A 144,179-nucleotide genomic window follows, 5' to 3' on the forward strand; every position below is an offset into this window, starting at 1 on the left:
TTATCTTCTATATCACCTGTTTTCTCCTCTGCTTCTTCAGTCCTTTCTCTGACTGTATTCAGTTGGTTTTGCATTTCAGTTATGGCATTTTTTATTTCATCTTGACTGGTTTTTAGGTGTTTGATCTCTGTAGCAAGGGTTTCTGTGGTGTCTTCTATACTTTTTTCAAGCCCAGCTAGTAGTCTTATGACTGTTGTTCTAAATTCTTAATGAGATATATTGCTTATACTTGTTTTGAGCAAGTCTCTGGCTGTAATATTTTCTTAACCTTTCTTTTGGGAAGATTACCTCCATCTTGTAGATTTAGCTAAGTTTCTGTCCTTTATGTGTTTTGAAAGCTTATTATGTTCCCTGTATCTGAGAGTTATCCTATATTAAAAAGGGATCATATACTGTTCAGGGCCTGGCACTTCAACAAGTGTTTTGGTGTATGCTGTGTATACTCTGCTGTTGTGGTTTTGGCTGCTCTTTCCCACTTTTCAGTCCTCTGTAGAGCTCTTCCTTGCTTGCTGGGTGGGAGTGGGGAGGGTTCAACCTTTAACGAGTTGTGTTCTGATTTGTTTGTTGAAGTAACCCTGGAAACAAATGGGGGAGGGAACCTGATCCCCCCCAAAAAAGGGAACAAAAAACAAACAGAGAATCAAAAAACAATAAGCTTGATTGCAAAGAAAAAGAAAGGAGGAAAAGGGAAGAAGGAAAAGGAAAGAATAAAAAAGGTTGTTCCAAAAAGAGATAAGGAAAATGGGAAAAAAAAAACCCCAAACAAACAGAAAAAAACAAACCAAGAAACTATAAGCTTAATTCCAAAAGAAAAAAAAAAGGAAGGAAAGAAGCGAAAAGAAACGAAGAACTGCAGGTGTCATTTTGAAGCACTCAGTTTCAGGGCATTGGTGCCTGGGGTGCTGGCTACACTGCTCTTCTGGAGGAGAGACCCCTTTGCATTGGCACAGAGTCAGTCTTGCTCCATAAATATGCAGTTGCCAGGCATGGGGAGTGGGGTTTAGTGTAAGTGTGTCTGCCTCCACTGGGGGCCACTGTGCTGCTCTCAAAGTCCCACCTTGTTTATATTCAGGGGGAAATGGGACCACCCAATCTCTCCTCCCTGGACCAGGGATCTCACACTGCTCACTGTTCAGATAGCCCTCACAGAATAGCAAAGGGCAGTCAGCTCGTGCTGCACCACAGCTCTCGCGCATCTTTTCTTTGGTGCATAGCGGGGATTCAAAGCCCAAAGTCTTAAAGGATCTGGCCCTGCATGGATCTGCTTTCCTCTTCTGGACTACAGCCTCTCCACACTGTGTCTGAAATTCTTTGGTCCTGAAAAACAGTTTTACGTCTGCACAGTGGATGGAATCTATGGTGTGGCACTGCTAAAGGCAGCAAATGTTCTTTTCTCTCTGAGTGCACCTTTGTTCCCTGCTGATGAAAAGCCTATGGCTGGCACCTGCAGAATCTTTTGTCCTTGGGAGGCAATACATGCCCTTCTAAAAATACTGCATGAAGGGGCATGTTCTCTCCCAGTGTTCCCCAGGTATCCCTACACCATGCTATGCACTGTAGGGCCAGCTACCTCCTCCAGAGGAGTGCACACCGCAGCTCCACTCCAGGAAAGTCACACACTACCAAAACCTCAGAGTCTGAACTCCAAAAGCAAGCAAGCAAGCAAGCAAGCAAGCAAGCAAGCAAGCAAGCAAGCAAAGAAAAACCCGATGACACTCAGTACTTCTTGCTCCCAGTCCATGGTCCAGAGTTTTCCTCTTGTGTGAGCTCGATGCCACATGTTTTAACCCCTTCCTCTTTCTCTCCCTTTTGTCTCTCCATGGAAGAGGTTCCCTCCCCTTCACAGCACCAGCATTTTTCCTTCTCCAATTCATTTCCACCCACCTGTACCAACTCTCTCCTTCTAGCGGTGGAGATCCTTCTGCCAGTCTTCAGATCCATTTCCTGGGTGTTCCAAGTGATCTGACCTCAATATAGCTATGTTTGAGGGACCAGGAAAGCCCAGGGCCCCCTACTTCACCATCTTAACTCCTCTCCTAAAGATTTTATTTTTAAGGTATCTCTACACCCAATGTGGGGCTCAGACTTACACCCCAAGATCAAGAATCACATGCTCTACCAGCTGAGCCAGCCAGGTGCCCCATGTACTGTAATCTTTTTGAAGGAATTGTGAATGGGATTTTTTTCTTAATAGCTCTTTCTCATAGTTCATTGTTACTGTTTAGAAGCAAAACTGATTTTTGTATATTGATTTTTTTATGCTTTACTGAATTTGTTATTTCTAACAGATTTGGGATTTTTTTGTTTTGTTTTTTTTTTGGTTTTTTTTTTTTTGGTGGAGCCTTTAGGGCTTTCTATATATAATATCATGTCATCTGCAAATAGAGATAGTTTTACTTCTTCCTTTCCAATATGAATTCCTTCTGTTTCTTTTTCTTGCTTAATTGCTTTAGCCAGGGCTTCTAATACGATGTTGAATAAAATTGGTGAGAGTGGGCATCTTTGTCTAGCTCCTAATCTTAGAGAAAAAGCTTTTAGCTTTTTACCATTGAGTATTATGTTAACTGTGTGTTTGTCATATATGGCCTTTTTATATAGAAGTATGTTCCCTTCATACCCAATTTGTTTAGAGTATATATTATGATTGGATATTGAATTTTGTCAAATGCCTTTTCTGTATCTATTGAGATGATATAATTTGTATCCTTCGTTTGGTTAATGTGGGGTGTCACATTGGTTGATTTGCAAATGTTGAACCATCCTTCCATCCCTAAAATAAATCCCACTTGATCATGGTGCTTGATTCTTTTAATGTATTGTTGAATATCATTTGCTAATATTTTGTTGAAGACTTTTGCATGTATACTCATCAAGGATATTGGCCTGTAATTTTCCTTTCTTGTAGTGTCCTTATCAGGTTTTGTTATCAGGTAATGCTGGCCTCATAAAATGAGCTTGGAAGGGATCCTTCATCTTTTATTTTTCAGAAGAGCTTGAAATCCAAACAGAAAGCTAAGAGATACAGGAAAGAAGATGCTACATAGAGGAGTTTCTAAAAGGGCATGAAGAAGAATTATCCTTAAATAGAAGGGATTTCTCTGAGGCTGCAGAGAAGGGCATATGTGATGATTATGTGGGCAGGGAATTGAGAATTTTTAGTAGGTCATTTCTATTTTAATTATAAAGTTGGGATAGGGAAGGGGAGGGGTATCATAGGATCACTTATTGAGTGAAATAGCACATGTATGTATGTGTTAGCGTTGTGTATGTGTATATACATATATTTATTAAGTGGGAGGCTTGAGTAAAATGTGAGAGGAGGAGTTCATCAAGGTCAATTAAATGACTGATAGGGAGCATTGAGGACCAAGTGAGTCCAGAAAACTCAAAACTGTGAAGGCCTCAATCTGATAGTAGTGAGCCTATCTTCACCTTTAAATCCTCAGCCCATCTGTGTGAATAGAGAAATCTGATTATAAGACTTCATTAACAGTGTAGGAAAACATACTATTCAACAACTGATATTTACAGTAAGTTTTGGATAGACTTGCCATTTGGATTCTGTCTAATATACTCTTTAAAGAATCCCATCTCTCTAAAACAACTGTGTCGTAGTGTTTCAAGGAGCTCTCTATCATCATTTTGTATTTAATGTATTTTAAGCTCTGATGATATTGAGTTATAGATGTTAGATATTAAAGTCCTGTAGAGGTAGGTTTGGGGTTTCTTGTTTTTTTTTTTTTTTTTTTTTGTNAAAAGCATCTATTCTCAGAGTTGTTAAGCTAGTTAAGGGTAAAGTCTATTTTAGGAACTCAATTCTCCCAATCTAGATCAGTTGTTTTCCCATGATATGGTAAGTGTTTTCTTCCATTTACTGAATTTTTTTAGTGCTTTTCTTCCTAGAGATCAAATCTCCAAATAATTAAAAGCATTATTTGTTTTCAGAATGTTTAAAAAATTTTTTAAATATTTTATTTATTTCTGAGTAAGAGAGAGACAGCGTGAGCAGGGGAGGGTCAGAGAGAGAAGGAGACACAGAATCTGAAAGAGGCTGCAGGCTCTGAGCTAGCTGTCAGCACAGAGTCCGACTCGGGGCTTGAACCCACAAACTGTGAGATGATGATCTGAGCCAAAGTCAGATGCTTTAACCAACTGAGCCACCCAGGTGCCCCCAGAACGTTTTTAAAACTGTGGAGCATTTCTTATTTTTCCAAGATAGAGTGATATTTTAGCTTCTTGGCAACTGCACTAACTATAATAATTGTATTCATAAGAAAATATATCTCCTAAATGGTTAAATGATCTATTGAAAGTCAGACTTAAATCTGTGGCAATACTGGTCCACTCTCCAGGATTTTTAAAATGTATGTATATTTAATATATATAATATATTAGAATATATATTATATGTGTATATATTACATGTGTATATATTATATGTGTATATATTACATATAATATACACATATATTAAGTTCCAGTTTTAAATATAAGAATTTTTCATGATAGAAGAAACATTTTCTAGATGGAAAAAATAGAATTGAACTAACTACATGTAGTGAATTAGAGGCCACAAAATCTTCAGTTTATATAAATAGACTTCAGTATAGAATTAAAAGTCCCAATAAATAAATATTTAGTTAGGAAGTATTTATTTACTTTTAAGTTCAATTAGTCATTTTTAACTGTATCTTATGTAATTAGTTGGAAAAAAGAGCTTAGTTTAATAGAATTATCTATGGGGGGAAAATGCTCTGCATTTTTACTCTAAGTAAAATCCTTCCAGTTTATCCTTTCTTCCCCATTGATTTTAGAAATTATATGTTCATTTTAAAGTCTGTTGTTTCAAACAAGTAGTCTTTTTAGTCCTCACAAATTTTTGCTACATCAAATATAAATGTAATGGAACTAACCTGTACTTCACAAGGAAAGGTTTAGAATTTCACAAAAGAACTTGCACATGCCTCTAGGAACAAAAACATTTAGGGGCATCTGGGTGTCTCAGTCCCTGGGTGTCTCAGTTGGTTAAGCGGCCAACTGCTAATTTCAGCTCAGGTCATGATCTCACAGTTGTGAGACTGAGGCCCTCATTGTACTCTGTGTGGACAGCATGGAGCCTGCTTGGGATTCTCTCTCTGTCTCTGTCTCTGTCTCTCTATGGCCCTCCCCCACTCAGGCATGCTCTCTCTCAAAACAAATAAATAAATTACTTTAAAAAAACACAACACGTAGGTGAATACACAGAGAAATTCTATTTTATTTTCAATATTTGGGTGCATATCTTCTGATTTTTGAAACAGGTCAGATTCCTCCATTTAAGAAAAGTACTTTAACAGTAATAAATACCAGCATGCAAATTGTTGATATAATTATGCTTTTTTTGAAAAGTAGTTTCAGTTTGAGAAATTAACAGAAATGAAGAGATTTTGTGTAACCAGAAAGACTTTAAAAAAAAAAAAAAAACAGTATGTAAGATTTTGAGCTACCAGTGAACAGTTTTAAAAGGGATATGCATTTGTTCTTATTTTAGGAAATGATTGGTCCTAACATTCTCATGGATATATCAAGTATTAGACTTGGCACCAGCAAATCATGGTTGTTACGATAATCAAGTTCATTCCAAACTGGAAAACATTTTTAACTGAATATATTATGATCTCTTACGTCCATTAAATGGCTGAAAATCATCCATATCACAGACTTTTGAGTTAATATGTATTATATTCAAATCTTTTTACTACCACAACTAAAATGTGTGATATGTAGGATATGGCAAACTTCCTGATGTATCCATAGTTAAATAAATGAAGATACACGTATGATAAAAGTAGCACTACACAGAGTACTTAGCCTCAGAGAATGTTAAATTGAAATTTATATTAAAAAATAAATAGAATAGGCAATAAAACTTCTGTGATTGACTGAGAGGCATTCCCCAAGAGTAATATGAATAAATTTTAACCCCAGAGTCAAAGCAGGATTTTAGCACTGAATGATTTCCTGTGATAAAATAGGTTTCCTGAGATTTAACTTGAGAGTAAATGAAATTTCCAGCAGCTTCATTATAGCAATAAGACAACTTTAAGACAGTGCTTCTTGAAATTATAATCATGTTTGTGAATTTCAAACAAAGCTCATGTTAAAAATGCCTCAAGGTCATGATTATATCTTTTCCTTTAAAGCAATTTTAAAGATTGCATGAAGACCTGAAAGTTTATAATCTGAATGTTGTTTTGATGCCATAATATATATCCTAAAATATATTACCCTCAGAAAAACAGAATGCTGAGTAGGACAACTGCAAAGTTTTCAAATATTTTACAAATCAAATCACTATTAATATCAATTAAGCACTGTGAGTAGTCAATAATGGTAGGAAATGCAGTTACTGGCGCTCTTTACTGGTTTGAAAAGTGTGGAGTACCTAATGATGAAATGCTTATTATAAACTTGATAGTTATACAGATATATATTAAGAACTGGCACAAAAAAGATAAACTGAACCATAGAAAAGAGATTTTGAAGCAATTACTAATCAGGAAAAGATTCTAATAAATCAATCAGCATTAAGGTTGCTCTTCATCAGCTAGATTCATGGTATTGCAAATTATTTACATTTTTAAATGGCTCACCTGGCTTAGCAATGATATTCAAATAATTTCCATAATATCTCCTGACAAGGACATCTTAGAAAATTGTTTATTTAACTCTAAGATTCTAATGGAGCAAGGAGAGTGTGGGGGGGAAATGATAGAAGGAAAAAACCCTACCAAACCAGGTAAGAGGAAAATATAAAGGGAAAAATGACAAATTGACAGGAATAAAATTTTAAATATCAGCCAATATAGATTCAGCCTATTGACATGGAATGTAGGTATATAGAATTGTGTAATTTCTCTATGATAGCAAATTTGTAAGTAATTTACATCACTACAGTGAAAAACAGTGACAGTCTAAGCCCTTTTTCATACACTTGGTGCAAACCATATAGTATGTAGGCCTATTTGAATGTTTTAGCCTTTATGATTAGGGTATATTTAAGTCTCTAAGAAGAACAATAGAAGTAACAATACATCATTAATATTGCTTTAAAAAAAAGTAACTTTTCTATGTTCTTGAAAAGCCTCTAAGGTGTAACTGTGTCTAGCATTGTATAGAAAGTTCTATAGAGCTTTCAAATTTTTCCCTGTGGTGGAATTTCATTATATCATACACCTTGCCAGAAATTACTTTCCAAATTACTCTCTGTGCTGAATTGAACAGAGAGTGCATAAGCAAAGAAAGATAAGTTCTTCCAAGATAAGAGATCAAAGAGGGGGGAAAGTTCTTAAGCAAATGAATAACTATTTTCTTCTGCTGGGCTCTTAGAAGCCCAGCATATGAAATGTCACTCAATCTCAGCCCTCAGGGAGCACACAATTTATATGGACAGAGAGGACCAGTAGAACAAATAAAAATAAAATTCTCTTCCAACTCTCTATACCTGATCTTATCCACTGCTATTGCTTAAGCTGTTATAGATAGAGTGTGGCCAAAAGACTCTATGATATTATATATACTCGTGCTTCCTATATGCTTTTACAACCTAAATGGGTATTTCAACAGTTCTTTTAACCGAGAAAACCATAATACAAGAGTTAATTCTTTTCCTACATTTTTCTTAATACAAATAATAGCATAACACTCTGGTTGTCAAATCTTCCTTTTCCTTCACATCCTTTCATTTAATTGGTTCCCCAGATCATCTCTGAAAATATCTTTAAGTTCTCTCTACTTACATTGTCAGGGGTCACAGTATAATCTTTGGCTTACAGTGTTCTAAGAATTTTCCCAACTGACCTCAATTAGTTCACACACATATATATATCACATCTTCCTTATTCAATCAACTATCCAAGGATACTTAATGTTGCTTTCATACCTTGATTATTATAAATACTGCTGCAATAAATATAAGGGTGCAAACAGCTTTCCAAAGTAGTGTTTGTATTTCCTTTGAGTAAATACCCAGTAGTGGAATTGCTGAATTGTATATTTCTATGTTTATTTTGGGGAGGAAACTTCCTACTGTTTTCCACAGTGGTTGCACCAGTTTATATACCCACTAATAATTCATGATGGCTCCTTTCTCTCCACATCTTCACCAACACTTGTTATTTCTTATCTTTTTGATACTATCCATTCTGACAGGTATAAGATGATATCTCATTGTGTTTTTTTTAAGTTTTTATTTAAATTCTAGTTAGTATACATTGTAACATTAGCTTCAGGACTAGAATTTAGTGATTCATCACTTACATATAACATCCAATGCTCATCACAAGTGTGTACCTTAATACCCATCACCAATTTAGCCCATCCCCAACCCCCTCCCCTCCAGCAACCCTCAGTTTATTCTTCTATCATTAAGAATCTCTTATGGTTTGCCTCTCTCTCTCTCTCCCTTGTTGCTTCCCTCCCTCTCCCTCTCTCCTTTTTTCTCCTTCCCCTAGGTTCATCTATTTTGTTCCTTAAATTCCACATATGAGTAAAATCATACGGTATTTGTCTTCCTCTGACTGACTTATTTTGCTAAGCATAATATACTCTAGCTCCATCCACATCATTGCAAATGATAAGATTTCATTTTTTTTGATGGCTGAGTAATATTCATATATATATATCACATGTATATGATTATATATATCACATTCGTATATATCTCACATCTTCTTTCATTATTCATCAGTCAATGGACATTTGGGCTCTTTCCATAATTTGACCATGACTCATTGTGGTTTTGATTTGCATTTCCCTGAGGATTAGTGATGTCGAGCATCTTTTCATGTGTCTGTTGGCCAGCTGTATGTCTTATGTACAAAAAATGTTTATTCATATCCTCTGCCTATTTTTTAATTGGGTTATTTGGTTTTTAGTGTGTAGAGTTGTAAATATTCTTATTCATTTTGGCTATTAATCCCTTATCAGACATATGATTTGCAAATATCTTCTGCATTTGTCAGGTTGCCTTTCATTTTGTTGATGGTTTCCTTTGCCGAGCAATAGCTTTTTATTTTGGTTTACTGTCAATAGTTTATTTTTGTTTTTATTTCCCTTGCCTAAAGAGACATAATTAGAAAAATGTTGCGAAGGCTAATGTCAGAGAGATTACTGCCTATGTTTTCCCTTAGGAGTTTTATGGCTTCAGATTTCACTCAGAGTCCATTTTGAGTTTACTTTTGTGTGTAGTGTAAGTGGTTCAGTTCATTCTTTTGCAGTCTTCCCCATACCATTTTTGTTGATGAGGCTGTCTTTTCCCCATTGTATATTCTTGCCTCATTTGTTGTAGAGTAATTGCAATATAAGCATCAGTTTATTTCTGAGCTCTCTATTCTGTTCAACTGATGTAGGGATCTGTCTTTGTGTCAGTACAATATTTTGATTACTATAGTGCTATAGTGTATCTTGAATTCTGAGTTTATAATACCTCCAACTTTGTTCTTTTCAAGATTGCTTTGGGTGTTTGAGGTCTTTTGTGATTCCCTACAAATTTTAGGGGTCATTTTTTCTGGTTTTGCAAAAAATCCTATTGGAATTTTGAAAGGAATTGCATTGAATCTGTATATTGCTTTGGGTGATGTGTTCATTTTAACAATATGAATACTCCCAATACAAGAGCATGGTAAATCTTTCCATTTGTTAGTGTTGTCTTCAATTTCTTTCATCAGTGTTTTATAGTTATCAGAGTACAGAGTACACTTTCTTGGTTAAGTTTATTCCTAGATACTTTATTCTTTTGCTGCAATTGTAAAAGCATTTGTTTTCTGAAATTTTTCCTAATACCTTGTTATTAGTGTTTAGAAACACAACAGATTTCTGAATATTAATTTTGCATTTGGCAACTGTACTGAACTAATTTATTACTTCTATCAGTTTTGGGCTAGAGTCTTTAGGGTTTTCTATGTATATTATCATGTCATTTACATATAGTGACATTTTTATTTCTTGTCAAGTTCATTATGTTTACTTGTCTAACTATTGTGGCTAGGACTTCAAGTACTACCTTGAATAAAAGTAGTGAGAGTGGACATCCTTGTCTTTTTCCTGACCTTAGAAGAAAAGCTGTTTTTTACCTTTGAAAATAATGTAAGCTGTGTGTTCATCATATATGGACTTTAGAGGTGCATTCCCTCTAAAACTACTTTGTTGAGAGTTCTTATTATAAATGGTTGTTTAATTTTGTGAAATGCTTTTTCTGCATCTATTGGGATGATCATATGATTTTCAACCTTCATGTGGGTTAATGTATTATGTTGATTGAATTTGCAGTTATTGAACCATCCTTGCATCCTCAGAACAAATCCCACTGGATTGTGGTATTATGGTGAACGATACTTTTAAAGTATTGTTGAATGTGGTTTAATAATATTTTGTTGATGATCCCTACATTTATATTTATCAGGCATATTGTCCTGCGATTTTCTTTTTTTGTGGTATTATTGTCTGGGGTTGGTATCAGAGTAATTCTCTCCTTGTAGAGTATATATAGAAATTTTCTTTCCTCTTCTATTTTTTTGATAGTTTGGTAAGAATAGTTATTAACTCTTCTTCAAATGTTTGTTAGAATTCACCTGTGAATCCATCTAGTCCTGGATTTTGTTTGTTGGGAATTATTTTATTACTGATTCGATTTTGTTAATAGTAATTGTTCTGCTCATATTTTCTATTTCTTCCTGATTCAACTGTGGAAAATTGTATTTTATAGGAATTTATCCATTTCTTCTAGGTTTTCCAATTAGGAATTTGTCAATTTCTTCTAAGTTGTCCAATTTGTTGGCATATAATTTTTCATAGTATTCCCTGATAATTGCTTGTATTTCTGAGGGGTTGGTTGTAATAAGTCCATTTTCATTCATAATTTTGTCTATTTGGGTGCTCTCTCTTTTCTTTTTGATAAGTCTGGCTAGAGGTTTGTCAATTTTGTTTATTAGTTGGCATATAATTTTTCATGATCTTTTGGATTTCTGTGGTGTTGATTTTTACTTCTCCTCTTTCCTTTCTGTCTTAATCTATTTAGGTTCTCTCTCTCTCTCTCTCCCTCCCTCCCTCTACCTCTCCCTCTCTCTTTCTTCTTGATATGTCAGGCCAAAGTTTTATCAGTTTTTTTTTGTTTGTTTCATTTTGTTTTGTTTTCAGAGAACCAGATCTTGGTTTCATTAATCTTTCTTTTTTTTTTTTTCCTCTATACCATTTTTCTGCTCTGATATTCACTGTTTCAGTCTCCTATTAACTTTGAGGATTCTTTTTCTTTTTCTAGTTCCTTTAGGTGTAAGATTAGATTATTTAATCAAGATTTTTCTTGTTTCTTGATGTAGGCCTGTATTGCTATAAATTTCCTTCTTAGAACTGATTTTACTATGCCCCAAGATTTTGGACAACTGTGTTTTCATTTCCATTTGTTTCTATGTATTTTTTTCCTTTGATTTATTTGTTGACCCAATAATTGTTTTGTAGCATGTTGTTTAGCCTCCATGTGGTTGTGTCTTTCCATTTTTTTTCCTCTTATAATTGATTTCTAGGTTTATACCGTTGTGGTCAGAAAGATACTTGATATGGTTTCTATTTTCTCAAATTTACTGAGAATTTGAGAAATAACAACACGTTACCTAACATGTGCTCTATCCTGGAGAATGCTCTGTGTGCACTTGAAAAAAAATGTGAATTCTGTTATTTCTGGCTGGAATGTTCTGTATATATCTCTTAGGTCCACTTGTCCAGTGCATCATTCAAAGACACTGTTTCCTTATTGATGGTTTTTGCCTGGGTGATTTATTAATTCATGTAAGTGGCATGTTAAATCCTCTACTATTATTGTGTTATTCTCCATTTGTCCCTTTCTGTTATTATTTGCTTTGTGCATTTAAGTGCTTCAATGTTGGGTGCATACATATATACAATTGTTCCATCTTGTTGAAGTGATCCCTTTAACATCTTGTAATGCCATTCTTTGTCTCTTGTTACAGTTTTTGTTTGTTTATTTTTATTTTTTTAGAGAGAGAATGTATGCATGGACAGGCGAGAGGGACAGAGAGAGAGAGAGAGAGAGAAAGAATCTTAAACAGGTTCCAATGCTTAACACAGAGCCTGATGGAGGATTCAATCCCACAACCTTAGGATCATAACCTGAGTTGAAATCAAGAGTTGAATGCTCAATGGACTGAGCCACCGAGGTGCTTCACAGCCATATTTTAAGGTCTATTTTGTCTGAGGAGGAGTTAAGATGGCAGAGAAGTAGGGAGACCCGGGGCTTCCCTCATTCCTCAAATATAGCTGGGTCAAATCACTTGGAACACCCAGGAAATTGATCTGAGAACTGGAGAAGGATCTCTATAGTGTGACGGAGACAGAGTGGCAGGTGAGAGTGTGGAAATGAATTGGGGGAGAGAAAAATAGTGGTGCTGCAGAGGAGAGAGAACCCTTTCCATGTAGATACAAAAATGAGATAAAAGGAAAGAGGAGTCTAGAGACTGTGAAGTCAAGTTTGCACAAGAAAACCTCTCTGGACCATGGACTAGAGAGTAAGAGGTAATGAGTGTCACAGATTTTTGACAAGCAGTGTGTGGAGCTTAAACTCTGTGGTTTTGGAAGTACACCACTTTCTCCAGAGCTGAGCTGTGGCTCGCACTCCTGAGGAGAAGGAGGGCAATGGCCTTAGAGGTGTAGGAATCTCCTGAATCACACTGGGAGAGAACATTCCCTTTCTAGAATACATTTGGAAGAGAGTATAATGCCTCTCCAAGGACAAAAGACCCTGTAAGCACCACCAAAAGGCCTTTCATTGGCAGGGGACAGAGGAGCACACATAGGGCAGAAACCCAGTTGTGCTTTTGCAGTGCCTCACCATAAATTCCCTGAACCTTGCAGGTGTGGGACTGTTTTTCTGGGACAAAGGACTTAAGAAACAGCACAGAAAACCTCCAATTTTGGGGGGTTCTTCCAGGTCCACTAAGATTTCAAGTTTTGAAACTTAGCAGAGTGCTGACGATAAACTTAGGGGAGCTGTGGTGCAGGGCACGCTGCCAGCCCTTGCTTTTCTGTGAGATCCCACTTTTGCCCTCAATACTAACATGGTGGGACCTCAGAAAGCAACACAGAGGCTCCCAGTGGAGGCAGAACCTGCTTAGATCAAACCCACACACTGTGCCTGGCAACTGCATATTTACTGAGGCAGGACTGACTGAGCCAGTGCAAAGGGCATCTCCTCCAGAAGACCAGAAAAGGCAGCACACCACATGCGCCAAGCATACTGATCATAGGATGTTGAAAGTGTCACGTGCAGTTCTGGTGTGAATAGGACCAGGCTTACTTCTTACTTTTATTCTTTTCTTCTTCTTTCATCTTTCTTTCTTCTTTCTTCTTCCTTCCTCCCTCCTCCTCCTCCCCATCCTTCTTATTCCTCCTCTTTCTTCTTCTTCTTCTTCTTCTTCTTCTTCTTCTTCTTCTTCTTCTTCTTCTTCTTCTTCTTCCTTCTTCTTCTTCTCCTTTTCTTCTTCTTCTTCCTCCTCCTCCTCTTCCTCCTCTTCCTCCTCCTCCTCCTCCTTCTTCTCCTCTTCTTCTCTCTTCTTTCTTCTTCTCCTTTGGAATCAGGATTATAGTTTTTTGTTTGCTAGTTTTTACATTTCATTTTCTCTTCTTCTTAAGACCAGGCTTCTTTTTTATTTTCTTTTTCTTTCTTTTTTTCTTCCTTTTTTGTTTCCTTTGGAATAAGGCTTATAGTTGATTGTCTTTTTGGGTTTTTGTTGTCGTTGTTCCTTTTCCTTCTCTCCCTTTCTCTGTCTCTCTTTTGATCAGGCGTTCTTTTTCCTTCGTATTCCAGGCATATTTTTAAAACAAATAAAAGCTAACCTAGTCAAAGGCCCAAACACTGCCCACTGCAAGCAAGGAGGAACTCTGCAGAGGACTGATCAGTGGGAAAGAGCAGCCAAAACACAACAGCAGGGTGCACACAGCACACACCAGAAACACATGTTGAAGTGTCAGGCCCTGGACAGTGTATGACCCCTTTTTAATATAGCAGGCTCTCCGGTGCAGGGAACATAACAAGCTTTCCAAACATGCAAACGACAGAAATACCAGGAGGAATTCTTCCCAAAAGAAAAGTTAAGAAGAAATCATAGCCAGGGACTTGTTCAAATCAGATATAAGCAATATATCTGAAAAGAATTTTGAACAACGGAATTTAGAACTACTAGCTGGGCTTTAAAAAAGATACAGAGGACATCACAGAACCCCTTGCTGCAGAGATCAGAGACCTAAACACTAGTCAGGCTGAAATAAAATATGCCATAACTGAAATGCAAAACTGACTGGATAGATCACAACAAGTACTGAAGAAGCAGAGGAGAGAATAGGTGATATAGAAGATAAAATTATGGAAAATACTAAAGCTGGAAAAAGGAGGGAAAGGAAACTATTATATCATGAAAGTAGACTTAAGGAACTCAGCCTTCCATAAAGCAAAACAATATTCATATCATCGGAGTCCCAGAGAAGAAGAGTGGGGAAAAGGGGCAGACGGTTTATCTGAGCAAATTAAAGCTGAGTACTTCCCTAACGTGGGAAAGGAAACAAGCATCCAAGTCCAAGATACACAGAGAACTCCCCTCAAAATGAACAAAAACAGGTCAACACTACAACATGTGATGAAACTTGCAAAATACAAATAGAGAATTCTGAAAGTGGCTAGGGATAAAAGTCCTTAACCTACAAGGGTAGACACATAAGGTTAGCAGTAGACCTGTCCACTGAAACTTGGTAGGCCAGAAGGGAGTGGCAGGAAATAATCAGTGTGCTGAGTGGGAAAAATATGCAGCCAAGAATTCTTTATCCAGCGAGGCTGTCATTCAGAATAGAAGGAGAGATAAAAGGTTTCCCAGAAAAACAAAAACTAAAGGAGTTCATGTCCACTAAACCAGTCCCCAGAGTTAAGGGGAAGTCTTTAACTGAGAAAAAAAAAAAATGGCTGAAGCAATAAAGACTACAAAGGACCAGAAACACCAACTTTACAGGTAACACAATGGCACTAAATTCATATCTTTCAGTAATCACTCTGAATGTAAATGGACAAAATGCTCTAATCAAAAGACACAGAGTATCAGAATGGATAAAAAGCAAGATCCATTGATATGCTGCCTACAAGAGATTCATTTTAGACATAAGACTCTTACAGACTGAAAGTGAGGGATGGAGAACTATCTATAATGCTAATGGATATCAAAAGAAAGTTGGAGTAGCCATACTTATTTCAGACAAATTAGATTTTAAACAAAGACTGTAACAAGAGAAGAAGAAGATTATAATTAAGTGGTCTATTCATTAATATTATCTAACAATTGTAAATACTTATGTCCCCAACTTGAAAACACCCAAATATATAAATCAATTAATAACAAACATAAAGAAACTGATTGGTAAGAATACCACAATAGTCGGGGACTTTAACACCCCACTACAGCGATGGACAGATCATCTAAGCAGAAATCAACAAGGAAGCAATGGCTTTGAATGATACACTGGACCAGATGGACTTAACAGATATATGCAGAACACATTATCCTAAGCAGCAGGATACACATCCTTCTTGAGTGCACATCAAACATTCTCCAGAATAGATCACATACTGGGTCATAAATCAGCCCTCAACAGGGACAAAAAGATTGAGATCATACCATGCATATTTTTGTATCATAATGCTATGAAACTTGAGGTCAACTGTGAGAAAAAAGAATTGGAAACTCTCAAATACATGGAGGTTAAAGAATAGCCTCTAAATAATGAATGAGTTAAATAGGAAATTAAAGAAGACATTTAAAAAAATACATGGAAGCAAATGAAAATAAAAACAGGACAGTCTAAACTCGTTGAGATGCAACAAAGGCAGCCCTAAGAGGAAAGTATATTGCAATTTAGGCCTATCTGAAGAAGCAAAAAAAGTCCCAAATATACAACCTAACCTTCCACCTAAAGGACCTAGAAAAGGAACAGTAAATAAAGCCTAAAGCTAGAAAGGGGAAATAATAAAGATTAGAGCAGAAATAAATGATAGGAAAAGTAAAAACAAGCAAAAAACAGTAGAATAGATTAAGGAAACTAAGAGTTGGTTCTTTGAAATAAACAAAATTGATAACCCCCTAGCCAGACTTCTCAAAAAGAAAAGGAAGAGGAACCAAATAGATACAATCATGCAGGAAAGAGGAGAGATCACAACCAACACCACAGAAATACAATTAGAAGAGAATAGTTCTATGCTAACAAATTGGACAATCTGGAAGCAATGGACAAATTCCTAGAAACTCGTGCGCTACCAAAACTGAAACAGGAATAAAGAGAATATTTGTATAGATCCATGACCACTAAAAAAATTGAACCAGTAATCAAAAATCTTCTTAGAAACAAAAGTCCTTGGCCATAAGGTTTACTAGAGGAATTCTACCAGACATTTAAAGAAAAGATAATACCTATTCTTCTCAAATTGTTGGGGGGAAAAAAAAAAAAGAAATGGAAGGAAAACCTCCAAACTCATTCTATGAAGCCAGCATTACCTTGATTCCAAAACCAGACAAGATCCCACTAAAAATGAAAATTATAGGTCAATATTCCTGATGAAAATAGATGTAAACGTTCTCAACAAGTTACAAGCAAATCAAAAGCAGCACTACATTAAAAAAAGTATCCACCATGATCAAGTGGGATTTATTCTTGGGCAGCAGGACTAGTTTAATATTTGCAAATCAATCAACATGATACACCACATTAATAAAAGAAAAGATAAGGACCATATAATATCCTTTTTTAAAAAATGTTTTATTTATTACTGAGAGAGAGAGAGACAGCATGAGCACGGGAGGGTCAGAGAGAGAGGGAGACACAGAATCTGAAACAGGCTGCAGGCTCTCAGCTAGCTGTCAGCACAGAGCCTGATGCGGGGCTCAAACCCACGAACCGTGAGATGATGACCTGAGCTGACGTCGGACGCCTGACTGAGCCACCCAGGCGCCCCCCATATAATATTCTTAGTAATGCAGAAAAAGCATTTGACAACCATCTATGCTTGACAATAACCTTCAACAAGTTAGGGATAGGTGGAACATACCTCAACAAAACTAAAAGGCAGCATTTGGAATGGGAAAAGATATTTGCAAATGATATACTTGATAAAGGGTTAATATCCAAAATCCATAAAGAACTTATCAAACTCAAAACCCAAAAACCAAATAATTCAGTTAGAAATGAGCAGAAGTCATGAATAGACATTTTGCAAAGAAGACCTACAGTGGCTAACAGACACATGACAAGATGCTCAACATCACTCATCAGGGAAATACAAATCAAACCATGATGAGATACCACCTTACACCTGTCAGAATGGCTAAAATTAACAACATAGGAAACAACAGATGTTGGTGAGGATGTGGAGAAAGAGGATCTCTTTTGCACTTTTGGTGGGAATGCAAACTGGTGCAGCCATTCTGGAAAACGGTAGGGAGGTTCCTTAAAGTCAAAAATAGAACTGCCTTATGATCCAGCAATTGCACTACTAGCTGTTTACCCAAAGGGTACAAAATACTGATTATAAGGGGCATGTGCCCCAAATGTGTATAGCAGCATTATCAACAATAGTCAAACTATGGGAAAAGCCCAATGTCCACTGACTGATGAATGGGTAAAGAAGTGGGGTGTATGTGTGTGTGTGTGTGTGTGTGTGTGTGTGTGTGTGTGTGTATATATAGTTATATACATATACTGTTTTATATATATATGTAGTGTATATATATATAATGGAATATTATTCAGCCATCAAAAAGAATGAAATATTGCCATTTGCAATGACGTGAATGGAGTGCGAATGTATTATACCAAGTGAAATAAGTCAATTAGAGAAAGAAAAATATCATATGATTTCATTCATGTGGGTTTTAAGAAACAAAACAGGTGAACATATTAGAAAAGGGGAAAAAAGAGAAGAGAGTGAAACAAACCACAAAAGACACTTAGTGATAGAGAACAAACTGAGCGTTGCGCAGCATATAAATGGGTCTTGTTTTTTTTGTTTTTTTTTTTTGTATCCACTCTGTCATTTTCTGTTTTGTGATTGGAACATTTAGACCATTGACATTTAAAGTAATTATTGATAGGTATATGCTTAATGCCACATCTGTCATTGATTTCTGCTTGTTTTTGTTGTTCATTTCTATTCCTTTCTTTTCCTGATCTTTTATTATTTGACCTATTTTAGTGTTATACTTGAATTCCTTTCTCTTTATTGTTTGTATATCTATTAAGAATTTTTGTATTTTGCTCACCATGAGGTTCATATATAACATGCTAAGTTTATAGCCATTTGTATTAAGTTGACAGCCATTGAGTTCCAAACACATTCTAAGAGCTTCATTTTCATTTTCCCCTCCACATTTTATGTATATGTTGTCATATTTTACATATTTGTATTTTGTGAATCCCCTTAGTAATTTTTTAGATATAGTTGATTTCACTGCTTTTTCTTTTAACCTTCCTACTAGCTTTATAAGTGATTGGTACACTACCTTGCCCGTGTGTTTGCTTTTACTCATAACATTTTTTCCTTTCTTAATTTTCTTCTAATTATGGCCTTTTATTTTCTAATTTAGGAAGTTCTTTTTAACATTTCTTGCAATAATGGTTTAGTAATAATAAACTCCTGGAACTTTTTTTGTCTGGGAAACTCTTCAATTCATCTTTAATTCTGAATGATAACCTTACTGAGTAGAATATTCTTGCTTTTATTTTTTTCTTATAGCACTTTGAAAAGATCACAAAATATCACTCCCTTCTGGGCTGCAGTTTCTGCTGAAAAATCAAATTTTTTTTTAATGAGATGCCCTTGTATGTAACTAGTTGCTTCTCTCTTGCTTCTTTAAAAACTGTTTAATCTTTGACATTAATGATTATGTGGTATGTGGACCTTGTTGGGTTCATCTTGTTTGGGGCTCTCTGTTTTCTGAGCCTGGATATCTTTCCTTCCCCAGATTAGAGAAGATTTAAGTTATTATTCCTTCAAGTAAGTTTTCTGCCCCTTTTTGCTTTTCTCCTTCTGGGATCTCTACAACGTGAATGTTTGCTTGATGTTGTCCAAGAAATCCCTTATTTTATTCTCATTTAAAATATTCTTCTCTTTTTTGTTGTTCAGATTGGCTGCTTCCCATTACCTTGTTTTCCAGATCATCGATCCAATGTTCTGCATTTCCTAACATACTGTAGATCGCTTCTAGTGTATTTTTCATTTTGGTTATGGTATTCTTCAACTCTGATTTTGTTTTTTATTTTCTATCTCTTTGTTGAAGTTCTCACTGAGTTCATCCACTTTTTCTCCAATTTGGTAAGCATCTACATGACCATTACCTGAACTATTTATCAGGTAGATTGCTTATCTTGGTTTTGTCTGGTTCTTTTTCTGAGTACTTGTCTTATTCTTTCATTTGGAGCATATTTCTCTATCTCCCCATTTTACCTGACTTTGTGTTTATTTCTGTGAATTAGGTGAAACAGCTGTCCCCTAAGCTTTAAGGAATGATCTGTGTATGGTCTCTTGAATACACTGCATGTGCCTGGTGACTTTGGCTGACTAGCTGGAGATGTGGCTGACATGGGCTGGGTGTCCTAGGGCACTCTGTACTGGGGTCTCCCTAGTGGAATGGCTGGGGCTGAAGTGGGCATAGGTTGGGATGGTCTCTGCAGTCTCCAGGGGACACACTGGCAGAACACAGCTGAAGCTGAATTGGGTACAAGATGGGGGTGGGGTGGGGTGGATCCTGTGGCTCTTCATACAGAGGGGGCCCTAGAAGGTTAAGGGGACTGAAGGTTAAGGGGACATGGGCTGGGGTGCTCCTAGGGCTTTCTGTGAAGAAAGCAACCTGGCAGGACAGCTGAAGCTGAAGCGGGTACAAGACAGGGTTTCCTGAGGCCACAGAGAGCCTCTCTTTAAATATTCACAATTTCTATCTATAGGGAAAACTAAAATCCTCAGCACGAAAGCAGAAACTTACCAACCTTTCTAGACTTCTCTCTCACCACCTCCACCTCCCATACTATATTTCATCAATACTGCACTATTCACATGAGCTGAAAATAGCATGTCTTTCCATTACTCTGTCTCTGTGCAAATCTTTCATCATACCTAGGATTCTTTCTTTATTTATTTCTCCTAGCAAATGCTTACTTATCCTTTAATTCTCTAGTCAAATGTCACATCCCTTGTGACATTAATTTATCTTTTCCATGTGTTCTCACAGCACAATTATATATACATCTCTATTATAACCATGGCAATATGGTTATTTTCCTTTGTTAAACTTGGTCATTTTTTTTTTTTTAATATTTTTATTTATTTCTAGGAGAGAGAGAGAGACAGCATGAGCAGGGGAGGGTCAGAGAGAGAGGGAGTCACAGACTGAAACAGGCTCCAGGCTCTGAGCTGGCAGTCAGCACAGAGCCCGACGCGGGGCTCGAACCCACGAACCGCGAGATCATGACCCAAGCGAAAGCCGGACGCTTAACCGACTAAGCCACCCAGGCGCCCCTAAACTTGGTCATTTTTGTAATTTTTGCTTAAATATAACAAATATGGCATGTATAGAGATAGAGATAAACAGTTGTTTAGGGGAGACAAAATGCAAAGTAGAGGCTGAGGAACCAGGTAAGGATTTCAGTAGTACAATTTATTTTAAGAATAAATCTAAGTCAGGGAGCCTGGCTGGCTCAAGTCAGTAGAGTATGTGACTCTTGATTTTGGGATCATGAGTTTGAGCCCCACATTGGGCATAGAGATTACTTAAATAAACACAAGTCTAGGCTTGGAAAGAAGAAAGAGTATTGCGACAGGACAAATGTGTCCCCAAAGTGAAGTTATGTTAAATGATCCCTCAGTATTTGCTAGAGGAAAAGTTGGACATCTATTTTTGTAGGCTAAAGGAAATTAAAAAAGGTGAATTGACCTTGATCCTTAAAAATGATTAAAAGATGTTGCAAAAGACTCAGATGAGCTAATATTTAAAGGTATACGATTTTGTTCAACTATACGTGGTAAATTGAGCAAACAATTTAGATTTTGATATGAATATGAACTAGGATTTGGGCAGGTATGGCGTAAGTATAAAAGTATAAGAAAAATGATTTTAACAAGAGCAGTTCCAATGACAGTTCTTGTTTCAGATGAGGTAGAACTGGGAAGAATCAAGGGACACAGGTTGTTTTCAAAAATCACACATACTGGGATTAAGAAATTAAAAGTTTCAATTTGTGGATCTAACGGGTATTAAATATTTACTATATGCCAAATACCGTTTTAGGCACTGGAGATACAGCAGATTTTTAAAAAGACAAAAATCCCAAGATTTTTGTTGAAGTTAACATTTTCAGAGGTAGTTCTGAAGATTCAAAGATCAAATAGGCCATGGGAAGGGTTGACTAAAGTGTTATGGTTTGGGTCACTAGAGTTTAGGAGAGCAAGAAACTCTAAGAATATATTCCATAAGTTATAAACATGAACAGGAACTCAGTCAGGATAAGCTAGCACTTGGGAGATAAGGAAAAAAAAAAAAAAAAAGCCAAGTGCCAAAGTATTCAATGGATATGAAAGAGTTAACAGGAGGAGGCTACTACATTGTAGAGATGGAAATGGGCAGAAGGCACAGTGAGATGCAAAAGTTTCATTATAGTGGTAATTTTTACTTGAAAGTAGAACATGGAGAGAAGTAGAGGTTGAGAAAAGAGCATGCCCTACCTTCTGGCCCTGTGGGATACATGTAAAATGAGAATTAGGTTTTAATTAAGGAAGTGGAAAAAGCATTATATGAACACGTGACCATGGATTGAGGAGTGAAGTGAGTGTTCCCAATGAAAAGAGAAAGCACGGGAAGTATGACAATGAGTGTATTTCAGATAGTAAGGGACATGAAGACTTTCACTTCAGTCAGTGTTCAAAGGATGGCCTTAGCAGACTCAAATGTTTCAAAAAGGATAGATACAATAGATTTGAATCCAGGTCCTAGAGACAGACTTCCTAATTTAGATTTCTACCTTTGCCACTATATACAAACTCCATGCCTTTGGAAATTAAGTATTTTGTGTAGAGCTTACACAGAACAATTCTGAATTCTTAGCTATTGATAATGTGGTGAAGCCCAAGTTAGTTATCAGAAGTTAAATGAAGGCAGTCACAGGCCTATGTTATAACTCGTGTAGTCTGAGGTCGTAGAAAGCAAAGGTCTGATCAATATCAATAGACACTGAAGCCAATCCAAAATTAGGTCCCTGGTGGAAATGGAGGCAAGGGCCTTGAGAAACTCAGAGAAGACTTGAGGCCTCAGTACATTGATGTCAGTAAAAATAAAAATAGCCAGCTGAAAAATTTCATAGCAAACTGTCACCTGGACTCTTAACACACTCTCACTGGAAAGTGAGCCTAGTTTTGTGTTTATTTGCCCCATCACCTGGCTCTGAACCCTAGAGCCTCAGGTAGCAGGGTGACAAGATCGGCTTGAAAGTAAATGTGTTAAAACTATTCATATTTTTGAAAGCATATGATAGTTATCACTAAAGGTCTGTAGGCTGAGATGATGGTGGATTAGTGTTTAAAACAGAGGCTCAGGCTTTGCCATTTACTATGTGATTTTGGTAGTAACGTCTACTGATTCTCATTTTCTCTAATATGGAAATAATTGCCTTCATTCACACTGCTACCACAGGAACCAAATGTACAAATGCATATAAAGTATTGCATATATACATGTTACTAGAAAATCTTTTTTGCATTCTAGCCATTATTTCCTGCAGGACCACAAATCTAGAGCTATTGGACATCAGATTTGTGTTTTCTGTCACTACTGCTCCAACATGTGTACTATTTCCTAAACCCCTCTATTATCTGAAAAGGGAAAACAGATGTTTTCATGCTTGACCTGTGGGAAAAAGATAGAGGACAGCTGAGAGAAAGTTCTGGCAACCTAGGGCAAAAATCCAGTAAGACCTTATGATAAAGATCTAAATCCAAAGGACATAAAAAATGTTACATAATGTAATTGTGTCAGGGGTAAGACTTATACAAATAAGTGACCAAGATGGATAGATTCAATAAAGATCTTTTCTTCATCTTTCTTTGACTGAAGAGCTACCATACAGATCATTTGCTTTTTAGTTATGTGTATAGACAAATTAAAGGAATTTGTCTTCTGTTGGCACTGTGGAATCTAACAAGGTTAGATTAGGTCCATGGTTGGCTCTGATCATGTCTTTATCACAGCATATTATGTTCTTAAAGAATACTTATTTTCTCCCTTCTCCTAAAGGAAGAAAGGGCCAGAAAAGTGTTCACCCTGATTTCAGATCTCCACACATAAAATGTTGATTGTTGATTGTAGATAAAATTTTGCATCTTTTAGGCCACATGTTGGACCAAGATGGTCTAACTTCTCCTTAGGTGAAACACTATTAAGCTACTTACAACTAGATTACATCTGTTCAATAACAAGTCATTTAAAATATGTGTCAAAAGTTTGACAATCTTTTAGAATTTCTAAACTGGAATTTGGCCTGGATATCAACTCTACGTATCATCCCAATTAAGAATGGTTAATAAAAATAAAGAGATAAAGATACTTGAGGGAGAGAGCATATAGTGGTAAGGAACCTCTATAGAGTTCCAGGTTAAGTATGATAATTCAGTGATCAGAAAGAAAGCAAATGCTGGGTCACCTGGGTGGCTCAGATGGTTAAGTCTCCACCTTCAGCTCAGGTCATGATCTTGCAGTTGTGTGTTCCAGCCCTGCATTGGGGTCTGTCCTGACAGCTCAGAGCCTGGGGCTCGTCACTTCTCGTCACTTCTCCAAAGAGAACATCCAGACGGCGAACAGACACATGAAACGATGCTCAGCATGCCTCCTCATCAGGGAAATACAAATCAAAACCACACTGAGATACCACCTCATGCCAGTCAGAGTGGCTAAAATGAGCAAATCAGAGAGCTCTAGATGCTGGCGAGGATGTGGAGAAATGGACACCCTACTACACTGTTGGTGGGAATGTAAACTGGTGCAGCCCCTCTGGATAAACAGTGTGGAGGTGGAGGTTCCTCAAAATATTAACAATAGAACTCCCCTAGGACCCAGCAATAGCACTGCTAGGAATTTACCCAAGGGATACAGAANTAGATACTGTGTCTCGCTCTCTCTCAAAAATGAATAAATGTTAAAAAAGTAAAATAAAATAAAAGCAAGCAAATGCTAATACAAGTATTTCTGGCAATTCTATTTATGTATCATGAAGCTCAGTATTCCCATAGACATCTTGTTTTCTTGATTTCAAATAACTTTCATTAAACTCAATTACATACAGCTTTTGTATACAAAATGATAACTACTTTTAGATAGCAAATTTAGAGGTACAGGTGATAAAGTATGTTGAATTTTCAATCATTAAACTAGTTTTGAGTATGGTTGTAAACTCAAGGATATAATGCAAGTATAATTTTACTGGAACTAAAAGATAAATTATGGTTAACATACTTCTATCTTAATTATTAGAAAATGATATTTAAATGTGCTGTGAGACTTCAATTCCTTTTTAATGACTAAAACATTAAAAAAATCTTTTTTAGTTTATTTTTGAGACAGAGCATGAGTGGGGAAGGGGCAGAGAGACAGAGACAGAATCTGAAGCAGGCTCCAGGTTCTGAGCTGTCGGCACAGAGCCCCACATGGGGTGGAACTTGCCAACTGTGAGATCATGACCTCAGCCAAAGCTGGAGGCTCAACTGGCTGAGCCACCCAGGTGCCCCAATGATTAAAACATTTTTATTAAGGGCTATTTGCTCATCTACACCAACTCTTGTGACTCAACAAAATTGGCATTTCAGATTTAAGACTCCTTTATTACTTAAGAATAGGGATTCTCAGAATTCTCAAGCCAAATAGCAGCCTAAACAGCATAGGAGAGTAAACCAATATTCCTGGGTTATCGTGATGCACAACCTAAAGTGGTCCTTAAAGTATGGTGGCTCAAATATCATGGTTGCTTTGAAACTTCATTTTAAATCTTATGTTGTAATTTACAAGCTTTATATTTTGCATTCTTCTAATGATAGAACATGGTATGTCCATGTTTAATGGGAAAATATTTTTAATTACTATTAAAAAAGACAATCAAAAACATGCATTCCATGGCTTTGTCTAATCATTATTATACAGAGAAGCATGGGCATAGGGTTTAAATTGTCACGATAATGCATTAAAGTGTCTCCTTTTAATTTATGGCATTCAACAAAAAATACTTTTGGAAGACTTAACTTTGTATTCTTTAATTCAGTATCATTTTGTTTGAGATTCTTAGATGGATAGTTTAAACAAACTCAGTTTCTTTGTGACTTTTAGAATCAGAAAAAAAAAAACACCCCTTCATATTTAAAAGTATTTTTTAGTCAGCAGGGTAAATTTATCAGTTTTGCCACATCAACCCTTGATGAATCCCCTCTTGAATCCATTTAAACACACTAATTCTGTTTAAAAATCACTGATCTTAGATTCCAACTGCTTTAGCATGGCCCATAATCTAGCCTCTTCCTATCAAAACACATTTCTCTACTTCTTCTGTCTCATAATCTACAAACTGTCATGTTAAAATTTTTTTAAATTTTTTTATTTTTATTTATTTCTAGGAGAGAGAGAGAGAGACAGCGTGAGCAGGGGAGGGTCAGAGAGAGAGGGAGATACAGACTCTGAAATAGGCTCCAGGCTCTGAGCTGGCAGTCAGCACAGAGCCCGACGAGAGGCTCGAACCCACAAACCGCGAGATCATGACCTAAGCGAAAGTCAGACGCTTAACCGACTAAGCCACCCAGGCGCCCCATAGTCATGTTAAATTTTAAATTTCTCTAGTGTACTCTAACCTTGATTCAGGTGTCTTTTAAACACACTATTTTTGTCTTCAGCATTTCCCTTCCTCATTCCTCCCTCCCACCCAGCTCTTAAGGATAACTATCTCCAAGAACCCTTACCTGATACAAGTTGAGTATGCTATACATGACAGCACCCAGTACCTCCATAAAACTCATTAAACAATGTAAGTGCTTGTTTACTTATCTCACACCAGACTGAAAGCCCCCTTAAAAGGAACTGTGTTTTATGTGCTGTTTCACAGCATCTATGATGACATGTGGTTAGCATGCAGTATTTGTTGAAGAAAGAATAAATTCTCAAGAGGTTAAAAGATGTTAGCAGATAAAGTAGAAAATCCTTTTAAAATTGATTTATATTTCTGGTTGGTAGAAATCATAGTTTTGGGAGCTAGTATTCATTTGAAAGCACAATACTGGATGTTTTATACTGACAATCTTTAAAACTGGAATCTCTTTAGATGCTCTCCTGTAGTTCATTTTAAAGATAAATAAATTCAGTGATTAAAAAAAAGTAATAACCAAAATAACTTATGTACATTGTGTTGTTATTCACTGTGGTGTAAAGTAAAAGAGCATGGGCTTTGAGGTAAAAAAAAAATCTCTATTAGCTCAGAAAATTTTTATAATAACAGCACCTTAAAATTGGCCCTTTTGGTAATTTTTGTACCCTGACAGACATTCCCAAAGCTAGAGTTGGTATTTTATAAAGTGCTTGCATAAATTACCTTGGTTGAAACTTAAAATAACCCCCTAAAACAGAATATAGATGAGAAAATGGGCTCAGACAACTAAGTGTCCTTTCTCAAGCTACCATGATCAGTAAATGGTGACGCCCAACATCAAATCCTGTTTTCTGATGTCTATTGTCTAATATTTTGCCATGCTATATGCCAAGACACTGTCTTGTCATAATATGAATTAAGACTAGCAGCTCCTTGAAAGCAGATTGTTCTACTGTAACATAGCATAAACATTTCCAGAAACTTCCACATTATGCAAAATCACAAAAACTGTAGAGCTATGGGGAGAAAATGGGTTTGGAGCACAATACTCAAAAACTTCAACAGGGGTGCCTGGGTGGCTTAGTCGGTTAAGCGTCCGACTTTTGCTTAGGTCATGATCTCACGGTTCGTGGGTTCGAGCCCCGCGTTGGGCTCTATGCTGACTGCCAGCTCAGAGCCTGGAGCCTGTTTCAGTCTGTGACTTCCTCTCTCTCTGGCCCTCCCCTGCTCATGCTGTCTCTCTCTCTCTCTCCTAGAAATAAAAAAAACAAAAAACAAAAAACAAACTTCAACAGAAACAGAAAAATAACAGCAGTTTTACATATGGTAATTTAAAACTATACACTGTTATAAATAGGACTTTATTTTGAAAAAGACCTTAAGTTGCTTTTATGGAAGTGGGGATGGCAAGTGGTTCTGGAGCTTGTATTATAAAAGTGTTGGCTGAGTTACCTCAAATTGGACAGAGTTGACACTAGATATGGACTAAGTGTGGTACCTAATACATATGGAGAACTGAGGTAGCCAATAGATGTCTGAGTAATGTACATGAAAACATTTTGTGTAAATTTCTACACTGCTGGTTTAGCTGGGTGCAGTTTTTTGCTTTTATCAAGGTTTCCCATGATGAAATTGCACACATGTAAATGTGAAATTCATGTACTGCCTAAGTTATTCCCTAACATTTATCAAATATGTTGAACAAATTTTCATTTTCCAAGTGTTAGAGAACTGACTATATTGTGGTTCTATTTATATTTGAGTACCTTGTAATGCATACAGCAATTGTCCAATAATTGTCTTTTGAATAAGAGGTCCAATGTAATACTTAGGGAAAAAACTTCCATAAATGGAATGCAAATCTTCTTCCCCAAGCAATGGAAAAGAAAAACAATCAATGGGATAGAACTATATTTCACATACATCCCCAGAGTGACATCTCAGGTAGATATTATCCCCATTTTTCAGATGGAAAAGTTAAAGGCTTTTAAAGGTCTCATAGCTACTGGGTAGCAGAAGGTGGCTTGAATACAGTTTGGTTGAATATCAATGCCTGCACTTTTTCCAGAGTAATAAAATATAAGTACCTCATATTATAAAACTCCAAACTTGAGAACTACAGTAATGTTGTTATGTCCCCTGGAGCTCTTTCACTTACATCTTTAAAAATATTAGTAACTATTCCTTTGAACATACATGCTTTACTTTCTAGGAATCATGACTAAATGAACTGGAATCACCTCTAGAATTTTACAAGCCTCCTTAAAAGAACTCTTTAACAATTCTTTCACAAATTCCCGCTCACCAGAACTGAACATAGTGATAAATACATGAATGCTTCCTTCATGTTTCTGAAAGACTTCCCTAGTGATGAACCACCAGAAATTGTTACAATCCCAAAAACTGAAAAGCAAAATAAAACTAAGGCCAAAGGAGTTTAAGCTGAACCAGACAAAAATAGGAAGACATCTAAATATTACATACAATACACTATCACTTGTCAGTTAATTAACGAGAAGTAAAAAGGAATAATGCTAATTGGTTAATATGGTTATAAAAATGAAAGTCACAGGAGGAAGAAACTTAATCACAAAGAAGAAAAGAGAGGATGGATGAAAAGTGAAGAGAGAAATAAACAGTGTAAATGATAGCTAAAGCAGCAACAAGGTTTAGAGACAGCAATAGGGATGGTAAGCAGGAAACACTGAACATGACAGGACACTGGAGAAAACAGCTAGCAAAAAGAACATTAAAAACTATACTAAAGGTATATAATGGTAATGGTCCCTGAAGGCATGCTATGACAAAGCAAAATCTGTACCACAACTCTGAGAGAGTATCAGCAATATCATTCAATGAGGCTTAGGTATTTCAACTATGAAACTGCCATCCGATTGGGAGTCAGGAAATGGATTGAAGAAGCATTCAGTGAGTAGAAAAGCTGCCTGTTTACTAAAATGACCCAAGGGCATCATTCTATTTTGCCATATTTTAATAGGGTCAGCACTTAAAAAGTGTTAACTTCTAATCATTTAAAAATCAATTCATATGCAATTTCTTTCCCTGTCCAGCTAAATTTGATGTTTAGTACTAAACTTAAAAAATTATAGATTTCTATTATTAGTTTTTATTAGCTATTAACTTGTACATTAGTTTTAATTAGCAGGCCTCTTGTCTTTTAATTGGTAGGACACACTGAAAGGACTGGACTGGGAACCCAAGGACCTTTATTCTAAGTACAGGTAAGTTGACATAAATATGTTGCTAAATGATTCATTTGACCTCTCTCGAAGTTTGTATTTAAAGCAAGGTTAGAAACTATATACAACTTTATGTATACTACACGTGTACTACACACACACACACACACACAGGTCCTTTTTAGTTCTGCAATTATTCCTTAGTGTTATGAACAATGTATCTTTCAGCAACTTAAAAATTACTTAAAAAGTTTAATAATTTTCACATCAGAGGGGGAAAAAACAGGTATTTTAAGCTGATTTTCATGAAACAGAAAAAAGTATATTCTAGTGTGCTTCTAAAACTTTAATGTCCAAATGGATCTCACCTGCCAATCTTGCCAAAATGTATTCAGCAAGTCAGGGACAGGGCAAGACTGAGTTTCTAATAAGCTCCCAGGTGATCCTAATTGTTGCTGGTCTAGGGACTGCATTTTGAGTAGCAAGTTCTAGGATCTGAAGAAACTGTAATGCTGACAAGTGAGGCTAGCTCAGATATTATAGAATAGCGACCTGTGACCAAGAATAAAACACTGTAAGGAAAATATACCTGAAAGTCTGATGATGAAATAGATAAGGGATTTGTGTTAGTATGGAAGGTGACATGTGGGTGGAGGAACAAGAAAGCCTAAGTTGGCAAATGAAGCTCAATGAGGGGGGCTACTCTTCTATTGTTTGTATATTTGAAATGTTTCAGAAGTTAAAATTCCTTGACTAAAATATCTTACACCTAATTTCAGCATTTAAGATACTAACAGTAGTTGTTTACTTTTTACATTTTAATATTAGGAGAAAGTTGAAACTCTAACAACTTATTCAACATTTATTGAAAAAGAAGTGATTTAAGAATCTTCCCAAAATTATTTGATAAGGGGAGTATCAGTATCCAAATATCACAATCTTAAAAAATTATAGTTTATGTAGGACAAAATATTGTATCATGAATAATAGAGTACTTGCAGTATTTAGATAGAAAAATAAATTTAGGCTATAGAATACAGAACAAATTCCCTTTGAAAAGCAATCACTGAATAAAACACCATTAATTCAAGGTCACGATTACCTCTGGGGAAGGAACTAGATCAAGAAGAGATGTACACAGGATGTTCAATCTATAATGTTTTATCTCAAGTATTAAAATTATAAAGTATGGAAAATGTCTGGTGTGAAAGAATCAAGTGCTAAGTACATAGATGTTCAATATGTGTTCTTTGTATTCTTCTGAAGATTTGGACACTTGTCTGTCTTTAATGTGAATAATCTGACACTTCAAAATCTATGCTTTTACTTCCAGCACCTAAAATGATTAAAAAAAAAACACCCAAAAAACCCAAACTTAAAAGGCTGTATTTTTAGGAGAAAAAAGAACTATAAGATTTTTGATGGTGGCTCAGTTAAATGGTCAACTTCGGCTCAGGTCATGATCATCGTCTCTGTGCTGAAGCTCAAGGGCCTGGAGCCTTTGGATTCTGTCTCCCTCTCTCTCTGCCCCTCCTCCACTTGTTCTGTTTCTCTCAAAAATAAACGTTAAATTTTTTTAATTAAAATTTTTGATAACTGATACACAGATTCTAATACTGAGGCTTAAAATTAAGATTTTCTAGAAACAATTAACTACAATAGAAACCAATGTATACTCAATTTCACTAAACAATACTGTACTGAGAGGCACAGTCAGTTAAATGGTTTACTCTTGATTTCAGCTCAGGTCATGATCTCATGGTTCATGAAATCAAGCCCGAGGTCGGCTTGGGATATTCTCTTCTTCTCTCTCTGCCCCTCCCCTGCTCTCTCTCTCCCTCAAAATAAGTAAGCTTTAAAACACCCAAACCAAAACAAAAAACACTGTACCCTCTTTTCCTGAGTGAATATATTTTCAGATTTATGTCCCATTTTAAAATATTAAATCAGTGAGGAAAATTTAATGTTCATTTATTTTTGAGAGACAGAGACAGAGAAGCCCAAGCACACTGTCAGTGCAGAACCCAATGCAGGGCTCAAACTCACAAACTGTAAGATCATGACCTGAGCCAAAATCAAGTTGGAAGCTTAACTAACTGAGCTACCCGGGCACCCCTAACATATCTGTGTTCAATTACTGGGATATTAAGTAGTTGAAACAAAATACAAGGCTAATAGCTAATAATAATAAATCCAGTCTCCTTTCATTTGGCTTTGGGATGCATTATATGTATTTGTTTTCTCCATCTTTTTGCTTTACCTGGCTGACACTTAAAATAATTTTAGATCATTAAAAATACTTCCCTGTAGCAAAAATGGCAGTAGGGTAAGATTTATCATGGACAGAGTTTACTACAGGCAAATCTGACAGTCCTAAAACTCTGGTGGTATTACATTTCCTCCTATATAAGCAGTTTACCAATTACACAGCACTTCTGCTTTTATCTTGTTTGAGCTTCACAATAACCCTGTGAGGTGGGCAGCACGGAATTTATAGTCTGTACTTTATAGATAAAGCATACTATGGCTTAGAAAGTGACTTGTCCTTCTAGAAACTATATGGTGATCCAAAGAGAACTATAGGAACAAATTAATTTTATTATAATTTGATTAGACTAACCTCAAATCTTAAAATGCCTCAGAAGTATTAGTTAATATATTCCTAGCGTAACTCACAGAATGATTTGTCACCTGTCCTGGTTAAGCCAAGCTATTCTTACTTTCAAAATGCGAAATTACAACTCTATCTTTAAATATAATATTAAATATAAACAAATATGAATCCATTCCTTAAGTAGGTGCTTTGAAACCCATTTCCAAATAAATCTTAATTTCAAAAACCCAGTTTTTCTAGTTCAGTTATAGAAAAAAATTCTTTCTTCCTAAATCTTCAAGGTAAGGCCTCTAACCTAACAAGCAGCTATTAAGTCTTAAGAACACTTCATCGTTGGCTAGTTCACTGTAAAAGACTGAGGCATATGGTGATAATACTAATGATGACAACGACTGGGTTAATTTAATGTACCGAATTTTAAATATTCTAGAATGTCAAAATTACCACTTCCTGGACTTGGTGCTTTGGAAGGAAGGCTGCGTCACAGTGTACTCTTAACAGACAAAGAATCTGCCACTCCCTGGGCAGGAAGAACCTTGGTTGCTGGTCATGACTGATCAGAGGTACTGTGAGCTCTCCCAGCTCAGTAACTGCAGCAACCCAATTCCTAGGTGCATTTCAGATCTTCTCTTCTTTCCACTCAACCCCAGCCACAGAGAACTACTTGAAACGTGGCTAACTACCTACTTTCAGTTGTTTCAACCACCACCCAATATTTCTGAGAAAAAGTTCAGAGAAACTTTGTTCAATTACTATTCATTAACTATGGTATTGTTTTTTTAATACACTCTAGGCACATCTGCTATTGCTCAGTGCTTCTGCAATACAATCCTATCTTAAGAAGAAAAGATAAGAGGATCATCTAGCTTCTAAATAACCTCAATGTTGCTGACTCAAATGTAATTATTTACTATATTCTTATTTCTTGGAGATGAGTGAATTGTTGTATTAATATAGCACATTTAAATTTACCTACTACTCCTTCGTTTGTTTTTTATTCTAATGTAGGATTTTTACATTAATTCTCAATTACTTTATAATAATTCTATACAACATGTGTAACTCCAAAGTCACCTGACACCAACATACCTTCTTTTTAAAAGTAGCCAAAAATATGTTGGGTAATACAAATAGCACCCTAACTGGACTCCTTTAAAAAGTGAAAATTATAACATCACAAATTACCCTGACGTTTTCAAATACCTGGGCAAAAGTAGACTGTATGTTGCTGTTTTTCCCAATAACATCTAGTACCCTTTGTTAAAACCTAACAAGGTAATCTAAAATTAGTAGGAAATCTTTAGCAGACACAAAAGATGAGAGATGAAACTGCAGCAAGAGAGCATGGCAAATCCAAAAGGTCTAGTAGTGCATAAATCTGGAAAAAAAACAACAACAACAAAAGAGATAGAAAGAATTAACAAGATACAATAATAAAAGTTATGTCTTTAAAGCAGTAGATTATAACAGGGTGGGAAATGTTTAATGTGTCCTCCTGAAAAGTAGTTACTATCTTTTAAATTAAAAAAAAAAAAAAACAGCTGGTATATTTTCACAGCATCTAGATTTATTTATGGTATAAAGCCATAGAATTGTAATATTATTATTACTCCTTTCCCACCCTGGCAGAGAATAAACATGAATTCAGAAGCACAGTGGAGTGAAAACAAAGAGGAGGAGAGAGAAAAGGCAGCAGAGAAAGACAGAAAAGGTGAATACAGAGCTACAGAAGTGTTTATTGAGCATGCTACAGAGGTAAGCAGAGTACACACAAAAGGAAATTAAACAACCATCAAACCTCCCAACTTTGTTAGAAAATTAATTTTTAATTGTGCCGCTTTCAAACTATACTGAATTTTACATTTCTAAAGATGTAAAAACTCAACTAATAGAAAATATACATGACCATTCTGTCTACATAGATAACAGAATCTATGAATCTTGAAACTAAGTACATCAATTTCAAAAAGTATTGGTCATTTTAACAGAATCAACAATTCGGATTGACAAGAACTGTTCAAATTAATTTGACCTGTAGATTCTGAGCCATGTTTTTATTAAAGTCAGATCTATTCCTAAATACAAAATATTTTGAAGATTTATTAAAACTGAATATTACAATGCAAGGTAAATTAAGACTAAAGGCACATAAACTTTGGTCCCACCTGGTTGTCAGTTTTAGAAAACTGCCACAAAATTAATCTTCCTGCAAATTTTCGCAGTACACTTTCTTTATCTTTGAAAAATACATGCACCAGTTCCTGAACTAGCTAGACCAGTCTGCACATGCTCAGAAATCCACAACCATATTCCAAATCTTAATTACAAACTAAGGATGGCAATATATATTTAAATGCACGTAAGTCATGTCAACTTCAAAAACATCTACGAAAAATATTCAGCCACAAACAAGACATTACTTAGTGCTGACATTTATATGATACGTCCCACAAGAGTGTGTACAAAAAGGTTAAGATTCCACAATGCTTTCCACGTAGGGCTCAAACTTACAGAAATCACTTTGTTGTCTTAAGAAATTAATACTCTGCATCTTGTTAATTTTAACTAATGCCTACATTCATAACTGAATCTAGACCAGAATTGTGAGATACAAAAGGCCAATGTTTTTTTAAAGCAATAAAGCCTAAGGTAGTAAAAACTAAAAAATGCTGCTTTAATTCTCTCAGTATCATGTATCTTATTTGATTAAATAGAAAGAAATGTGACAAGCCAATAATTCAAAATAAGTTCCAAGCAGGAGAAACAAAAACTTAACCTTTTTACACACCCCTGCCTAAACATATTGTAATTCCCATATAACAATGTGCCCTAGACAACCAATTCCTTTTTCCTAGTAAATGCACAATAGCAACACTAGTTTTCCTTTTTAAGGCACGTATGTCAACTAAGTTGAAAAAGGAAAGTATAATTAAACTAAAATTTTAAACAGACAATAAAAATGGCTTCCCTATAGAACAGATGAAATCTAGCAGTTAACAACTCTGCCTTTATGTATGCCATTTCATTTTATAACCAAGGAATGATAACAGCATGAAAGAAAAAAAGGAAACAACAACAACAAAAAAATCAAACTCTGGTCCCCACTTTTCTGAACAGTCAATAGGTGATGACACCAATGTGATACACCCTCAATCTTCACCTCCCCCCTTTTAAATTGTTGACTTGGAGAAAGACACTCTCAGATGGTGGTTTTCACCAAGGTTATAATTATGAAGATCAATCAAGGCCTGGATAGCTTCTTCCACTGTTGCCATCTGAAGAAGAGCCATTTTGTGATCTCTTCTGAAACAAAATTATCAAGTTAGATACATCATAATAGTTAGAAAGGGCTTAAATACTTGAATTTTTGCCCACTACAGAACCAAATATTTCCATAAACAAAAAGAACAAAAACTACTTGAAGAAAACTTTAAAGATAAGAAAGCTTGCTTACTGAAAAAACTTAAATGCTTTCACAGTGCCCCCAGTGTTAGCAAACAGTGTTCGTAGATCCTCTTCTGCTACTGAAGGACTAGGAAAATTGGATGGAAAAAAAAGATTAATAATAATTTTCAAATTTTATTCCTAAAGTGTATGCCCATTTAAAAATCTCCAGCTTTAATACTTACGGGATATTGGATAGGTGTAGGGTTGCAGAAGGAGGAAAAATGTTCTGAAAATTTTTGGATCCAGGTTTCTTAAAACGATGCAATGGGGAATTACCAAAATCCTTTGTTAGCCCTTGATCATCAAGTCCCTCTCGAGGTAGTTGTACAGTCTGATGTTTAGACAGAGTAACACGAATAATCTTGCCATACATTTTCTGTCCATTAAGATGGTTCATGGCTATAAAAAGAAGAAAAAATGCCTATTAAAAAACAATATTAAAGTTAAAAAAATTTCTTTTGGAATAGCTGAAATAACTGGATTCTATGACTTTTAAAAAAATCTTTTTGTTTTTAAGCTTCTAGAGGCAGAGAGGCTCCATGCTGACAGTGTGGGGCTTGAACTCACGAACCATGAGATCTCGACCTGAACCAAAACCAAGAGTCGGACACTTAACCTGCTGAGCCACCCAGGTGCCAAGACTTTTAAATAAATCTCTTAAGTTTTCAACAGTCACTGGTGATATGATTTAAATTTATTTGCGCTAGACAAGCATTTTAGCAAAAAAGCAAGTTTCTTTCACAGAATGAAAATCCTCATTATGAATCTCTGTTCCTTGCCAAAACTGCTGATAAACCATGTACTTAGATGCCACAGAAAGAAACTTTGTACTCATCTGTAACTTCTTTCTCTTCTACCCCATAACTGCCAAGTCCTACCGTACTCCTTTTTCTTCCTAATTATCTCTCAATTCTCTGCTTTTCACAGTCACAATGTTTTGATCTGTGTCACTCTGTCTCCCAATTTGTCTTCCTGCTGGATTTTTCTCTACTTTTTTTGAATGTATCCTATTACACAGACAGCTGGATGACCTCTATAAATTGCAAACTTCATGTTATTATCTGCTTAAAATCCTTAGGGCCAGACTAGGGGAGGTATAAAGCCATGTTGAAGAATGAATTTGGACTATATCCTCATCTCCCCAGCCTCTCTGAACATATTTATCGATGATACGATACCAATTACTTTGTTAGTGCTAGAATTAAGTGGTAAGACAAGAACCAGCTCACCCTTCTTGGAACTTCCAGTACTTTTAGTACTGTAAAACTTCCAGTATTTTAGTACTGTACTCTCTGAACTTTAAGCTCCAGCTATACAAAACTATCTCCTTCAAGTGCCAGTTTTTCTTACCTTTAGACCTGTCTGTATGCTGTTCTATCTACAGTAATTTCTCATCTCATCTGATTCATTATCCCTCGTGGTCTTTCTCTTTGTTCTTCTTTGGAAAGGGTTCATATTCCCCATGCAGTACTCTTTTCTTTTTAAATTTATCACAATTTATTTATCTAACTCCTCCTTCTCCCGACTGCAAAGTACATGAAGGCAGGAACCTGGGTCTCTATCCTAGCACACAGTACAGTGCCTAAACACAGAACATCACATGCCTACTTTCTGAGGTAGTAGTTGGGTTATTTTTAAACTAAACAAACTGGTCTGAGGTTATAGAACAGTTATATGTTTTTATTCACTAGTCACAAGAACTTATGACCATTTTATAAGTCATATACTTTAAAGGAAGGTCCGGTGACTACTCAAAGTATTAACAGCAGAGAGATAAAGGCAAGGTGGAAGAGTAGGGAAATGAAAACAAAATCCCTACTCACAATGTTACTTAATTTGACTAATATACTACATAGTCTGACACCAAGATATGCAGAATTTATTAAATCCAAGCATCTTTTCACACTTGTATAGAATATAAACAGTTCTGTAAAGAAAAATGCTATAGAAGTATAAGGTACCATTCAGAAAAGAATTAAAAGTAAATTCTTATTTCCCATACAACTTCCCTAATTTGTAAAAACAAGTTTACTCTTTCCAATTGTTTTACTGCAGTGTTATGTATTTGTGATTTTTTCTTCTTTAGATTTGCAACTGAGGCCAACAGAGGAAAAAATCTCTCGGGCCTGAATTCTTTCTCACTAGTTTTACAGCACTTCACATATACTTCTAAATTTTCACTTACAAAATCAACTGAATTATTCATAGAAATGGTACATAAACTCCTTTTAGAAAACTTATTTGAATTATAAAATATTTTCAAAGTTCTATAATTCTGTTTTAGGTGAACACTAATTTGCTTATGATAAAGTGCTATTACATCATACAAGGAACGTGTTATAAGGAATTAATCTGGGAATGAAGTGGTATAAAGAAGTAGAATAAGGTTGTTGTAAGAAAGCTATCCTTAGTTCAGCTTTGAAAAGCCATGAAAAGACTGCATAAACAGCTGAGCTTTGAGATACTGAAGAACAGAAATAAGAAAACAATAAAAAATCCTAGGCATAATTCCTGCACCAAGAGGAGACGGAGAATAGAGAAGTGGGATTAAAATAAAGCAAAATAACCAAAAACTTATCTCTAGAAGTAGTCAGGTAATGAGAAGTATGTCTAGCCTGCTGACTTGACAAAACAATCTAAAGTAATATGAAGTGGATGAGGGCTGAACTTGAGGGTAGAATATCAGGGTTTTTAAATATTAAAAAAAAAACTTGTCAAATACTAAGGCATACATAATGATTAAACAAAAAACAGAAGAGTATTTGAATTACTAAGATGAAACAAGTTTAAATAATGGGACTATAATATCTTGAAATCTGTTACGAGAAATATGACATAAATGGACAAAACAATCAATGATAAAAGAGAAAAAAGCCAATGCTGCACAGTGGAAATGGCACTTTGGATTAAGTATTATTTTCTACTTTTCCCTTAATCTCTGAAGAAGATATTAAAGAATAATGAGAAGTTAAAAGATGGTAAAAAAAAAAAAAATTATAGATACAGGAGTTGTTTATATGTGGAACTGGAGCAATGCAACAGTTATATCCTTTATAATTCAAAAAACTATTTGTGTTTGCCTTATTCCAAAAAATGGAAACATCCACTTGTCTAGTTTATTAATCTACTCAAAAACCCAGCTTCTAGTTTTTTGTTCTTTCTCTCAACTGTCTTCTATACCAGTGATTTCTAGTGATTTCTAGTCTTGTCTTTATCTTCTTTCCTTGGGTTTACACCATCATTCTTAAAGTTAACCTATCAAAACACAGGATCCACTAAGGATCCTGTCCTTAGAAGAAGAGGAAGAGAAACCTAGAGAACTCAGAGGAAAGGGCGTGGGAGGAGACATCAAGAAGGTGGCCATTTGCAAGCCAGGAAGAAAGCCCTTATCAGAAACTGAACCTACTGGTACCCAAGAAAATAAAGATCTGTTGTTTAAGCCACTCTGTGGTATTGTTTTAATAGCACAAACTGATGTAAGTATAGTAAAAGTTAAAATGTCACTTATTTAATGACTATTTAGTCATTATATATATAAAAAAAAAAAACCCAGAAGAATTTGATTAAATTCTACCTCAGGTAATTCTTAACCCTGATGACTGTATATACTTCACATGAGGGTAATGTCACCCACAGCTCACACAGTGATGAGAAAAAAATAAACATTTAAGAAATGTTTTCTAAAATGCTACTTACAATGTACATAAAAGCAATGGCCACGACTACCATTACCAGAACACAGAAGTATCCACAACAGAGGAAGAAAAAGATTTACTAGGAACCTAGAACATGATTAGCACTTTTTATATATCCTTCTTTAACGATGGCTATCTCTATTTTAAAAAGTGGAGAGGCAGATGTCTAGTCTTATATATTGTCTGAGACCATGAAAGCCAGTAAGAAATAATAAAATTCAAATTTACTTCTGATACCAAGTCAAAAGGTCCATATATCATGTTCAAGTTTATGAGATTCACTGGGTATAAGAGCAAAAATATACTAGTCCTTACGTCATAAGTGACAAATTTCAAAATTAACAATGTGAAAACAACCAACTTGAGGCACTAGCATTCCTGAATCTCAATGAAAAGAATTACAAGCTAAAGATCTGATATTTACAGTCTTATCACACTGTGAAAGTGCAGTTGTATTCCAGATTTATGGGATCTGACTTAGTGTACAAAGGCAAATGATAACGTAATAAAAATATTTACCTAAGATAAGAATGTAAGTGTAATCTGACTAAAGTACATTTTAGATACCAAAAGGGATTAACAGTGGTGTACTGTATGTGGCACAAGCTTCACTTTGTAAAAACCTACTACTCCTAAAATACATTTTCCAAGTGACTCTTTATTATTAAGTTTAGGCAAAAATCTAGAGGAATTAAGATAACACTGCATAAATCAGGATGCCATGGACTATATTAACAGTTAACTTCTATCTCAGGGAGTAACTAGGAATGAAAAACACTAAGGATCTTTAATATAAATGTCATGATTCTTATGTGAAATTGTTATTGCAATTTCAGAGCCCAAACCTTTCTCCATTGGATTGTACTTGAGGAATGGTTAAGAGGACAGTAGAAAACTGCAAACATATTCATCACGTGTAATGACTCACATTAAAATACAAAACTTAATGTGCCATTTTGAGCCTTGGCTATCCTAAATAAATAAATAAGTAAATAAATGCTTCTTACTGCCATAAAGGGGTTTGTTTTTACTAACAGATTCAGATTTAAACATGTATGCGTAACTGTTTAACCTTACCAAGTTGCGATTGGTTTCCATCAGCCATCTGTATCAGAGCACTGTCTTTCTTATTGTACAAAATCTTCACACGCTGCACATCTCCATAAACACCTTTTTTGGAGTCACAGAGAGGTAATCCAAAAATGGAATTAATGTTACATGCAAGTCAGCTGAAGATTATCTTTCTGACATATTAATGAAACATTCAGACATCAACATGATCACTCATTCAAACTCATCATTCTCACAAATGAATAAAGAAGATCAAGATTTTGAACAGTGAATTTTGAAAAGAATAATTTTTGATAAACCCTCAAAGCTATGTGAATGATATTAAATTAAAGACCATGCAAAATAAATCAGCATGCATTAAAACAAATTTTGTGTCTATGGAGAGTTTTAAATAGCAAAGAAAAATAGCAAAAGATTTACTATTCAACTTTAAGCCAAAGTGCTAGCTACAAATAAGAATTAAGGTGAAACAAAAATCAAATCAATAATAAAAGTATAGTGCTAACAATAACATACCGAAGAGGGTAAACAGACTTTGGGGCGTAACCATCTTTAGAAGGAGAGAAGAGCAAGCAGCGTAAGACAAGAAGAGAGAAGAGTCGAGGAAGAGCGGAGATGAACAGATCATCCATAACGAAGGGTGGTTCCCGCAGAATGGTGAGGTGGTCATGGATCATGGTTCAAGGCGGTTAATTGGGGCAAGTTGGTCCGAGGAACATTTGTTCAAGCACAGAAGCATGAACATAGGGAATGGAGACAGGGAATGAAGACAAGGACAAGGAAAATAAAGGATAAGACAGGGAAGGGAATGGGCATTTGGGAAAAGACAAGGAAAGGGAAGGTGAACACACAGGGAAAAGGATGAAATGGGGAAGGGAAACAGCAATGCAGAAGAAAAAAATAAGGAATTGGGGAACAAAAAAAAAATAAAATATAGGTCAGTACATAGGAAATGCAGGAATTTGGTCAGAAAATGGTTGGTTTATGTACTGTACAAGAAAAACTGAGTAAAATGTAGTCATCCAAGACAAATATGGGTAAAGTACATCTATATCAAAGAGTAAATTACAGCATTTCATCTCAACATAGGGAAGGAAAGCATGCACAGGAATTTTAAACTTTGAACTTTAACTGCATAAGCATGGCTGGTTATGAAATGCAGGCAAAATTCTTAAAAGAAAAACAAAGGCACTCTGATTCAAACATTTTAGCATGCAGAACTGTGAATGACAATAGTATTAAATGATAAACTTAATGTTCGTATTAACAGAGGCCAATTAAAAATGAACAAATATTCAAATTAGATATTGTAAACTGATAATACTGAGCTTCCCACATTTCATACCAGCTTTCATAGCAATCAAAATAAAATATACCAGACATAAAATGTACAACTAAAGAAAATAACTCAGCAATAAATTTTATTTAACAAGGGGGAAGGGGAATAAAGTTGAAAAATATTTTTAGAAGACAATGACTAATAACTGCAAAGAAAAAATTACTAAGAAAGACTGGAAGAGTGCCTCGTCAAGATCTTTGGAAGAACCTTCAAAGAAAAATGTATTAGAGTAGTTCACATAAAATAAGATTTAAAAAAATGCAATGACACATAAGCATGAAATGAACAAGCAAATAATTAGAAAAGGCAAAGAACAAAATTGCTTTACAGTTAAATCTGCAAATTAGATCACATTTGCCTTTGAGAACAACAAAAATAAAAAGCCATACTACAGTACTTCACCATATTTTTCTTAGGAAAAATAGGTAGTTAGATTAAAATAATAATAATAATAATATAATAAATATATATATAAAGAGAAATGACTGTCAAAGNCAAATACATAGATTTTATTCAGAAATAGAAACATACAGAAAATACTTTGACTAATGAATGTACATAAAAAGAAAGGCAAGTGCAAAATGAAATAAACATGAGAAACTTTCACAAATGAAATGGAGTTAAAGAATAAACATCACAAAATTATTTTACTAACCTCTTCATTTAAATTGCTAACCAACAGGACTGTATTGCCACCAGCTGAGACTCCAGGCATACCCACTCGGCCAGCAGCAGCTGCAGCAGCTGCTGCAGCAGCATTTGGAATAGCCAAAGGACTCAGAGCTCCTGGAACAGCTGCAACAGGAAGCCCTAATTTTAAAATAAAGCATATTTTACGAAACACACACAAGTCGTTTACAAAAACCAATTTAAGCACGAAGGCTGCATGGCTTACGGCTGACCATTCCAAACGGTTCCTGAAAGTTAATTTTTATAACACTTAGAAAAATGGTGTGCTGACAATGTATCAGAGAAAATTAACTGGTTTCAATGAAATCATTAAATATTAGGGCTAAGGTACATACCTGCAGTATCTTAAAAAATTAAACATACCATATTCCATCTCCTATTTCGGAAAAGCAAACGAAGCATAAAGGATATAATATTTCTAAGTCAGAGACTTGAAAAATTCACTTCCATGGTTGACAGCAAGTAGCCACATCTAAAATACGTATCTTCAACATAATAGTGACTCACTTTTTTCTCCAAGTGCTATCATCTTCATAAACTCATACTTGAAATCAGACAGCTAGAGCTTATGAAACAAACATAGTAAGTCCTTCACTGCTTGGAGACCTATCACCCTGAACATCATTATTTCATTTCAAATGACTTAAAGAAAATCTTACCGAAGTTTATTTGCCTTAATTCCACATTCAAGTAGTTATAATGAACACATTTCCTCAACAGAAATGAGAAAATTTCACTGTATCCACAAAGGCTTTCTCCTTTGCCTACCAGTTTTAACATTTCCTTCTCATTTCTATTTTCCAGTCTTACTGCTGTTTTATCACCTTTAAAATATGCCAGTCTTTATTCTAGAGAGAATTCTTTTGTCTCAGCATCTTTTACCCACATTCCAATTAAAAGAATGAACTCGAAATCTTTCATCCCTTAAATTCTTACTAACCAGCTGATTTCTCAATACATATTAGTTCGCTAATGAAGTGAATTGTATGTTGCTTTTCTTCTTCCCATGAAAAAGAAAACATCCAACGTACGTGAAGTTTAATTCATGACATACCTGGATAGAAATGGCCCTTTGTACTGTTGTCCCATAAGTTCATGTTTTACTTCTTCTTTTCTCTTTCCACCAGCCTTCTTGTCTATGTCATAAGGATGTGCTGTTGCTTTTGGTTTCAGATCTCTTAATACTTTAGTCAGGAGTTTTAAAAAGTCTTTATACTTTACAGAAACTATGATGGCCTTTCACTGACAGTTTAAAAGGTTAAGACTCGTAATTCTTAATCTCTTCTGTTTTTGACTTATAATTTTCCCATGAATTTTTTTTTCCTCTTCTGAGCACTCCAACAGTGGAATATTTTTCTCAACCTTTTTGTGGATAAGCTTATTTTAGTGCTTTTTGCCAGCTTTTCGAGATTTCCCCTTTTTCTTATTTCTCCATTTTCTTTTTTAGATTTTACTTTTTGTTATGGAAAATATCCAACATAAAGAAAAGAGAGAGAGCGCAACTAGAACAACAAATCCTACATACCCATCACACTGGCTAACAATTATTAACTTATGGCCAATCTTGTTCCATCCACTCACCCATTTTACTTTTAAAACAGAAACTTCTCACGTCTTTGATGCCTTTATGGATCCTCCAGTGTGAATCTTTTTAACCAATTATTCTAGAATGTTACAAACTTCCCCATGTTAAATAATAACTCTCTGGTTACACTTCATAGGTTGTTTAACGTTCAATGGATACCTTAATATGCTGCCAAAGGCAAGTAATAGTGATATACTCCCAATTGTTAGACATGCACTCACAGTAATTTTGTTTTTGCATACTCTTAGAAAGTGACCCCTCCTCCTTTCTTTAAACAGTATTTCTTAAGTATTATCAGATAGCTGTGGCTGAATGTACACACCATTCAACTAAAGTTGACAACACAATTATTTCATATGGGCAGAAACTCCAGATGCGGGCATTACACTGTCAATTTATTTCCTTATTTCCTTGCCTTTAACTGGCTGCTTTCCAGTGGAAAAAGTAACTTAAAATTCTGTTAAGAATCTTGGTCTTAATGGGATCCAGTCCACGGCCCAAAACAAATACCATTGACAATACATGGCATGCAGAAGAGTTCAGTATCAACCCTCAAAAACTCCCTTTTAGGAATAAAATACTTAAAAAAAATCCATCAAGATTATTTGAGAGCAGCTCTTTCCACCAAAAACTAAATCAGTTTAATTTCTGGTTTGTCAATTCTACCAGACAAGAAATGATTTTCAGGGCCCACTAAGCCAGAAAAATTTAACTCAAGAACTAGTAAGTTACCAACATTAATATAAAAATTGTCCTATTCCCTAGATTTTCCCTGTACATCTCTACTCTTCACTGCCACCTTGTTCATTAAAATACTCTTATCTACTAGAATTGTCTAGAACTTTGTATCCCACACTGAAAATGTTCTTAATTTTTTGGTCTCAGGACCCCTTTATACTCTTAAACTTTACTGAGGACCACAAAGAGCTTTTAAATGGGTTATATTTAACATATCAGAAATTAAAGCCAAGGACTGTTTTAAAAAGAACAAGAACACATGATCACCTATTCTATTAGCCATTAAAGCAATATATACTAGTGAGAATAAGAGTTGTAAAACAACATTTTAGTACTGTCATGAATATAATGTTCTGACTTTGTTAGACACCCTAAGAGGGTCTCAGGGGCTACCAGAGATATTTAGACATTTTGTGAACCATTGCCATGTATTCTTGGTATGATACTTTGTACAGGTGTGATTCTCAATAAATAAGGAATAGAAAAAAAAAAAAAAGATTTCACTTCAAAGAAAAGAAAATGCTGTAATATATAATGAATATATGTACATACATACATATATATATACTAAGAATGAGACATGCAATAGATTACAGAGTACTGACACTTGCAGAATTAAGTCTGAAGTCATCTATTACTCACTCGCCTTTCCTTATTGACATTTCAAGCAAAATTCATGAAATCTAAAATATCAACATAACTAAATTCAAAATATAAACCTAAACATGACAGTCTAAGCTTAATACTTCATTTTTGCAAAAAAGCTTCTTCTGAAATACATCTCTACAATGTCGATATACAATTCAATGATCTAATGAAAACTTCACCAAAATATTCAAAGGTGACAGAAAATTTGTTCAATGAAACTTCATTCAAGACATAATTGTTTTGAAATACATTTCTTACTGAAATCTGGAGGTTACAATGGAGTAACCTGGTAGCACAATATTTAAAACATTAAGACTTATCATGGAAAAATGACCACTGAGAATTAAGAGATTTGAAATTAACTTATAAAATGGTAATTGAAAATTAAAAATCTAGGCTAGAGTCTTTTTTTAGTGTGACAGATCCGAGAGACTTTTTTTTCTTAAATGCCAGGGAATGCCATTTTTTAATAAACAACATTGCACTTTGGTAAAAATAAGATTGCTAATTTTCTAATGAGAAAATAGGCTCAAAGGAGATGCAATTTACCTCCTAATAAAGAGGTAATGGGAAGCTTAACAAAAAATGGACTGTAAGCTGTGAGATCCTCACTGTTGTTACTACTACCCAAATTACATCTCCCCACTTTTCCATTTCTTATCACTAACCCGGGCCACTGTGCTGTGGCATGTGATATGTTATTCTGCCAAATTATCTTTCTTCACTTCAGGCAGCCCAGGGTATGGTGTAAGAGTACTTTAAGAGATAAGGGAAGTCTGTCCTTAATACCACTAGCAAGTAGTTCTCTTCCACTGTACCCTCCCCCAGGCTGGTAACTTAGAAATGCTTACTTAAGCCATCTAATTTACACACTTCTAAAATCACTGGAATTAGTCTTGAGTTTTTACTGGAATTTTAAAGTCTCTAATGGCAGATTCTACAATTAATTTCTCAGTATACTCTTCTCTGAAAAATTACTGTCAATAAGGAAAAAAATTAAGTTTAACTTGTCTTTTATATTAAAAACAACCTACAAAATATTTCATAATGTACTATTTATTTACACCATGATAAATCTGAAAAATAATTCTGTATTGTATTTTTCATATTAATGTTAACTCCTAATTGTAAGTCAATAAATTTACCATCTTACCTTTGTAAATACTATGTTAAACGTGTTATATACCTTGACTCCAGTAAATTATTTTCAGTTGTATAAATACTTTTAATTTTAATGATTTACAACTTCAGCTAAGGCAGCAGGTATGCTGGGAAAAAAACACTGATGTATGTTGATAAGAGATTTAAAAAATGCCTATTCTACTTCTAGGATTGTGGCAAGGATAATATAATGTCAAAGCACTTCATAAACTGCCATACAAAGGTATCACAGGGATCCTTTCCATATGAAGTGACCTTCATCAGGTGTGTCACCCATGTATTTTGAGCTGACTCAGCAATTTTATAGATTTCTCATGTTCTGAGACATTATTATTACTAACCCTTCCACTAATGAAATGAACACACAGACATGTATATGATACAGATTCAAAGTCCAGTGGGATGAAGTGATGTAACTTATTTATCTTAAGGTCACATAGACATCCTTAATTTTGCCCAGAAAAATTAAAAAAAATAAACTGTTTTTGTTAACTTACTTTAAATCATTTATAAATTTATGGATTTTAATAAGGCTTATATTTTAGAACAGTTTTAGATTTACAGGAAAACTGACGCTTCTACAGAGTTCCTGCCTACTTCCTTTTCCCCCTAATTATCAACATCTTACATCAGTAGAATTGTTGTGATTAATCAACTAATATTGATATATAACCATCAACTAAAGTCCAAACTTCCGTCAGATTTCCTTGATGTGCATCCAATATTCTTTATTGTTCCAGGAGCCCATATTACATTTAGTCATGTCTCATCTCCTTAGGCTTCTCCTGACTTGTCCTTATGGCAATTTTACCCATGATTTTTAAGGATGCAGAATTTGTTTTATTCCTTCATTTCTGATTCTAAATCTTCTATCCAAAGTCAATTACATTACTTCTTTTGGTCTTCTTTATCCTGTTCAGTATCTGGTATTGTAAGTCTCACATACTGCTGAACAGCGTACATCGGAGGGACCTTCTAATTCATAAAGTACTGGGTCTTCGGTGGGGAGGGAAGTTTTAAAACATTTTATTTCCTGACTTGAAACTAAAAATTTTGTTTTTGACGAAAATGACAAGTGCTATTCTATCCTCAATCCATTCTTCCTCTTCTATGAACCTACCCTTCAATTCCTATTTTGCCTGCTGGAATCCATTCTCTTTTCTCTCATTAACAACTGCATTTTTCCCCCAATGTGTTCCTTAGAGAAACTTTTTAATTAAAAGCTTGCTTTGTCCTAATGAAACTTCTCTTATAACCCTCTCAAAAGTCATTTTTATCTCCCTAAATCCTGCCCCAAAGGAAAGAAAAAGGATGCATTATTCATCATTCTACGCCAGCACCCAATGTCTCTTTCAGACTGCTGTTCCACCACCATCAATTAAGACAGCTTCTGCATGAAATCCTTTCTCATCAAAACAACCATCAGGTTACTGGGACATTTTCTCTCATTATATAAAGACTTTTTAAGCACCTGGTTTTATTCTTCCTCCTCTCTCAGTCCCTATTATCAGCCTGTGATAGGTCAAACATTCTGGTCTCATAATTTCTTTAAAACTTCTACTTTGACAATTTTTACATCCATCCATTTTAGCAACTTCTCTTGCTAACAACTTTGATTTTTCCTTTTTTGTCTTGTCATCCATTTCTAACATTTAAATCTGCTTTCCTGACTTCATTCTTCCATCATTCTCAATTCTACCCCATACAACCACTGAACCCACTTCGTGGCCTTTATTTAGTTTGGTCCTTTCTATTCTCCTTTGACTTGACTTTACAATGTAGCCTAAATTTCTTTGATATTCTTTAATGCCATACTTAGATAAATCCAATCTTGTATTCTGGCTAAACTTTCATGTGGTTAGGTATTAGAGTGAACACAGAACACATCATATACCCCAAAACTGATTAACAAACATTCTGTTACTTAACATTAGTAGACTTCCCTTTGTATTTTCAAGAGTTCTCTACAAATTCACCAGATTTAAGTTCAGAAAGTTTAAGACAGAGATCAGAATCCCCTCAAGTTTTCCAACCAACTTCAAAAGTCCTCCCTTCCTTCATGTTTCCCCTTTCTTCATAAAAACACAGAAATGTGAGAAGAGAGAATATAGACTACACAGATGATGACTTCAGTTCTGGCTCTAGCTCTGCCCCTACATTTCTTTTTTTTCCCCCTACATTTCAGAGTGAGCTTGACAATAATCCCTTTTAGTTCTCATAATGATCTAAACAAGTACCTCTTTATTTTTTAGGCTCCAGCATTTTCACTATAATCTTGAGCCAAGCCACTACAGTCAATTCTAGGACTTAATTCTCTCTCTGCTCTTGTTCTTTTCTAAAAGAAACATCTTAAAGACTGAAAAATTAATACTTTAAAAATTCAGCCATGGCAAAATAGAGGATAGTTCAATAATCCAAAGACTTTGGATCATTTTCTAAGAATGTACACATAGAGAAGTAGGCATGTTCAACTGTAATTTCTTTTTTACTTTATAGAAGTTAAGACAGAAATGAAATGAGAAAGCCAAGGTTACGGGACAGTGAATTAGTACAGCTAATGCATGTAATCATTTTCATATGATTTCTGACCAAAAATATGATTTATGTCAAATATGATAAAATACTGATTTTCTAATTATATATAGGTTTTTAAAAAATTTGATGTCATGATATTCACTGATACACTTTAAAACTTTATCTAGTTTCATATTTCTAGAAAATATTTCTAGACTGTATACTTTTAGTCTTTGTTAGGTGATGACTTGCAAATGTGTCTGCAGTAGAGAGGTTATTTGGTTTGATTTTATGACCCTAATTTTCTTTGCTATAATTCAGTCATAATGAAATATTATAGATTGGGGCTTTGCTAAAATTAAGATTTTGGTTTTTAAGTTTTAATGTGTATTTTGTGCAAACATAAAAATACAAATTCAGTCTGCTATTTTGGTTTGCATGTTATGTACATCTCTATTTGGGATCTAATTTTGAATGAATATATGAACAATACTTTTGGTTTTGCAATCATACAATAACCAAGTTCAACACTGAGTCAACTTGACAACAAAAAAACAATGTCTTGGCAACACAAAACACCAGGGGTGGGGGGGGNTCAATTGTCTGTTAGGAGCATGAACTCTGGAGCCAGACAGCCAGAATCCCTGACAATCTCAGCCACCCACTAATTATGGGAATCTGAGCAAACTGCTAATCTTTTTGTTTTCCAGTTTCTAAATCTACAAAGTGGGCAGACAGTAAAAGTTAACTTCATTTATGGATAATGTGAGGACTAACTCACAAGGGCTAGGAATGATGCCTGGCACATAATACATATTCAATAAATGGCTAGTGATTGGTATCCATATGCATCACACAACCCTTTGGTTCCTGGCATTGAAACAATTTCTAAGCCACAGTATTTCGAATATTTTTGCTACAGAATACATGAAATGAAGAACTGCAGCAATTAAGGTGGAATCTAAGTAACTACTTTTAAACTAATAAGTCTCTAAATACTTATTCCTATCATGGGAATTACCCCAAAAGATCTAGGCATTTTGACAGTGGAGCCACATTTTTCTAGGGAAAGCAAATAGTGTTAGGAAAAAACAGCTAATCCCTTCTATCAATACCACTCATCCAAAAAGATCCCACTTCTTAGAAACTAGTATAAAGTATCTTAAAGATTCCATTCCACCAGGATTTCTTTTTAGAAAAGTCTACTTAATGGCCTATGTCATAATAATTAAATGTAAGTAGCCTTATAAATTCATGTAAATACCAAATGATAATTTTGTTCTTCCTCAGCTCCGAGGCTACTAAATGGTNCAAACAAAACAAACAAAAAAACCCACAAGAATTTGTAAACAGCATTCACCTCTTTGGAGGTTACTGTAACAGCCTAAATCTATTAAATAGTATCTACAGACAATAAATGAGTATCTTATTTTAAGAACACACACATGGGAAAACATAGGCTTCACTTAAATATAAGAAAACATATGAGTACTGGTCTATTGCTCACTGCTACACACTAATTAATTTTCAGTTTGTCTGGATCTGTAATTTTCCCCCATCGCCCTACTGCAATAGCATACTGCAATGTTTCACAAAAGATGTTTGCTTTTACTCCATATCTTATAGAATCATACTAAAAAAGTATAAACAGACTGCACATACCCACAGATACAAGGACAAGAACACCTAAGGGATGTTATTCCTTTGAGAAAACAACTCACTCTTATCTGTGGGTCTTTTTTTCTTCATAAGTAGCTGTAAGAGAAGTGACTTATATTCTTTTGGCATTTAGTAAGGAAATACTAATGCTTCCTGGTTCTTTATTTTAGGGCAATGAATTATTTTTTGGGAGAAACATATTTAAATTTTAATTAGCTCTGCTTAGTCCCTTATCCACCACCACCTTTTTCTTTTTTGGGCCACTAGCTAGGACCAAAATAAAAAATTATTATTACATAAATAAAACTGCTCACCTCTGGGCTAAGGTAATTATCTCAAATCACTCTGGGACTACCAGAAACAGGGAGCACCCTACAGTTTCTAACGTTTAAAGCAGAAATTGGGAAGAATCTAGGCTGTACCCATTCACAAACTGGTTTAAATAATTAACAAAAAAACAAAAGCTGGGCATCAATTTCTTCCACTAAAAAGTAGTAAACAGATGCAAGAATTTAACTGTCTAGCACAAACCATATCAAAGTTAAACAGCCCTAGTTCATAAAGGAAAATTCTACAAAGATTTTCAACGAATTAATATGAAGGGGGGGCAAAATTTGTAACCCCCAAATGGGATAGATTAAGGCAGCAATCACTGGAGGATACTCAAACCATTAGTAGATCAATATAATGAAGGATCATAACATCTAAACTACAATCCATTTTAAAACATTACTAAAAGTGGGATAACCAGGAAATACAAAACCACTTATAAAGGGTTCTTGTGAATACTCTTGAGAAATAGAAATAACAGCATCTAAATTTAATCAAGCTTTTGTAGTTAACTTCTGGTTCACCTAAAAAATGCAGTGGATAGAGGAACATGTTAAGATGACACTACAAAGAAGAGTCACACCAATCCAGACTGTAAGACTTTCTCAATATAACTAGGTTTCTTCATTAAATCAATGGACCGGAGGGTGGGGATGAAGGGAAAGTACGGCTACAGATTAACAGGGTCTTAAGAGAAATAACCAAATGTCACTTATGGCTTCTCAAAGGATCCTATTCTGAACAAATCAACTCTTAAAATACATTTTTTGATAAAACTGGGGAAATTTGAAGATGGATTGAGTACTCAATGACATTAAGAAATCACTGTCAAATTTGATGGGTGTGATAATCGTATTATGGTTTGGTAAGAAAATGTCATTACTTTAAAGATATCATGGTAATGTTTGAGATGACATGACATGATGTCAAGGATCTGCTTCAAAATACAATAGAAAAAATGATGAACTGATAAAACAAGTGTGGAAACTACTGAAACAAGATGATGGGAATGTAATGTAGGATTCACTATATTGGTATATGATGACTGAAATCTTTGACAGTAAAAAGTTTTTAAAAACTATCATGGGAAAAACCCATTCAAAAATAAAACAAAAGCTTTCAGAATGAAAGTAACTTTAAAAGAATATTTTAAACTTGTTGATTTTATGCATCACAAACACACAGGGAAAAATTTAACAGCTAGGCAACATTCTATCAGAAAAATACCAAAATACATTTATTTGGCATGAATAAACAAAGTATTAATATATTGTTCAATAGTTATAAAGAATTTCTTTTGAGAATTCTGTTAACTTTGCTAAAAAGCTAAAATTTAGCATCTAAAAATTACTAACTTTTCTCTATATTTATCAACTCCCACTACACAGTAAAACTAAAACCATCTTGGGATCTTAAAAACCTACAAACTACCGGGACACACTCCTCCTGATTTTCAGTCTAAGGGTAGGGCCTGGTGATTTCAACGTGCAGAATAATTTGAGAGACACTGTTCTATAGAACACAGATTTACCTTTATGACAAATGTTTGTTATATCTGTCCTCAATTATCAATTATTTTAAGATCAGCAGATTCCCCATAAAAAGTTTTGTGTTGCCTTTCTGTTAAGTCCATATGATGAGATGGCTGACAATTACTTTGTTCTACTCACAATGCATAGAAAGCTCTAAAGAAAGTATTCTTTGCACACAGTATCTTCCCTAGTTTTTTAAATGCAGATAACATGATCATGAAAAATTACTTCTAGCAATTTTTCTAAAAGTGATCCGCCCCATAATAAATTAAGTACACTTCCTAAACATGATAAAATGATCACAGTAACGACGTCTTAATTTATAATCTCAAGGATTTTTGTCATCCTGTTCTTTGAAGTAGAATATGTGAATAACTAATAGTCCTGTGAATAACTAATAGTCTGCTGGATTTATGGTTGCGTATTTACGATGTCAGATTTCTAATTATTTACAAAGCACTAGGTTTCCCTTCTTGAAAGAAGTATGTTTTCTGAGACACTGTAATCCCTAGCACTAAAAGAAAAAGAAAAACCAAGTATAAACGCTAGTCTTAATAAACCATTATGTAAAATAAACCAATTAAAATTTATAATATTGATTCCAAATTGAGCCAAATCCTTAGATATAAAATTATATGAGGTAAAGTGAATCCCTTAAATATTTGCAGAAAATATTTCCTACTTGTATTCATACAGAATCTTTAAAATAAAGAGAGATTTATCACTTATTTCATTTTGAACAAGTACTACTTGAGGAAGACTCAGCAGGAAATGGATCCATCCCATCAATACCCGTTTGCTGTATGTTGAAGTCACCTGACATTAAAATATCACTGGAGGCAAATAAACACAGAAAAGATTTAGTTACCATTCCAGAGGGCATGACCTTATTACTAAAGTAATACTGGATGTTGCTATAAAGGGTGCCTGAAAGCTACTATAAAAGGCAAAACAGTAAGTGGTTCCTTATAAACATGACAATATTCACCAATGTGTAAGAGAAAAAATTAACTTCATGCCCTGTGAATCTTTGGATTGAGATAAATTATTTAAAAATAATTTTTCTATAAACTGGACACTGTAAAATACTGTGAATCAACTTGAAGACTCAGCTTATATGAAATATGGATAACCTTAATACACCTTTTGCATGTACATCCCAATAGAAAGACAACCAATGCAGAGACTTGTGTCTAATAAGCACTTAAAAATTACAAGCTAGCTTGTAAGATAATAAAAAATTAAAATAATCTGACACACTCCTATCAAATTAATATCCTAGCAAAACAAAAAAGTAATACTCAATGCTAGTAGGGAAAAAAGTGGATTGGCCAGCCTCATATACCATTCATATTAGTTTAATATCACCTTTCTAGAAAGAAATGTAGTGAGAATCAAGAGTCTTTAACACTTTTTTTGGTTCAGTAATTCTAGCTCTAGGAATCTAGTTTAAGGAAATAATTTGAAAGACAAAAAGTTACATACAGGGTATCTGTCACAATGCCTGCCATATATATTAATAAAAGTACAGAAGTAGGTTGACTGTCCATCAAAGGTACTTTCAAAAGTATTAAAATTACTTTTTAAAAAAAATCTTATAAAACAATTACAATAGAACATATCTTAAAACTACAGTATGATTTTAATTTTGCACAAAAGTAGGCATTTACATAGAAAATAAGAGAAAAAATGTAACAGTGGTTACCTCTTATAAATGATCAAAACTATCACAGTCTATTCTATTACCTGATTTTTGAATCTTGTAACTCCCCTAACATTCAAAAAATAATCTGGTGATACTTAAAAAAACAACAACCCAGTTATAACAAGACACAAAACCACTGAAATAGGTAAATGATGAAACCATTTAGTAAAAGGCGAATTCACATATCTCTACCACAAAACATTTCCTTTTCGTTTTTATCAAGCAAGAGTGCAGAAATGAAGATATATTAAAATATTCAAAACAAAGAAAAGGAGAAGACACTAGCCACATTTATTTATTAAGGAGTAAACTTTACTCCTATGCTTTTAATGCAAAAATACACATTACCCGAATTATGAAAGTACAGAGAAAGACAAGTTAATTATGCCAGGGCTTCATATTTTTTGAGAAAAATGTTTTATTATTACATAAAAAAAACTTCACCAGGGCTATGACGTTACAAGGAAACAGTAATGAATTTCCTAAAAGAATCTTCGTGACTTCTAACCAGAGCTCCACCTAGAATCCAAACACTCAGAGGGCACATCTAACTATACCTAAATGGGCAAACACACAAAACTCTTTAAAGTCCAAGTGACTGTTATAGTCCTGCCACTAGCTGGAATTTCTTGGTATTTTACCCTTAAATTGTTTTGCAAGTTCCATGTGAATTATTAAACTTCTCAAAGACGATATGTCATCTACTTTGGTTATTTTAAGGATTAAATAATGTGATTGTACAGTGCCTAGAAGGACCTAGAAGCTATTTGCTAAATGTTTTTTTTTTCTCTTCTGTAAAATCCTATCATTTCTATCAGTAAAGAATTTAAGAATCTATAGTAATGATTATAAGCAAAGATCATGTATCACTCATTATCTGACACTTGCTGTTACCTTTAAAAATGGTACTTTATGAAATAATCAATTTAACAAGCCAAGTTGAGGGAATAAAGGCTTAAAGTAGGTCCACACTGTGATAGAGACTCTTTCAGAAAAAAGAAAACGTTACCAACCTAATGTCTCAAAGTCATGATAGACAGTTATGGCTTGTGCTAGGTATGTTAGAAAATTAGAATAAAGGGTCAGTTTTGGCTAAAGTCACCAGAATTAATTTAAGTATCAACTGCTTCTCTTGTGCATTAGAATGTCTCTGTTCATAGATGTATCACTTCTATTACAACTTACAACGAAGAACACAATTGTTACAAATCCACAATAAATATAAATATATTTCCAAGGATTACTTCATTATAATCTGCTTTCTCTGACTGAGGGACATAAACTAAACTGTAAGAGTTAGTAACTGTAACTGTAGTTTGTAACTCAATCTTGGGTTCCATATGGACATACTCTGATTTAAAGATAATCTTACAAATGTCAAATTTCAAGAACTTCCAAAACACAGCAAATAAAACTAAAATTTCATCTTGTTATAAATCACTCATTTTACTTACAAAGTAACATATTCCCTTATTCTTCAGTCCCTATTATCTTCAGCCTGACTCCATCAACTAGACATTGCAAATTTTTGCATTTTTTAAATGTAAGGTGACTCAAATCCATTGTAGAACAAGGTGAAATATAAATAATTGAGAGAAACTGTGAATACCAAAATAAATTTTATAGAAAATTCTTCCTCATTTAAATTATTTTTAAGAGACAAATTATAATATGCACTGAAAAAACCCATATAACTAATTCCATTACATGTTTCACCTCTTCACTCTCCACTGGTTCTGTGCAGTGCTAAATTAAAGAACATCAGAATTGCTAAAGACTAAAGAATATGCACAGACTCTAGACGTAGACTTTGACCAAGACAGTGTGTCATCAAGTTTAACATGTAAATAACTCAACAGTATTTCTTTATTAGAGCTCTTCTTTTATTTTGGCAGAAAAGAAAAAAAGTGAGGATGGTGAAAGGAATATAGCTGATAGAACTGTAATTAACACTTTCAGCTTTTCTCCCAACAGCATTCATGTCTATTAAAAAAAAAAAAAAAACAAAACCAAAACAAAATAACCTAACACAATTTCTTGAATTCCAAAATGGGGGATGTTTTATACTTACTGTAGTTTTAACAGGCACTTTCCCATTTGGCAAAATGGAAGAAAAGTGGTATAGACAATGAAAATCATACCTAAGAGAGAGGTCTCCTTGGCAAATGCTGCAGCAATAGCTGGGTCCAATGCAGGCTGTCCATCCCCAGATGGAAGATCAGGTCGAGTATAATCCCTACTTTTATCATTGTTGTATTTTACATTCAAATTCACAAGTTTGGAAAAATCAATCCTTAGTGTACAGCAAGCATTATAAATATTCTGACCATCTAGGGCCTGTAAAAAGTGAATACAGTATATCAGCAGTCTTAAGAAATTAAAATTAGCAAGAAACAGGATTTTGACAATAAAACCCAGTAATGAAGACCGGCACATAAAAAACACCAGGAAAGGGATCAAGTATCATGCATCATTCTTTGTTATCCAGCTGTCCATGTATGTTTCCACAAATACTATCTTCTTTAAATAGAAAGTGCTACTTAAATCTAAAATACAACCAGTTAAACATATTTGCTAATGCTTTTAATTCAAAAAATCTGCAAATAATTAAGAAACAAACAAGGATTAAAAATACTGTCAGTCCTGTCAAAGTCATATCATAATAGTCTGCATAATACTTTAATTTTATTATACATACACATTTTTTGCTGGATGGCAATACTCAGAAAAGAATTGTTGTAATTTTACAAGGTAACTTTTGTTTGATGACACATTTTATAAAGTGCCTCAAGCCAGGTAAGTATCACTATAATGCATAATAGCAATTCCCATGAAGTGGGCAAAAACTATTATTTCTGTAACTTGAGGTGTTCAACCTGAATCAAAATAACTTGAATTAGAAAATCCAACATCATCCCAGAAAAGCTCTGGAATAGAAGAATACGAGCTCTAGAGCTATAAGCCTACATTCAATTAGGTCATATTGAGCAAGTTACTTAACCTCTCTGAGTATCTGGATCTTTCTTAATCTGGAAAACAGAGACAGTAATGGCTGCCATGATCCTCACAGGTTATTTTGAGGATTAAACAAAAGTTCTCATGTGAAAGTACAATGTGATTTATAAAAGATCATGTCGCTGTTATGATTATGTTTTTTTTCCTGTTCCTATATAATCACCTTTTCTACTCCAGCTGGATATAACCCTAGAACAAACTAAAGAACAAGGAAATATATTGTTAATTTTTCATTAGAAGAATAAACATTTACTGTATAAAACAACAGTTCAGAAATGAAGAAATGTTCAGCTCTCTAAATCACCATGAAAATGAAACAAGTTCTTCTGATAATAGATCAAGATATTAAGCCTGATGTTTATCAAGACCAAGATCCATTACATGTATAAATCTGGAACTTTAGTGTTTTAGTAGTAGACCAACATTTTTTTTTTTTGGGCAGACTTCTGGAGACTGGACTGAAATATTTATGAACCTTAGGACAAATTCAAGAGGTTGTTGAATTTTTCCCTCCAACACTCACTAATACTCCACTGTTAATCTGTTTTTTTCTGAATGGTTATTCTCTTATAAAGCAAAATGCTAGGGGGAAATATTTTCAATTAACTGAAAATAACTGCCAAGATCAGAACTAGTATATGAAAAGAGTTTGGTTGGCTCTATCACTTGAGCTGCCTTTAGTGTGTTGGTTCCCAGAGCTTTCAAAAACAAACAAACCAAGCAACCAAAAACCAAAAACATACTGGGCTCCCACCCCCTCAAAGATTATGATTTCTTAGGTCATGACGGCCTAAGAGTCCCATTTCTTTTTTTTTTTTTTTTAATAAACAAGCTACATGACAAGAACCTGGGTGGACCATGGACCATACTTTGAACAAGTTCTCTTCCCCAAAACCTAAAGGTACACTTGGCTGGCTAAATGAATTGCCAGTGCCGAAGACACAGTTTTCATCTCTCATGCATTTGGAACAACTGTCACTAGAAAAGGAGAGGTAGGCTTAAGATTCTCTTTCTAAACCTGTATTCTTTGTAATTTTATATAACCTCCACTGTCTTAACAAGTATAAAAACATAGCAACTGAATTACAAAGTTCAAAACGAACTCATTTTATAGCATACTGAGATATACAAGGATGACTGTAAAACAGAAGAGATCTGTAGCACAGCAGGTGCTGCTCCCAGCAAGTGCTCGGAGAGCTGTGACACAGCATGAATGTTCTAATACCTGCAATGTGCCATACACTGTGCTATGTTCCAGGAAAACAGCAGAGACCAAAATAGAAAAGCCACCACTCTTACATAACTTATAGTAAAAGAAAATACAGGGATGCCTGGGTGGCTCAGTTGGTTAAGCAGCCAACTTCGGCTCCGGTCATGATCTTGCAGTTTGTGAGTTCGAGCCCTGCGTCAGGCTCTGTGCTAACAGCTCAGAGCCTGGAGCCTACTTCAGATTTCTGTGTCTCCCTCTCTCTCTCTACTCCTCCCCTGCTCACGCTCTGTCTCTCTCTCAAAAATAAAATAAACATTAAAAAAAAAATACAGACATCTCACAAATAATTACAAATTTGATGTGTGGTAGTGAGAACTAATAAACGAGGAGATGTGATGTAGCTGGAAGTTTATGGAAGACCTCTCTGATACTTCTAAACCTGAAAGAGGAAGACAGGTAGAGGCAGACATAAAAAGAGAGAAAGCAGAAGAAGCAAATGAAACATCAAGCTCTAAACCTGAGAAATCAGAGAAAATAGAGCATATGCAAGGTATTCTAGAAAGTCCGATGTAGTTGGGGCGCCTGGGTGGCTCAGTTACTTGAGTGTCCAACTCGATTTCAGCTTGGGTCATGATCCCAGGGTCGTGGAATTGATTTCCATGTCAGGCTCTATGCTGAGCATGGAGCCTGCTTGGGATTCTCTCTCTCCTCCTCTGCCCAACTTCCCCCAACCCCTACCACACACACTGTCTAAAATAAATAAAATGAAACTTTTTTTAAAAAATCCTATTTAGTTAAGAGGGGAGATGAGATTGGAAAGCAATGAGGGCTGAGTTAGAGTTTTGTAAGCCATGTTAAAGACTGAGGACTTTATACTAAAGACAAATTCAGTCACTGAAGGGCACTGAGAATGGAAGTAATATGACTTCATGTTGAGATCATCCTTAGTAGTCTGTAGAAAAATACATGTAGGGGAAGAAGTCAAAGTGGTGAGTCAGAAGGCCTGGGATTCAGGAACTAGCAGCCCAAAGCACTGCACGAAAAGGTATGTGTCTCAGAATCTGTATCAACAGCACACTAAACACACTACTAGAAGTATGCTGACCTGTATTTTGGCAAAAGCTCCTGGTGGCACCAAAGACCAGCACTATGAATAACACCCGGTTTAAACCAGGGTGGTGGCAAGAGAGCTGGGAGACAAAAGGACAGATTCAACAGAAATTTAGGATGAGAATCAGTAAGGCTTGGTGATAGGATGAAAGGAAGAGGAATAAAAACCATGTTTTCTGGCCTGTTAGTGACATGGAATTTGATACCCTGAGCTTTTTAATGACATAGGGAACACCACAGGTGAAAGAAGGCTTGCTTTTTGTGGGGGAAAGGCTGAATGGGTAGGTGACAGGAGTTGAACTGAACACACTAAGTTTGAAGGTGCTAATGGTCCACTACATTCCTAGTCTGGGTCTCTCAGAAGAGATCTAAACTAGAAAGAGCCATGTGGGCACTGTCAGAATCATGAAGGTATGACTGAGCTGTGGGGAACTGGTGAAGTCCCCAGGCATACGGGAAAGGATATGATGAGACACAGACAGGTGGAATATTTCTAGGCAAGAAGTGTTAGAGACCAGGAGAAGAGATTTTAAGAAAGAGAATGGCTCACACGGAATTAAATATACTTAGAGGGTAAGGACAATAAAGACCGAATAACGCTAGTGAGATTCAGCTACTGTAGTGATCCTGGGGACACTGGGAAGAACAATTTGGGTAAATTGGGGCTGAAACCAAATTATACACTAAGTAAATAAATAAAAAGGGGAGAAGTATAAACAGCAAACAAAGAGAGCTTATTTAGTAGGTCTGGCTATAAATATAAATGCAAAAGGACAAGAAAGGGTGATTGATATGTGGAGTTCAGGGTAAATTCACTCAAAATGAGAGAAATTTATTGATGCTTGTGACACTGGTGACAAGTAGCCAACACAGAGAAAAATATAAGAAAAAGAAGGGATGACAGATAGTGCAAAGTCTCCTGAAGGGCCGAAGAAGACAGGATCTGGTGTTTACTTGTCCTAAAGCTATCAATGCCTTTTATTAGAAGAGAATAATAGGCATGGTGTAAGCAGATTTTGTGAGAAAAGCTGACGTGAGTTTCTATCTGATACTTTCTATTTTTTCTGAGAATAAGGTCATAAGGAGTGAAGAGAGACTTGGTAGACTGAGAATTTTCTGATACAGTCTTTGTGAAAAATGGGGATGCTGGAGAAATGTGGTGACATTTGTCAAGCAGAGTAGGAGGCCTATTCGTAATTAATGTTGATGAATTTCAACTGGTAACAACTGCTACATCATAGTATATTCTCTAGGTACACTCAGTCTGGATACAAGAAAGAAGAAAGATTACTAGAGTCACCAAAAGTAGATGTTGTAACAAGGAATCTGAATTACAAGATAATGGGGCAAGCAAGTTTGGGAAATGAACTCTTTTTACCTTCTCTAATAAAGTGAAATGAAGTTCAGTTCAGAGACCAGAATACTTAATGGTGAATATTAAATAATTACCTAATGACTCCCTCATAATTTAAAATTGTAGATCTTTGTAAAGAAAACCTGAGTTTAACACTCACAAATACTTGATGCTTACTATCTGTACACAGAAGACTGGTTAAATTTAAAACTTCAATTATCTGATAGCATAATTAAAGTACAATCTTTTGTTAGGTCTACGAATAGATTACTTCAGACAAAACATACAAACTACTTTCCCCACTCAATTATACTCCAAGTATAGTATAATTCCAAATCAAATACTATTCAATTGCCTTTTACCAAATACTCTTTCCTTTGCATCAGAAGGGATGACCAAAAAATTCCACATTAAGAAAAATATGGACTATACTTAAATATTTGGAAGGTGTGAGAAGTGCCATAAAGATTATGGCTTCTAGATTTTCTGATCAAACCTCATACCACATGGATTTTGGTTACTCTTTAAATATAAAATATATCCAAAGTTAGAGGGCAGGGGCATGTAAAGAGAAATCAGTATTTTTGGAAAAAAAGAATTCCAAGTGTTAATGTATGCCTGAAAAGGAAAATATAATAAGATTAGATCATGTAACTTCAGAACCAGTGAGTAGCAACATACTGGAGAAAACTAGACTGAAATATGTCTACCTACATATAGTGCACATTGTAAGTAATTTACATCTTTAAATATTAGCATCCACTTGTAACACAAGAGTCAATCCCTGTTCTGTTGACCACATGAAATATTAGGAAAAAATGAGATAACAGCACTCGGTAAACACTTCAATTATGCTAATATTAGTGGTATAGCAAAAATGCTTGAAGCTATTTTTGCTCCCCAAATGACATACTGAAGTTGGAAACACAATGAAACAGTCAAAAATGGTCTTGGCTTCCATACAATCTATCTTGATCTGCAGGAAGCACTGAAATATCACAGACCATAATTACAGACTTATTTCAAAGTATGAGTAAAAGGGAGAAAAAGAGGTAAGACAGAAGGTAAGGGAAGATAAGTAAAGACAGTTGATGCAATGGTTTAATAATGAATGTTTAATGGTTTAACAATGGAATAATAATCACAATGAGATAATATGGCACAAGACGTGAAAGAGCTGGAGCAAGGGTAGATTTAAATGAGATTCAAAAACAGAAGATTAAGGCAGTTAGTAGCAAAGATATGGTATGCAGTTTTCAAACAGTGGTCATGATATGGGAAGATCTTTTACTTCTTTTAATAGTTTCTTATCCTCTCTATATAACAACAAAAAAACATAAGTGATGTGAATAAAAAGTAGACCAGGAATCTATTCAAAAAAGTGGTCTTTAAAAAATAAGTCTTTGAAAAGAGTATTAAATATACTGTCGTATATATGAGAGCCTATCATAACATCTGAACCACACGTGTGATTATTTTAGCCAAACTGTCTTGATAGCTAAATGAATCACTCTGAAACTGTAAAACACTCAAAATCTTTACTGGTGTTCATGCACAATATAATCCTGCCATATTCTCAAGAGCATAAAACTTTGGACCTAAATCAAAATTGGAAAATAACATAAGTCAATTTTATAGATAACCACAGATAGAACTATCCTTAAAAATAAACATTTCTTTCTATCACAAATACTAAGCTTTTCTAATTGTATCTAAATGACACCAATTTGTGCCATCTATAATGCTATATGGTGTTGCCAAGTTATGTCTGTATTAGTAACACCAGCAATATATGTGTTTATGTGGACCCACCACTGAAAAAATCACTATCTCAAAAAGATAAAATAAAACAAAACAAAACAAAAAGCAAGCTCAAGACTTACTAGTTTTGCTTGTTGAGCATTTACTGGATCACCATACTGGAGAAGAGCTTGAAACTGGTTATTTTTTGTAAATGTGATTATCTTCAATACAGCACCAAACTTTGAAAATATCTGTTAAAACATTAAAATGAAAATATTATTTATCTACTGCTATCTTTATTTCTACAATTTATAGGTAAACACAAAAATTAAACTTACTTGGTGAAGAACATCAAGTGTTACAGGGTAGTACATATTGTCAATAATTATTCTAAGCACTGGACTCTGGGCTGGAGTCACTGCACTCTCACTAACTGTGGTGCCACTAAGAGGAGTATTTGCTGTCTGGACAGCTGTCACAGCTTGAAGAACTGCTTGAGCACGCTGAAAATTAAAAGATAAGCACTTCAGAAACACTCCGTATTTTCACTTACACTTTGCTACATGTTACACTATTAGTTCATTTTTTTCTACAACACTTATAGATTAAACAACATTTAACAATCATTCAATAAATACTTTGAAGCACCTACCATAATTCAAGTATTCTATCTACTAGTATTTATTTCAAAACAATTATCTAAGGTTTAGGACCTAGATAATTGAAAAAGCAAAGACAGGCAATGTAATTTACTTTCAAAAGAACAAATATAGTTTGGCAGATTCATATCATCAGAAAATGTTTTAAACAGAAACTTTTAGAGAACAATAAAACTTCAACTTTATATCATTCACTCCATAAAAAAGGAACCCAGTCAGTAAACCTCAGCAAGGCGATTACCATATTAGCCAAAAGAACTCCCATATGGCTTATTATTTCTAATACAATCTTAAAGGAGGAATATTCAGAATATGTGTGAAGTCTTTTTCATACTAGCGTAACTCCTAAAATACTACTAATTAAACCAGGACAGATCAACTACTCTTAAGATACATCTTATTTTCTGAGATTTTAAAATGTGAAAAAATATACATACTATGTCAGATTCACCAATGCGGAAATAATATTTCTACTTACCTGGGGTCAAAAAACCTATATAAAGGCAAATAATTGTTAAACAACAGTAACAAATACTACTACATTGCTTTACAGTTTGAAAAAGCTACATTGGCAGATGAAAAGGAATATAAACTGAGCATGATAAATGATAAATGAAAAGGAAAGCGAACACAAAAGAATGAGAACACTAATGAGAGTAAACAAAAATGGTCATTTTGACAGCACATATACTATGGTAGAAATCATTCTGCAATAAGTAACTGTATCAAATCAACACAGTATATACCTTAAACTTACATAATATATCAATTTTTATTTCAGTAAAGCTGGAAACAAAAAAGAAAGTCATTTTCCTGAAATGTCCCATAATCAGGAGATCACACAGTATGGAATTCAAAAAGACCATATGCCCATCTGGTCAAATCTCATTATTTAAAGGCTAATTAGATAATACAACCTACAGATTTATATATTGGCTGAAGTGACTTGAAATATTTTAAGTGGTGTTATTGCAGTATTACTTCCTTCACTAGTAAAGCATGTCCTTACATATATTTATGTTATTACAAGCATGAAAACATCACAACTTAGGAAAATAGTAACACTAACACATCCTATTTCAAATAATGGAATGTCTTTTTAAAATAGGAATCACATGATCATGGTATACTATCCAAATGGTACAAAAGGTTCAAAATTTCCTCTGCAACCCTGTTACTCTGTATCCTTTCCCATATCTATTCCTTCCCAATATTATTGTGGTACGGTACCCTTCCATATACCGTGTGTGTGTGTGTGTGTGTGTGTGTGTGTGTGTGTGATGTCTATTACATACTTTTTTCCCCCAGTACTACTCACTTTTCTCCATTTTAGCTTAACAATTAGGTTTTCCACTATCATTAACAAATAACTTTCCATATTTTTTAAATTGATGAAACACAGTTGGCTTGCCAACACAGATTTTTAATTGAACTTAGTGAACTACTACATATACACATAAAAGGACATAAATCCTAAGTGTATACAGCTCAATAAAACATCACAAATTGAATATATCTGTAAAATGACTAGATAAAAATAGAACATTATCAAAACTCTAGAAGCCACATTTCATGCTTTCTCCCAGTTAAATACCTGGCATCATATAATATGTGTTCTACTTTAGTCTGGCTTCTTTCAATAAATGTTACTTTTATTATGCACATCCATGTTTTGCAAATTATCAGTAGCTTAATCATTCTTTTTGTATTCTAAGAAATTCCAACAAATGAATATGCCACAACATATTCTACTGGTTCTGAACATATAGATCAACTCCAGTTTGGGACTATTATGTATTAGTGTTTCATAAATTTTCTCATATATATCTTCTGATGCACATATTACATATTTTCTCAGATGTACACCTAGGATAGAGTTACTAAGACAAAGATTATGTATATGCTCAGCTTTACTACATATTTCAATTTTTAAACATGATTCTATGAATTTACATTCCTATCATGTATGTATGTATGTATGTGTATATATATATATATATATATATATATATATATAAAAGTTCCAGCTTCCCTACCCTGTTACCAACATTTGGCATTACACATCTTAATTATAGCCAATCTGAAAGTACATGGTAGTAGCTTACTGTGATTTTAATTTATGTTTCTTTTTTTTAATTTATTTATTCTGAGACAGACAGACAGAGACAGAGACCGGGGGGGGGGGGGGGGGGGGGGGGGGGGGGNCACGCTAGCAGGGAAAAGGCAAAGAGAGAGGGAGAGAATCTCAAGCAGGCTCTCCACCGGCAGTGCAAAGCCCAAAGTGGGGCTTGAACTTACGAACTGTGAGATCTTGTTCTGAGCCAAAACCAAGAGTTGGATGCTTAACTGATTGAGCCACCCAGGCATGGGTGTCAAAGTTTCTTAATGCAAACCTCATCCACTCTTTGTGGATCAAAAGATAGCTTTTTAGAGGAAACTAAGGGGAGACCTGAAGATGTTTAACAATCGGCCATGGGAAGGCCATGGGAAGTGTGCGTTGGAAAAGCGGCACAAGGACAGGCAGGCCTTAATATTCCAGGCAAGGCTGACATCACAGAAACACAGTGGCCTCAAAAGACTAGACATGAGAGAAAGCATGCCAAAGTGGAGGATTTACAATTACTTTAGGGTAGAGGCAAATATACAGCCATTAAGACAGAAATGGTAGCCATCTCTTCTGAAGGCCTTTATCCTGAGCATAAAAAGGATCTGGCTGCAGGAGAGTAACTACAATCGGATTTGTTTGTTTTACAAAGACATATGCATACTTAGGGGCATGTGGGTGGCTCAGGTGGTTAAGTAACTGACTCTTGATCTTGTCTTAGGTCATTATCTCACAGTTTGTGAGTTAGAGCCCCCCAGAGTGGGGCTCTGTACTGCCAGTGTGGAGCCTGTTTGGGATTCTCTTTCTTCCCCTCTCTCTCTGCCCCTACCCTGCTTGCACCCATTCTCTAACACTCACAAAATAAATAAACCAACTATTTAAAAAAAGATACATATATATCGACATATATTTAGAGAGAGGGATGGGGTGGGGTGGAAGGAAGGGGAAAGGGGGAAGTAAAGGAGAAAGGGAAGTAGAGGAGGAGGAGAGAGGGAGTGGAGAGGGAGAAGTACTAGGGAGAAAGAATTCAAGAGGGGAAAGTGAAACAGTAGAGCATTAAGAAAGCTGTTAGAATACAGCCAAGAGGTAATTGTGTCTGAGCTATTAAAGTAGCAAGAAATATGATGAAAACTAGGCAGACAGTAACGAGACTGAATTGATAAGACTTGGTAATTTGATGAAGGATCATGCAAGAACTCATGGTTGACTCATATTTATTGGCCTCTCTTCTATTTATGAAAGCCCAGGAAAATGCCTATAAGTGAGGTGATGGGGCTTAAAGAGTACACTTAACATAATGAGCACTGAGTAACATACAGAATTGCTGAATCACTATATTGTACACCTAAAACTAATATAACACTGAATGTTAACTACACTGGAATTAAAATAAAAAAACTTAATAAAAATGCCTATAAATTAATAAAAAATGGAATAAACTGAAACAGAGAGAATGTCATCATTAGCTGAGAATATTTTATCAAAATTCCTGGAATACAGAAAATAAATGGAAACAAATGGTACAAAATACTTAGTGAACATAGAAATAAAAGGGTTAATGGAAAGTCTGGGTAACGAACAAATTCCTCTTTCTCCCATCTGCCCATCATCTCTCTCCCTTACCATTAAAAAACAACAACAAAATGTTCCCCTTAAAAGAAACAAATTCTAAAGGAAGTTTTACAGGCTCGGCATAAGTACCTCTTTGGTATTTAGGGGATCTCAGCTCAGGGCCCACACTCATTACTTTACTATAAAGGAAAGCATACCAGTCCAACAAAACATAATTGTCCATTCTAAAGATCACAAGACAACTGAAGGAAGGAGGACAGACAGATGGACAGAAGATAAACATAACAGCTAACACAGAAAGAAATAATTTAGATAGAGTGAAGTATTTTTAAAATCCTGTTAATTAGTAGTATCCTTAAAGAATTGTGAAATCACAAAACATGACCAACTGTAACCTAAAAAGGATTATAAATGAGGATTAAAGGGCTTCTGAAAATTAAAAATACGGCTGCAAAAACAATTTTCCCCCCAACACAAGCAACTTTTACACTGATTCTTCCCTATGTCTGGAATAACCCAGGCCAGAATAAGTGTATTTATTTCCAAACCACTTTGAAGTTTGTCACTGAAATGTAACTTTTTCATGGGGTTTTCCCTATGTATCCTATTTAAAATTATAAATCGCCTTCCCTTACATACATTTGTCTATAGATGCCTTATTTTTATTCTTCTCATGTTCCTTGCAATGGAATCTTTTATTTACTTCTTTTTAAATTATTATTATTTTTTTAACATTTATTTATTTAAGAGACAGAGACAGAGCATGAGAGGTACGAGCCCAGCATCAGGCTCTGTGCTCCCAGCTCACAGACCACGAGATCATGACCTGAGCTGAAGTCAGAGGCTTAACCGACTGAGCCACCCAGTCCCCACAATGGAATCTTTTAAAATGAGAATGCATTCACGAATTACAAAAAATACTAATATATAAGTAAAATTGAAATACTGAATGCTATTTTAAATTCTGAGTAAATTAAATATAGAATATCTTCTTTTGGCATATTTCCTCATGATAAATTCCTAGAAGTGCAATTTCTGGTTCAAAAGGAATGACGATTATTACCAAATTAAAACAAATAAAAAACTAGCTGAAAATTCAGCCTTTAGACAAAAAGTTTTAAGTACTTATTTTATTTATAAACTATCAAAATGATCTGGAAAGCTCAGTTTTTATGAAGGTTCAAAATCTATGAGGGATTATTTCCCATTACATTTTCAGTAAGACAAAGAGACAGATATGGTTTGTATTTGACTGAAATACAAAAGATATAATTAGCTAAAAACTGTATTAAAAGAGATAAAGTTTTTAGACCATTCTTTCAATGCTATGTATTTAGGTTTAAAATCATTCCCATACTATTTAAAAAATATATATTGATTTTAAATAATTATTTTCTACATCACATTTTAAAAAAAATCTATATATTCATATATTCTCAATTCTTACATTCCCAAACACCTCCCCTCACCCCTCCACCAGAAAACCATTCACACATCTTCAATAAAAATATTCCCATAAGAAAGTTCAAACCTATCAAGAGTCAAATAACTAAAAGTATTGAACACCATACCTTAAAACTCTAAGCAACAGAGCCTTATGGTTTATGCTAATAGTAAGCCCAATCTCATTACAATGTTTCTACACAAAAATTTGAACTTGTAACATGAAAATGAACATTTTGACTAGAAAAAAAAATTATTTAATTCATCAAGTACCAATTTAAAACATGCAAATTATAGACTCCACATACTTTTTGTAAAGTAACATAATATTTAATACTTAGGGACATATTGTAAGAAAATGCCTTTAAAATAACAAGAAAATGCCCATGTCTTTTGAATGGTTAAAAATTTTTACTTTCTGTTAATATGTGTGAGATTCTTAATATATCCTAGGCCATTTTATTTATGTACCTACACATACTCACTTGGTTTAATGTATTATCTGTTTTTAGTTCTTTGTGATTGGAGTACTGGATATAAATTGGTTGGTTACGGAGATGAGGTGTCACAGCAGAATAGTAATTGACCATAGTAATAGCGGCTTCCTCTGTTGCTAGTTCCAAAAATGCCTGAAAATTTAAAAAGCAAATATTTTAATACCATGAATGATATTCAAATAAACTTCAATATCTGTGTAATACATTCAGCTGAGGAAAATCAGTGTCTAGACTATACCTTCCCAGTTACTTATCCTTACTTATCCTTATTTTCCATATACCACAAATGTAGTCCCCCCAACAAAAGCTAAAGAAAATAAAATCTAAACATTTTCTAATATCAGATTTTTACTACTCTTAGAACATAAGAAATCTCAGTCATTTTTAAAGCAGTGTAACTTGGGAGACCAAGAAATAAATTAAGAATGAAATGTCAGATTAGTGAGAGAGAATGTTAAATTTCACAAGTTCTTCTAAATTATATCATTAGAAATCTTTTAATTTTTTTTAATGTTTTATTTTATTTTTGAGACAGAAAGACAGAGCATGAGTGGGAGAGTGACAGCTCTAGAGAGAGGTATCACAGAATCTGAAGCAGGCTCCAAGCTCTGAGCTGTCAGCACGGAGCTGATGCAGGGCTCAAACACACAGACCAGGAGATCATGACTAAAGCTGAAGTCAGATGCCTAACCAACTGAGCCACCCAGGCACCCCTATCATTAGAAATTTTAAAACAAAATTTTAATATGCCTGGGCCCCTCTGCCACAGGTACATTTATTAAATGAAGAATATCTAGGACTAATGACTATTTTCTCCTAATGCTATAAGATTAACATTTCCATGAGCTTAAAGTAGAAGCTTAAGTAAGCTTAAAGTAGAATATGCTACTAGTGTCCACACTTCTCTGATATTAGAGCCATAATACAAGAAATACTTCATTAGAAGTATTAGAATCTCATTATAACTGTTCAGTTAATCCAAAAGTGAATTCAAAAGGCAAAATTTAAAAACTATAGTTAACTCATACATTTTGGCTCCCTACTATTAACTTCCCAAACACCATTACCACGAAAAGTCAGTCTTTAAGACTTTTGTTACGCTCTTTTAGAAAAGTTAGGACCTACTATATTCTACCCTTTTATTAGGAGACAGCTAATTCACACATACTGAATACTGTGGGGCTTAACAATTTCATCAGTCCTGAAAGATGCATACCTGATTTTTCCCTTTCAGCATAAGGATGTTGGTCACCTTACCGAAAGGTAAGCCTAAAGCAATAACTTCAGTTTCTGTCACTTCACCAGGTAACTTTCGAATATGAAGTACACGAGAAGGAGCACCATCCATTTTATCTTCTCCTTTAAATTTTTTACTATCATTACCATTGGCTGAAAAACATTAAATAGTTTATTAATTTTCCTCATGTGTATAAAAAACCCACAAAACAAAGTTTAAAAAAGAACTTAAAAACATAGCTGAGTATACCTGAATAATTCCTAAAAATTAAAAAACTAGGCGTTTAAAAGAATAGAGAAAAATCATATCCACCAATTATTATCAAATAAAATTATGTTAAGAATTAAGGTAACTACTCAGTAAATGTTTCTGAACAGTATATATATGTAAGGAGTAACAAATGACAAGCAAAAACATTAAAACGCAATTTCAGTAAGTAATTTTCCAATGGCTAAAGAACACAATTATCTTACAATTTAATCATCTTATTACAGACTAACAGAAATACCAAAAAAAAGGTAAAATTGTGACAACAATAATTAGGGTGACAGGAAATTATAAATGGCTTTATTTGGAAAATATTGTACTGAAAAAGTGGCATCAAGGAAGACAATGTTGTAAAAACAGTTATGCAGTCAATCCACATTACAGCTGACCTACAATGGGTCTCTTCTAATTTATTAATATTACCACTTAATCCACCTAAGTATTTTGTCACTATCAACATCTATGTAATACAACACTCATTAACTGTTACTCTGACCTTTAAAATAAACGGATGTATTTTTATCTAACAAATCAGTTACCTCCCTCCCTTTATTCCAAAGCCTCACCAAAAATAAAAGTCCTACTAAAGATATAATAAAATAGGTGATGTTTTATGTAAAACTGATTGAAGAACTTGCAATGAATCCAGTATTCCACATGGGTAGTTCCTAATCATCTAAAGACTAAGGATATTTCTGAAACTAACTAAAATGATGGATCCTGAATACACTGAGAAATATGTATGTATACTCCACTTGTGTATAATTTTAGATACTTCATGGTACTCCCCAAATCAACACTATCCATAAACATTATGTGTGTGTGCTGTGTGTGTATATATTTTCAACAGTATCTATAAAATTCTAAGCTTGATCTCTAAGAGCTCTAAAATTCATTTACACATTGATTTGTTAAGAGTTACTAAGTATTAAGAACATGTTTGGCACTGTTTGAGGGTCTGGGGGATACAACAGTGAACAAAATGATCAGTAAGATCCCCAATGCTCTCTGACAGTCTAGTGGGAGAGGTGGACTAACTAGTACATGAACAAAATAATCCCTTATAGTGATTTAGTGCTATGATAGTGACTATATTGGATGATCAAAGAAGTAATCTCGAGGAAATAATATGTGAACTCACTTGATAATTAACTTGTTAAGTTAAACTTAAGTCATATTTTACTCTAAGAGCTTTACTGATGTTTATGTACAGGAATGGCCAGCCAATGCCTTTAGAAATCCCCCTTGGATGGTTTTGTACAGAAGAGTAATAGGCTCTGCCCTCTGGATATATTACCATGAAAATCTTGCTGGCTAGCTCTTAATCACTCCAGAAATATGAAAAACTAAAGGAAGCCCTCTACACTTCATTTCATAACTAAGGAAGATCTGTACATACACAAGCATCTGAACATATCTGAAAAAAGAAAGAGTCTGAATTTTCTGTTTCGTGGCATTTTACTAAACAAAATAATGACTGGGTCTGTTAGCTGAAAATGTAAATAAAGCAGGAATTTAAGAATACATATATACTTTAAGACTTGTAATTGGCATACAAACATACTCTTATGTAAGACTAAAGCCTTTTCTTGACAAAGCAAACGGAGTACAGAATCCTGATAATTTTTGTTCCTGTTCGTTCGTTGGCTGGAATAACAAGAATGAATACCTCATAATCCAAACTAGAGCCCCGTGAGTTATAGGTTATGGTATCAGTAAATTTCAGTTTTTCCTAATTTAGTCTGTCCTTCTTCTGGGAGGAAAAAGACAAGAAAAATACATCACAATAAAGATAATATGTATTACTGCATACATAAAAGCTTGCCTTTTCAAATTATTTTTAGAATATGACCCCCAAAAGGTAATAGCCTGCATTTTCCTATTATAAAGAAAATAGAATAGTTTATTGTTTTGGATTTGTGTTAGATAATTTCTGGACAGTGTGAAAACAGCTAAATAATACAGAAGGGTGGAATCATTTTGAAAGTCAAAGAAAATAAATAACCTGTTTTTTTTGAAGCTACTTTTCTTTTACATCAATATTTAACATTCTCTGCAAGTTAACTGCATGCCATGCACTGCACAACTCTATAGTAGAATCCCATTTATGGATAAGAGCTAGTTAAGTCGACCAAGGTCAGACACTAAGTAGTAAAAGACAGGAAATAATAGAAAAAGACTGAAACTCAGGATATATGACTCTATGGCCTATGGTCTTAACCCACTACACTATATATGGATCCTAAAGACAAATATCGCATTATATACAATTGCCAACAGAGGATCTGTCCTTTTCTTACAAAAGCCATGTAACATCAAAACTTAAACTTTCATCACACTCTGATATTCCCTCAGTTAGTTTATAGTTTTAGAAGAGGCAAATACTATATATTCATATTTTAGTACTAAATATTCCTATTTTTGGTGTTAAATATTATCAAAGTTTTCATTTTAGATAATGAGAATGTAAGAACATGAAATTGGGAAATAAGGACTTCTTTAATCATATGACTAAGCACACTTTCATACATAAAAACACTCCAGCCCTACAAAAGAAAAAGGGCACAGGAAAATGTATAGAGAAGTAAGGAAAATTGGGTCGCTCTGGGTTACAGGTCTAGGATTTTTCAAAGGCAAAGACAACAATCTGAACTTCTTTCCATGATCTATTCCCTTCCACTCCCCGAGTAAATCCAAAAACTTTTGGTTTGTGTATGTAAAGCCAGTAATTAAAATGATTTCTAAGAACTTAGGCAACAATATAGTAATACTTGTATTTAGGCATACAGGTTGTATATAAATTGCAGAAATCTTTAATCATATTATTTTCCATATCCTATATTATTTGGCTTTCTTAAAGCCTTTTGCTTAAGATGTTCTTCTCAAACTTGAAATAAATAATATGTAAAAATTTGTAAAAACTGTTTCTATTTGAATACGTCTCTGCCAAATTCAAGTGATTTTCTGCCTCAATTCTAAAGTGACCATATTCATTCACCTTTTATCAGTCTTCTCCACCCTGCCCCCCGCCCCTCCGACTGACCTTTGTTCTTTACTGGTGTTTACCTGCAGTTTTCACATAAACAGTCTTACCAAGATTCTGGATAATCTGTTAACTAACTCCATCCGTGGCCAAAATGCTGTGAGCCCTCTCATCCTTAACAAATCTCTCTGTTCTCATACCCCTAACAATTCATTTCTAGTTTTCTTACTTCCCTGGTCATTTTATAGCTGCTCTGAACTTTCTGTTTATGCATGCATTCTCAGTAATGGTTGGAATTCCCCAAGTTGTTTTGGCCCAAAAGTCCTATCTTTACTTGCTCATGTAAACACACCCAAGTCTCAAAAACCACCTGCTCATTTAATTTGTAATTCTATTACTTTAGTTCCACTCATTCACCAGTTTTCTAATTCTATACTTTCAACGGCATTATCAACCTGAAGTGCAACATTACAGAACTTTTTACTTCTACTTATTTATATAGTGGAAATGGGACTATTTAATGAAAGATAAGTACATTCTCATTTTCTGAAGTCTTTCAGACCCAAGCATTCATAAAAAAGCATTGGTAGCATCCTTAACAACTGTGAAACTGAGAGAAAAAGCAGTTGCAATTCCAAGCAGTTTTAGTTAAGGATTCAGGGCAAAACACAATGTTATAAAAGCTGTTGGCTTTAGAAAAATAAAAAAAAAGTTAAAAAAAATCTGAGTTATGAAGAATGAATACTTATATTCTTTTTTTTAAATGTTTTTTTTTAATGTTTTTATTTATTTCTGAGAGAGATAGAGAAACACAGCATGAGCAGGGGAGGGTCAGAGAGAGAGGGAGATACAGAATCCGAAGCAGGCTCCAGGCTCTGAGCTAGCTGTCAGCACAGAGCCCGACGCGGGGCTCAAACCCACGAACTGTGAGATCATGACCTGAGCCAAAGTCAGACGCTTAACCGACTGAGCCACCCAGGCGCCCCAATGAATACTTATATTCTTTACATTCCTATCTGGGAAAACAGAAATTCCAAAGAAGAGTTAACCAGAAATGCAGGTATATACTGAAAGAAACTTCTACTATTCTGCTAGCTGTTTAGTCAAGTCCAACAGCCACCACACAAATAATCTTTAGGTTTACTGTAGAAATTGGCTATAACTCTGCATTTTCAAGAAGCTGCACAGCCTACTTGCCAGAAATACCTTACGCATGAGCTAGGAAAAAGTAGAAGGCTAAAGTAAACTAGAAGTCTCATGTGCTGGAATACTTCAAAGCATTATAGCAAAATGAAATTATATAAAAATGTCTTCACATAAAAATATCTCAAAGAGTTCTGAGAATCTATGGGATGATTTCCATTTTTCTCACATAAAGCAAAATATCACACTTTTAGCAGTATTAAATCCTACTATTACAGAATAACAATCAGGATCACTGGCAGAAATATGTATACTTAAAGGGATAGTCCATATCCAGAGCTATGAAGAAATGACTCAAAAATTAAAGAGACCATATTTTTTAATTGTCAAACCTCCTCCCCAATGACAAATACTTATACCTTTCAATAAAAAAGCCAATTCCAATACTAGTTGGAGCTAGTTTTTTTTTTTAATCTTTTGCTTTTATTTCCGAAGGAACTAATATATTACAAAATATTCTTAATGCACGGACTTATTTACTGGACACTAAGATTCTAAGGACATTAACTTTTCTCACTTCTAAATTTTTTTTGACACAAAAAAATGGCATGTATAGAAAAAGAAAATGTCTGGACAGATCAGGGAAAGGCCATTGAGACAGCTGTTTTTAGAAACAGAATTCTATAATAAAGTGATTTTGAGGAAACAGTTTGGATAAAGCTGGAAGAAGAATGAAATCCTCTTCTGTATCTGATAACCATAAAAATATCATTGTTAATACTGTCTGTAAAAGTACCTTGTTGAGACACTTGGATGACAATGGCATATTTTTAAATATATTTTTTAATGTTTTATTTACTTTTGAGAGAGAGGGACAGAGCATGAGCGGGAGAGGAGCAGAGAGAGAGGAGACACAGAATCTGAGGTAGTCTCTAGGCTCTGCACAGAGCCCGAGTGGGGCTTGAGCCCATGAACCGAGAGATCATGACCTGAGCTGAAGTCAGACGCTTAACTGGCTGAGCCACCCAGGCATGCCCCGACAATGGCCTATTTTTCCAGCCAAGTATAATCACAAGTTTTTAAGTGTCTTTTATGCTATTTGTTCTTATTAGCAACAATATTCAAATCGGGTCCTGTGAGAACATACACAGACTCTCATATTTCTATGTTAAGGAAAAAAAAATCTTAAAACTCAGTGTTTCCAATGAGAATAAAGGTAAAATAAATTAAATGCATGTAAATTTCTTATGTTAAAACAAGATTTTAAGGAATTTTATTCCATCAGTACAGAAGCCTCAATTCATTCTTTAGTCATTAAAGTGTCTTTCCTAAAGATACTTTTAAAAAGATAGTAACAGATTATTCTTTCTTTCCACCAAAAACAAATCGCCTTTTCCATGATCTTCCCTTTGTCAATGGGACTATTATCCATCAACCCAGTGATTCTAAGCCCAAATGAATACTTCTCCCAAACCAGTCTACTTCCAAATAACTCAGAAGTTCTAATTTCTTGATACATTATTTCCTCCATAGTCTAAGAACCTAAAATTCAGAACACCTTAGTATCTCTAGAGATTACTGTAAAGTGTTTAACTGTCTTTCCTATGTACAGTCATAACCCCCTCACTCCACACCCCACAAAACACAAATGGAAGAAAAATCTTTTCTAAAATGTGTATCTGGTAAAGTCCAAGCTCCCATAACAAATCAAATCCTGTATCTAAACCTCTACCTATCAGAACTCAAAACTTAAGTCATTCGTTCCCCTTCTCATACTTTACATTCCAGCAAGATAAAACTAGAAGTAGCTTCCCAGAGGTAGCCTATAGTTTCGAAGAAATTCTGGACTTGTTTGAAAACTTTGTAAATCCATATAGAACATGTCCAACACCCCAGGTAATTCCCTTGTACTTCTTGTTAATCCCAACACCCAGAGGCAACATTATTGTGGCTTCTATACTAAAACCTGATTATCTGTTCTTTAACTTCATAAAAATGGAATCACACAGTGAGTACTCTCATGTCTAGCCTCTTTTGTTTCATAGAATGTCGACTAATATTTAGTTATGTTTTTGTAATTGTTAATAATCATTCTTTTGTTATAAATAAGTAGTGATCTACTGTTTGATTATACCACAATTCATCGACATTTTCCTACTTACAGACATATGGGTAATATCAAGTTTGGGACCATCACAAATAAAGATTTTTATACACATACTCATACAAGTCTTAAAATGAACATGTTTACCCTGGAAAAAATCCTAGACCATAAAGTACAGGGTCATAAGCTGTGTCCATGTTTAACTTTATAAGATACTACCAAGCTGTTTTCCAAACTATTTTACACTTTTTGAAGCAAGGGTAAGTTGTTCAATTGTTCCACATCCTCAACATTGATTTTGCCAATCTGTTTAATTTTAGCTTAGAATCTAGTTGGTGTGACATACCTGATAGTGGTTATAACTTGTGTTTTCCTGATGACAAATATATACTTTCATGTGCTTATCAGCCACTCATATACCCTCTTTTGCCTATTTCAAAAAAAAAATTAGGCTGTTTGTACTTAAGAGATGTGAAAGAATTCTTCACATATTTTGTATACAAGTTCTTTGTCAGATATATGCCCAGATATGTGAATATTAGTATCTTTTCCCAACCTGTGCCTTGCCTTTTCAAGGCAATGTTTTGATAAGAAGTTTTTCATTTAGATGAAATGTCTAGTTTATGAATTATTCTTTTATGGGTAGTTTTTATTTTAATGTTTTATTTATTTCTGAGACAGAGTGAGCCAGTGTGAGCAGGGGAGAATCAGAGAGAGGGAGATACAGAATCTGAAGCAGGCTCCAAGCTCTGAGCTAGCTGTCAGCACAGAGCCCGATTCCAGACTCGAACCCACAAACCGTGAGATCATGACCTGAGTCGAAGTTGGGATGCTTAACCGAGGCATACCGTGGGTAGTGGTTTCTGTGTCTTCCTTAAAAAAACTTTTCATTTACCTAAAGGTTACAAATATACTCCTTATTTTTTTCAAGAAGCTTTATGTATTTAGTTTTTTAGGTATAGATATATATCCATCTAATTTTTCTGTACAATTTCTCTTTTTCATATGTGTTCCCAACTGTTTTCTGGTACCATTTCCCCCAAATGAATGACCAAGGCACCTTTGTAAATAATCAGTTGATCTTAAATGTAGGAGTTTCTTTCTGTACACTATTCTGTGAATACTAATCTTGCTAATATTCAACTGATTACCACAAGTTTACAGTGAATCTTAAAATCAGATCATGTCATTATTTTTCCTTTTGGAAAATGGTTTTAATCTAGGTCTTTTTTATTTCCACATAAATTTTAGAACTTGTCAATTTCAATTTAAAAGCCTTTTGAGCTTGACTGACTTATAGATTCAGTTCCATCCAATTTGGGGGAAAATGACATTTTAACATATAGAGTCTTCGAATTCATGAACATGACTCTCATTCTAGTCTTTAACATCTCTTCGTAGTGTCTTATATTGTTACTGGTATACGTGCCGCCCACATTATTTTGTTAAATTTATTCCTTGATATATTTTCTGTCTTTCTGGCATTTTTGTAAATGGATTTTTAAAATTTCATTTCCAATCATTTGCTAATAATATCAAGAAACAATTTTTATATACTGAACTGGCATCATATAACCATTCTAAATTCATTGATCAGTTCTATGCAACATTTTGTAGATTCCTTTGGGTTTTTATTTTAAAAATCATGTCGACTGAGCAGTACTTTTACTTCTTCCTTTCTAATCTTTATGCTTTTTATTTTACTTGCCCTATGTAAGCAAAAAGCTGGAGAAAATGTGAAAACAGGCATTACTTCATGCCTGTTTTTAAAGAGAAAACATTCAATATTTCACCATTAAAGAATAGAATTTGTTTTAGGCTCTTACTAGATGCCACTCATTCACGTGTGAATGTTCCCTTACTAGTTTTCTGAGTTTATCATAAATGAATGCTGTATTTGTTAAATGCTTTTTCTCCTTCTGACATTTTCCCCCTCCATTCTATTATTGTGATAAATTACACTGAATTCACTTTCAAATGTGAAGACTTTACAATCCTTGGATAAGCGTCAATAATCACAAATTATCATTACAAACTGTTAGATATAATCTAACATTTTGTTAAGAATATCTTCGCTTATATTAATGAAAAATATTAGTTTGAAATCTTGATTTCTTATATCCTCTTTGTTAGGTTTTGGTATCAGTTACAGCAGCATTATAAAGTGAATTTGGAGTATTCTCTGCCTCTCTATTTTCTAAAAAAAAGTATACTGAAGACATCTATTATTTCTTACTTTGAAGTTTCATAAACCTCAAAGTTCAATTTTTAAATATTTGGGAATTTCCTAAATTACTGTTTTTGATTCCTACTAAAATTCCACTATGATCACATACTGATGAGCTTTCACTCATTTGAAATCTATCATTTTATGTCCTAATATATAGTCTATCATAGTGCTATGTACACTTGAAAAGTTTTTCAGCAGTTAGGGAATAGTTTTGTGAATATGAGTTAAGCCCAGCTGAATGACCAGCACTGTTCAAATCTTCTATGTACTTATTTTAAAGATCTAACGGTCTTATCAATTACTATGAGAAATGTTAAAATATCCAATGACTGTAGATTTGTTTTTCTCTTTAGTTTTACATACACATATTTTTTAATAAGCTTTGAAGCTGTTATCACTGGTATACAAGTGTTTTACAACATATTTATCCTTTAAGCACTACAAAATATGCTATTTTTATATCTGGTAATACTCCTGTGTCTTGAATTTTAGTCCGAGGCTAATATCATCAGATGAACTTTCTTGTGCTTATTGTTTGTACAGAATATTATTTTCCATCCTCTTTACTTTCTGCCTGTCTTTGTACTTCAACCTGACTCTAGCAGTAGATACTGCAGTTAGACCTGGCTTTTTAATCCAGTCAATCTTTGCCTTTTAATTGGACTTCTTAAACCACTGATGGCCAAAAGAACAATGTCCACTTCTTAAACCACTAATGTCCAATGACTTGTTCTGCAAGTCATGTAATTTTAAATATTCTATTAACCACATAAAAATAAGGAGTGAATTAATTTTAAGAGTATATTATAGATCAATATATCTGAAATATTACCATATCAACATATAATCAATATTTTAAAAAATAAAATATTTACATTCTTATTACTTTTGATACTATGTTTTTGAAACTCAAAGGCACTACACATACTTCTCCATTAGAATAGAACATTTCAAGTGCTAGAGCTAGTGGTTACTCCAGTAGATTAAAAGATTTTTTTGCTAATTTACATCTACACATTTAACATCTATTTTCTAATTGCCTGGTATTTCTGTGATGTTCTTCTCTTGCATTGCTCTAATAGAATATTTGATAATATTCCATTTTAATTCCTCCATGGGCTTTTTCCTTTTAAACAGTCCTTCTGAGGTATCATTCACATGCAATAAGCTGCATATTTTAAAGTATACAATTTTTTAACATATGCAAACACACATGAAATCATGAAAGTATATATATTCATCACCCCCAAATTTCCTTATACCTTTTGCAACCCATCCCCCTTGCTTCTCCTCACCCCCAAATCCAATCTGCTTCAGTTTGTATTTCCTTGGGTTTTATATAAATGAAATCATACAGAATGTACTCCCCCCATTTCTTTCACACAGCAGCATTATCTGGAGATTTACTCCTGCTATTACATGTATCAATACCTTACTCTAGCAGTGGCTGGCTGGCTCAATAGAGCATAAGACCCTTGATGTTGGGGTCATGAGTTCAAGTCCCACATTAGACAGAGAGCTTTCTTAAAGGAAATATAGCTGATTCTACATGTCTGAATAGTATTTCATTGTATACAAAGGAATATAAGGCCAAAATTGCAATCTATCTTATTCATCTGTTGATGGACATGTGGATTGTTTGTGGCTTTGCTTATTACAAACAAGCTACTATGAACATTCAACTGAGTTTAGTTTTTTTTAATGAACAAATGCCTTCATTTTTCATGCATAAATGCCTAAGAGACAAATAGCTGCATCATTACCAAATGCATCATTACCAAAAACATTTGGTAATGTTTCACTTTTTAAGAATCTGCCAGATTATCTGCCCAAGTAGTTCTTCCAGTTTACATTCCCACCAACAGTACATGAGACTTACAGTTCATCCACATCCTTTCCAACACTTAGTATGGTCAATCTCTTAAATTTTAGCCATTATAAGAGGTACATAATATTATCTCACTTTAATTTGCATTTCTCTAATGACTACCATGTGCTTATTTGCCACTGAACTATCAAGTATTTTTGCCGATTTATTACACTGGGTTGTTGCCTTATTGTTAAGTTTTAGCATTTATACAGTCTGAATTTATATATATTCTGGATCAAAGTTCAGTATGCTCTGTAAAGATGTTCTAGTACCCTACGGTTTGTATTTTCCTTCTACTATCAGTGTCTTCAAAAGAATGGAAGTCTAAAAGCTGATGAAATCCCATTTGTTCTTTTATAGTACTTTTGGGGTCCTATCAAAGAAACTTCTGACTTCTGGGATGTAGCAAAGGCGGTCATAAGAGGAAAGCATTTAGCAACTGAGGCCTTCCTAAAAAAGGAAGAAAGGTCTCAGATATTTAACCTAACCTTATATCTTAAAGAGCTGGAAGAACAGTAAATAAAACCCAAAACCAGCAAAAGACAGGAAATAATAAAGATTAGAGCAAAAATCAATGCTATCAAAACCAAAACAAAGCAAAACAAAAAACAAAACACAGTAGAACAGATCAATGAAACCAGGAGGTGGTTCTTTTAAAGAATTAACAAAATTGATAAACCACTAGGCAGTTTGATCAAAAAGGATCAAATAAATAAAATCAAGAATGAAAGAGGAGAGATAACAACCAACAAAACAGAAATACAAACAATAGTAAGAGAATATTATGAGCAATTATACGCCAATAACATAGGCAATCTGGAAGAAATGGACAAAGAAACTCCTGCCTAATCCAAGGTCACAAAGATTTTTCTACTGTTTCTTCTAGGTCCACTCAGAGCTAATTCTTCAATATGGTATGGGATACAGATCTGAGTGGTTTTTTTGTGTTTTTTGCACACAGATTCCTTAGTAAAAAACCAGTTGTCCATAATTATGTAGGTTTATTTCTGGATTCTATTCTGTTCTATTCAGCTTTCTTTATTGCCAGGATGACATTGTTTTGATTACTCAGCTTTACAGTAACTTTTGAAAACAGGCAATCAGTCCTCCTGACCTTTTACTTTTAAATATACTTCCTTGTATCTTTTTTACTAATTATTTCATTATGCATCCATAATAGAATCTACTCTAAGTCAGAGTTAATATTCTATCACTTCATGTAAATAATAAGCCCTTACAACTGTAAGATTCTGTTTTTATCTTCACTTAGTGCTAACAGTTGTTATGTAAACATCAACATACATAAATAAATCACATAATACAGAGCTATTGTTTTTAATGTACATAAACAGTCTTTCAAAGAAATTTAAAGGATTTAAAGAGAGGCTTTTTAATTTACACACATATTTACCATTCCTACTACTCCTGGTTACATCCTGCAAATCCAAGTTTTTACACAGTGTCATTCTATTCAATCTAAAGAAGTTAGCTTTTTTTCTTTTATGTTTTACTGCAGGTGTTGGTCTCCTGTGATATGGCTTTTTCCTGGCTCTAGATTTGCTCTTTATCATTAATTTTCAATATTTTGACCACTTTGTGCCTAAGTGTGATTCATTTTATTTATCCAACTTGATATTTTTCTTAAAATTTTAGAAGTTTTCAGCCATTACTGCTTCAATTACATGAATATTTGGTCCCATTCTCCTTATTTCCTCTCTGGAACTGATTACATTAGACAGCTTAACTGTCCCCATAATATATTTTGTTCAATCTGCTAAACTTAATAATTTCTATCCATCAGTATTCAAGTTCACTAACCTTTCTTCAGTTATCTCCAATCTGCTATTAGCCACAAATGGCTAATTTTTCATACCAAATATGTTTTTTAGTTAGAGATTTCTATATGCTTTCTTTATACCTGTCTCTTAACACATGCCTCTGTGTGTTCACTCACTATTTAATACTTTCCTTTAGAGCTTTAAAAATATTTATAGTCCCTATCTGTCAATTACACTATCTAGGTCATTTTGGTATCTGCTTCTGTTGAATGCTTCTCTATTTGATGGAATGTTTTCATGCTTTCCATAATTTGTAATTTTTGATGGTATGGGGGATATTGTGAATGACAGTTCACAAAATAAAGACTGAGTCATGTCTTCCTTACGGGGTGTGGTTTTGTTGAGGCAAGCAATTAAATTACTGGTGATCCTTTTACTGTCTTGTCAAGCCAAACTATCTCAACTTCTTCACCCTTTGTCTTAAGGTTGGCACTTTAGTGTAAAGAGTGATCCATTCTCTTAAGGACCGGGCTTTCTGTAGTCTAAATCGAATGCCTGAGGTTCTCTCCAAGATGTCTGCATTCTGACTTCCCAGAACTTCCAAGATCTCAGAGCACTACAGAACCTTTGGAATCACCATTTTAACCTCAGCCCCAGAGCACAGGTCCTTCTGACAGAGCATGCTGAGTTCTCAACCTGTATACAGGCAGCCCAGTTATTATTCAAAATTCTGAATCAAGTGAATCCCCACACTGAATTCTGACCCCTGTAAAATGCCCAACCCTCCTGGAGAGCTTCCTTTTTCAGGACACTTCACAAATCCCAGATGTCCAAGCAGTTTTGAATTCCAATCTGTCTTTTCAGCTTGGTGAGACCTCCATGCTCTGCTTAGATTCTCCTTTCCTGTGCTGTAACAATAGGGTTAGGCAGAAAGCCAAAGTGATCATGGGACTCCCTGCATATATTTCCCTTCTTTCAGGGATCTTTATCTAGTACTGTCTGCTCATCAATTCAAGACAACAGTTGTCCAATATATTTTACACAGTTTTATAGTTTTGGTTTTTTGGTTTTTTTGGAGGGCACATGGAGGAAGAAGGAAAGGCTGCTATCAGATACTATGCCATAGCCCCACATATTAATTTTTAAAACATTTCGACTATTCATCACTGTATGTATTGTTTAAAAAAATCAAAGTGGCAAAGCAATGTTAGGCATGTAAACCTATTTGTTCAATTATTTGTACACAGTATTTTGACTATCAACATCATGGCCTAGTGACTTTGTTCCCAATACAATTAATTCCTCAAGCAAATAATTCAGCAAAGGGTTCAGAAAAAAGGAACTCTGGTTTTAGGTAAACAGTGTAAAATGCAGGGTTATAAAGCAGAATAATTAATTCGTCGTCATCATCGTCATCAAATTCAAATTTGGGTTCATAAAACAAAGGACTAAAAATCATTTCATATTTGTTTGGACAGACATTACAAACAACCAACGTTATTTCAGACATAAATACAATTTAAGAAAAAAACCCTATGAAGAAAATATGGAGATAACATTAAAAAACCCAATTCAAAGAATTAAAATACAGTTACAGCAAAGAAAAAAGGTAGAAAGCACACAGAAAACTATGTAGCTCAATCTTTTGACTTTTATTTGGTTGGGCTAAGACAGAGAATACTTCAAATACCCTTTATCTGCAGTTTCATTTTCCATGGTTTCAGTTACCTGTAGTCAACCATGATCTAGAAGCAGATGATCTTCCTTCTAAAATACTGTCAAAAGGCCAAGAGTAGCCTAACACTGTATCACAATGCCTATAGTCATTCACCTCACTTCATCTCCTCACACAGCCATTTTATCATCTCACACCCATTACAGGAAGACAAAGGGGGAGTACCATACAATATTGTGAAAGAGAGAGGGAGAGAGTATGCAAATTCACATAGCTTTTATTACAGTATGTTGTTATCACTGTCTATTTTTAGATTTTGTTAATCTCTTAATTTGCCTAATTTGTAAATGAAGCTTTATCATAGATATGTATGCACAGAAAAAAGTACTGGATATATAGGGTTTTGTACCATCTGCAGTTTCAGGTAACCACTGCAAGGCCTGGAACACATGCCTTAGGGAGGTGGGGGGAACTACTGTAAAAAATATTTATCTAAGACACTCAACAGAAAAACTAAAAACAAAAGGACCAAAGGGGCAAGAATGAGGGGACTTTGAACATGAAAGGAAAGGTTCTATTTTTGTGATTAAAAAAAGGGCAAGAAGACTTATTACTTGCCCACAAAGTCACCAATTTCAGGTTTTTACTTGATAATATATATACTCTAGTAAAATTTCCTCTGTAATGTTTCAACAGAAACTTTTTTGCAAAAGAAATATTTAAAACATTTAACATAAATTATAAAAGGCTATTCTCATAAAGCAGACAAAATTTTAGTTTTAACATTCTGACCCATAAAATAGCAAATAATTAAACACTATTAAGAGTAACACTTACCTGTAACCACCATGCTGCTCATATTAGAGTTAGGACTACTGAGAACACTGCCTGAGAGTAGTTCGTCAGATCCTCTCTATAAAAAACAAAAACACATTAACATAAGTTATCTTTAAATTTAAAAATACGAATGCATTACTTATCTGTATTTTTCAAATATTCACTGAAAAATAAGTGTCAGGTGATACATACACTATTGGAAATGTTTTAAAATTTTAACCCCTAAAATAGAAAATTAACTCACTTTGTCAATCTTTCTTTTCCATAAAGCCAACAGGGTTTCTTTCCTTCCTTTCACCTAAGTTTGGTTCACTATCCAAGCTTTCTTTTTTTCTTTTAATTTTTAAGAGCAGCTTTAGGTTTGCAAGAAAATTGAGAAGGCAGCCAACAGATTTCTATATACTCCCTGCCCCCACACATACATAGCCTCCCTCATGATCAGCAACTCCCACCACAGTGGTACATTTATTACCAAGGATCAACCTGCAGGGACTCATCATCATCACTGAAAGTCCGCAATTTACCTGAGGGTTCTCTATTGATGTTGTACATTCAGCGGGTTTAAACAAGTATGTTAGGACATATTTCTATCATTATAATATATAGAGGATTTTCACTGCCCTAAACAATTCTCTGTGCTCTGCTTCATTCATCCTTGTCCCAACTTCATCCCTGGTGACCACTTATCTTCTTACTGTCTCTATAGTTCTGCCTTTTCCAGGATGTCATATAGTTGGAATCATACAGTATGTAACCTTCTCAGAATGGCTTCTTTCATTCGGTAATGCAATTACCTGTAATTCAGCTATTTTTACCAAAATTACTGAAAAAAATGTTTGTAAAGATTATTTTAAAATAAGTTATGTTGGCCTTTCCACTTCATATAAAAGTTACCATTACTATGCCCAAAAAAGGTGATTCTACAGTACTGATAATGTTTCCACATTAACTCATAGAACACTTTCATAGAACACTTTTATTTGATATAATCTTGTCACAGATGCCTAACTTGGAAGAGATATAAAATCAAATGACTCAACAGAATCGTGATTGATGGCTGTTCCACAGTACTGGCTATGGAAACAAACTGAATTAGAACTTAAATTCGGAATAACAATCTCTACTAAAAATGTACATTTTAGAAATTAATTCATCTAAGATGGAGGTCAACTGATTTTAAGGGTTAAGATGGGCATTGGTGCACTTTTTAAAAATCTGACTGCACTTTTTCCTGTGTAATAATGACCATTTCATGAGAAATTAGCATCCCACAAAAACAATCAGGAAAATGGTAAAATGAAAAAGAAAACCTATATGTCAAAGAAAAAATAAGCATAAAAATATAGGGTAAGTATAAAAGCACATTCAAATTACATTTTATAATCATTGCAGTGTTTGAAAAAAAATTTTCCTTATTTGAGTATTGGATATTCTGTTCATAATAGTCCAATCCAAATATCATCTATCATTCCCAAGTGGAAGAGCTGCTGAAACTACCAAGAAGGCAAGCAAGAACTGAAGACTGACGCTAACAAGAGTCCGAGCTCTTTCAGGACTAAGAGTTGCCCAAAGATTTTCTTTTCTGGAAAAGAAGGAACCATGACAGAAAGTCACGGGGCAAGGATGCTAACATCAAGTTCCTGAGAAAAACTAGATATTCAGAAACGAAGTAACTCACTCATGTGAGTATTCCTGGTGTCCTTGACAAACCTCAGGTTGAGAACAGTCAAAGGAAAAAAACGAAACAAACAAGACAGCACAATTACACATCACCAGACCACGCAGACAAGAACAAAAGCTTGGGAAATAATGAAGCCACAAGATGAAGCTGGCCTAGTGAATAATCTCATGGAACAAACTGATACCATTTTCTTAAGCCAGCAGGACTTTGGCTTTTGAGAAACAAATGTGCCTATTTCTGCCACTATGTTCTGCATTTTATTACAGTAACTTAGTGTTCACCCTAACACATATTTACCTGTAACGTGAAGAAATGGCACTGCAATTTTTATTTAACTGGTTATCTCTGGTAAGGTGTTAAAAAAAAAAAAAAAAAAGAAAAGAAAAAGAAACTAGATCCCTATCTAATACAACACACAAAAAAATAGTAATTTTCTGATGGATTAGAGATAAATGTGAAAGTCATAATTTTAAATTTTTTTGTAATGTATGAAAATATCTTTATGACCCTCAGGTCATGTAAGGACTTTTAAAGTTAAAACACAAGAAAATGAACCATGTAAGAAAATACTTCTACAGAGTGGCCACAAAATCTCTGTAAAAGAAACCGTATCCCAACAACAGACATAACTATTATTAGAGACTGCTTTAAAGATTTCCAACAATCAACAGCAAACATATCAATAAGAACAAGGCAAAGATTCAAATGAGTGGAAAAAGAACACATAAATTTAATTATGATGGCAATGGGAACTTGTGGCCATATTAAAACTCTATACATTAACATTAGCAGCTTTTATTCATCAAAACACAGTATTAAGTGACAAGATCTACAAACTAAGAGAGGATATTAGAAACACAACCAACAGAGAACCAGTAACAATAATGCACTAAGAAAACTATAAACTCCGTTAAATTCAAATTTTTATTAGGCAAAGACATAAATAGGTTAGTTCACAAAATTTCAGAAAAGAAACACTAATGGCCATAAACACGTTGGGGGAAAATAAAGATGCAACACCTCATTAATAATTAGGGAAATATAAAGAAAAACCAAAGAAAATATCACATACCGAAATGGCAAGAATCAAAGAATTTAATACTTGACCAAGTGCTGATGAGAATCTGAAACAGTAAGAACTCTCGTGTACATTAACTGGCGCAATACCCTGACAAATAATCTAGTACTACCTTATAAAGTTTAACATACTGTACATTCTAGCAATACTTATCCTTAGATGTACTCTCAAAAAATTTTGTACAAATGCACCAGGCAGTACAAACATGTTCAAAGCAGCATCATTCTTAAAGTCAAAAATGGTAAATGACCCAGATAAATTCCAACAAGAAAAGAGATAAATCAGGGATGCCTGGGTGGGTCAGTCGGTTAAGTGTCCGACTTCGGCTCAGGTCATTATCTCACGGTTCTTGGGTTCAAGCCCCGCATCAGGCTCTGTGCTAACAGCTAGCTCAGAGCCTGAAGCCTGCTTCATATTCTGTCTCCCTCTCTCTCTGACCCTCCCCTGCTCACACACGCGCACGCTCTCTCTCGGAAATAAAAAAAATTAAAAAAAAAAAAAAAGAGATAAACCAGGGTATTTTAACATATAATACTACACTATAAAGAGTATTACATAACTATATATAAAAGAATGGCTATTAAAAACACTGTTAAAGTAAAACACAAGTCAGAGAAACAGAAAATAAGCCTACCATTTTCAGAAAACTCAAAATATAAAACAATACATTTTTGTTATATACATGACAAAATTATATATGAAAAAGATAAAATAATTCTGGGCAGTCACTAACTAAAGCAGAGTATTAGTGATATTAAAAGGAACACATAAGCATATGCAACAGCATTGATAACATTCAATATTAATTCCAAATATTAACTTAAAAATTCAAGTCCAAAACGATTAAAAAAATGTAAAGTTCTCCACAGTCCAAAGTTTGTCCCTTAAATTTAATACAATTCCTTTCCAAATATTTATCTATGTCTACGTTTTTAATATTCATATAAAACAGAATCACACCATATCTGCTGTGTAACACCATTCTCCTTTCATTTAACATAACAGCCTAGAGATTTTTTTTTTTTAAACATCAACACTGCTAATCTAGTTCATTTTATAAACAGCTTCATAGCATTCTAGTATATTGGTATACCACAGTTTTTTAAATTCTCCAACTGATATGTTTCAGTTATGTGCAGTTCATCCTTGTATTTAAATATCCATGAAAGTCTCAAAAGCAGATCGTAAGCTATGTAATGAGTAACTCAATAAATTCCATAAAGAAGAAATGGTACAGACTGTATTTAATGCTCAAACAGAGTAAGATATTTTGATGGGGAAAAAACAGAACAGAATTCAATTGTTTTATTTTCATTTTACACCCCTCCCCTTTTTAAAAATAGAGATAGATAGAATGGGTGAGGGGTAGAGAAAGAGGTTCAACCCCTGCAAAGGGCTCCATCTGCTGACCCTGAGATCATGACCTGAGCAGAAATCAAGGGTCAGACACTTAACCAAATGAGCCACTCAGGCACCCTGAAAATTCAATGTTTTAATCAGATGAAATTTTAAAATAATTCCTAAATAACTTGGATCAAAATGAAAATATAAGCTTCAAATACAGACTATATTATAAAATTTTAGAAAGACTAGTTACTCCATTAAAAACTAGGCAAAACATTAATATGAAAAGCTGTTAAGACTTGCTCATAGAAAAAAAAAATCAAACTAATACTACATTTAGGTGCCATCTCATCTATCAGACGGGCAAAACCCCAATCACCGAATATACTCTATTCGGCAAGCTATTGGGAACAGAGGCACTCATATACTTTCTATACAGCACTATAAAACAAACAAACAAAAATCTCCATGTATAGCCATGGAGTGATCGCCAAGATATACTTATCATTAAAAAGGAAGATGTATCTGTTATAACCTGTATACACTGTCACTATCTCTAGGATGATGGGAAGGCGAATGGAGGAAGCAATTCACATTTGTTTATACAAGACAGAAGGATAAGTCAAAAATTAATGGAAATGATACCTATAACGGGATAGACAAAGCAAAGTAGAGTGGACAGTAAGTATTAACCAGACTTCTATAAATGTAGTTTATTTTACTTTTGACTCGGGAAAATTTAGCCAAAAATGATGGGGGGTAAAAATCTCTAAAAAACAAAACTAAATGAAAACATTAAACTTATCTACTTGGTAGTAGAACCACAAACAGAATTCTCTCCATAAACCTTGAAATTCTGTTTTTATTCTATAAGAACAAAAGTAACTACAAAGAAACTTTAAACTGTACTCAGTAATTACAAGGTCAGTGTAATATTAATGTTCCTTTTTAAGTAACCTGTGTGTGTTTGTGTGTGTGTATGTTTTTAATGTTAGCAAGCAAAATCATTCAATTTATACAAGTAGAAGAAATATAAAATCAGAAAAGTAAAAACTGTATAAAGTTAATTTGGAAATAACAAATGAGTTCACAATGTTGTCTTCAAATTATCTGCTAGCACTGTCCACTAAAAGGGCTTTGAAATAATAACCCCCTAATAGCAATTAGCACCTTTGCACCCACATTACTGTGGTCTTTTAAGGACCAGTACTCACCTACAGAAAGTAGAATTTTTTTTTTTTTTTTTTTTTAAAANGATACTTCAAGCAAGTAAGTATCAAGGTTACTAGTGTTATGAGCTCTCAATGGCTCAAAATTAAAAATTAAAAACTTTTTAAAGAATGATCATTGCAATAAACCTGGGAAATCAATGTAGAAGCCTGTTTTCTGAGTATTCCAGTATGACAAAATATTGATATAAAAAAATTAACAGAAGAATCAAACTAAATTAGACAGGGGAGAAAAAAAGAAGATCACCATTTTTGCAATACCCAATGAAACTGCAATTATTAACTAATAAAATCAAGAAGGTATGCAAGGATGATGGAGTACTCTATAACAGATGCATCATGCTGACCAAACCTGAACCTCCTGATAAATGGTAACATCACAAAAAGATAATGAGACATGTTCTTCCTGGTGTAATACAACACGAATTAGATACAGTGCACCTACAAAATATTCCTGCTAAAAATTAAACCTGAATCTGATCAAGCCTCACCTCAGGAAATAAAATATGAGGAACGTATAAAACAATGACATGCAAGTATAATCACTAAAATCAACAAAGTGGAAAACTGTACAGAATAGATGACACAGTTTCTCTAATAAGCATTAAAGGGGAATGGAAGGTAAATTCATAGATAAAGAGACTTAAAAGACGTTTACTAAATCAACATATTGACTTTCCTGAGATCCTGATTTGAAAGGGGAAAAAAGGACGTTTTAAAAAAGGGTTTATTTATTGAGAGAAGGAGAGAAAGGGAGAGCGAGAGAGAGTGCACAAGCAGGAAAGAGGCAGAGAGAGAGAGGGAGACAAAGAATCTGAACAGGTTCCAGATTCTGAACTGTCAGCACTGAGCCTGATGCAGGGCTCAAACTCACGAACCATGCGATCATGACCAGAGCTGAAGTTGGGATGCTTAACCGACTGAACCGCCCAGGTGCCCAAGACATTTTTGAGGCAAATGGGAAATTTTTAATACTGCTGGAAATTAGATAATAAGTTATTTTAAATTTTATTAAGATATAGAAGATGGCGGAGAAGCAGGAAGCTCCGTACTTGCACTCGCACCCATACCTCACACGGAAAAGATCTAAAGCCATCGGAAACCTTACAATACCCGAGAGATTGGGAGAAAAAGGATGCAGAATCCACTGAGAAAGCCTTCTAATGGCTACCTCAAGAAACAAGCCAGAGTACACAAGGTGGNATAAACTATTTGTTAAAAAAAAAAAAGAAAAAGAAAAGATATAATAATGGTATCAAAGTTTCCTGGGATTACTAGATCTGTAATATAGTCCAACTTCTGCTCAAGTTATGATATCATGGCTCATGAGTTCGAGCCCCACGTCAGGCGCTGGGCTGAAAGCCCAGAGCCTGGAGCCTGCTTCAGATTCTGTGTCTCTCTCTCTACCCCTTCCCTCTCATGCTCTATCCCCTCCCCCAAAATAAATATTTAAAAAATTCTTAAAAATAAATAAAATTAAAAATTAATTATTAATAATTAATAAAGTAATTAAAATTAACACAAATAAATGGAAAGATATTCTGCGCTCCTGGATTGGAAAAAAAAATCAATATTATTAAAATGTTCATACTACCCAAAGCAATCCACAAATTCAATGCAATCCCTATCAAAATTCCAACAGCATTTCTCACCGAAATAGAACATACAATCCTACTATTTGTATGGAACCACAAAGGGCCCCAAAAAGCCAAAGCAATCTTGATAAAGAAGAACAAAGGTGAAAGCATCACACTCCCTGATTTCAAAGCAGTAACCAGGATGGTACTGGCCTAAAAACCAATACATAGATCAATGGAACAGAAATGCATCCACACATATATGTGGTCAATTAATTTATGACAAAGGAGACATAAGCATACAATGGGGAAAACAGTCTCTTCAATAAATGGTGCTTGGAAAACTGAACAGCCACATGCAAAAGAATGAAACTAGACTGCTATCTCAAGCCATACACAAAAATTAACTCAAAATGGAATAATTACTTGAAGAGAAGATCTGAAATCATAAAACTCAAAGAAAACACTGGTGCTAAGCTCCTTAACAAGAGACTAGGCAATGATTTTTTGGGTTTGACATCAAGAGCAAAGGCAACCTGAGTACCTACAGAATGGGAAAAAATATTTGCAAGTCATATATAGTTGTTCCCTCTTATCTATATTTTCAGTTACTCATGATCAACCATAGCCTGGAATGAGATGATCCTTCTGACCTACTGTCAGAAGGTCAAACACATCCTAATCCTACATCACGATGCCTACATCATTCACCTCACTTCATCTCCTCACACAGTCATTTTATTATTGTGTACTCACAATAAGGGTGAGTACAGTACATTAAGATAGAGAGAAAGAGATCACATTTACCTGATTATAATGGCACTATTTTTAGTATTGTTGTTAACTTCATACTGTAACTAATTTGTAACTTAAATTTTACCACAGGTAATGCACGTATACCAAATAACTCCATATATATAGTTAGGTACTACCCAGTTTCAGGCATCCACTGGGGGTACTGGAATATACCCCATGGAGATAAAGGGTATTGTATCTGATAAGTTGTTAATATCCATAATATATAGAGAACTCATATGGCTCAGAAAAAAAAATAATCCAATTAAAAATTGGGTAGATGATCTGAATAGACATCTTTGCAAAGATGACAGGCCAATGGCCAGTAGGGATATAAAAAAGTGCTCAACCTCACAAACCATCAGAGTAATGCAAATCAAAACCATAGTGAAGTATCACCTCACACTTGTCAGAATGGAAATTATCAAAAAAAGACTACAAAGAAGTGTTAGTGAGAAATATGGAGAAAAGGGAACCCTTGTGCTCTACTGGTGGAAATGTAAATTGGTGCTGCCACTATGGAAAGCAGTAAAGGTTCCCCACAAAGTTTTTAAAAATACTACTGTATGATCCAGCAATCCCACTTCTGGGAATTTATCTGAGGAAATGAAATCACTATCTTGAAAAGATACCTGCATGCTCATGTTCACTGAAACATTTACAATCAAGACACAGAAACAACATAAATGTCCATTAGTGGATGAGACAGAAAATGTAGTACGGATTATTATTTAGGAATAAAGAAAAGAAAGGGGGGGGCATCTGGGTAGCTCAGTCGGTTGAGTGTCCGACTTCTGCATAGATCATGTCTTATGGTTTCTGACTTCGAGCCCTGCCTCGGGCTCTGTGCAGACAGCTCAGAGCCTGGACCCTGCTTCAGATTCTGTGTCTCCCTCTCTCACTGCCCCTCCCCACTAATGCTCTGTCTGTGTCTCAAAAATAAGTATTTAAAATTTATATATATAAAAGAAAATCCTACCATTTAGGATAATATGGATGGGCCTTGAGGCTAACTTACTGTGCTTAGTCAGATACAGAAGGACAAATACTGTATGATCTCACTTATATATCAAATCTAATTAAAAAAAAAAAAACTAAACTCAAAAATACAAAAAGCAGATGGGTTGTTGCCAGAGGTGGAGGAGGGACAAAATGGGTGAAGGTGGGCAAAATATACAAACTTGCAGTTAAAAGATAAATGAATCCTGGGGATACAATGTACAGCATGGTAACTATGATTAACAATACATACCGTACATTTCAAAATTACTTACAGAGTAAAATCTCAAAAATTCTAATAAAAAAAAGTTTAACTATATATGTGGTGATGAATATTAACCTACTGAGGCAATTGTTTCTTAATATATACATATATCACGTTATTATGCTGTATATGTGAAACTAACACAATGTCACATGTCAATTATCTCAATTAAAAAAAGAGACCTCTAAAAGCAAAAACTTATTGCAAAAGAGATCACTTAGTCTTTCTTAATCTTGAATCCATTTAAAATTTTTTTTTAATATTTATTTAGTTGAGAGAGAGAGAGAGAGAGTGTGTGTGTGAGAGAGAGAGAGAGAGCAGGGAAGGGGCAGAGAGAGGAGACAGAAACTGAAGCAGGTTCTAGGCTCTGAGCTGTTAGCAGATTCCGATATGGGGCTCAAATTCATGAACTGTGAGATTATGACTTGAGCGGAAGATGTACGCTCAACCGACTGAGCGCCCCTGAATCCATTTTTTATTTTTTTAAATTTTATTTATAGTTTATTTATTTTTGAGACAAAGAGAGAACATGAGTGGGGGAGGGTCAGAGAGAGGACACACACAATCTGAAACAGGCTCCAGGCTCTAAGCTAGCTGTCAGCACAGAGCCCAACACGGGGCTCGAACCCACAAACTGAGATCATGACCTGAGCTGAAGTCGGACGCTCCACTGACTGAGCCACCCAGATGCCCCCCGCCCCCCGCCCGAATCCATTTTTTAAACAAGAAAGTAAATGAGTTTGGGATCTAAAGTGGACTAAAAGACAATAAAATAAATCTCATGTGAAGCAAAAAATAAGGATAAAAGCACAGATCAATCAATTATGGAAACAAAAATAAGGAAAGCTGGTTCTTTTTAGAGACCAGTAAAATAAGGTCTCTGACAAGAGAAATAAACAGAATACAAATGTTCAAAATTAGCAATAAAAAGATATTTTAAAATGCTACAGAATTCTGAGATATCTGAAGCCCAGTAAAATATAATTTTCTAAGAAAGCAGTAAATAAACTAGTAACTTTGAAAGAAACTGAACTATTTATCAAAGAAGTGTCCCTCTTTCCTCACCCTTTACAGATAAGCTGCTTAAAATCTTTGTAGTATATAGAGGGAATGATGGGAAATACATACAGTGCTGACTAAGTTGGTAAATCACTGGTTTAATTCACTTTCCTTTTTGGCTAACACATTAAGCATAACCTCTGTAATTACAGAAAATGTTAGGGGGAAAAGGGGTAAATTTCTCAAATGTTAGTTTTCTCCCTTTGAGTTCAAGTATTGCCATCTTATTTTATTGATAATGTAAATATAATACTCCCCCAATTATCCTATCAACTTCTTTAAATGTTTATTTTGAGAGAGAAGGAGACCACGCATGAGAGCAGGGGAGAGGCAGAAAGCAAATCCCAAGCAGTCTCTGCGCTGTTGTCAGTGCAGAGCCTGACACAGGGCTCCATCTCACAAACCATGAGATCATGACCTAAGCTGAAATCAAGAGTCAGATGCTTAACAACTGAAGCACCCAAGCTCCCCAAACTTACACAATTTAATCAAAACCCCAAAAGTCTTCATGGAACTCAGCCAACTTATCTTAAAAATACACATGGTAAAGAAAGTGCCAAGACAATTCTGAAGGACAAAGTTGTGAAATTCACTCTACAAGGTTCTGAGACTTACGGTGACACTACAGTAAATTAAGACACTGTGGTACTGGTACAGGATAGACAAACAGTGAAACAGAAAGGATAGCCCAGAAACAGTGCCATCCATCCATGGAAACCTGACAGCTGACACTACAGATCAGTAGGGAAAAAATATGAACTATTCAATTAAGTTGGTACTAAATGTGTTATTCATAAGGGGAAAAATCATTAAACATTTATCATATACTATACAAAAATTAAATTCCAGATAGACTGAGGCCCTAAATGTGAAAACCAAAATTTCAAAACTTTCAAAACAAAAACCTCTCTATGTATGTAAGACTGAGTTAAAGAAAAACTTCTTAAACTAAAACATAAATGTGATGTTAAAATTTCCAAATTCTATTCAATTAAAACAAAAACAAAAAACAAACAAAAAACGAGCCACAGACAGGAGTTAATGGTAGTCCATGAAAGTAATATGGCTTTAGTACCCACAATATATAAAGCTCTTAGGAAACAAGTTTAAAATAAGATAAAAACTACATTAAAAAGAAAATGGATAGACTATATGAACAGGTATTTAACAGAGAACAAACAAGAATGGCCTATAAATAAGAAAATGTATCATTAATTCTCAGGGAATTCAAACTGAAACAAGAGATCAAATTACATGTTCTTTAGTTTGACAATTAAAAAGTCCAACAATGTCAATTATCAGAGAAGACATCCAAAAACAAGAATTCTTATACACTGCTAGTAGAGTATAAATTAGCACAACCATTTAGGAATGCAACATGTCAATATCAACTTGCAAACAGACACACAATATAATCCAGCAATTCCACTCTCAGAGAAACTTGAATAGTGACACCTATTGATATATGCACAAGAATACTCACCACAGCAGTAATTTATAACAGAAAAATTTAGAAACAACCTCAAAATTTGTCAGTAGGGTAAAATACATTCACATAATCATATACCATATGGCAATGAAAATCCAATAAAGCCACATATAAACTTACGTTAAAATAAACAAAAATAATATTGAACAGTAATAACAAGTTAGAGAATACAAGCAGCATGTGTCACATATACACAGTTTAAACAAGTAAAACAAAACCATATATTGCTTAAGATACAAAATATATATAACACATACAGTGAAGTATAGACATTTATAGGAATGGCAAACACCAAATTCAAGATAGTGGTTACCTGGAGTGGAAGTGAAGTATCTAGAAGATGCAATGAACTCAATGTTAATGACCACCAAAATTCATTCAAGTTGTAACTCCCAAAGTGATGGTATTTGGAAATGGAGACTTTGGGAGGTAATTAGGGTTAAATTAAGTCCAACTCCATACCCTCCAAAACTCTACATTTAAAGGCTGAAAGGAATCCTCCACTGAACCTTTCCTAACACCATTAAAATGAATTCATTTTGCTTCCTAGTTTTTTACTCCTCCCCCAACTTCTTTTGGATTAGGTATCTTTAATTTTAGTCACCCCAGTATTCCAATTATTTTACGAGTTATATACTCTATCCCTATCATTACTATGTTGACCCTTAAAATTTTAAAATATAAACTTACCTGATTCACTTTAGACCTGAAATTTCCACTCTCCAGATTGGTACAGTACAGAAATGTTAAGATATGCATATATGATGATGTTATACTAGAAGATGACCTTATAAATGTTCTAATAACCATATTTTAAAAAAGCAAAAAAGATAGGGTGTCTGGATGGCTCAGTCGGTTAAGCGTCCAATTTCGTCTGAGGTAAGGTTTAGGTCATGATCTCGCAGACCGTTGAGTTCGAGCCATGTGTCAAGCTCAGTGTTGACAGTTTGCAGCCTGGAGCCTGCTTCAGATTCTGCGTCTCCCTCTCTCTCTGCCCCTTCCCTGCTCACACTGTCTCTCTTTCTCTCTCTCAAAAATAAAGATTAAAAAAAATAGAAAATTTTTTAAAAAAAGAAAAAGGGACACTATTTAACCCAAAATAATATCAACATGTGAGAAATATAAAAATTACATTCTTTTTTATCATACTAAGTCTTGGAAATTTATGTGCATTTTACAACTGGAGATCAATTTAGACTAGCCATATGTCAAGTGCTCAATAACTATGTATGACTAGTGGCTACTATAATGGACACCATAGCTCAAAACAATACTAGAAGCATCAGAACTTACACATCAGCTACTCAACTACTCTCTTACACGTTGTTATAATATTTTCAGTTCAACTTATTAAACCCCAAATCAAACAATCACTGTTATTACTTTCCCATACTGTTAATAATTCTATTTGCCCACAGGCCTACCAATTTCTTGGTTAACCTTACTTTTCCTACCTCAAACTTCCTTTCCGGCGTCATCAGCCTTCTTCCTACATACAGCACAATCTCTAGAAATTCTTCAATGGGTCTGTTGATAAATTTCCTCAATTGCCCTTTTTGGGGGAGGGTGAAGGGAAAAGGTATTTCTGAAATGTAACTACTTTGTTCTTCTCTTTAAGTGATAATTTAGCTGACTATAGAATAATAGGTAGTTATTTTCATTCAACACCTTGAAGATAACTATTTCACCATCTTCTGGACCCACATGTTGCTGAAGAAGCATGCTGTATCTTTACAGTTCTTATTCCTTCTTGGGAAATCTGATTTTTCTATGGCTTCTTCAAAGATCTTCTCTGTGTCTAATGGCCTGCTCTTTCACTGTGATGTGGCTAGGTTTTCCTGTGCTTCCTAAATCTAAAAATTCATGAAGCTCATCAATTTTAGAAAATTATGAGTTTTTTAAACTTTCATATTGCACTTCTCTGCAACCTTTAACTTTCACTTTCTGGCACTCTAGATAATTTGTTAGAATTCCTCTTCCTTTCCTCTATCTTTTAACCTCTCTGCCTTTTTGTTGCTCTGTGTTAAATTCTAAGTAATTTTTGTTTTAATTTCACTAATACTCTCTGTAGTGTTATCTGCCCAGCTATTTTTAACCTGGATTCGAAATTCTCTTAAAACCGTATGTACATTTCTGGTGGCACTTAGCTGGCTCAGTTGGAAGAAAATGCAACTCATTTGATTTCAGGGTCATGAATTTGCACTCCATGTTGCACACAGAGATTACTAAAAATTAGTAAGCTATTGAAAAAAATTACGCACACTTGAAACTGATATAATACTGTATACGTCAACGACACTTCAATTAAAAAAAATTAATTTGGGGGCAACTGAGTGGTTCAGTCAGTTAAGTATCTTGACTTTGGCTCAGGTCATGATCTTGTGGTTCATGAGTTCGAGCTTGGCATCAGGGACTCCGCTGTCAGCGCAGAACCCGCTTCAGGTCCTCTGTCTCCCTCTCTTTCTCCCCTCCCCCACCCAGCACATGTGTGCATTCTCTCTCTCTCTCTCTCAAAAATAAATAAATTTTGGGGCACCTGTGTGGCTTAGTCTGTTAAGCGTCCAACTTCAGCTCAGGTCATGATCTCACAGTTCGTGGGTTCGAGCCCCGAATGCTGACAGCTCAGAGCCTGGAGCTGGTATTCGGATTCTGTCTCTCCCTCTCTGTCTGATGACCCTGCCCTGCACAAGCTCTGTCTCTCTCTCTCTCAAACATAAATGAACATTTAAAAATGTTTAAATAAATTAAAAAATTTAATTTTAATTTTTAATTAAAAACTGTGTTTCTAATAGCTAGTTATAAAAAATTCACATTTGGAGTCCACTGGGGTGTTCCTCCCAAATCAGGTGTATAAAGTAAAGAGCTACAGTAACAACCATGATCCTCATTTGAACACTTAAGTGCCATTCTGTGCTAAATCTTACATGCTATTTCATCTAATCTCCAAAATAACTTTTGAGATTAAGTCCTATTAAGACCATTTAAAAATCTGTTAAACTAAAGCTCAGAGATTACCTTCAATGTTATAGAGAAGCCAGACTCTAGCCTGCTAGCAAATTCTAAATAACATTCTCTTAACTTGACAAGATCTTCACTGAAAAAATTCTTGTCTACCATCAATAATTACAATTTAACTTAAACTTTAATACTGTTTCTATTATATGCACTTTAACTGAATTTAAGATACATTTCTTTTACATATCCTTAAGAATACTGATGAATAGATGTTTACCAAACTATGCTGAGCACAGACAACACTGAACACAAAAAAGGTAAAAAAAGTTTATAAGAAATATTACTGGGAATATCATTACACACACACACATATCAAACATATGTCTTCTAAATGTAAAAACATACCACCATTTATAAAATATTACCCAAAACAAACAAAAAAATTATGATAATCTCTAGATCCAACACCAACTGACAGACACATAAACATTTTAAATTACAACATCAGTACACAATCAGTAGATGCAGAGTGGGGGGCAATTCTGTGGAACCAACAAGTTTTCTTCAAAAATAAAATGCAACGGGGTGTCTGGGTGGCTCAGTTGGTTAAGCACCTGACTTCATCTCAGGTCATAATCTTGTGAGTTTGAGCCCCACGTTGGGCTCTGTGCTGACAGCTCGGAGCCTGGAGTCTGCTTTAGATTCTGTCTCTGTCCCTCCCCTGCTTGCTCTATGTCTCTGTCTCTCTTTCTCTCTCAAATATAAAATAAAACACTAAAAACATTTTAAATAAAATAAAATTCAGTTTAAAAAAACTCACAGGTGAAAGGATAACATGCAGATTAAAAACATAAAAAAGGCTTATCAAGCTACTGAATGTGCTCATCTTGTTTGATCCTGATCTCCCCTTCCCATACACACACCAAAAAAAAGCCTGTAAAAACTACTTTGACTTTTATGAGACAATTAAATATTTTAAAACAGATTTGGCACTTGATAACATTAAAGATTCTTTTTTCCCGCTGTCCTAACAGTATTGTGGTTATATTAAAAAAAAAAAAATCCTTATCTTTTAGAGACACACCAAAACATTACAAGTAAAACAATACTGGATCTGCTACTCATCATAAAACAACATAAGAGTTAGGTAGAGTGGATATCACAAACTCTAGCAATGGTTTATTGATTATTACTGGGGCGAAATGACAGATAAATAGTGGTTCATAACTATTAGGTTTTTTTCTATGTTCAAAATTCACAATAGGTATAAAAAAATCATTGCTCAAAAACACATCTCTCATGGTTAAGTTTTTGTGATACTTTTATCACTTCCAAAGTAAAAATATTATTTAACCACCATGAGCCCCTAATGCAGTAGGTCCAAAACTAAGTATTACACTTTGGCAACACAAATAGACCAAATAAGAGATAAAAATATGAAATTTATAGATCCATGATTCTAATTCATGGCACCTCACGTAATACCAAAGCCAATCCTTTTGGAGTTCATTCTCCAAATTCTAACAACAGCATAATAATGAGTTACTTTTATGTATGGGAACTTACAGATATATATAAAATAGTGCCTACCAGATGAAATACAAATTTCATAACCTGCACCTGAGACTTTCTACAACCTATGTGCCATCTTTCTCTCATATTCATATATAAAACCATACATAAACCCACTGCCACAAAAGCTATTCAATGTTTACCAATTTGTGCCAGCCCATCTACACAACTTTGGCTGTGTCATTCCCTCAACATACACTACTCACCTCCTCTCCCCAACTATTTTTAATGCACTGGTCACAACTCACTCCTTCCGTGAGGTCTACTCTGATCCTACCGAACCAGACTGATCTCTTCTATAACAACCGTAAAGTATTTGTTTAAACCTTGTGTACATATCTATTCAATTACATGAGGTCCTAGAAAACACAGCTCTTTTGGATCTCCAGCAAAAAGAATGTTATGAAATAAAATTGTTTATCTTTTCCCTAAGTGGCTCGTGAGATTATAAGCATACTGAAGCCAGACCCTTTAGGAGTTATTAAATATTTAATGAGTATGTACTACTTAACACCTACTACTGACAATGGAGGAGCAGTAAAACAAATAAGGTCCCTACCTCTACCCTCAAGGAGCACATATTCTCAGTGTCTTTGAATTGCCAGTTAACAGCGTTGGCATTTAGGAGATACACTATAAACATCTGTAACTTGGAATTCTAATATAAACATGTCTATGTGGCATTTTAAGAAAAACCAAACTCTAAAAGCCCAAACAAAATAGTTTTTAATAACATACCTATTATAAACAACCAGTTATATTCAATTACAAAAAAAGTAACATTTAGCATTATTTCATAGCAATTACCTAAAAATACCATGTTAGTGAATTCAATAGTTGTATCACACCTCAAATAGTTTAGTTCAGCAATTTACAACCAGTGCTTTCTAAATACCAGTGAGATCCAACTTGGAAAATGCTAGTATTTTAACAAATATGTCCTTTATATTCCAGTTTTAAAGGCTTCATTTAGTAGTTAATTTAGTAAAAAGAGAACTAGGACCAATTTCACTGTTTAAAATATCCATCCAAAAAGTTAACATTTTATTATAAGCAGTATCACCTTGAATTAATGTGCAATCACTTCATGTATTTCTGTTTTCCTAAGTAAAAGGCCCATTATATTGCAAAAATTTCAGTGGCAAAATGGTTAAGAGTACAGAAATGAAATCATGAAGTTAATTACAAATTACAAAGAACATAAAAAACCATTTTAAGAAAATGCAACAAATCTCTGTTAAAAATTCACAAATTTCCTGGGCGCCTGGGTGGCTCAGTCAGCTAAGCACTCATGATTTCAGCTTAGGTCATGATCTCATGATCATGAGATCAAGCCCCTTGTTTGACTCTGTGCTGAATGTCGAGCCTTCTTGAATTCTCTCTCCCTGTCTTTCTGCCCCCACTCAAAATAAAGAAATAAATTTTAAAAAGTCTTTTTAAAAAAATTCACAAATTTCTTTTCATACTCTCAATAAGCTAACCAAAAAGAGTCTAAAATCAAGTAACGGCAATGAAAAATGAAATTTCAACACACCCTAAAGCTATAAAATTTGGATAATCTATATGTAGTACAAATCAGTTAACATTAACTGAGGACCTTGTTTATGAAAAATATTTTATCCATAACCACATTTAATCTTCAAAACTATTACAATCTCATCTGAAAGATGAAGGACCTGAAGCTAAAAACATTTAAGACCAAATAAACTAAAAAAAACCCCAAAAAAACCCAAAAAACCCCCAAAAACTATAGGAGCACCTGGGTGGCTCAGTCGGTTAAACATCTGACTTCAGCTCAGGTCACAATCTCGCGGGTTCGAGCCCCAAGTCGGGATCTGTGCTGACAGCTAGCTCAGAGCCTTGAGCCTGTTTCAGATTGTGTGTGTCCTTCTCTCTCTGACCCTCCCCTGCTCACGCTCTGTCTCTCTCAGAAATAAATAAAAAACATTTAAAAAATTTAAAAAAACTATACTCCTTAATAATACAAATAAATCTATATGCCCAACACTACACAAAGAAATTCAAGGTAATAACCTGTAAGACAATGTACCTACAATGTATGAAATAAACTTTACACAGAAATGTAACAAAGATGATCATTAACATAGGTCAGGTATACAAAAAGGCAATTCACAGGACAAGAAATATAAAGTCAAAGTCTTAAAATCTCACCCATTTCAAAATATAAATTAGAAAACAGTTTTTATCCTAAAATTAGGTGATATTCTAAATTTTTAAAAACCCAGAGTTGATAAGGGTGTGGAGAAATAGGCATTCCCACACACAACTATGGAAAACAAATCAGTGAAGAATCCTTTTGCCATTGTGGTTTTCATACTTTAAACTGTAAATCTGATTTGACGCATTTTTACTAAAATCAAACCATAATGTCATCAATGTAGGAACTACACTGTAGTGTGTCCATATAACAATGAATGAGGCAGATCTAGAACTACAGACTATACTATGTAATTAAAAAAAAAATAGGTGGACTTGGACTTCCAGCAAGATGGTGTAATATGTTTCCCGTTGAAACAACTTTAAAAAAATAAATCACACATGACATGTGTAACAATGGTTTTGAAGAACACTGAAGATCAGACAATGAGGGACAATGATCCCTGAAACTCAGAAAACAAGTAAGGTGAGTCCATGATTGCTCCAGCTTACTCTCTTGAGAGACAAACCAAGCCATAGCACAGTCCAGGTGGAAAAAATAGCCAAACTTCAAACACTCCCTATGTAAGAGGACGTGAGTCCAAGGAGACCAAAGTAGAGTTTGGGCAGCAAAGTACCAAAGAAAGTTGCACAGAGACAACTCTGGGAATCTGTGGAAAATCCCCCCTGAATATTCAATGCATGCACATAACTGTGTTATGAGTCATATAGAAAATATTTTTCTTATTGTTTAAGTAGTGCTTAAAAGATCAATGGCTGTTTCAACAAATACAGGATTTATAACATACACAGAAGTAAAATATACAATACCAACAGCACAGTCCAAGAGAGTAAGTAGCATAAACACTCCTTGAAGGAAGATTATTAAGATTAACTCCTAAAACCAGCCACCAATATAACCAAAAGTTAGAAGCTAATCAGTTAACAAGAGATATAATGGAATAAAAAAAAAAATACCCAACCGAAAGAAAGCATTAAACGGGAACAAAGAACACAAAACACAAACAGAAAAACAGCAAAGTAGTAGTTTTAAAACTAATCTATTAGAACAAGAGGGTATAAGTTGGATGTAAAAATCAAATTCCAACTTTATGCTTTCTACATAAAACACATTTTAAATCTAAGGACACAAATAGGTTGAAAGTAAAAGAATGGAAAAAGATATACCATGTGAACCCTATTCAAAAGAAAGCCAAGATGGCTATATCAGTATCATAAAAAGTAGATATTAAGGCAAAGAGTATTACCAGGGATAAAAATGGTCACTACATAATAAAAAAGGGGTCAATGCACAGAGAAGACATAGTAATCCTAAACATTTATGTACTAATCATAAACTTCAAAAAAATAAAACTGAACTGCAAGAACAGACACATGCACAGGTAAAAAAAGGAAATTTCAATATCCTTCTCTCAATGTGATAGCACAATAGACAGAAAATGAGGAAGGACAGACATCATTTCAACAACATTATCAACAACTTAAATGAGATTTATAAAACACTACCCAACAGAATACACCTCCTCATAAAGTGCACATAAAACTTAAGATATATGATATTTGGATCATAAAACAAGTCTCAACAAATTTATAAAGATTCAAGTCTTAGAATATGTTCTCTAGCCACAATGGAATTGAATGAGAATAACAGAGACATTGTGCATCTGGGTGGTTGTTGGTAAAGCATCCAACTTCAGCCCAGGTCATGATCTCACAGTTCGTGGATTCGAGCTCCACATTAGGCTCTGTGCTGACAGCTTGTTTCAGAGTCTGGAGCCTGTTTCAGAGTCTGTGTCTCCCTCTCTCTCTGCCCCTCCCTCACGTGTGTGTGTGTGTGTGTGTGTGTGTGCACGTGCTCTCTTAAAAATAAACATTAAAAAAATTCTTTAAAAACCTAATAGAAACATCTATGGAAAACTCCAATTATTTGGCAATTAAATAAATAACATACTTCTCATCACACATGGGTCAGAAAAATATATTACAATGCATTTTGAACTGAATAAAAAGTATGCATGAAAAATTTCGAGAGAGGAAGGGGTACCTGGGTAATTCTGCCTGAGTAGCTCAATTGGTTAAGCGTGCAGCTAACTCTTGATTTGGGGTCAGGTCATGATCTCAAGCACGGTTCCTGAGTTCTAGCCCCACATTTGGTTTCATGCTGACAGTGCAGAGCCTGCTTGGGATATTCTCTCTCTCTCTCTCTCTCTCTCTCAAAATGAATAAACTTAAAAAAAACTCTGAGGGAGGCCATCAAAGCTGTACCTTGGAGGGAAATATATTGGGGCACCTTGATGGCTTAGTTAAGTGTCCAACTTTGGCTCACATCATGATCTTGTGGTTCACAAGTTCAAGGCCAGCTTGTGCTGACAGCTCAGGGCCTGGAGCCTGCTTCAGATTCTGGGTCGGTCTCTCTCTCTCTTTCTCTCTCTCTCTGCCCCTCCCCTGTTCAAGCTCTGTCTCTCTTGCTCTCAGAAATAAAGAAAAACATAAAAATTTAATTAAAAAATAAAAAAGGGAAATATACAGCACTAAACCTCTATGTTAGAAAGGGTATCACGTCAATGATACCAGCTTCAACATAACTAAGTTGAAAAAGAACTAAGTACAAAGCAGAAGAAAATTAAAACATTAGTTATCAGTAAAAGAGGAAACAGAAAACTCAATGAAACCAAAAGCTGATTTTTAGAGAATATTAATAAAATCAATAATCTCTACCTAGACTAACAAGGAAAAAAAAAAGACAAAATTATCAATATCAGGAATGAAAAAAGTGACATCACTACAGATTCTACAGAAACCAACAGTTATAAAAAAGGTAATTATCATAAACAACTCTGTGCAAATACTCAGTAACTTGGATGAAATGGACTAATTCACATGGAAGGCACAAATCACCACAGTTCATTTAAGAAGAAATAGATAACCTGAATAGTCCTGTATCTATTAAATAAACTAAATGTGTCATTTAAAACCTCCACAAAGAAAACAAACATCAGGCCCACACAACTGCATTGGTAAATTGCCCAAACATTTAAGGAAGAATAGCATTTAGGGGTTCACTCTAATATCATCACTTCTATTCAGTACTGTACTAAGATACCACAAGACAGGGAAAAAACAGCATCCAGATAGGAAAGGAAAATGTAGGACCAACAGTGTACGCAGAAAATCTGATGGGGTCTACAAAAAAAGCTATTATATCTAACAAGTGAGTTTATCAAGAGTAAATAATACAAGAATATGCAAAAATATTTGTATTTCTCTACACTAATAACTAGAAACTGAGGTTTAAAAAATACCATTTATAACAGCACCAAAAAGCAGGAAATAGGAATAAATCTGACAAAAATGCACAAACACTGTACAATGAAAACTAAACACTGCTGGGGTGCCTGGGTGGCAGGTAGCTCAGTGGGTTAAGTATCCAATGACTGATTTCGGCTCAGATCATGATCTCACAGTTTGTGGGTTCAAGCCCTGCATTGGGCTCCTTACTGTCAGTGCAGAGCCTGCTTGGGATTCTCTCTCTCTTTCTTTCTCTCTCCCCCTCCCCACCTCTCTCTCATTTGTGCATACATGTGCACTCTCTAATTAAAAAAAAAAAAACCTAGACACTGCTGAAAGAAATTAAAGACGATCTAAGTAAATGGATAAATTGTGTTCATGAATGGGAAAATTCAACATTGTTAGGATGTCAATTTACCTCAAATTGCTTTTTACATTCAAGTTAATTCCAATAAAATCCTAGCAAGCTTTTCTATAGAAACGGACTCATAAAAATATGAAGGACATGGAAGAACCAAAACAACTTTGAAAAAGAATAAAGAAAACCATGACTGCTTGATGTCAAGACATAATATAAAGTCATAATAATTAAGACAGTATGTTTTGGCATCTAGATGGAGAAAAATGGGTCAATGGAAAAGGATACAGTACAGAAATAGAACCACACATACATGGATAATTGATTTTTGACAAAGGTGTAAAACCAATTCAATGAACAAAAGACAGCCTTCTCAACAAACAGTGCTGGAAAAAGTTTAACTCCACACCCCCCAAAAAAGAAATGTTGATTTATACTCTGCATCATACTAAAAAAAAACAAACAAAAAGCCTCAAATGCAAAACCCTAAACTATAAAACTTCTATTAGAAATAAAAGGAAAAAAATCATTGTGACCTTGGGTTAGGCAAAGACGGCTTAGACATGACACCAAAAGCACAAGCCAGAACAATATAAAATTCATAAAGTTCATCAGAATTAAAAATTGTTGTTCAAAAGACACTATTAAGAGAATGAAATTACAAATGGCAAAAAAAAAAAAGTATCTATGAACTACATATCTGATAAAGGACTTAAAACCAGAATAAAGACTTCTTAAAAGTCAATAGTAACCCAATTTAAAAAGTGGGCAGGTGATATGGTGATATAAAGAGACCTTCACCAAAGATATACAGCTGGCAAAAAACACATGAAAAGATATTTAGCATCACAGACATTAGTAAAATGCAAACTAAAACCACAAGATTACCACTTCACCCTCATTGGAAGGTCTAGAATCAGAACGACAAGCACTGGAAAGGACGCAGAAGGACTGGAAATCTCATACCCTATTGGTGGCAATGTAAAATAATACAACCACTTTGGAAAACAGTCTGCAGTTTTTTAAAAAGTTAAAAACATACACGTATCACATGATCTAACTGTTCCCATCAAAGTTTTTTCCCCAAGACAGACAAAAGTTCACACAAAGACTTCCAGGAATATCTACAGCTTTATTTACAATAGTCAAAAACTGGAAACCCACATGTCCATCAAGAGTTAAATGATAAATTGCTGTATATCCATAAAATGTAATACTACTAAGCAATAAAAAGGAATAGACTATTGATAGACAACATGGGTAAATCTCAAAATAATTACTGAGTGAAATAAGACCTCCCCCCAAAAAAGGGAGTGCATATGGATTCATTTAAAATTCTAAAAAATCCAAACAACCTATAGTGACAGAAAGCAGATCAGTGGTTGTTTGGGTAAAGGAAGAAGGGAAGATTACAAAAGGGCAAAATAATACTTTTGGGGGTGATGGATGTTCATTATCTTGATTGTGATAACGGTCTCACAGATGCATTATATATCAAAAACTGTGTAATTAAAATATGTCCAGTTCATTTATATTAAACTGTATCTCAATAAAGCTATTTTTTAAAGGTAAGATGTGGACGAGTATATGTTAATAATCCATTTGTGTAAATAAGCAAAGATGATAATGTTTGATAACATGTAAGCTGGTAACACTTCAGGTGGGGAGGGAAGCACCAGAAAAAATTTAACATAATTACCTACACCTGAGAAACAGGACTGGGCCTCAAGGAGAAATAACTTCTACTTTGAATTTTTTAAGGGCACGGAGAAATCTATACATAATGAGAACTTAATTACTTATACATAGGCATGACTTCAAGGCAAAAATTCTTAACCACTATCTCAGAAAAGTTCATAAAACAAAACTTCAGTTATTCAAACTTTTGTATTAAACAATGGATAAAAAAATGGTTGGCAATTATTTTTACATCATTTTGCAATTTTTTTCTTTTTATGCCACTAATACAGAAACTGGTAGGACCAATAAACCCTACTTGAACATCCGATGCCAAGTCTCCTCATTTCTCTCGGCCTACTCATGGTGGCTCTTGTCTGAATTCCTTCTCTCCTCACCCACTAACAGTGGCCAACTCAGACTTGTGTCATTCATTCTTTTACAAAATTCCACAAGATACCTATCTGGGTGGTAACTATACATTCTGTATCTTGCATCTTGGGTTATTCCTGATTTCAAATCCTGCAACTACCTCAACTTAGAAAATAACACTGCCAAATAAAAACAAATGCCTTCCCCCAAAAAAAGCTCTTTCTCCTCCAATGTGCACAATATAAACTCAACAAATAAGCTTAAAATTAAAGCATGGACAAATGGGGCGCCTGGATGGCTCAGCTGGTTAAGCATCTGACTTTGGCTCAGGTCATAATCTCAGGCTCAGGTCATAATCTCAGGCTCAGGTCATCTCATCTCATCGTCCGTGGGTTCAAGCGCTGTGCTGGGCTCTGTGCTGACAGCTCAGAACCTGGAGCTTCGGATTCTGTATCTTCCTCTCTGCCCCACACCCCACTGTACCACTGGCGCTCGCTCTCTCTCTCTGTCTCAAAAATAAATAAAACATCTAAAAAAAAAATTTAAAGCATGGACAAGTATCCAGTGCACTACAGGGCAGAGGACAGGAAATAAGCAAAAAAATACAAAATATCCCCTAAAGTGTTCTAAAGACTATCACAAAAAATAATTGTGACAGTCACCATCACTACACTAAGGACAAAGCCTCTCAAGACTACTCACACTTGAAAGGGGGAAATGTTACTGCGTCCAACAAGTATTTGTGTATCAGGTTTGGAGTATGTTGTGCCAGACTAGAAAAATTAAAAAGATAGAAGACAAGACCATACCCAAACACGGAAAACAGGATTGCTAACAAAAATTTTAACATATTGTGTTGTTAAAATATGCAACAATTCAAGGAAATCAAAGGCCTAAGTATTAGAACTAAAGTCTAAAGTAGTAGTTTTCCTGGCCAAAATGTGAGGGAAAGGTTCCAAATGATCTGTGCTATAACACCTATTTTCCCTTAATAGAAAGACAAACCAGCTCTTAACTCCTGACTCATTTGAAGCTAATTGCTGAAACAAGTTTCATTTCTTTTAAGGATCAAGATAACAGATTTCTAATGTGGCTCACTACTGACACATATTTTAGTCTTCATAATCAAAAGTTAAAAAAACTTGGATTAATAAAATTATATGACTTAGGTCAAATCACTATCTGCCCACTTAAAACCATAATTTCTCTTCAGAAAAATGGGATATCATTTTTATATTCACAAAAAACCATGTCTGAAAGCATTTTTAATTCCCTGAACACCATTCATACCTACTTAAAAATGTTACTCTCACAGCTATTCTAGAAAAACTTAGTTTTGTCTATTTAGATTATAAACTATGTAATCCAACTTTCAAAATTAAATGAAAACACTTGAGTTTTGTTAACTCTAACTTTCAAAAGCTAACTTAAAATTTCCATTGATGGTAATAGTAAATTCAGCCATTCTGTTTCCATTAGTTTCAAACAATTTTTTCCTACCTTCACGCCAACTGCAACCTCAGTGACAATTCTGTAAAGAAAAAAAAATAGTTTCAACCTGTTATTCTTTTAATGATCACTGCTGGTCTCTAAAACTTTTTAGGGCAGTTCATCATTCATAGATCTTCCACTAACCATATAAATGGAAAACACACAGATGGTCAGTGACAATTCTGTGTAGTATTTTCAACTCAATTTTTGAAAAACTGCTTTCAAACTTAAGATGAAATTCACTAAACTCATGGCATTTTTTAATAACCCAGTAAATACCAAAAAGAACAAAACTCCCAAACTATAATGCCATTTCTACAAAGCTAGTACACTTAGGTTAATAATTTAAAACTTCAACTCTTTGGTTATCTTGATACAATCAGGAAACATGAATTCCAGTGCCAACTTTTGCCATCAATTTCCATGTTAACCTGGGGAAATTGCAAACTTCTTTAGATCTAGGTTTCATGTGGAAAGTTATCTCTAGATACCAGTAGGATCATTTAAGGTTCTGTTTCTGTTCACTTTGATATGGTCTTCCCTTAATACCTTTTAAAAACACCAAACACTTAATTAAAATAAACTCATAATTTACTGGACACTTGATATATTGTCATTGATTCTAATAAATGTACTTTTTAAATAACTGGGGTTTTTTTTTCCCTAAAAGGGCCGAACATAGCTCTATTTTCGCCCTCAAGGGTGCCTCCTTTCCAACAATTAAATCATTAAGTCTTTTCAGATGTAGAGCATTAAGTACCGGGGAGACCCCGGTCGCGGTCATTTCCCAAAGCCCTTGCCCTCACCTCACTCAGCATTCTAGCTCTACTCGAGCTCTCAAAGATGCGGCACGGATCTGGCTTTTTGGACTTGTTTTTGTTTTTCCCGAAACTGGTCAAAGTGGCTTAAAAAAATGGCCCTGTGTTGACTATCTGCTCTTGTTTCTGCCATGGCTGTTGGCCTTTGCCCATGTGACTGATGTCGACCACAAACACTCGGTTTTTCAGATGATTTAATTTCTGGGCCCTTCTGCCAAGGCTTGAATGTTCTCAGGCCCCCACAAAAAGGCATTTTTTCGGTCTCCCGCCCCCACTACCAGACTCAAGTGAAAACAAAGGAGTATGACATCTGCCTTCCCCCTTCCTCCCGCCGCCGCACGCCCTCCCCGCCCCCCCCCTTCCCCAGCGGCTCCCACTTAGCCTTCCCCAGAGCTCCCGCCACCGGCATCTCCCCCAGCCAGGGCCGGCCGGGCGAGGCCGGGGAGGCAGAGGACGGCTGGGGTGCAAAAGATGCCTCTCTCCTCTCCCCTAACAACCCCCACACAGGCCTCACGCTGGCCACTACATTCGCTCCCACAGGCGCGGCTACCCAGGGTTCGGGTCCCAGGTTACGGATCGAAATGGCTCCTAGAGGGGGCAGGGACGGGCCAGACGTTCTGGGGTTCCCACCCCATCCCCCGCCGCCCAGTCCGTGCCCGCTTCCCCTCCGGGGTCGTCGCCCCCGCCATCGCCCCAATNCAACTCCCCTCTCACACACCTCCTCGCCGGCCCCATTACATACCCGTCCATTGCCGAACCGGACAAAGCTTCGCTCACAAGAACCGAGCCACGCAGCCAGCGAGACACACAAGCGGCGAGAAAATGGCGGCCAAGGCCCGACGGAAATTGCCGAAGGTGCCGGAGCGCACGGGGCAGCGCGCGGCAGCGGCGGCGGCGGAAAGAGCCNCGGCCGCGCGCCTGGGGCCCTCCGCCCTCCGCCCTCTGGGCCCAGGCCTGCGGCGGTGAAGCAGGGCGGCCTGCTTTCCTATTGCACGCGCCTCTGAGAAGTCCCTGATGTCTGTCTTGGGCGGCGTGGATGGAACAGCTCTCAACCCTCCACACCCACTGCCCTGGATCTCAGGGGGGTGGTCCCAGAACTGCAAGCCTGCCCCCAAGCAGCCTCCACTTTTCACTCCAAACCGGGTCCCGACTTGGCTACCCTCGACCTACTTGGGCACAGGAAAAACTATTTTATAGCTTTCCTCCTACGCCATCTTTTATTTGCAGACCCTCTCCATCCTCTAAAACAAAAACAAACACCAAAAAACCTTTACCCCACCAAATGAAACCACTGCTTTGTACAGATCAGACTGACACCTAGGCTTTTGTTTCCAGACCATCGTAGTTCCCTGGCAACTGGAAGAGAATGTGCTTCTCACCTCAGCTGATGATAATGAGCACTTGTAGGAAATAGTCACAGTACCTTGGATGGAAAAGAACACAGGTCGAGCCTCGTCATAAAGAGTAGGTATGAAAAATGCAGCGATAGTTACGATCTACCATTTGGGAGCTTGAAAGGGAAAGTGGGGATGGGAGTGGTGCCTCAGCCTTAATTGGTTAGAGATAGAAGGAACGTGGAAATGGGCCACACAAATTGACTTCCTTTTCTGTGTATCTCACAGTCGCCATTTTAATTCTAGTAGTATATTGGGCCTTTCCTTTAACGTGTTTTTCAGGGGCTCAACAAAGTTTGAACAAGCACCCATTTGGGGGAAATTTGCTTAGTGGGGTGACTTTTGCCAGCAACTTACCGTCTTCTCCATCCATCACCCCGAACTACACTACACACACACAGGACTAGTGTTCCCTATATTTCCCCAGTTACTTTCAGTGCCCACCTCCTACATGCAACACATTACTCCTTTCCTAATTGGAATTTCACTGTACTGAACGGTACTTACTATACAACTCCTAAAATAATATTATTTTTAAAGTGGACAGACTTTAAAGAGCATCTTGCCCAAATATTTTGCTATAGAACTCTTAAAAGTATACAAATGTTATTTACCTCAGGGATTGGCAATCCTTAAAAAAATCTATTTCCAACAATGCATGCCTTGCCTTTGCCTTCACCATTGACTAGCAATACATAAAGGACCCATTATCGGTCCTATCACTTTTCATATATTTGTGGTTTTGTACATGTATTTTCCCTCAACAAGTAAATATGTAAGCTCCCAAAGGGCAGGAACTCTAGCATAATTTTCCGTATTCTCCACATTGACTCAATCAATATTGATTGATCAGCAAAGACAAACTGTCTCATGAGGGGAAGCCTGTCTTAAATGGCGAAAGAAATCATAATATTCTGAAAACCACTTTTTTCTTTATTTTTTCTCCTTATAAAGTACAAGGTTATGAACAAATAATAGTCATTATGCTTATTTATTTAAACCCTTCACTTTCTCGAAAAGAATTAATGTTCTTTACAAGTCAAGACATATAAAATACTAGATGAAATAACAAAGTCAAATAAGGAGTAAGACATAAGACAAAAATATAACATGGAGTCAAGAATGAAGCTAATGTAACAATGTATAGCACAAAAACATATTGATTAAAACCTAGGTTCAAATTTAACATTAAGCATGTTCATTACCTTCTCCAGGAAAAAGTTTATTACTGAAAAAAAATGGGATTTCTTACTGAAAATGAAAAAGGGATATAAAATAGGGCCTTCATCCTAGATAGTTGTGAAGTCTAAATGCCTTAATATATGTAAAGTACCTCTCTAGTAAAGTGACAGGTTATGGTAAATATTCAATAAAGGCTGCTATCATCATACTTATTATTTTCGTTATTAACTATTATTCACTTGACAAGAAACCGGTAACAAATTTAGCTTTTGGATTGTTAACAGCCAAAAATATTCATATAAATAAATCTATATAGAGATTTTTCACAAAGGTTAAAGATGTCATTGAAGTAATTAGATTGGCTGGTATCTAGTGGAATAAATCTGGGGAAATGTCATGGATAAATTTCGGAACCTCGAACAAATCTAAATTTGCATGATTTTTATGAGTTAACCATGGGGCAGATTATTAATCTCAACATTAGCAGATGGCCAACCTTTGTAATATATGACAAGATTATATTAGTGTTTATGGATTCCTAAAAAAATAAGGCAATAAAAAGTGAAGTGCCTGTACAGCATTATTTTCATACCCATATCTTTTTTCAATGTAACGATTTGTTCTTTCCCTTCTGAGTGGTAAATGTTTTGACCTTTTACAGAGATTTACACTTAAGTGAACAATGATTAAATCTAAATTTCAGTGTATGCTAAGCCAAAATGAGGTCTAATATGGATGCAATAAAAGTAGGAAATAGGATCTTGTTCATAATGTTCTGATTTTATTCCTGTCTCTACCTCTCATCTGCTTATAGTACCAAAGGCTTCCTTTAAAGTTTTCATAAAGCAGTTTCTTCTTATGAGAAGAGGGAATAGTAATGTAATCAATTAGATTCTATTTTTTGGTATGTTTCTTTGAATAGTTGATATAAATTCAAAATAGAGAAAGTAAATTCAAAAGGTATAAAAGCATATGCGAAATGCCCAGAAAGGAAAAATATATAGAGACAAAGTGGGGAATAATTGTAAATGGACATAGGTTTCTTTTTAGGCTGATGGAAATGTTCTGAAACTAGATAGTAGTGACAGTTGTACATAAACCAAATATACTAAAATTTCTTGAATTATACACTTAATATTGGTGGATTCCATGCCATATAAACTACATATCAATAAAGCTGTTACAAGAAGAAAAAGCACCTATTCCTTCTTCCAAGCTACTGTGTTCCAGAAGCAACCTACCTTACCAGTTTATTGCATAATGTTCCAATGCATAAATTGAAACATACATAGTATTAGTTTTTATTTCAAAGTGATAACTACAGTACACACTTCTGCAACTTATGTTTCAACTTTAAAAACATATAGAGATCTTTCCTTATTAGGACATTTAGAACTGCCTCATTCTTTATATATGGCTGTATAATATTCCACCAAATGAGTAAATCATGATTTATTTTGCTGGATCTCATTGATGATCACTTAGGTTGCCTCCAATCTTAGTATTTACAAATAATTCTGCAATCAATAGTTTAGTTTCTACTAAACTCCTGAGTAGAATGCATTTTTAATTTTTTAAGAATGCTATCAAATTGTCTTTCAGATTAGTGAGCCCTTGTGGGGAAATATTAGCAATTCCTATTGTAAATAAAGGGGGGCTTATTTCTTTAATATATAAGGAGTTACTACAAATAAAAAAGTCCACAACCAAATAGAAAAAATAAGTAAAGCATACAAGTAGAATACAAATATTACAGAAAAGTAAAAACAAAAATGCTCAGCCCAACATATAATAAGAGAAATTCGAGATAAAACTGTACTCAGATACCCTTTTCCATCTATCAATACCCACCTGTCTCCCTCCCTAGCAGACATAGCACAAAGCTTCCTGAGTACTGAGAAAAAGGATTCCTTTCCAAACTATCAATTTGTGTGAAAATAGAATAAACATACTTCTAAATACACTAAATTTATATGTCAAAAATTTGTTCCCTATGCATTTCTTCTTTGACATCTTCTGGAAGATGTATTTCCCAATGAGGGAATATATCAGTAAAGAAAATATGGTATCCAGAAGCCAGACATCCAACATATAAGAGAGGAAAAGTAAATTAGATATTGATCAAGGAACATTCAGGCCAACAGCTATACAGAGGTATAGTAGTCCTTGGGTTCCAATATGATATGAGACCAGAGGGCCCCAGAAAAGATGTCTCCAAGACAAAACAAAGAACTTATATAGACCGAAAATGTCTGACTATATTGAGCAGTTTTGTAATGCTGTAGGCAAGCTGAGGGGGAAGAATTAACTCTGAGATCAATAAAAAGTTGTAAGGAAATAAATCACAGTGCACTCTATGGATCAATTGTACAAAAATAGTTATAGCTTCATAATAATGTAAGCACTGGATATTAACAAAATTAATATTATGAAACAATTTCATGAGAGGATAGAAGTATGAATGTGGGGGGGGGGTATATAAATTCTCACATTCCAAAGTAGGAAGTCAACAGATAATGTCTAGAATTGATAGGTGAGAAAATAGCAAATGAGTATATTATTCGGAAGTATAGCGGTAAATACCAGGAAAATCAGGGAAAAGAGTTCAAAGTGGTTGTTTCTGGGGCATGGTACTTGGGGATAAGAAAAGGGTGAGACAGAAGAGTATAGTTTTGGTTTTTTGTTTATTTCGTGATAAATCTTCCAGAACTATTTACTTGTTAAGCTTTGTGCATGTGTTACTTTGATAAAAATACATTTTACATTAAAAAACGAAAGGATTAGATGGCAGTGAGCAAAGGACTGTCTTTGCACAAACATTGCCTCTTTTGTATTCAGCAGAAGTGACTGCTTATCTACATGCTCACTGAAAAAAGCTCAGCCTAGCTGGCTGTCCTTCCTATACTGTGCATATAATAGAGATTATTCTTGGAAGAGAACACAATAGTTTGAGTGGATCAGCAGTTTTTAGAATGATCATGCATAAAGAACTAAAGTAGGGGAGAGAATGAGAAAAGTAAAGAAAAATACACAGAAAAGTAAAAGGTGAAAAAAAAAGCTACATACAAAGGAAACAACATCATTTCACCTTAAAATATTGTAAACTATGAAATGTTATAAATATATTATAAAATCCACTTTATAATTTATGTAGCTTTATGTAAATAGCCACATAAATGATAACTGACAAGTGATTTGCAAAAAAAATGCAGGTTTGAAGCTCATTCCTGGAATGAGTAGCTCTTCCCTACTGAATTCTTCTTTGATTAACTTCACAAAGAAACAAACCAAATAACAAATGGAAACCATCGGCCTTTTCAAAGTCTTTTCATATTTCTAAAGTTTTCAAAGTAGTTTAAATACATTTGCTCCTTAACACTGGCAATGAAAAACTGAGAAATGAGGCCTGAAAATAGTTCAGATTTGGTTAAGTCTCTTAATTATTTTACAATAGATGTCTCTCTTGGAGAATTGTCACTTTCATCCATGGTCTTCCGACCCTCTACACCCATTTTTCCATTAAAGAAACAAACTGTCTCTTTAAGAAAAGAAAGAAAACATGATTTTGTCCTACTTAATATTCACAATGCAATATATTTACCAAATTTGCAAATGACAGATAACTTGTATTAGGAAGATAGAATCAGCATTCAAGATAATATTGAAAGGAATGTAACAGTAAGATTAACGTAAGGTCTCCTATTTAGGTTAAAAGAAACAGCTACAGGGATGCCTGGGTGGCTCAGTCAGTTAAGCGCCTGACTCGGTTTCAGCTCAAGTCATGATCTCACAGTTCGTGAGTTCAAGACCTGCGTCTGGGTCTGCACGGACAGCAAAGAGCCTGCTTGGGATTCTCTCTCTTCCTCTCTCTCTTCCCCTCCCCTGCTCTCATTCTCTCTCTGTCTCTCTCAAAATAAATAAAGAAACTTAAAAAAAATAAACAGATGCAAAATATATATTAGGGGATACATGGTTTGATGACAGAAACTATAAAGAAATCATAAAGCATTCACCAAAACAATTACAATCTTAGGATTTGTTAATAGAATTAAAGTATTCTCCTCAAATTTTGCCCACGGATTATGCTTAGTTAGAATAAATGTTAAGAAAATAGTAATCATTAGACCAGGATATTTGTGGAGGGCATTATTGTTGGTAGCTCAATGTTCATTCTATTCTCTACTGTGGAGTAGTTGAAACTTCATTCCCAGCTTCATGAGGAAGCCAATCAAAGTAATCATTACCCTTCCATAGTGGTAGTTTCGGGTGATTCTTGGTTAAGGCCAATCAGAATATCGCATTCCTTTGATCCCAGGGATTGGTTCAGGGGTGGGTCAATCAGCATGAAATTTGCTATCATTTGATGAGAGTAATAATCATCTCCCTCTTGATGGACACAAATACGGAAGTATGTAGCTCTAATCACTGCAGGCAACCACACCATAATTACAAAACGAGCTTACCTAAATATAAAACCAACAGAAAGGCAGAAACTCTTACTCCCAACAATCTATTTTAAATAGGAACCGGGGAGACTCTTTTCAAACATAGGTAAGGTCATGTCACTCTTGTGCTCAGAACCCTGAAATGGAACCTGATTTCATTCTGAGTAAAAGGTAGGATTCTTACAAAAGCTTATTATCCGAGATGATCTGGTCCACTCTCCTCTGTCTTCAACCCTGATGACTTTCCCCTTCACTCATTCTTTGCCATGTGCTAGCCTTTTTTGCTGTTCTCACCTTAGGGCCTTCATTTAGACTGTTTACTGCTCTTCCTGAAAATACTTTTGCCCACTTCCCCTGCCTCCCCCAATTGTCTCTTCTTTTAATCTTTATTCAAATCTCAATGAGATGCACCCTGATCTCACTACTAAATGCAGCCACCTGCCACCCTGCTTCAATCATCTCAGTCCCCTTTTCCTTGCTCTACTGTTTTTATTAAAGGCACTTACCACATTCTAACGTACTATATAGTTTATTTTTTTACATGTATTGCTTACCATCTGTCTCTCTCATTGGAATATAGCTCTAGAATGGCAGTTTGTTTTGGCCTTGATGTATTTCAAGCGCCTAATACCAATGCCTGGCACAAAGTATTATGCTCCCCAAGAATGTGCTGAAGGATGAATGAGGAAGAGAGTTCCTGGACCACCTACTTTCTGAAGACCAACTCTAGTAGATTTGCCAGTGATGTGAGCCAAGGTGATTTCTTTACTGCTTTATACATTTAGAATAGGAATGTCTTTTTTAGACAATCGAAAGCAAACTAGCTATGAAAATAGTGAAGGATGAGGGATCTATATCAGGGAAAGAATGTTTGAAGAAGTTGGAGATGTTTACCCTGGGAAAAACCAGTAAAGAACCTGTTAGTCATCCTCAAATAAATGAAGGGCTGTCATGTAAAAAGAGGAATTAAGCATATTATTTATTGTTCCACAAAGCAGAAGGGATTAGAGTTATAGAGAGGCAAATTTCAGCTCAGTGCAAGAATGAACCTTCTAACAATAAAACTGCCTCACATTGGAATGAGTGGCCTCATGCTTTAGTCAGCTCTCTGTTATATGTTCAAGCGGAGGCTGAATGTATCCATCAGAGAGAGGATGGAAGAGATCACTGCACAGGGCAGTGGATTGGACTGGGTGATTTTTTGAGTCCCTTTCTACTCTTGAATTTGGTATGAAGTATTTTGATGGGGGCACTTATAGAATATTTGCTTAGCCCAAAAATACATGTTCTTTCTCGAACTATCTCTTTCTCAATTCCTTGACTCTCTTCACATGATGGGCTTTCAGTGGCCATATTTGTAAAGTGAGAGCCCAGTTCCTATGGCCATTGCTGACCAAGAACGTGCAGCTTAGCAAAGTGTGTCAATCAAATTCTTCCACCTAGAAGCTTAGATGCAGGAGGAAAAACTCTAAGTCAGTGTTCTTAAGTGATTAGAAAGACAACACCTTAACTCAGAAGTAATGTGAATTAAGAGTGGAGATAACTAGTCTACAGAAGGAATAAAAGATGGAAGCTGAGGGGCGCCTGGGTGGCTTAGTCGGTTAAGCGTCCCACTTTCGCTGAGGTCATGATCTCACGGTTCGTGGGTTCGAGCCCCGCGTCGGGCTCTGTGCTGACTTCCAGCTCAGAGCCTGGAGCCTGTTTCAGAGTCTGTGTCTCCCTCTCTCTTTGACCCTCCCCTGCTCACGCTGTCTCTCTCTCTCTCCTAGAAATAAATTAAAAAAATTAATAAAAAAAAAGATGGAAGCTGATACAAAGAAAGAGCAACACTACGTAACAAAGACTATACTGCCTGTCTATTGGGCTTTCCAGTTTCTAGGTCCAGTCCTTTCTAAGATGTAATGGTATTCTCATCCATGAGTCTAACTAACTCTTTTCACTTTCTCTTTCTTTTCTGTAAGCCAGTCAAGTTGTTTCTATTACTTGCAACCAGCAGGTAAACACTTCAGTTTGTTTTCATCTACTGTATATCTGTATAGGATCCTTATTAATAAACTAAATTTTCCATCATTGATATAAAATGGGTAAAAATAAGATTGTCTCTACATATTAATTGGAACTGCATACACTGTCAACTAATTGAAAAAAATAAGTTGCATGACATGTATTAGTTGCCTACCATTTCTATCATATTAATATGGGAGATAAAGTCTTAAAAATTGTGATAACAGTTCTAAAATGTTGAGTATTTTAGGACCTAACAAATGCACTGCATATTTCTATTTGGGTACCTTAGTGCTATTATCGCTATTATTACATCCTACTCACTTGGTAGTATTTTCTGCTCTGGTCCTTTACTTAGCTTTTTATTCTTTCAGATTTAGTTGGTGGTGGTACTGTGAACATGATAAAACAGGTGTTATGGACTAAACATTTTAAAAAATCAGGAGTGGCACATAAGCGCCAGAGTAGGGAGGAAGGGCTTTTGCATTGATGCCATTTACCAATTACTAGGAGCAGTGACTACTAAGGTTACTCCCCCAACTCAAGTGTTGGGGCCAGGAAGAGATACATAAAGAAACAACCCAACCTTTTGGCTAGGTCTCCACCAAGAGAACCTATCTCACAGAATTCAGATTTGGCCCCTAAGGAAATGGTTTCACCTCTACCAGTCTCCCCTCCCTCAGGGCATGGGAATAGCGTCGGTGATATGCTGGTAAATGGTTAACAACTGCTCTCTGGGAGAAAAACTCTGACTTGTTCTGTTTCTTGATTTTCATCACATAAATACTTCTACAAGGTCGATTTGAAGCTAAAAACATGACAAAATATGAAAGAAGTGAGCATAGTTGGCTCTTGAGGGCATGCTCAGGCCGGCTCCAGCACACCACTGAGATAGGCTTCCTTGTGTCTAGAACCCACTGCCAAAGATAGTCTACCTCAGGCTTTCTGTCTTGAATGCTCTCCTTCACATCTTTTAAAAAAATATATTTATTTATTTTTGAGAGAGAAAGAGAGTGTGAGTGGGGGAGAGGCAGAGAGAAAGAGAAAGACAGACAGACAGAATCCGAAGCATACTCCAGGCTCTGAGCTGTCAGCACAGAGCCCAACATGGGGCTCCAACCCACAAACAGTGAGATCATGACCTGAGCCAAAGTTGGATGCCTAATTGACAGAGCCACCCAGGCGTCCCTCTACTTCACATCTTTACAGGGTTTTCTCCTTTACTTCATTCAAATCTTGCTCAGGTAGGCCTTCTTGGAGAGTTCTATTTAAAAGAGCAACTATAAAAAAAATTAAGTAAGTAAATAAATAAATAAAATGGCGACTCTATCCCATGACTTGATTTCCTTTCTCACTTTATGTCTCTTCTTAGGAATTAACAGCCTAATATTATACTGTGTATCTATATGTTTAGTTGATTATTATTTGTCTCATCTCCCAAAATGCAACTGACAAAAGAACAGTGAATTTGCATTTTTTGTGCTTTGCTGCCCTCCCGACACCTAGAACAATGCCTGACGCAAAGTAAATAGTCAATAAATAATTATGGAATGAATTAATGGATAGACTTTGTTAAATCAAGTGGCAATCATCTCTACATCCTAAGTGCTTAGCACGGTCCCTGGACCAGAATTGGCACTCAATAAAAATGTTTGAATATATGAATAAGTAATTACATAGATATATAAGACAAATGAGCTAGAGTGGGAAGTTAGAAGAAAGTTCATTTAGGAACATTATATTTCTAGTGATATGCCTGCATACCAGATGGCAAATCTGTTTTTCCTTATACTGTTTCATAGCGTGCAAGACTGACATACCGAAAAACAAGTTGACTTTACCTACATACATAAGACATGCTGTGTTTTTGTAAGGCTAGTAGGTCAACTCAAACATGAAAGTTTGGATTGGAACCAGTCTGATATAACAGAAAGAGTGATGGACTCTTAATTTTGGAGAGTTTGGACTCCTCCTCTAACACCCTCCTGAGTAGGATGAATTATTTAACTTTTTTCCTTATATTAGGTAAAATATCCCATTCAAACAAAATAATTTTCAATTCCAGAGGTTTTCATTCATGTTGTTGTTAGTGAGCTGAGGTTATTTAATTAATCCTGGATTAAATATATATAAAATAGCTGACAATATGGAATAGAAGGTATTCATTCATTCATTGAACAAATACATTTTATTCAATAAACACTTATTTATTCACAAATATTTATTTCACCACCTATATAATAGTGTAAACTGCCCCCTTCACATACCTGATTCTCTTCATTCTGCATTCATTTTCGTATAACATCTTCCAATATAGGAAATATTTTCCTCATTTATTATGTTGATTTTTTTTTCCCTCTCCCATAACTTCTTCCCCCTGGTGACTCACAGGGAAAAAGCTTACTTTGTTCACCAATGTATCCTAAGCACTTAGAACAGTACCTGGCACTTAATATTTATTAAATGAATGAAATTTATACTCTGTGTTTCAGACACTATTTTGGGTACTAGAGATACAGTAGAGAAAAAAAACAAAGATTCTGCTCTCAAGGAACTTACATTCCAGGGGGAGAGACAGAAAAAATATATATGTGTGTATTTTATACATATATATATGTATTTCAGAAGATGATAACTGCTGTATAGAAAACTAGCAAGGCAGGATAGAAAGAAGGTAATAGATGAGAACTGAGTGATGTGTTTCAATAGGGAGATTAGGAAAGGCCATCCTGATAAGGTGACATTTAAGCAGAGACTTAAAAGAAGATAAAGATAGCAGAATGAGCCTGCAGGTTTGATAATCCAGACTTGTAAAGATGCAGAAATATATTGACATGGCTGTTCAAAATTTTTGAAAATTAAGTTATCTAACATGTATTTATTGAAAAACTATCGTGTTTCAATCTCTGTGCAAGGTACTGAAAACAAACAAGCAAACAAAAAACCCCAACTGTCCTCAGCCTCAAGTAATTAGACTTCTGGTAGAGAGAAGAGATGAGAAAAATCAATTATTAAAATTCAGCGCAAAAAAACCCACAAAAATTCAGTGCAGTACCAGCACAACCAGGAAAAGCACAAAGGAGGTCTCCTCCACCACAATTTTTTTTAATGTAAGCTGGAGAGGGTTGAAGATACATGATCAGGTTTTCTGGGTGGTTGAAGCTTTAACTGTTAGGTTGCCGATAGATGAGGCTGGGAAGGCATCACTGTTAGAGAAACAGCATTTGCAAATCAGGGAGTCAGAAGAGAGAATGAAGTGCCCAGTACCCGTACACAGGGAGATGATAATAGTGTTGAGGATTTGGGTGTAAGGAATGGAGAGTGAAGAGGAGGCCTGATCTTGGAATGACTGTGTAAGCCATGCTGATGAGTTTGAACCGTAAGGGCAATGCAGTAGGAAGTTGTTGAAGATTTTAAGCAAGGGAGGACATGAGGCCTTTATAAGATATTTGGATAGAGATTTAGGGTAGACATTGAAATTTTAACTTTTTATTTTATTTTATTTTTTTATTTATTTCTAGGAGAGAGAGAGAGAGACAGCGCGAGCAGGGGAGGGTCAGAGAGAGAGGGAGTCACAGACTGAAACAGGCTCCAGGCTCTGAGCTGGCAGTCAGCACAGAGCCCGACGTGGGGCTCGAACCCACGAACCGCGAGATCATGACCTAAGCGAAAGTCGGAAGCTTAACCGACTAAGCCACCCAGGCGCCCCGAAATTTTAACTTTTTAAAGTCATAAGACTTTCCTAAGATTGTTATCTAGTTGACAGGTTTGGTATCTCAGATGGGAAAAAAAAACAATACAATGAATTTATAGTTTCTCTTTAACATTGAAATACTTGAAAGATACTTAAGCTTCAAGATATTTATGTTAGTTGCTCTTTCAGGACACGTAGAATAGCCTGGAAACTATTTTTTATGAAGCTTCTATAATAGGCCAATAAGGTATTTTCCCACCGACATTATTGCTGATAATGTGATAATATTGCCTTGATTTTACCTTGGCTAATGGACTAAAGGACTTGCTTTTGATATTAGTTAGAAAAATTATTTATATATCATAAAAAGCTAACCCTTTCTCTATTTTCAAATATGGAGTGTTTTGTTAAGTTTGGACAGGAGTAAACAAAATCTCCTCCTTGAAGGGTAGAAGAAATTGCCACCCAAAATAGGCCACTTTGGCATAAGGATAATTTTGAGCTGAAAGCAATCAAGAAAAAGCAAATATGAAAAAAAGTAATCTGCTCTCCTCCTATTTGTCTAAAAGCAAAACATAAATTTATAAAGATGTCCTCTCCCCTTCTTCAGGAAGAACACATAAATTACTGAGACAACTTTAGCCCCTTATCATCCTGGAGACAGCACCTGAGGAATCTATATAACTAACTTTACTAACCAGCCTTTATCTACCATTAGTTTCCCAGATAGTTGCCTTCCCATGATTTGAACCCTAGAATCTCAAGTTACTTTCCCTTTGTCTTGCTACTTCTCTAAAAAAATTATTTCTTTGTTATAATGCTATATAAGCCCAAGGTCTAACCACCCCTTTGAATTACGAATCCCTGAGGATTTAGTAATTAGTAATTTTTCACAGGCATTTGTGAAATATACATGTTAGTAAACTTCTGTTTGTTTTTCTCTTGTTAATCTGTCTTTTGTCTGTCTAAATAACTGGGTTCCAGTTGGAGAACTTAAGGTAGGTAGGAGAAGTGATTTCTTTCTTTCTTTCTTTTTTCTTTCCCTGTATCCCATTGGGCACACGGATGTAGTTAAAAAGAAGATACCAATCTGGCTACTCAGATGTGATACATGCTATGGAATGCATTGTGACCAATTAGGGTATATTTTAAGATAGGTTTTAATAGTTTATACAGTATATCTTTTGACCTTCTTATACTCATGTCAAGTATGGCCACATCTTCTGGAACTCCTTCCCAATATCACTAAAAAGACAAAAAAATAAATAAATAAAAGAAAGAAAGAAAGACAGAAAAAAGAGAACTTTAAAGCTACAATAAAACCTTTCAAAATACTCCACACAATATTCAGATTTTGTGTAATTTAGAACTTCTGAGATTAAGTTAAATTGGAGTAACGTTCATCTTTGTCAAAAATAATTCCTTGCTTATGAACAGTACAATATAATTGTATAAGTGTAAGCAGAATATTTAAAATAACATAGACTATCAACTGTTTCTAAACACCTTCAATACCCTCAAGTACTTCTCAGAAGTAGTTAATTTACATACAGTTGATATGCTAATTATAATTAATATATGAATAATTCTTATCTATTCATTAAATCAGTCCCCCAAGGATTTTTATTAGTCAACAGATTGTTAGCTGTGAGCTTGAGCTGCTTAAGACTTGATAGCTGAACGAGTACAGCAAAATTGTGACATGTTTTCTGCCCTTTATCTTTGTCAAAGGAACTTGGATAGTTTCTTTTCCTCAGTGACTATTCCAACTTGATTGGTACCTCTATTGTTTAGAATGCAACACCATTATGTTTGCTAATATTCACCTACAGGTGAAACATTAGGAAATGTTTATTTATTTGAGAGAGAACACAAGTGAGGAGAGAGGCAGAAAGAAAGGGAGAGAGAGAATCCCAAGCAGGCCCCACACTGCCAGCACAGAGCCTGACAGGAGGCTCAATTCCACGAACTGAGATCATGACCTGAGCTGAAATTAAGAGGCAGCACTCAACCAACTGAGCGACGTAGGCACTGCTACAGCGTAACTTTTTGAAGTAATTTTTAATAAAACTAACAAAAGTATAGTTTCCATCTTACGGGGTTCAGGACATGGTATCTCCAAATATGAGAATTCAGCATGTTGAATATATTAAGCTGGAGGATTTTGAGAAAAGAGCAGAAGAAGGAAGGTGATATCCCACCATCCTCCTTACCCTTCTTCCCTGAAACTCATGAAAATCCCATGTAAAATATATTCTTCCTGTACAAGGAAGAAAGGCAACCTTCTTATCAGCAGAGATGGGAAATTTGAGGTCAAGAAATCTGTACAAACCTTGCTAAACTTATGCTTATCTTCCAGTTACTTCTTCACCACTTGCCTCCCTAACCCAAACCCATGTGTCTTATCAGTTCTTCAGAAATTTATTGTTTTATTTTCCTAAATGGAACACTTTCCTACTCTGGTCTTTTCTTTAGATCTTCATTCTCTTGTGAAGGCCCCTGAGTACATGTAAAAAGGTCATAAAATGTGTATGCTTTTCTTCTGTTAATCTGTCTTTATCAGTTTAATTGTCAGACTCAGCCAGAGATCCTAACAAGGTTGAGGAAAACTTTCCTACTATCCACATCTCATTGGCTCCCAGTATAATCTAAAATTAAAAAACAAAAAAAAAATACTAAACCTTGCCCAACAAATTTTCCTGTTCTTGGACGCATTTCATTGGGGGAAAAAATGTGGTGCTCCAACTTTGTGCTGTCATCTTAAACACAAGTTTTACCTGATTGGTTCATCCAGTATTAGCCCCTATAGTGACCAACCTGATAAAATTTTTTCCAGACAAGGTCCTGGATCAGAGGAGAACTGAGAGCCAGCATTTACCTTTAAAAACAGATGCCTATCACTTTTGGTACAGGGTTGTTACAAGGGTATAATAGTTCCTGGATGCACATATGTTTCTGGTTATACAGTCTCTCTTAGAAAATTTACATGTGCTATCACAGTACTTTGATGTTTGAAAATGTCGTGCCCTTGTTATTTGAAAATGACAGTGCTGAGCTGTATTTTGAGTTGTTTATTTGAAGGCAGTGAAAGGTCAGAGATCCAGTCACTCTTTTTTCTTCTGTTCCTCTTATAAAAGGTAGCATTTATCCTCAAGGAGGATGACTCAGAATAGAGTTATCTATTGAATGCTTTCTATGTGTAAGGCGTATGCTAGGCAGTCAGGAGATACAGAGGAATCAGTTTGAATCCTGTCTAGAAGCTATCATGGGGCTTTCTTGCCTCTGAAGGTGAGCTTGTCATGGATCACGAATGTCCACTCTTGGGAACTGAAATGCTCACGATCTACTCTGCTTCCAGATCGTAGGTCTATATTTCCTGCATTTGTACATCTTGCATTAACCTGTATGTGAAATTCAGTCCCTTGTCTAAGTGACATGATAAATAGTTTCCACTAAGTGTTTATGAGAATGTCCCTGAATATTTAGATGACAACGAGGAGTTGTTGTATTGTGTTGGGGTTAGACATCCATAGCCCCTCTCTCTTCCTTCTTTCTTTCTTCTTGTTTTTGTACTCTTTTCTTTCTCTGTTGAAGCAAACCAAAATTTCCTCCCTCCCTCATGCAAAATCTTTTCAGTGAGCATCATCTATTGCTTCAATATGCATTTGGGGGTCTCACTCACAACTCTAAAGAAAGAATTCTTCCAAATAATACTATGCTTTGTTCTTTCCAAGAGGAACCCTGATGAATACATTTTCCCTCTCCCCCTTATAGGAGGTGAGAGAGGAGTTTTAAAAGTGGGTTTTAATTATCTAAAGAAAGCTTTAAATTGCTACTCAGAAAACTCTGAAACCGAACCCTCTCAACCGAATGCAACAAAAACTGAATCAGAGCTTCAAACTATCATCTTCCCTTCCCTACATCTGAGCAGTTGAGCACCACTAGGTGAAAAATCTCCCAGTCTTACAGATGGTGCCACCATAAAATCGTAATTTCAAACTGCAGCCAGATTCTCAGCTTTTCCTACTAATCCCTTGAGCTGTATTGAGCTTCGTCTCCCTCAACTACTACTCCAAATCTGCACAAATTTCATCACATTCTCCACTCACTTTCAGGCCACTTTCATTGACAAAATGGAGGCCATAATCTCACTAAATTTTCAGATCTCTCACCGATGAAATAATTTCTATAAACTGTTCACATGTATTCCTTTCCTCTGGTTTTAAGGATGAAGGGTGCCTCTTCCAGTTCCTTGATACTATATACCATATGGGCCCTTGATCTGTCAATTACTTCCCCACTTCTATCATTAAACTTTGTTTAGGGGTAGTCATCTTTTAACTCAATTACTATAATGGCCATTTGATTTTTCTAAACACTGTTCTTATTCATATGAATACTACACTCTATGGCATCTGTGCAAAAATAAGTCTGCATATGGAACCAACTTTCTTAAAATCCTCTAATGCTCCTTTTCACTGTAGGTGAAGTCCAAGCTTGTTAACATGGCATACAAACTCTTCATAGTGTTGAGCCTCATTTCTAGGCATTCCCAGTCTCCCACTTTATGTTTCAGACAAATAGAACATGGACCATGTCATTTTTCCCTCAACGCACTCATTTATGTCCTTCCCAACTGCCCTACACCATACCCCACCCCACTGCACCATACCACATATGCCTGTTCCCTAATTAATTTCTGCTTACTTTATTGGAGTCATTTAATATGTCGCTTCAACACAAAAATCTTTCCCTTTGTGCTGTAATAATATCCTGCAGTTCTCTATCATCCATTCTTATCTATTACTTTCCAATTATCTCCTTTAGCTTGGGTCCCTCCAACTTCACCACCACACATACCTTAAGAGTAGAAAATACATTTTTTCACCTTGATCTACCAATTCTCTTTATCATAATACAATATGAAATATATTTAATTAGTTTCATCATAATAAGTGAAAATTAAAACAAATTTCTCTGGACACCTTATCTTTAGAGTTCATGGTCCATTGGCAAATAAGTTTTTATTTCTTGGTTTGTTTGTGTGCTTGCTTGTTATTTTATGGTAGCACTGTGCCCACCAGAATATGTTTACCTCACAATGGCTAAAATACAAAATGTAACTTCATAATTCCAGTATTTTTTTCCTTACTGTTAGCAAAACTCTTAATCTGTATTGTGAAATATTTCATACATACTATATGCAGATGTTCATGAACAGTTTAGAGAATGTTAATGAAATTAAGACCTTTGGGCTAACAAATAATGGCCAAGATGCTGAGTGAATCCCTGGTAGCAACAAGGTTCACCAGTCTGGACATCTGGTTCGTCTATACTGGGGACAAGATCCTTGAGCTACAACAGACATAATAGCCTCAGGAAATAGGCCATGTTATGTTTTCTTTTTCTTTTTTTTTTTTTTATGTTTTCTTTTCCTAAGGTTACAATATTCTATCTCCAGCTTTCAGGAGTAAATGAAACCGAACATACTTCTATATGGTGATATCAGGGTTCTCAATTAATAAAGCAGCAGAACATGGAGGGGAAAATAGAAACTTCCCTAACAAAGAGCTAAGACAAGTGAACCACGGTTAATAATCTGGGCTAGGCTCATTAACATCCTTAGCCATTGAAGAGTAACTGGGACCTGACTTGCCCTCCTACCATTAAAAACAACAATAACAACAACAAACAGTAGAAAACTTGAAAAAATAATAGAGAATCAACAGTTTTCATATATTAGACAACAGGCAGTGCATGATTAAGAAAAAAAAAGATAAATGAGGCAAACCTTATGATCTCTCCAGCTTTGAGCCTGAAGGCACTTTTTGGAATATGGTAAGGTGAAAGGTAAGCAAAGCAGAAAATGACACTCCCAGTAAGTTGAGGTGATAGATAGGAAATTTAAAAGAGGCAAAACACCTGCAATTTGAACTGATGAGAACTGGAAAGGAAGAAGAACAGAGAAAGAGCTCCAAAAATCTGTAAGAGTTATCCTTGAGTCTACTGGTGAACACTGTATGTATAAGGTGAACTCCATAAGGCTGGTCAAAAATGACTGAGGCTCTATTAGCTGAGCAATGCCCATTAGTCACACAGGGCCAGGAGATACACAGAACTGGGAGAGAATTGAGTTCTAATAAGTTGTAGTAGAGAGCCCTTGTTGAACTCCTTGGATATTCAGTAGAAACCCCAGAAAGTTTGCATCTTAACAGTAGGGCTAACTAACACTGGTGTTAAGAATTCTCTTGGGATGCCTAGGTGGCTCAGTTCATTAAGGGTCTGACTCTTGATTTTGGCTCTGTCATGACCTCATAGTTCATGAGTTTCTGCCCTGAGTTGGGCTTTGCATTGACAGCATGGAGCCAGCTTGGGATTCTCTCTCTCTCTCTCTCTCTCTCTCTTTCTGCACGTCCCCTGCTTGTGTACAGGTGCACATGCTCTCTCTCTCTCTCTCTCAAACAACAACAACAACAACAACTATGCTTTTGACCATCCATGCCCAAGTTACCAAAAAATAAATAAATAAATAAAAAAGGAAGAGTTACAGAGTAACACTGAAAGACACATGGGTGGCTCAGTTGACTGAGTACCCAACTCTTGATTTTGGCTCAGGTCATGATCCCAGGGTTGTGGGATTGAGCCCTATATTGGGCTCTGTGCTGAGCATGGAGACTGTTTGAGATTCTCTTTTTCTCCCCCTCTCTCCCTCTCCCCTGGTCATTCTCTCTCCCTCTAAAATAAAGAAAAATCACATGGAAATTTTAGCACTGAAAACGACAATATTTAAAATGAAAAAACTGGTTTGTTGGACTTAATGGAGTTTAGACACTGAAGAAAATATTAGTGAACTCAAAGACATAGAAGTCAATAGAAACTATCCTATTTGATACACAAGAAAGAAGTAAAGACTGTTAAAAACCGATGACTTTCAGTGACCTGTGGTATAATATTAAATAGTCTAAAACGTGTAATTGAAGTTTCGACTTAGAGGGAAGACTGGAACATTGATGACTAAATTTTTTTTCTAAATTTAATAGAAACCATAAAACCAAAATCTAAGAACTCAACAAACACACACACAGAATAAACACACAAAAACTCACATAAAGCCACATAATAAGCAAGTTGCTAAAAATTAATGATAAGGACAAAATCTTAAATGAAGCCAGAGAAAATAAAGAATAATTGCAGACTTCTCATTAGAAAAAAATTGCAATCCAGAAATGTGATGACATCTTTAAAGTGTTGAAAAATTGCTGACAAACTAGAATTCAATATCGAGAGAAAATCTTTCAAAAATTAAAGAAAAAGTAATTCTTTTTTAGACAAACATAGCTGAGAGAACTTATCAACAGATATACACAACAAGAAAAATGATTCTCAGATAAAAGGAAAATTAAATCTAGATGGAAATTAAATCTTAATAAAAGAATAAAAAGTGTTGGGAAAAGGTAATATGTGAGTATATTTAAATGTTTACATTTAAAAATATTTAAAAGACAATTGACCGCTTAAAGCAGAAATTGATAACATCTTACTGTGAGTTAAATGGAAAGAAAGCCATCAAAATTGGTTGAAATGTTATATAAAAATAATAAAATTTGTCTTTTCATGTTTTTTATTTCCAAAGTAAGATTGTTTTCTAATGTTGCAATGAAAACATATCATATGTAGAAATAAATATATAACAATAACATGGGGGGGGGCNTCTCCTAGAAATAAGTAAAAAAACATTAAAAAAAAACAAACAATAACATGTGGGATGCAAGGGGAAGAATGGAAAAATAATGTAAGCTTTTTACATTATGTGTGAAATGGTATAATTTTTAATGTTTTTTTTTTCTTTATTTCTAGGAGAGAGAGAGAGACAGCATGAGCAGGGGAGGGTCAGAGAGAGAGGGAGTCACAGACTGAAACAGGCTCCAGGCTCTGAACTGGCAGTCAGCACAGAGCCCGATGCGGGGCTCGAACCCACAAACCGTGAGATCATGACCTAAGCGAAAGTGGACGCTTAACTGACTAAGCCACCCAGGCGCCCCGAAATGGTATAATTTTTAAAGGGAGATTGTAATCAAAGATGCATACTGTAAAACCTACAGCCACCACTCTAAAGAATTATAGCCAAAAATTCCATAGAAAAGATAAAATGGTGTCATAAAAACCACCCAAAAGAAGGCAAGAAAATTAAAAGGCAACCTAAGGAATGGAAGAAGATACTTGTAAATGACATATCTGATAAAGGATTAGCACCCCAAATTTACAAAGAACTTTTAAAACTCAACACCAAAAAACCCAAGTAATCCAATTAAAAAATGAGCAGAGGACACAAATAGACATTTTTTAAAAGAAGATATACAGATAGCCAACAGATACATGAAAAGATGCTCAACATCACTCTTCATCGGGAAATACAAATCAAAACTACAATGAGATATCACCTCACACCTGTCAGAATAGCTAAATTCAGCAATACAGGAAACAGCAGGTGCTGGTGAGGATATGGAGAAAAGGAAACCCTCTTGTAGTGTTGGTGGGAATGTAAACTGGTGTAGCCACTCTGGAAAACAGTACGGAGTTTCCTTAAAAAGGCAAAATAGAACTACCCCTACAATCCAACAATTTCACATCTAGGTATTTAGCCAAAGAATAAGCAAACACGTATTAAAGGGATAAATGCACCCCAATATGTATAGCAGCATTATCTACAATAGCCAAATTATGGAAACAGCCCAAGTGTCCATGGACAGACAAATGGATAAAGAAGATGTGAGATACACACACACACACACACACACACACACACACACACAATGGAATATTACCCAGCCATAAAAAGAATGAAATCTTGCCATTTGTAAGAATGTGGATAAAGTTAGAGAGTATTATGCTACATGAAATAAGTCAAAGAAAGACAAACACCATATGATTTCATTCATATGTGGAATTTATGAAACAAAAGAAAAAGCAGAGGGGAAAGAGCAAGAGAAGAAGGCAAACAAAGACACAGTGTTAACTACAGAGAACAAACTGATAGTTACCAGAGAGGAGGTATGTGGGAGGATGGGTGAAATAGGTGACAGGGATTAAGGAGCGCACTTGTTATCATGAGCACTGGGTGTTGTGTGGAAGGACTGAATCACTATATTGTACACCCGAAACTAGTATTACACTGTATGTTAACTAACTGGAATTTAAATAAAAACTTAAAAAAATAAAAGAAATCAAAAGAAGGCAAGAAAAGAAAAAGGAAATGATGAAGCAGATAGGATAAAGAAAAAACAAAACTAAGGTAATAGATTTAAGTCCAATTTTATCAATATTAACATTAAATATTAATGGCCCAAACAGTTCAATTAAATGACAGATATTATCAGTTTCTGGATAAAAAGCAGAACCAACTATATACTGTCCACTAGAAACACACTTTAAATATACAGACAGGTTCAGAAAGAAAGTAAAATAAAGTAGTTATTATTGGTTGAAATGCTCCATAAAATTGATAGTAGTTGATCTTTTTAAGGTCTATTTTGTTTTCAAAGTAAAATTATTTCCAATGTTGTAATGAGAATGTAAAAACTACCATTATAATTATTATAGTTAAACTACCTTCTCGATTTGTAAGCAAATTAGCATTCGTATAAATGAGAGATTATTTTTTTCTATTTTCCTAGAATTTAAGAAGTAGTAAGTGTCTTAACAAAAGACTGCTAATTCTAGTATAGAAGAGGTAAATTCTATCCTGTGTTTGAGTGGTTGTTAAAAGATCTGTTTTTAGTCTGCAAGTTTTTACAGAGGTACTCTCTTGCTGTCCTGATCTTTAATTCATTGTTGTTCAATACCTTTTGAAGCCCTAGCCATAGGAAACAATTATTTTTTGAAGAATTGACTGAAAGCTATATCATCCATTTCTTTCTTTATATACTATAAAATCTATGCCTGTAGTATGACAGGTAACAGAAAGTGCATACACTGGGACGCATTATATTAGTCCCATGTTTATGCTGTTAGTTTATATTAAGGCTCATTGTGGGTTATATAAACAGTGACCATATAGCCTAGTTTGTCTGGGACAGTTCTGGATTCCACTTGTCACATTGTAATTGTCATTAGTGCCCTTTGCACTCTCAAAAGTGCCTGTTTGGACAATAGATTATACGATCATCCCAGTTATAGTCGACTTTGATTTTCCTCTTTCCTTGACTGGCAATTTTCCTTAGTGCTCACTTACTACCTTGAATGCAAGAAAAAGAGCCATAAATACTATTTTAAAGAAGAAAAAATCTTTCATACCATTTATATATCCTCACAAAATACCAAACTTCCCTCAGAATTTTTCATCCTTCCAGCAAAAATTACTGAATTACTTGAAATCATAGAATGTTAAAACTAAGAGTTTGCTTATTAAACACCTGTCTAATCACTTCACCAAACAGGTAAGGGACCTAACACTAGAAGGGCTTCTATGATTGATCCATAGTCATGCAGCCAGCCTGGGGCATCGGTGAGATTATCAGTCAAGATGTGTCTACAAGACTAATCATTAGCCACCTGCGGCTATTTAAATATCAGTTAAAAAATTGAAAACTAAGAAAATTGAATACTATTAAAAGTTTGTTACACATATTAGCCACATTTCAGCCCTCAATAGTCCCATATAACTAGTGGCTACTAGTGGACAGTCCTGATATGATGCCTCCTCTGCTATAGTAGCTTAAAACAGTAAAATTTTCAAGCACCTAATAAGAGTAACCTTGAGGGACATAAATGTGTATGTGACTCTCACCCTCTAGGAGCCCAAAATATAGCTACAAAGAGGGAGGCAATCATTGTATCAGTTAAAACTCTGGTAGATATGAGAGATAGAAAACTAGATATAAATAAGATTGATTAAAAAGTGAATTTATTGCTTGGTGGCTCAGTCAGTTGAGTGTCTGACTTTGGCTCAGGTCATGATCTCATAATTCATGGGTTCAAGCCCCATGTCGGGCTCTGTGCTGACAGCTCAGAGCCTGGATCCTGCTTCAGATTCTGTGTCTCCCTTTCTCTCTGCCCCATGCCCCGCTTACACTCTGTCTCTCAAAAATAAATAAACATAAAAACAACATTAAAAAAAGTGAATTTAGTGCTTCACATAACCGAGATCTCTAAGAGTAGAACTCAATTTAGGCCCATGTGGTAGATTTATTTAAAAAACAATTTTTCATGCCTCCCTGCATCCACACTCTTTCTAATGAGACTTCCATCAGGACACAGAATCTTTTCCCTCCCACTTGAATCTGGGCTTCCCTGTGACCTGCCAATAACATGTGGCAGAAGTGATGTTCCTTATACAAGAGTAAACAGTTCTTGCACACTCTCTGCTCCCTCTCCTAAAACACTGTTATCGCCATGTGAGCAAGCATGGACTCTGGTGTCAGACAATGGAAGATCAGTTGTAGTTCTCTTTAGCCCCAGCCTATAGACAATTCACCACCATGTATGTAAATGAAGCTCTGATAGTACAGTCAGTCCCTGGATGACCACATACATGTAAGTAAGCCTAGTCAAAATGAACTGGCCTGACCAGATCCATATAACTACTCACTTGATGCACAGACTCATGAGCAAATATAAATGCTTATTGTTTTAAGTCACTGGACTTGTTTTTTTTTTGTTTGTTTGTTTTACACACAGAAGCAGATAACTGATATAGAACAGGTGAAAACTTTGAGCACAGAACTTTAAATGATTATGTGAAGATCTGCTTTTTCTATAACTCTTAGCTCTGTTTCTTCTGTGTTGGTCCCATTCTCAGAGAGGACCGTCATCAAGTGTGTGAGGATGATTCTGGCCTGTACTCTTGCAGCTTCATATCCAATGGAAAACAGTAGGCCTCTTCTTCTGTATCTCCTACAAAAGTTTTGAGATTCATTCGATAGCTTGGGTCATATGTCCAGCCCTGAGCCAATTGTTATTGTTATTGTAATCTGATGTGAGAATTAAATGAAAAAGTGCATGTCAAATCCTTAGCATTGCCTGGTATAACTAAAATGATCGCTAATGTTAAAAATAACATTCAGCAATTCAGTCACTATGTCTTGTATTCCTACATGCTATGATCTTTGGTAGGTGCTTTCAAATATGTGGCTTTTGGCTCCTCAAAAGAGGTATTCTTGCAAAATAAGGCACTTTGCCATGAATTTTCTTATTTTATCAGTTGACTGATGGGTGGTTTAATTCAGACATTTTAACATAATATTCTCAAACCCAAGTAGCAGAACACTAAATTCAAGTGACTTCAACAATAAATAAAACATACTGGTTCATGAACTAAAAAGCCCAGAGGTAGATTATATTGATTAAAGATTAGACCTTACTTTTTCCTAATTTTCACAGCTTTGTCTTTCTGTACGTGTTGACTCTTTCCTCTGGCTGGTTTTCCTTATGGTAGCAAAATAGCTGCAGCAGTTCTGGGTCATATAGCTGCACACCACATCCATTCAGAAGGGAGATTTTCTTTCTAAAACCATTGCGTGTTAAGTTCTGATTTTCACTCTGGTTGGATGGACTAAGGCCACACGCCTATCCTTAAACTATCACTGTGAGCCGGGGATTTCAAGTGCTTAGAGTACCATAGCAGGAGGTATGGTTGATTCTGCTCAAAATGCCTGGCTAATTCACAGTGTGGAGTTACGGAATATCTTTGGAAAAGGACAACAACAGTGTCTATTATACAGTTAACAACAACAGTTAAATTTGAGAGTAATTTAAATTACCTGTACAATAAGAAATATTGCTCATAACTACTATAGCTTTTCAAATGGGCCACCTACCTTAAAACTTGCTACTTCAGACAAGATTCTTGTTCACAAATGACAGAAAATTCAAACTCTTAAACAGTAAAAGGGAATACATTGACTCCTGAAAATGAAAAGTACAGAGATAGAAAAGGTCAGGCAGAATTGGATTCAGGTACTCAAGGTTTGTCAGGAAGCCTCAGCCTTTCTCGTGGTCAGGTCTGCTCTCTCTATGCTGGCTTTATTGAGTGGAAGACTCCTTGTGACCCAGGGGAAAGAGGGTTTCTCTTTATCCAGCAAAAATCCAAAAGTGATTGTGATTTGGCCATGTTTGGATCATGTTGCCATTCCTGAGCTAGTGACTTTTAGTGTGAGAGTCGGTATAATGGGTTACATCCATTGCCCAGTGCTAGATTCCCTACATAACTGTTGCTGCTTCTAGAAGAAAGAAAACCCAGGCAAAGTCGAGGAAAAGCAAAGAAGCTACTCTATTTGTCTAGCCAGTTTATCCCTTTTTTTACTTAAACAAGAAGTATTTATTGACAGCCTACAGTAGACTTGAATTTGTGTTCGGCCTAGGGAATTGAGAAGGGAATAAGAGGGAATATAAGGCAGTCTTTACTGTAAGATGTGGCAAGTTTCACGAGAGGGAAGGCATAGGGTGCCATGGTTGATTCATCTTGCCTAGGAAACAAAAGGAGACTTTGCAGTATCTCTTCACATTTTCAAGTGGGGGGAAAAGAAAAAAAAGAAAACCACTATTGTCTCCATCTGATCTCTCAAATTTAGCTCTTTGCCCTTTGAAGCACAAACCTGAATTACTTGATATTTACATTGAATAGTTCCTTAGCAACCACCTCATATATATGGAGAATGGTACAAAATTGCTTTAATAGAGCTGAAAATTCAACAAATCTCAGCTCTATCAAAATATTATTATCTAAATATATATCCAAATATTTTAAAAAGTTTTACCATGGAATTAAATGTATAGTCACCAAACATCATTTCAAATGGCCAACGATGTGTCAGTGACTGTAAATTTTTCAAAATAATAAAAAGAACTCAACTTAGGCTAGCAAATAGCCATGAAAATTGCTTACTGAACATATTGTAATGGGCTATCACCTCCAGCAGAGAGTAGCAGTTGGGCAGAAGGTTGTTAGAGCTGAGACAGAATGGTGGCTGGTCTGGAAGGATTGGGATGATAAGCTAGAGTCGGGAAAAGGGAGAAGGTGCGCTTGCTGAAGGCAGCCACACTAAGGGACAGAAGAAGGAATGAGTTTATTGAATGATTCTGTTACAGGTGGTGTTGACCTCTGACCTCACTTTGTGTTCTTGCAAGGAATGGAAAACTGTTGACTTGTAAATAGGACGTAGGAAGAATCATAATTCTTGCTCTCAAAGTGCTGGAATTGGGGCAAAGCTTGAAAGGCTGTTTGAGGATTACAGGGTGATCTTTATGCTGGCATTCTAAGAAGATGCTCTAATAAAAACACATACAATCAGCCTTAAAAGGGGAAGAAGTTCTAGCACATGATACAACATAGGTGAACCTTGAAAACATTATGGTAAGTGAAATAAGCCAGACACTGAAGATCAATATTGCATGATTCCACTTATGTGAGAGATCTAGAACAGACAAATTCATAAAGACAGAAAGTGGACTAGTGATTACCAGGGGTTGAGGGATGGGGTAATGGGGAACTATTGTTTAATGGGTACAGTTCAGTTTGAGCTGGTGAACAAGTCTGGTGATGGATTGTGGTAATATTTGTACAATAGGAATGTACTAAATGCCACGGAGTCTTAAATTTAAAAGTGATTAAAATGATACATTTAATGTTACATATATCGTATCACAATAAAAAAGACTACATACAAGTATTTACTCGTTCCTTTAACATTAGTGAACACCGATTAGGGTTGCCAGATAAAATATGAAATTTAGATTTCATAAAAACAATGAACACGTAAATATGTACCATGCAATACAATGTTTGGGGTCTACTTCAAAAATTACTTGTTGTTTATCTGAAATGTGACATGTTTATACCAAAAAAAGTTAACTGTTTATCTGAAATCCAAATTTCACTGGAAATCTTGTAGTTTTATTTACCAAATATAGCAAAATTACCTACTACGCATCAGACATTGTGCTAAATACTGAAATCTAATGAAGCACTGGCCTTTGAGGGGTGTTCTTGAGTTATGGTAATTCTTAGACATATTAGCAATATGAATTCTACATTTATGCGTAAGTTACTACACATAACAGTGATATAACTTTAAAAGAAGTCTCTGAGGGGCACATGGGTGGCTCAGTTGGTTGAATGCCCTACTTCAGCTCAGGTCATGATCACGAGGTTTGTGAATTTGAGCCTCATATCTGACTCTGTGCTGTGAGCACAGAGCCCACTTTGGATCCTCTGTCTCCTTCTCTCTCTGCCGCTCCCCTACCTGTGCTCGCACATGTGTGTGCTCTGTCTCAAAAATGAATAAACATTAAAAAAAATAAAAAGAAGTCTATGGACTTATAATTTCTAAATGATAAGGAAAAGAGAAGCCTAATGCTAAAAATAAGAAAACAAGAAAAGGCCTATGAATTCATTGCCAGTTTTATAGTAGGTTGCTGGTAATTTACATGTAGTGTTGGTATAGTGCCACATAGTGAAACTTTTTATTCTTCTCACTTGAGAACACAACTAAAAGGAAAGAATTTTTTAAAAGATTTTTTAACATATATTTATTTTTATTCCACCCTTGGAGGAATTTGAAATCTAAGCTAAAGACTTCAGGTACTATTCTAAAGTAGAGGGGAGCTATTGAAGACTTTTGGACAGGAAGTAATAGTATCAGAGTATGTAGTAGGAAAATTAGCCCATCACTGATAGATTGCAGGAAGTAGAAATTGTAAGTGGGAGAGATTAGTGGTATATTGCAATACTGAGTGAAGGAGAGTGGTGTTTGTAATTTCAAAAAGAAGAAATGTGTATATATAATGTAAATTTAAAAATACTAAAAATAGGGTAAAACATCATTATTATAGAGATGTATTATTCTTTTAAGAAATAAGGTTAAAAAATCTTTCCCTTGGGGCGCCTGGGTGGCTCAGTGGGTAAGTGCCGACTTTGGCTCAGGTCATGATCTCACAGTTGGTGGGTTTGAGCCCCATGTCGGGCTCTGTGCTGACAGCTTGGAGCCTGGAGCCTGCTTCGGATTCTGTGTGTCCCTCTCTCTGCCCCCCCCCACTCATGCTGTCGCTCTCTCTCTCTCTCTCTCTCTCTCTCAGAAATAAATAAAAACATTAAAAAAAATATTTCAAATTCCTCCAAAAGTCACTCCTTTCCTTACCTCGTATTTCTTTTCCCACCTTATTTCACTCTTCTTGTGAATTCTATCTTCTAGATATTGAGCTACTTTGTCCTTCAATATGTTTCTGTCTTTCGACTTCTGCCAAAAATGTATCCTAGCTCATTTTCCTCCTTGAAATCTTTCCCATCTTTTAACGTAGTGGCTCTCAACTGGTTTTTGATTTTTGTTTTGTTTTACTGAGACTCACTGTAAGAATTGTATTTTGCATCGCAACTAATACAAGCACATACATGTACTTAAAAATAAAATGCAACACAATTTTCATGAAAGCACATTTTCCCTTACTTTGAGTGGTATAAAATTTCTTTTTTATTGTACTGTATTCTGTTCTCTCTCATTCTATTTCATTAAAAGAAAATGCTAGTGTTATCCCATCAGATTGAGTCTTGACCCAATTACAGGTTACTATTCTTCAGTTGAAAACATTGCTTTAATGCTTATCTACAATGTTCCTTCCTATATGAAGACTGTTATCCCCCTAATCAGAAGTAGCTTTGCCGTTCTCTAAACGCTGATAAGAACTTTCTAGTATTGATGCACTTATTAACACAAGACCTGAAGTTATAGTTATTTTTGTGCATTTTATGCCTCTTTGCAAGAGTGAAAACTTTAGCGTAACATTGATGTCTTATTTATTCCGTGTCTTCTTTGGCACCTAGGACCTTGTAGAGTCTCATTGGAAGTTAGTCAAATGAAGGAAACCTGATATTGGTCATGATAATATGCCTCATTTGATCTGCCCCAAAAGATTTCTTTGTCTCTTCTTTAGCTGTATCTGATTTAGGGATTTATGAAGAAGTGATTCATTGAGGTGTTCTCTATTACCTATAACCAATTTACGATGTTCTTGAGTAAGTCATCCAGACATCACCAATCCTTATAAAACCTCCTATATGAGGTCACATTTCCACATTGGTTCCTTATATGGGGTAGTAATTTTTATGGTGCTTCTGATTCTGATCTGATGCAGGGTGAGACTGGAAAATCCAATTCTAGTTTTATCATATGGAGGAGGAGTCCTGGTATTGTAGCATCTTCTATCTCTCCTATTAGACCAAAATAATAAAAGATATGGTAATAATGGGGAAAAATGAAAAGAGAAGCAAACCACTTGAGTAGAAAGTAACATTTTTCAGAAAAGCAGTACTTGGTAACATGAAAACAGTCAAAGGGGGAAATCCTTTCAATATTGTTTTTAAAAAAAAACTTCAAAGAGGATACCCAAGTCACGCAACTGTTTTTTAACACGAAAATCTTCAAAGAATACATTTCCCATGCAATGCTTAAAATTCTCAAAGGGGGCTCCCTCTGGAGTAAAACTCTTTGAAGGTGAAATCTCTTCAATCATATGAGTTTTTTCAAAGAGAAAACCTTTTCCAAATTTTCTTTAAACCAGGAACAGTCTTTAAGGGGGAATTATTTCAGAAATAGAAAACCTGCCTTTTCAGTGATATGTGCATTTTTAGATTCCTCCAAAGTGAAATGCTAAAAATAACAAAAATAAAATCTACCAAGAATACACACAACAGTTAAGTCTAGCAACAGAAAAGAAAATTCTGGTCCGTACTGAACACAATACACTTTATTTCAATATAAAACATGTAATGACCTTGACTTAAGGTTGTTAGCTACATAGATCAAATTAAAATAAGGAAAACACAAATATTTTTTCTAGAATATTCCTTTTGGTTCAAAAAGAGAGCAAGAAGAAACATTAAGTGTGGCTCAACTTAATTTCTAGCTTTTATATTACGTGTAATCTTTGATGAGATCTTTTCTCAGTTTCTCAACTACCTGTTATTAAGCAATTTTTTAGATTACCATGACCCCTAAAAAGAAAACTTGCAGATATATTGGGTCGGATCCATTGTCCTGAAAGCCTAATATTCTGTCATTGATACCAGGAGATGTGCTTTTGTGACTTGGCTGTTTAGTCGTTTATTTATTAATTTAACAAATATTTATTACAGTTACTATGTGTCAAGTATTACATCCTATTTCATGCCCCATGACATCAATATAAGTAGCTTGGTATATGCCACTAAGTAGTCTCTTATTCCTCTTTTCCAGCAGCTGCTGGGATCAGTAACTAGAAACTCCAAAACAGGAGTAGATGTTTTCACCCAACCATTTAAATTAGGTCTTGACCTCCACTCCAGACTAGGCTTCCAGCTTACCTTTGTACATCTAGATTATGTGTTAAAGTGTTCTGGTACACAAAACAGCTATCTATTGGGATTTCTAGGCTTAGCACAACCAGAAACTGACATCAGTTTTGACACGTGTTACATGCAATATGAAATGCTCACCTTGCTTTGTAAAATAGCAATTATCTCTTGGAATATTAAAAATTAATGGACAAATACATTTCACCTCTGTGCTGTTCTTTCCCCAAATCTTTAAGTTTAGTTTAATCATGACACAATAGATAATACCCAAATTCAGGGACACTCTGTAGAACACCTGACCACAAATGTTCAAAAATGTCTGTCAGTCGAGATTATGAAAAATGATGAAAGACTGAGAAATTGCCACAGGTCAGAGGATACTAAGAAGACATTATGATTAAAGGTAACATGGATCCTGTAATAAAACGAGGATAATGGAAAAAGTGGTGAAATACAAATACAGACTGTAACTTAATTAATAGTGTACCAATGTTAATTTCGTAGTGTTGGCAAAAAGTGCCATTGTTATGTAAGATGCCACCTTTGGGGGAAACTGCATAAAGTGTATGTGGGAACTATCTGTACTCTTAACAACTCTTCTGTAAAACTAAAATTATTTCACAATAACTAATTGAAAAATATATTAGTGTAGCAGAGGTGCATGGGGAAGGAGCAATTCTAGAAATGTTTTGAGTTATGGGGTGCTTGGGTAGCTCGGTCAGTCACGCATCTGAGTCATGGGTGCATGGGTGGTTCAGTTGGTTGGGCATCCGACTTCAGTTCAGGTCATGATCTCACGGTCTGTGAGCTCGAGCCCTGTGTCAGGCTCTGTGCTGACAGCTCAGAGCCGGGAGCCTGTTTCGGATTCTGTGTCTCCCTCTCTCTCTCTCTGTTCCCTCCCCACTCATGCTCTCTGTGTCTCTCAAAATTGAATAAACATTAAAAAAAATTTTTTTTAAAGCGTCTGAGTCTTGATTTAGGCTCATGTTATGATCTCATGGTTTATGGTATCAAGTCCTATGTCAGGCTCTGCTCTGATAATGCAGAGCCTGCTTTAGATTCTCTTTCTCCCTCTTTCTATCCCTTCCTGATTTATGCTTTCTCTATTTCTCTCTCAAAATAAATGAAGAAACATTTAAAAACAAAAATAAAAAATAAATGTTTAAGTTGTGAGAAATGTCCCCCTCAGTCATGTTCTGTCCTGAGAATTGCATAAGCCTCTGTCTATTCCATAGAAAAATGAAATACGTTTTCAGTCTTGTCCTTGAAACTCACAACTGATTAGAAGAATTTGCAGGACACCTGATAATCCAAAGTCTTATATATGTAACCCAAAGATAGCTTTCCAATGTGCTATCTCTAAAGCGGGAGGAAAAGTTTTTTTTATGTTAGTTCTACTTCCAAATAATCAATCAATCAGTTCAATATGTATTCATTGATGCTGGAAAGGTCTCAGTCAGTGAACTGGATGCTGGATTTACAAACCCCGATTAAGCATGGTTCTTACTCTCAAAGGTCTGACAGTCTCTCAAAGGAGGAGACTTATTCATTGAATCCGGTTATTTTTTGAGTGTCTATTCTGTGCCTGTCATTATTCTTGGTAGTTGGTCACATAAGCTAACAAAATCTGCAAGGACACCTGCCCCCGAGGAGTTTATATTCTCTCAGGAGCAGTGTTGGGGGGAGACAATCAATTTACGATGAGTAAAATACATTAGTAAATGGTGGATCTTCTGATTCAAACCAGGGTTTGTCTTTGCCAGCAGGCTTTGGAGGGAGATGTGGCCAACCTTTGTCCTAACTCCCCGTCACCTGCTATGGTTCTGTTATGTCTCATTTAGACTCATACATGGCCAGGAAGAGGTATTCAGTGGGCACATTATGATATGGTCATGATTACATATCCTCCAAAGGGCACTCCTGTTGAGACAAGGGAACTCAGCCTTGTACTTAAGAAGTAGAAACTGTGATGTGTCTGGGACTTAGAAATTTGTTTCCTTCGTGGGTCTTTGCGGTAGCTTCCTCGACAGGCCAGCAAACCCCGTACTCATTCTAAGCAGCACTAGCTAGTCTCTCCATTTATTCACATCTTCTTTCAAAATTCTCAGCACTATTTTATTCTTTTCCTAGCTGTCTTACAGATGTCTCAGTAGTGTTCTGTGATAGAATCGAAGAATTTTTCTTTGATA

General features: G+C 35.2%; 1 protein-coding gene across 5 annotated transcripts; it reads right to left on the reverse strand.

The window, feature by feature from the left end:
• Nucleotides 1-33,326: 33,326 nt before the first annotated feature.
• On the reverse strand, nt 33,327-111,772 carry PTBP2 (polypyrimidine tract binding protein 2). Of its 5 annotated transcripts, none has more exons than XM_077746181.1 (14): nt 111,692-111,772; nt 110,141-110,171; nt 84,725-84,800; nt 69,817-69,989; nt 68,589-68,732; nt 62,664-62,828; nt 62,466-62,576; nt 56,035-56,230; nt 41,987-42,126; nt 40,509-40,542; nt 39,999-40,091; nt 35,409-35,625; nt 35,234-35,311; nt 33,327-35,079 (listed from the first exon to the last, which is right to left on the reverse strand). In XM_077746181.1, the coding sequence occupies exons 1-14, from the start codon at nt 111,697-111,699 to the stop codon at nt 34,950-34,952; spliced, it is 1,596 nt and encodes a 531-aa protein (XP_077602307.1). In that variant the 5' UTR covers nt 111,700-111,772; the 3' UTR covers nt 33,327-34,949. The 5 variants fall into 5 exon arrangements, with proteins under 5 accessions (XP_077602307.1, XP_077602306.1, XP_077602305.1 ...); XM_077746180.1 differs by having other exon boundaries at nt 33,327-35,082; XM_077746179.1 differs by having other exon boundaries at nt 41,987-42,141.
• Between the last annotated feature and the right edge of the window lie 32,407 nt (nt 111,773-144,179).

This window comes from Crocuta crocuta, unplaced genomic scaffold (assembly GCF_008692635.1).
Source record: "Crocuta crocuta isolate KB4526 unplaced genomic scaffold, BGI_CrCroc_1.0 scaffold48, whole genome shotgun sequence".
NCBI lineage: Eukaryota > Metazoa > Chordata > Mammalia > Carnivora > Hyaenidae > Crocuta > Crocuta crocuta.

Excerpts from the sequence above, each read along its gene's own strand:
- PTBP2 (XM_077746178.1), bottom strand. Across the intron at positions 42,142-56,034 it reads CAAGGAGACCTCTCTCTTAG|GGCTTCCTGTTGCAGCTGTT; the intron begins GTATGATTTTCA and ends TTTTAAAATTAG. Across the intron at positions 35,312-35,408 it reads CTACACCTATCCAATATCCC|TCCTTCAGTAGCAGAAGAGG; the intron begins GTAAGTATTAAA and ends CAATTTTCCTAG.